General features: G+C 35.0%; 1 long non-coding RNA gene across 2 annotated transcripts; it reads left to right on the top strand.

Annotated features, from left to right (window-relative positions):
- Window positions 1-30,849: 30,849 nt before the first annotated feature.
- On the top strand, window positions 30,850-125,923 carry LOC148224430 (uncharacterized). 2 transcript variants are annotated; one of them, XR_015802596.1, is made up of 4 exons: window positions 30,850-30,994; window positions 81,613-81,675; window positions 95,498-96,076; window positions 108,960-125,923. It is a non-coding gene; the product is annotated as an uncharacterized LOC148224430 (long non-coding RNA). The 2 variants fall into 2 exon arrangements; XR_015802595.1 differs by lacking the exon at window positions 108,960-125,923 and having other exon boundaries at window positions 95,498-96,556.
- Window positions 125,924-144,179: the final 18,256 nt, after the last annotated feature.

Genomic DNA, 144,179 nt, shown 5'->3' with positions numbered 1-144,179 from the left:
AGCACAAGCAAGCTGCACTTCTAAAGTGAGTTATTTCAGAATAGTCAGCTTTCTTAAAATATGTTTAAAGCTCACCCAAGAGAAAACAGTGTTTTCTCTAGATCTTTGTGACTGTGGACTGTGGGAATTATTGAATTATCCTCTGGGGCCCAGTATAATCTCTAGTGCCTATAGCCTAAAACTTGCGATTAAAAGGTCGCACTTTACTGAAGAGGTTACAGTCTTTAAACAAGTCCATTGCTAAAGAGAGCACAGTGACTTCAGCTGTACTTTCCATAAGCCCTTACACAAATAGGTCATTAATTAGAAATTAAACATTTTGAAGCAGTTGGAAGCTGAATAGGAGACTACTTAATGTAATGAAATAACTGAATTTAGATTTTCACAAGACGAAAATTTTATTTTGCTTAATCCTTTTGGAAAGTTTGGCATTATAGAACTTACAATTTTCATCAAAAAACCTTCTCAGAGAAAATTCTTAATCAAGATTTTATGATTATATTTGATTCTATAGGGTCTGTATATTTTGTTTTGCTTTAGGCTTCACTAAAATGATTCAATTTTCATAAAACTCTTCTGAGGAAAGGAATTTAATTTAAAAAAAATCTAACAGACTCAAAACCCAGGACTATGAAAACAGTGATAAGCCTAGCAGTGAATATTACTCTGTGCTTCTCTAAACCCATGATGCAGATCCCTGACAGTACAGCTGTGTACTGCAGTTGGGGCAAAATCAAGGACTGAAACAGCTGTGATGGCAGAAATCTCTAATGCTCCTAAAGCACCTATGCTTACACCAGCAGCACAGCCTGTGAATGCTTTTTAGTACTTGTAAAGAAATTATTTGGCTGATACAGATGCATCCACACAGAAGCTCTTTGCTAGTGTACCACTGAGGCAAAACATTGTTACTGTGGACGTAATCTCAGATTGTATAGACCCCATTCAAATGAAAAAAAAAAAAAAAACCTTTGGGGAAAGGACTGTGCTACTAAATCACTGAGGTGCTTGCTAGCGGTGGTTATGGAGCTGTATCCGTATCCGTACAAAAGACTGGGATCCAGAGAGAGCAAAGGAAAAGGCACTTCCCCCGCACTGAGGCAAGCAGAGGCTGTGTCCTTAAGAGGCGGAGCTGAAGCGGTGAGTGAAACCTGATAAACTCTTCTTTGGTAGATGGTTTGTGACCTCATTTTGATTTTGGCAGCTGGTTTTAGCAAAGTGGAGCTAGCAGCTCGAAACATAAACCTGCAGGGAAATCCAAGTTCCTTTGGAAAGCTCTGTTTCAATGTTTGCTGGGTGGTTTCCCATTGTGTCATGGGTTATTCCAAGGCAGAAGGACTAAAAAATAAAATCCTCTGTCTTGAATTACCCTCACTCTGAATGGTCCTACTTTGCAGCAGGGCCGGTGAGGTAGAGGATGAATCACAGTGAGGCACAGGTTTATGAGATAATTTGACAAAAATTTCTAGCTCCAGTAACTAGTCCTGTGAATAATTCTGGGGACTTCAGATGCTTCAAGCTAGCGGCAAGAGAGGTTTGCTGTTGCACTTACTATCATGTACACTATGTATTTAGTCACATGTGTAAAGCTGCTTGATGCCAGTTAGAAATCTTTTGATAATTTTCCCTTTTGGGGCCGTGGGAACCATATTATCCCATCCTCTGTTAAGGGAAGCAGCTGTAACAGTGTATCCACCTCTCTTCCCTGCAGGAAGTGGAGCTTCATCTACTCTTGAGCTGACCTACAACAAATGTCTTAAAACTACCCCTATTTCTCCACCATATATTTTCTGGGTGTGTGCTGTGTCATCCAGACATGGAGCTACTCACATTTCAAACGGGTGCTGGAAGGCACACATCTTTCACAAGGCTAGCTGAGAAATAATAACAGCAGAATTGTTGCCATTGCAGGTAGTTGCTATATCTGTGAAACAGCTGGACCTACTGGCATCCTGTTTCCCATTTCTGGACAGGCAGACAGACAGGGTACTGGGAGGTAAGGGGAACTTTCAGATGTGGGGAAGCAAGATTACAAGCAGCAACTAAGCTGTAGGTCCCGTGTCTTTCATTCAGTAGCACAGAATGAACAAAGTGAAGTTCTGTTGTGGGGGGGAGGGGGGGAATGGTGACTTCTGTGAATGTTGCAGGCACCAAAAGTATTTATCAAAAACATGTTTTCTCATGCAGAAATTAAAAAAGTATACCTTGATTTTCTAACCTTCCTGATTTTGACTCATTTGGCAGTGGTCAGATGTTAACTTCCTTGTTTTCCTTTACCAGGACTGATTAGGGGGTGAACTACTCATTTGTTTTATCTCACTGCCACTGTTTGACTCAGGAGCAGTATAAACACCTAAGTAGGAATGTCATGACTGAAGGAGAATTAAGCATACTAATCTGCTCTCCATGCCAGCCATTAATATACTATATATCCTGTCTCCACTTCACTTTCATATTCATTACTTCTTTAATGAAAAAAAAAAGATATTTTAATGGTCAAAAAATTCTAAATGATTAATGGTACATCAGTTAATGACATTTTAAAAGTATTTCAGGCTGGAAATGTGACACTACAATCATTAAAAATCAGATTCAATTTCCAAAGGTCCTAATCTTAAACTTTATACTGCTGGCAGAAACATAAAATGATATCCCGTAAGTGCGGGTGCTTCTGTATGATGGAAAAGCTCAGGAGTTTTGTGAGCACTGCCAGAAAATAATGTGTTCTCGGAAATTCTGGAAGTTGAGCAGGAAGATAACTGATGAGGATATGACAAGGCAAATGAACAAATTGTTCAGTATAGAGGAATGCTTAATACAGAGAGATCTTTTTCTCTGAAACATTGTTTGGGGTCCAAGAGTAGCATAATGGCTCCAAATGGATAAAAACAACAGTAAATCCCATTCTTATGCATTATGCATAAGCTCTTGCTATTGGAGTTTACACCACCATCTGGTGTTTAATTATTCCCACTTTACACCACACGGTGGTGTGAATCTAATGAAATGAATATGTACATTATAATAATTTGGTGCATAGATTCTGGTTTGCTAATTATTAGGTGCCAGGCATCCTTTTCTAAAACTGAAAGTTTAAATTCATTCTAAAAAAATAGCTATTTCTGTAAGCTTTCACTGGAAAATGCAACGACAATTACTTGTTCCAATCTCTAAAGATCCATTATTTCTATATGGCTGGTTGAGTTTCTCTAACATCTGTACAACATAAATTAATTAAACAGTAGTGTCAGAATTCACATTATCATACACTGTTAGTATTGTTAGAAGGGACCTTGTCTGTTTATAGTTTTAAAAAGATATATATGTATATATACTTTGGTATTGAAAGCCTCTCTTCCTGTCTCCCTTGCTGACACGGTGGCTATCACTATTTACAAGAAGTTTTGCTATGAATGCAGGTTATTTTTTCCACATTATGACCTGCAGACCATTAGATTTCAATCTGTCATCAGTGTATCTGAAAACACTGTCTTGTGTTACGAGTTAGGATGGTAGTTTCTACCTGGCAATAAGCCCTGCTGTGAAGAGTGAGACTCCTCAGCAAGTGCAGTGTTCCCACTGCTGCCAGAAAGGATCTTGAAAAATGACTTGTTCACCATTAACAAATAATTATGTCCACATATTTTTCTGTCAACAACTGTTTTCATAAACTTTGATACAATGTAAGGAGAGTCAACAGGATTTTCTGCCATAATCACTAAGAAAATTTGGAAGGCTTCAGCAGTATTCAACTTTCAACTATGCCACTTCCTACCAGGTGATGGATATCTGGTACAAAAATGCTGTTAAGGAACATTCAGGTAACCAATGTGTTCAGCAGTGTTACAGCTTAAAAATTTAATTTAATCTTTTATGTTTTGATATACTTTTAAGACCAGTGATTTGAGAACTTGTGAGCAAATTCACAAGGTTGGTTATGAGATATGGCACTGAAAACATGCCTAAAATCTAAAAAAGTTAATTTTTGCAGAGATATTTGAGAAAATAAAACAAAGTAGAATGGTAAGAGACTCTGAGAGCCTGGAACAAAAGCATTTTGACGTGGTGGTTTGGTGGTTTTTTCCACCTTTGAAAATTTTCCTATTATTTTACCTATGCTTTTCCTTGATCTGTATTTCAGTAATCTTAAAAAAATAAAGATAAAAAGAAGAATTAGAAATCATACAGCTCAGATAATTTTCAATGAAGACTAAAACCTCAGTTTCATATTATCTTGACAATTCAAAAAATCCCATCTCTTTTCTTTAGTTCCTCCTGTTCATGAAAACGTTGATAACGTGTATTAACTCACAATAAATGCTTGTTAGAAAATGAAGAAAACATCACAGTGCAGAAAAGCATTTTTCACTCTTCTGCAAGAAACAAAAAAATCCATGTTAAACTTTTCATTCATAATTGCGTGTGTTTTAATCAATAATCTTTTGTAATTAATATGTAGATTTAAATGGCATGGAGAAAACGATAATTTATAGCAGACAATGCAGAAAGCGTATGTATATTAATCGCAAAAACATTCCATGGAAATTAATGTACTTATCCATAACATGAAAGTAATTCTTTCACTCTACCAACTTTCAAACTTTTCTAAATACAATTGAAGTAGAACTTCCAAATTCAGTCATACCACCAAATCTGAATGCTTACAAAATATATTACTTGCAGTATCAGCAGCTAAGCAAATACTCTGTCACTTTCATTTTGTTGTAAAAAAAGGAAAAATACAATTATATTTACAATTTTTCAAATATCCATATTTGAATACTATAAAAGCTAAACAAATTCAGATATAGGACATTTCTCTATAGCCCCAGTGAGTATAAAAAGTGATATTCATAAAAATATTTAATGTAATAAAATACATTTCTGATACAGGCTCTTATTTTTCTCTGTGTGTAAAACTGTGATAGAAAGAATTTGAATAGAATAATGATTGTCTTGGAAACAGATCTCACTTTTTTTTTTTAAAGAGAAAACAAAATAAGAAGCTATCAAAAAGTCTAACAACATCCAGCAGTTTCTTTTGACACAGAGTATATTGTTTCCCAACAGCTTCTGTCTCCAGTAACTATTCTGTAGTCAATGGTCGTGGAGAAAGTGGGAATGTTGTGACATCTGTATCAGCTCAGTAGGCTACCAGAGAACCTCAAAAAGTTCAGATCATATATCTAGTTCTTGAAGAAATTAGGGAAAGGAGTCCATGGGGTTAAACTTAACATTATCTCATCAGCATTATCTCATCAGCATTCAGTACCACTGCTATGCTATGAAGTAGAAAAAACAGAGAAACATGAGAAGAGGAACAGATAAAAGGCAAGCACTGAGAGGAAAAACATGTTGTTTCTTAATTGAGCTGGAGGAGGGGAAAATGTTGCTTGCAGCTCTCTTTTGATGAGAAACCTCCTTTTGTCCATGACTATGTAGGTTAAAAATATAGTGCTGTCTCTAGTATACAGTCCCATTGCAATTCTTATATGGTAAACCAATGGTGAAAATTCAGGAAGAAAACAAGAGGACGAAGTGCAGAAAAATATAATTCAGTAATGTGAATATTTCTAGGAAGCACAAGGTTAATTTATTTGATTGAGGACATCATGATAACCCCTTTAAAGCTGTGCATATCTACATCAGCTGAGATTTTCTCTCCCTTCTTCTTTCTCCCAATGTCTCAGTCCCTTTCTCCCCACCTTATTCCAAAGTGTCTCTGATGGTGTTTATAGTTCCATATTGTAGTTTATATTGGACACAAAATGGCAAGCAGCGAAGACCCCACAAACTTGTAAGGGTGTTAGATTTGGTATTAAGTCGTTGTCTCATACCTGACATTTTTTCTGAGCCATCTAAACTGTACATATTATTGATGTTACAATTTTCGGTTTTTTTCTTCCTTTTTACTCTTCAGACAACAGCATCCCTACTTATTATCTGGACTGTACCAGAATTAAATTCAAAGCGAATACTGAAATGGAATTTTCAATGTATTCTATTTGCTGACTCAGAATAAACATGGTGAGAACTGCAATGGCATTTTGGCACTTGGGCTCACAGAGGGCAAGGGAAGGTACAGAGACTGAAAAAATAAACAAAACCAACCCCTACAAACAAATCAGTAAACAAAATATCCTTGAACTTGGGATAAAGGCTGGCCTCAGGGCAGAGGCTTGGTACTGCTCTTATTGTAACTAATCCTAATGCAATGTTTTCTAATTATAGAATAAACATTCCCCCTCGGATGGAGCTGCCTGTCAGCCCACTCTGCAGGAGAAGTCGCCATATGGACTGCTCTGCAGACGGCTGGGCAGTGGCATGTGTACAGCTGTGCAGGACGAGCACCCAGGTGTTTCAGCCTGCCTGTGATAGGCAGCCAGCAGGCAGTTCTGCAAGGGTGGGGAGGAAACTCAGTCAGGGTGAAAGAAACCAGCAAGATGGGATTTGACAGGAAATAGCAATAATAGTAAATAACATTAATGGATAAAAATAAAGTACTGGGGTTTTTTTGCTTTATTTTCTGGGTCAGATCAGGGTTTTCAATAAGGAACAAAGTCTAATCTTGTTTAAGATTTAATGAGACTGCAAATAAGAAATATGAATATAACATAAGTGAAGGCACCCATGAGGTTGCTCAAAATCATGTTAAAAATAGCAAAAAGGATTGACTTGCTTTGCTGCCTCATGAACTAAATGAGCATACCTGAAACAGACAAATAGCACTAATTTCTATCCCCATATTTTCTCAACTCCCATTCCTGGATCCTCTGCTACCTGATTCTAGCAGCTCAGCTAATACAGATTTTCAGCCCTTTGCTAAATATACTACTTAAACCATAGGGAATGCAAAGTCACCTCACTGACTGCATTCAAGTCTCTTTTGACTTGTGCTGGTGAAGCTGCTATAGAAATCTGAGCTTCTTTCTGTCACAGCTGAATCTGGAAAAGATACATTTTATGCTGCCGTCAGCTGAATCCTTCACACAGCTGCATCCAGATTCAGATATAACCATATACACAAATAACAGTGCTGTGAAGCTGTGAGCACAAAGGAAATACAGATTGAAAAAGCTATTACAAAGTGCCAGAGAGTGTTTTGTGTTATACAAAAATACTTATTACTAAATATTCGCACTGGTCACAAAGCTTTAGAAATGCTTTAAAGGATGCTTTTAACCAGTGTATGAATATGATGAGGAGCACCTGTAAATATTTTTGAGTATCAGTCAGTATATGTAGGCTGTTATTTTGCTTTGGGCTGAAAAACTTGGAATACTTTGATAAAAATACATTTTAAAAACACAGCAAAAATTAGCAATATGTAAGATATACGCAGTTTTCTTAAATGTAAAATAATACATTAATGAAAACCAATGTTAACTTTTTTACTTTTAAATGTTGTCTTATACTATATACACTATTGACCTTATTATACACTGGAAAAAAAAAAGAGAAATTAAGAATGTCAGCCTAAGCATCTTCGAACTTTTAACAAGTGTGGACTACCCATTTCCTGCAATAATCATCCTAAGCTTGACAGACTTTTGAGTGATTTAGCACAATGACCAGTGTGTCAGGAGTCTATACCAGTGAGAGTCTGGACTGAGGAATGAAATAGAAGTGAATTAAACACACTTGAGTTTTGGTCATTAGTTTTTAAAAAGTCAGAAAATATTCATGCTCTTAATCTTGACAAGAATTGAGTATTATAGGAAAGTCAAATGTAGGACTTATAATCTAAGAGTGATCAAATAAAAATTAGACTTCTTGGAATTCTACTCCCCTTCCATGGAGCCTTAGAAATGAGAAAAATTGCCTTCTGGATACGCCTCTCACTCTTCAATGATTACAAAGGAAGACCTGACAGATTTCTTAGACTAGGCTAGCTCTTACCTAGCTTCACTAAGAGAGATGAATTCCATCTGTGGGGCGAGATTTTTGAAAGTGCTTACATGACTCCTGTATTTACTTTTCACAGGCTCTCTGGAAATCTGTGTTTCTCAATTACTTACATTTGGAGTTTATTTGAATTCCAATAAAATGAATAGACAAGCACCTTACCAAAATCAAAGTACGCTGATTATGTCCCTAAATTCTCAGTGCATTTTTAAGCATAACTTACAATTTCCTTGCCTGTTTCTTTGTTAGCTCATACTTGGGAAAGCAATGCAGAAGATATATGCATCTACATGGGGATACTGATTTCAAAAGTATAACAGAAGAAAAAAAACATAGTAAAACTTTCCATAAAACTGCACAGGGCAAGAGAAAGTAACCCAAATGATTTTGCCCCACCACACACACAAAAAAATTTCCTCTGTAACTGGGGATCAGTGGTCGTTTTATAGTCTGAGTCTTTAAGGTAGTTCTTGTATGTACACTGGCTAAAGAAAATTGCAAGCTGAACTCAGTCATACCTGTCATCTCTATTTGATTATTAAATATAATTTGCCTAAAAATAGGATGCAATATTGTGCCCTATTAATTATATTCCTGAGACAAGGGGTTCCTCTCCAGATGAAACACTGATGCACATTGCAAGAATTTCATGCCTGAGTAGTAAAGCTCCACAGCACTACTGGGTTTCACAACCCTCCACTTCATGACTTACTGCAGAAGCCAATGCTAAAGCCCTTGAGCACCTAAATTCCCATTAGTGAAGTTCTGCTAGCCACTTAATCCTGGCATGCACAATAGTTTAATTCTGTTAGCATTAAAGAGTGAGGTGCCAAGATCCTGCTCAAATCTCAGCTTGATTAATAAAACAGTATTTCCAGAACATTTTTACCTGGATAGATGCACAGTGTGGCCAAGCTGTAAGAACGGCAAAGCTGCTGTAAAGTTAAAGGGCCAATTCAGTGGCTGGTGAGATGTGAAGGAGCTAAATTTTGAATTTTCTTCTGACTGAACCCAAGCTGCCTGGGGGCAGCACTGATAAGGTATTCCAGGATGGGAGTTTCTCAGCCTCTTCTGTCTCATTTACCAGGAAATAATTGAATAACCGAGGAGCCAGAAGTAGAGCAGAACAATTTGCCAGCCTGCCAGTTAGAGCACTCCAGTGGAATATGGGATTACCCCCTTCTCGAGGGAATATAAATGATCCAGAAAGAGTGAAACAGCTTCATCAGGTAGAAATGTAAGCGTTCCCCTGATTTTAAACAGGTGATTTCCATTTACACTGTAGATGATTGTTTATACTGCTTTAGTAAAGGGGGAAGGAAAAGGGAAAGCAGGGAGTGGGGATTATATATTCCTGGCTATATTTTGAGTACTTTAGGTGAGATAAAGAAGGCAGAAGAGGGAAAACATCTATATTAAAGACACCAATCTTAATGCTCTTGCTTAGTCCAAGACCTGTGAATATTTCTGAAAGCTGAACAATTGATTCTTATGTCCTTGGAGGAGTATACCTTTTAGGAGTTTCTGATGAAATAGAGCTCTTCAAGAGTCTTGTGATATTCCAAGTCCATAACTGGAGAATTTTGTGTTCCATTTTCTTCCCTGTAGTCAGATATTCCTACAATTTCCTTTAAACGGTTCTGGTACTTGTTGGATACTTTCTTGCATGACCTCAACTCAATATATCTACAGAAAATGAGACAATAAAAGTGACTGGTCAATGCACTGAAGGACCTTCATAAAGCCAATAATGGAGCACCACTAGAGCTTGAGTAAGAAGGGAACTCAAAATCCTACCTAATAGTGTGAAAAAAGCAAGACATTACAGTTGTTCAGTCTGCCAGAGATCTAACGACTTGATTTAAGCTTTGTGTCCTCTTTTAGGTGCCCTGATTACTTTGGACATGTGAAACATATACATCTTCATCTACTGTATAGAATTTGGAGTTATTAAACTTATTAAGTAGTCATATGTCTGAAGACTGGCATGCAAATCTGCTAAAAGCCTATCCCAATTTCCTTCTCTAAACCTCATGAGACAGAATCCAAACTGGTATCAGGAACTATGTCCCTGAGGGACCATTCACCAAGATGTTTTATGCAACTCAGTGTAAGCATCTACATAACTGGATATGAAAAGCAGTTGTTTTGGGGTTTTTTTTAATCATTGTACCATACAAAATTACTTCTCTATTTTATCTGCTTTTACTTTTGTTGTTTCCAGACTGAGACTCTGACCTTGCAAACACCTTATTTTGAGTATGTGAGAAGGGCCTTGGAGTTCAAGGAGGGCAACAAAAGTGACCAGAGACATCTGACCCCAATTTAAACCTTAATCCCATGAACATTTTTGAATATGAAATCAATATGACTATTCACACAGCTAAACGTAGGAATGTGAACTCTTTACAAGGTTGGGACCTACTAGAATAGGCTCTTTTAATTTCATTTAGTGCAGGAATCCCATGTTTCTGGCAATTTTGTTATTCTTCTTGTAACCTTGCATATTATTTTTTTGATGTTTGGGAAAGATGATTATCTCAAGGGTTTTGGCAGGACCAAAGGTGTTTGGGTGAGCTTTCCAATATCTGTCAATAATATCCTGCTAGAAAACAGAATTTCCACAGTTTTGCAAACTGTAACTATCTGCTAATATTTTAATGCTTTCACTTGCATCATTGAACCTTCACAGAACTCGGGCTTCTAATGGAGGATAGTCCCCTGCTGGCTTGTGTTGTGATGTTATTATCTTCACACGTATCATTAATTTTCTTTTCATAGTATTAGGCCTCATTAATCCATTCCTAGTTGCATTGTATTTAAAAATAGAAGTTAACTGCATAGTAAATAAATTATATAGGTTATTTGGCTCTTAAACTAAAAGTGTATTATTATTTACATGTATGTGTACACAAGTAAAGACACAATTTTATATTTTTCTTAATAAAACAGAAAATTATGTCAAATAAAATCCTGTTGTTTCTATAGTGAATACATTCTATTTACAGGACTTCATTAACGTGCAAGAAAGAGGCAACCTGTCAACTTACTTTTAAAATCCATTCTTAGCGTGCACCTTTTTGCAGTGTTTTTGAAAATCTTAGTCTAGGAATACAAGCTGAGATAGACTACTTTAAACCCATCATAGTCCCTAAAAGAAATACAATAGTCTTGTACTTTTTGAAATAGTCTAATTCCTAAGGCATTTAAATACAGTATTTTCATTCTTAGATTAAAGCCCCCTGGGTGCCTAATTTTAATTGCCCAGATATACGAATTGCATTCACACCAGGCAGTACAAATAGACACCTGAACTCTGTCAAAGCCTTTAGAGAAGCTTGACAAATATGAACTATGAGATTATATTTAGCATCCTCTGGAATGTTGTCCGTTGATTGGGATTTTTTTTTCTATAGAGGGTTGACATAGACTAGTGGTGGAATCTTGTTCTAGGTCCTAAGCTACTCAGCAAGAGGGGATGAAACACTCACATGCTGAAAAAGTGCCCAAACTCTCAGGTCTGTGGAGTTTTGCAACACTCAGCTTGTTTACAATCAAGCAATTAAAAGTTACAGGGCAAGAGCAAAGGAAGACTGGTATTTATCTGGTAAGAAAGGAACTAGATAAGAATGAAATCACTGTCCCTACTCTGGGACTGGTGTCCTGGTTCATCTTTTAAGGCTGCCCTTATTGCTAACTTTCCGTATAAAGGGCCATCACTTTGGCAAAGGCAGCCATGAGCACGAGGGATCCCAAGTGATGAAGGAAATTCATCATTTGTTCCTTTGTTCCTTTCATCAATCCCCTTTGTTCCTGAATTCCCAGGAAAAGAGGTGAAGAGAGCTAAATCCTAATTTCAGGATGACATGACGGAGGCATCTTTTTGTCTGTGTATTGCCAATAAAGAATATTGGTATGTAGAATATTGCCAGGAAAAGCTCTCTCACCTGCAGCAGGATCTGAAGTGCAGCACACAGTATATCCCTCTTCAAGCCTCCAGAGACACCACCTCACACCGTGGATGCAGGGAATTCAGGTATCTCTGAAAGTTCCCCCTGCAAGAACAAATTCTTCACACTTTTAGAGAAGTCCTTCACCACTTCTATTAGGCAGCTGGATCCCTCTTCAGTTTGTACTGAAGCATCAATAGAGGGGAATAACATTTTAAGCTGCTTTGCTTTGCCTTTTTAATTTACCTTTTTTGGTTTGACTTGCTTAATTTTATTCTCTAGTTAATAGAGATCCTACTGGTTTTTACACAGTCAGCTTTTTCCTTTGAAAATTTTTCTAACTCAAGCTTATCTTTTTCAGTCCTCATGATCTCAATATCTATAGATATTTGAATATTTTGTCACACTGTCCTCATGAATTCACAAAGTCTAAAACCAGTTTTCTTCCACTCAACAGACTGCTAAATCAACTCTGTGAGTGACAAACATGCCATGAGTTTATCTATGTCCTGATTTTGGAGGACTATAATATATTAAGCTAATACAATGTTTTATTCTCTCCTTCATTGCATCATTTCTTCATGGATTATTTCTGCCATTCTCGAACTCAGAGTCACTTCAAGTAATAACTGCTAGAAAATTGCTTCCTTCTTTTTCCCACACTTCCTTTCAAAATGCACTCTGCTTTAAATATAAGAAAGACTGTAAATTCTATACCTTGCAGCCCTTCAGAGTTAGAAACAGAAATTTTATCCCATTAGAAAGAAGATGGTTCCTATCTTCCCAAAGTGTCATGCAGAGCTCATAGCTCTGGAGTCACTGGAAAATCCTGAAACAGTATGTCATGACAGAATCTTCACACCTCCAATCACATCAATTGGGAACCTACTCTTTACACCTACTTTTTATTAATTGGAAGGGGCATACAATAGCACAATGGCATGGAATGCAGACAAATAAAAGCTTTTCTATTTTTAAAAATTATACAAATAAAAATTTGAGATATCCTACCACAACAAAGATTTCCAACTCCAATTGACATGTGACAACTAATTCAACAAAAAGTTGTAAATACCACGTGCTGCTGATGTTGATTAGGGACTTTCTCTGGTAGAAAGACTAAGAGTTGAAATCTGTAATTTTGATTTACATTAACTGGTAATAAGTGTGTCTCACTGGTAAATCAGCAAACACTTAAGAGCATAGGACCAGGATGAAATTAATTTTTGAAATGTAGTTCAGTTTCTGATATTACAGGTATCTATAGCACATACTAATTTTAATAAATTAAACAAATTCGACTTTAAAAATAGGTCAGACTTTTTTGGGATTGTGCTCTTTCTGTAGATAAATCATTGTTCTTATGACAGAAATCTTATTCGTCTTTCTTGCTTATGTCTATGGTTAATTGTCTTTTGTTTTGTTTAAATCCTGTATCATCATTACTACTTAAAGAGTTTAACTTTTTTTGGTGTGTGTGTTTTCAGTCCTTCTCGACCTTCTTTTCTATGACTAAATTAATAAATACCCAATAACAACTTATTTCTTTTTGTAAGAAGGTATTCTCCTGGTTTTATGCACCTTTCTCCAACCTATTCCAGTTTTAATATATCTTTTTTTGATCGTATGTGGTCAGAATTACATACATTGTTTTTCATGACATTTCACTTTTTGCTTTGTGCAATGTCATTGATTCCTGCCTGTCTCCTCTGAAAACACTTCAAGTGATACTTTGTATGATCCCATTTTTTTTTTTCATGGTCATACTGTTGTGATGGTATGTAGTTGTCTGTGACATGTAGAGACAGATTTTTTCCTCAGTCATTTCCAAATAATGAATTTCTGATTTACTGAGAAAAAATGTTATTGTTAATTCCTAAATATACAACCATATATTTCTTACTATTGAATTTCTTTCTGTTCTTATTTTTCTAGTACTTAGGGTCATCCAATTCTTTCTGCATGATATCCCAATTTTCCTAACAAGTTACATATTTCATTTAACTCAGTATCATATTTCTTTCAAGGTTATTAAAGAAAATATTAACGAAACCACTCAAGAGACCAATCACTGAGGAACTTCAGTTGCAGCCTCCCTCTACCTGAGTTCATTCCTGTTCTTTACTCCTATTGTCACCCCTCCTTTACTCCCTTCTCCACTTTATAATTCCCAGATTAATCCTTTTCTTTTTCTCCTCTTCTTAACTAACAATTCCTGTGTGGTATCAGACTGATAAGATCTGTTCTCTTTTCCCATCTAGAAAATCAATCATTCTTCAATGCTTTCTATCAGGTTATACTGGCAATATCTTATTCTTTCTTTCAAAATGTCTTTCAGAAGAATCCTTGAATATTATTATTTATCAGACTAATGGGTTGTCATTCTGCCCTCCTTTTCACACCTTATCTTCTATTCTCCACTGATATGAAACAACGCAGAAAAAAAAATTACAAAATACAAAATCTGGCTGTGAAGTCTGCAATTCTATGTTTTATTTTGCTCTGAATTCTGGAATAAAAAGACTTTGTTCCTCTGCTTGGGATACTTTAAAATCTTCATATTTTGCATCTATCCCAGTTACAGTAATATACATTATAATGGATAATAACCACTATTCACTCACCACTTTGCAGGTGTTTTCATTTTCATCATCATCATCATCAGATTCATAAAAAAGGGAGAAAAATATTAATTTAAATAGATATCTTCCTACTCTTGCTGCATATTACCACCGATTCCTTTATTCTTTTTTTTTTTTAATGGGATTGAAGTCATTTCTGACAGCTTGATTTACAAAGAAGGTATAGGAAGCATAGAAGTGTAAACTTTCCCAGCTTATTTTCTTTTTTTTTTTTAAATTTTAGTTTGTATCTATATATTCTATTTTCTGTTTGTATTTGATCTGTTTTCATTCCCATATGTCACTTATTTAGCAGTTAGATTTGGAACACTGAAAGAATTGTATTCCGGCACTTTTGAGCTCCTTATGTGATTCAGGTGATTTTTCTCCTTCGGTTTAAGTAAAATCTGGATCCTCTTTCTATTCAAGTTCCTGAATGCTATGGACTAGTTGGTTTCACACTCTGATTCTGGTATTTTATTAGCAGTTGACCTTTCTAAAATGAGAACCTTAACAACAAACAGACTCTTCATTTGTCTTTATTTATAATGTGAATTGAATAAGATACAAGAAATAGATAATCACTGGGGTTTTTGTGAATAACCAAGCAATTTCTACTATAACTACTTTTGCAAAATCATTAAAACATTCAGAGCTTCATGTTGATTCGGTGACTGGCTGGTGAAGTAGGTACTGTTGTTTTTGGAGAGACAGAGAGGAGTCCACAAGTGGAACAATGATGTTTTTTAATAGGAAAAATATCTGGTATTTGGTCCAAGTGGAAGAATATATTGACACAATCCATATTAGCAAATTTTGTAAGACCTTAATTTAAATTCTTCCTTACTCATTCATTTTGTGAAGATATTAAGAGGAGAGTGTGTCCATATATAGTTTATAGTATTTTGAAGTACATAATGACATCTTCCTGAAAGTCTCTTCTCTAGATATAAAATGAACCCATCCCTAGTTAACCTCTGAGATTATCATAATTTTAGTGGTCTGGCTGCACGTGTTATGCAGTTGCTCTAGTCAATGGCAGGAACAAAAAACTGAGAATCAATAAATCTCTACCTGAATATTGATTACACGATTTCTTTCTTTGTTCTTCCTGAGATTAGCTGGTGGTCTACTGTCCACCAGCAAACAGTTCTTTAAGCAGAAGTTAATGTTACAGATGCTATAAAAAGAGCAGCAGCAGAGCAAACAGATTTAAATCAGCTCGATTCTCACAAAAACTCTTTCATCTTGAAACAATTTAAACTCTACCAAGTGTAAGTAAACAGAAACAATATATTTTCTTTCACCTTCAACTGTCAGTGGTCGCTTGAATATTTCCTGTCTTCAGACATAAGAAACGTTTTCATATTTTGCCCAGTACAAGACTCTTTTAAGCTGTTAACATGATTGTTTTTCTTAAATTTACATATTTCTTGCAATACGTACATGATATTAGTTGTGAAACTTTTCTAAGCCAGAGTTCCTCCTACAGATACAGAACAAGAAAAGCAGATATAGGAGAATCAAGGATCTTCTTTTTTCTATAACTTGTGTTGATCATATAGAAATATAAAAACAACATTAGCAGCTGAGTCTGGTTTTATTTCTATATTAATATCATCAGCCTAATTCTCTGCAATATAGCTAAAGTTTTATATATGTTCACATACAGAAACAAAACCATTTACATGTATGAACACCGGGAAACAGAAAAGATCCAAATAATTCGTTTTTAAAATATGAAAATTCTGTATGTTTCTTTTCTTTCAAGTCTAATATACCACTTTTAACAATTAAGAAAAGCCACAGGCAGTAAGGAACTATCTCACTTGTCTAAGGGAACTAAATTTGAGTTCCTTTAGATAATGTCAAAACTTGTGTCTGACAAAAATATTATTAAAAAGATTATTTTAAAATAGTGTTAGTAGTCATACTAGTTGCTCCTGCTGTTCAGAGCATAGGACTAGGCTGAACAGAGAGAAGATTAAAGTTTGTTCTTACAAGTAGAATGGCCCAAACATGCTCCTTAGTGATCACTCATCAGAGGTCCTACCCTCTCAATTGTGCTGTTAGAAAGGATGATGGGGGTGCTTCCTATTTAAACTCTTCAGAAAAACTCATATAATTTATATTTAAAACAGATTAGGAAGTGTTCATGGGAGCTAGTACATTTGCTGGACTTTAATACTGTATTCTCCAGCTGAGGAAAAGTAACATCTGGAATTACAGACCTCTTCAGTGTCTGTTCATAGCCTGAGAAAATAAGACGAAGACAACAAATACACCTGAATTTACAGGGATCCTCATATTTTGTTGCACTTAAAAGTTGTTTAGTTTGATTTACCTGACTGATTCATCTGGCTCCATCTGTTTAACAACAGCTATTGGTAGTAGGGAAGCCTTAAAAACAAATACAACCTTGATAGCATCAATTACAGTTATGCTGATCCAAGAAGAGACTTGGTTGTCCAGGCACATCCTTTAAGAGAAGAGTTAAACTTGTATACTCAAGGAAATATTTTCAGGACTAAGAAAAAACGTGTCTTATTTTTATAGGCTCTGTTCTATTAAATATCATCCCTGAGGAAAAGTACAAAGTACAGAAATGTTCTGTGGCTGCTGTAACAAATTATGGGGAGACAGATGTTCCTTTCTCCATCTTGTTTTGTGACAATTTAGTAGTTCATGCTGTTATTTTTGTTATTGCTCCTGAAGTATGCTCTTTTTAAAATGCTTTGGTTTCCCCCTGTCACAAAGAAAACTGATTGGCATGCATGAAGCGTATCCATCTTTGTTCCATCCTCTCAGTCCTTCACATTTGACATGTTAAGGAATTGGCAATTATCAACAGATGGTGAAAATTAGAATGTCATGATGTTACTTTAAATTTTCTCCAATGGCAGGTTATCTTTCTAATAAATCCAGGGGTTAAGATAACATAAAGATAATATTTCCCTTCCTTTAACCCATTCACCTTTAGTCTTGAAATAAGATCAAGAACCAAAGCCAGAAAATCCACATATTTTGCTAACTTGCTGATTTAATTGCTCAAGTAACTATTCCTTAATTTATCCCTTAATCCAAAAGTTTCTCCTTAGTTTGATCCCTTAATCTGGAAATTGACAGAGATAAAAACTAATGTCTATTATCATACAGCAAAATTATTAGAAATGAACAACTCTTCTAAAACAGAATGAGAAATAGTTAATGAACAAGGGACAGATAATGGTAACGTAAAACTGCATCAATGACTACTTACTGAAAAGCCAAGAATATTCAAGAAGCGAAAGGCTTTAAAAATTGAAGGTTCAAAGTATTTGCCAGTCAACAATCAAAGGTAACCAAACATTAGAATTCAAAACTGGACTAGTGTTTTTAAAGCATATTGTAGAAATTATTAATATTCTGGTAAAATTCTTAGTAAGCAATGATAATATTTCTGATTATTTAACTATTTTGAGATAAATCTCATTCATTTGTTAGTTTATATGTTTCTTTGTTAAGCATTCTGTTGAGAAATAAGGAACTCACAGTCAGTTTCAAATTACATAAAAATAAAAAGCAGAAAATATGTAAAGTATAAATTGCCCTAATCTTATAATTCACAGGGAAAAAAGTTACTTTCAAGACTAAAAAAGTTCTGGATTTTCTTTCTAAGCTAAACTAACAATCAGATTTATTAAACATTTTGCAGAAAAAATCGGTGCTCCCTGGCTGATCAGAAATCTTAATATATTTCAGTAACAGTAGTTTGGAACAGCATACTATTTCAGTTATCTCTTTTTATCATTTACTCTCTCTTTAGGCTTTTTTCCTTATAAATTTCTTTTTAACCTTGGACACTTAAATCCTTTAGGGTTAATTTACAAAGAATCCACAGATGGGGAAAAAGTCACTCCAAATTTATACAAATCCCACTTGAAACTTCAGAACTACCTGGTTAAATGACTTTTTTAATATTAAGACCATAAAAAGATTTTTAAAATCCAAATAAGCAAAAAGTAGGATAAATTTCAAAATCTTTGCCCTTTCACTCATTTATTAAATTGTATGAATTTTCTTGGCTTCATTTTTCTCATGAACTGGGGATCTGACAATGTCACATTATGCTAGTTATTAGGGATTTTGAGCCTCCATATTTTAAGGTAAAGTTCAAATAAGTAAAAATTGTTATTAAAACAGGTTTACACTGATTTATATCTTGTAAGCTTCTTTTTTTTTTGCAACGTTTCATTTGATAGTAATTTATTGAACAGTGTCCTTTTAAATATCGATGATTCTCTATCTGTTCTGGAAACAAACGCAATTACAGAGTTTCAATATTCACACACTTCTTCCGGGCTTATACTGGTACACTAACTTAATTACCTTAATGGAATTACTCTTGATTTACACTGCTTTACCTGAGCTACAAATCCAGCCTATGACCTGCAAGCCTGTACATGGAAGTTTGAGATTTTACCTACGGTATAGTAGGTGGTATATATGCATAAAATTATTTCCATTTCTAATTTGTAAAAAAGCAATATTTTCCTATTGTTGTCCACGAAGTTTGGTATAAATCTTTCTTGGGCTATATAGTTATACAATACATCCTTGAGCTGTACAAACCAGTCTAGACCAACTTGTACTTCCACCTGTTTTAAAAACACAATTCCCGTCAGCTTCAGTGGGAGGAATCTCTTTCCTGGAGAACATCATCCTCTTTAAGCTGTTAGAGGGGGACAAAGAAGATGCTTTGAAACAAAGTCCATTCTGGTGTCTTAATATCTGTTATTTCTTGGATTCCTTTTCTAAGAGAGTGAAAGAACCATGGGCAGCTGTATCGATGAGAAGATTCTTTTCCATCGAGCCTTGAGTACAATGTCTTTGAAAGATCCTTTTTAGAAATGCTGCCATTTGAAAAGGACAAACAGGGAAACAAGCCTCAAAGGGGATAACAATAGTATACGGAGAGGAAGTGGGTGGGTTTAATGCATCTGAGAAGCAAAGCTTCTTTTAAAAGCATTGAAGAGATTTAAGGTTCTATTTAGCGACAAAGGAAGTTATGGAATGAGGTATAATTTTCCCACAGGACTTCTGTCTTTTTGATGTTTTTGAAACACAATTTTATTTAACAAAGGGGTAGTTTGTAATTTGATGGGCTGGAAGTTTGTGTAGGAGAGTGTATCTATAAAGGGGATGAGTAGTATGCCACCATTATTCTAATGTATGTAAAATGAATTGAACATTCATTGGGAAAACTATTAGAAAGTTTAAAAAAAATGTATTATTTGAAAGCATGGTAGTTTTCCTTCCTCATTTAGTGTATATGAACTCTGTACATTAAAATAGAGCTAGTCTTGACTCAGTTTTAGGTCTACACCTGCTATTAGGATTGTTCTAGAACTTTATGAATCTGGAAGCAAACTACAGCAGTGAAAACTGTCTATACCAAATCTTGGCCTCTCTACTCAGAGTGAGAATTGACTGCAAAAATTAAATAGCCTCAACTTAAGGTCCCTGCAGAGGATGTCTCCGCTGTTAGATCACTTTAGAACCTTTCAAACTGTAATTTGCCTGGTAGAAACCTCATACAATTAATCATTATTTTTGTGGGAGGCAAAGAAAGGAGTGAAGGTTTAACTATTGCAACAACACAAAAACTGTTTCATCCTCTGGAGATGTGAATTTCACTTTGTGGTCCAGGTACACAGATCTGTTTATAACAATGTGAAGCCAATACTCACTCATCTTCTCCACATAGATTATATCAGGGTGTATATTTCCATGTGTATACCTTCAAAAGCATATGAATTTTTTGCAATATTTTGCTTCCAATTATCTAGACTACTCCTCCTGTTGCATTATATGTCAGTACAATGGAAAGGATAGGGCACATGGTCAGAAATCTTACTTTTAGGACCTTTCAAAAATCAGATTAAATCCCACATCCCTTTTTTCAATCACTTTAAAGCTTACAAGGACTTAGACACGGATAGACCTGTGCTCAGATTTCCATTATGATTATTCTTATACTTTTTGCTGTAACTTCAGTGGGGAAAGGTGTTCTAGCAAAATCTCAAAGCTAAAGGTTGTACCACTCATTCCTTACATTAAGCCTACACGTCAGGTTGCACACTTAAAACTACAGGTACAAGATTGCTGAAAAGGCATTCTTCAGATATAGGCATAATTCTACACAGAACTTATAATCACAATTTGGTTTCAGAAACATGCTCAAGTCCATGCTTGTAATCCAGCACAGAAGAAGAATCATTGCTCCAGGCCTAAAGCTTGCTTGGTAAATGGTTGTAGAGAATGGGAAGAGAAGTCAAAACATACAAAAAGAGGGATAAATTCACATGAAACAACATGTTACTTTGTTGATTTTTTGGAAATGTTTTTTTTTTTTTTTTTTAAAAGCATTTAATTGTAAAGGCATGTCAAGAGACAGGGAGAGGACAAAATAAGTACAAAAAAAGAATGAGAAAAAATTATTAAGGTATCTGGATAAGGAAGGCTGATGAAAAGACTGTGTGACAAGTAGTGGAAGTTGGAGACAGTACTGATCACAACATTCAGAAAAAAGTGCAGCGCATTCTGGGAGAAATATTGTCAGGTTCTGCTGATAGCACTGCTCAGGCTTCTCTGCCAATTTCACTCTTTGGGGGACTTGCTAAAAAAAAAAAAAAAAGAAAAAATAATAAAGGTGAAAATTCTAAATGTCATCCTGAGTTGTAAAATTTGTATTAAAGCCTTAAATTGTGTGACTTTATTCCTAAGCTTTCTTTTACTGACAAAATATCATCATCTGATTTAGTACTTCATAGCAAAGCCTTTAACCTACCAGTTACTTGTGATAATCAAATCAGTACAAAGGGAACAGAAACTCAAGTGTCAAGCAGTCACACAACTGTTCCTCCTTTACACCTGCTGAAGGAAGTCCACACCCTCTTGAATTTGTATAGTGAATAAAGGGATGTTGGGACTCAGGAGGGAATCTGCCCTACAGGTGCTAATGCCTTCTGTGTTGCTATTACCCCATCAGACTGCCCTCATTATCAGCTAGAGGCCAGTTCAGCCTCTCCAGAATTTTTATGAAGTCCTGCAGGCTGAAAGCATGCCAGGCTTTTTACCAGTGCTTCTGATTTTGCATCAGTACAATCACATTAGAAGAAAAACACATGGGAGAATCAAATCCCATAAATGAAATAGAAAATCCCTTTGGATGATTAGTTCAGACCAATGTTAAAAGAATATTTTGTGTGCATGTCAGGTTCTTTGCCAGCCTCAAAGTAGTCATTTGGATTCACTTCATTATAGGCACTGCAGTACCTTAGGAGAGAAAGAGAGAAATAGAGCGTGAGACAGAGTAATAATAACCCTTGAACAATGAAGTCTTTCTCCTAGCAGAACTTCAAATAACTCAGACAACTATCTTTTAATCAAATACACAAGCAGCAGTGTAACTGAATTCAGCATAGCTAGCATCCATGAGGAGAAAAAAAAAAGCACAGAGGAACTTAAAGGAGGAGATTCTAGATAAAATGAAGGGAGCATTATGTCATGGACTTAGACTTATATAAATGCATGAATACCAACCCTGACAGCAGAATAAAGACATGCCCTAAAGATGGTCTGATCTTTTCCTTTTTGAGTCAATAGGACTTTCCCCACTGACTACAGTGAGAGAGAAAGCAGGCTGTTACTCTCCAGCCTGTTTCTTTCTATCAGTCTGGTTCTTGTTCCCTACTTTTCCACTTTGATTTTCTGGCATGTGTTCTCCATCTTCAACCTGGAGAGTTCTGCTGATTCATCTTCTCTATTTTAAATTTTCCTCTCCTAGTTGTGCTTTTTCATTTGCTCTTTTTCTGACAAGGATATTTTAAATAACCAAAATAAACATTGCACATTAAGAGCAGGTAAATCTTAATGATGATCAAAGGACAAAGCTGGTTTATGAAAAGTACTAGGAAAAAATTAAAGCAGAATTTAAACTCCTAACATACTTGTGTGAATTCCCATTTGTCTGTCCTATGCTGAGTGGGTGAAATACTTATTAATTGGCTTTACCACTGGGCTTTATCCAGATATTAATTTCTATATATTTAGGTTTTAATCCCAATTCAGTAGAATTATTTACTAGTGCTGAGTTTCAAGAGTATAAATAGTAAAGATGACCCAAGTGTCTCATATGTCTCCATTAAAATGTTGCTTCAGTTGCAAAAAAAAAAATGTCCTGTGCAAGCATAGATTTCTTTCAGATATTTTGTTTGTAATTAATTTAACTTCAAAATTTAATCAGTATTTCTAGAAATCAGAGGAAGTTTTTTCAAATAGTTATTTTTTTTTTTAACTAAGAACAGGCTTCAGTAAATATTTTAATAACTTTTTATAGAATCATTGATTAGCATGTCATGAATGTTTTCAGGAAAATGAAAATGACCCCAATTTGAAATTTGTTAAATGAAAACAGTTTGAAACTTGCTGTAAATATTTAGTTTTCCCTTCCGATGTCTTTAATGAACAATTTAATTGACTTTGGTAAAGCTGTTCCCATTCTTGAACCCAGACATGTTCTTACATACCTTATGTAATGAGGGTGGTGTAGGCAGTTACTTCATATTTTTTGTTTGTTTGTGTTTGGTTTGGGTTTTTTTGTTCTTTTTTTTTAACTTATATCCTCGTCTGAGCAGTCAGATTCATCTACCATTAGCCATCTCAAAGTCACATGTCTAGCCCAAACTTGTAATTTAGTCTTCCTCTGTGGTCAAAGGAGAAAGAGATCTCCTTCCCAAGATAAGGTGTTTGTGACAGATGAGATTAATTGCTCTCAGAAGGTGCTGTGTTTGCTTGGATTGTAAAGGAAAAAGAAGCAGTTGTTATGGCTAGAATCTTAAAGGATGGACAGGAGTGTGTTGGAGTGGTGAGACCACTGTAAGATACTAATGACTGCTACATTTCTGCTATGGCTTTCAATTTTGTTGGCTACGCCTTCTGAAATCAAGGAAGCATCCCAAAGAAATCAAGAAATCAAGCAAGAAATCAAAACAGTAGGTATTGATCTGTATGTGACAGCTTAATACTTTTAATTCTTTTGCCATTGATCACCCTTCTTTTATCATTCCTTCTTCTTTCACCCTTCTTAGCAACAGCTATTCTGGCTCTATATTAGCCTAATTCAGCTGAGCTAATGAATGGACCAAATTTTGAACTCTATTTTATTCTGCAAATGCATCATGAAGCAGGAGAGGATACATGTTTCTGCTAAGCACTGACTAAGAACTGATTGCTCTTTTTAAAAATATGTATAAAAATATTTAAAATTCTTTTTTGTAAAAAAAATAAATTAGGAAATCATTATGAACTTTGGTACTCAAGAGGTCATATTTTCCCCATTCTATCCTACATGTGGTGAGCCAATTTGCTACTTGTTTTCAAATCGTACCAATAGGTGGCACTAGAAATTTCTTTTTATTTTTTTATTTTTTTTCCTAATGAAAAAAGAAAACGGTGGCAAGAGATTTGTCTTTTATCAGTACAGTAGAGCACCAAAAGAAAATAAGATCTTACAGGGCCTGGAGAGAAGCAAAATAGCATTCAGGCATGGCCTGCAGCTCTTTCTTACAACTATTTGATCTTAGAGATGTAAAGGTAGTATTGCCTAATGAACTTGTAATTCTCTTTTTATACTACATGTCCCTACTTACTGCAGAAATTTAGGTAGAATAAGGACTTGGGCTGTATTTCCTGATGGCACAAAACCAGCAAAATTTGAATGGCTGAAACAGAATTTCTCTGCCTATCGATTGATTAGATTTGGTAATTAAAACTGTCTACTGTAGTATCATGCAGCATATCTTGACAATATGCAAATTCATTTATTTTCTGGTAAATTTACTACAGAGTTCTGTGGTCTTTTTTCCAACTAAAGTTTTTAAAATTGACTACATAAACCTATAAATATTCATAAAAATATTAATGGGACATTAATGATATGATTTTTTTGTGGCATGCATGGAGAAGACATCCAAACACTTCTTTACGACACATGCAGTAAAAACAAGTGAAAATTTAAATGATTAGGTAAGGTTCTTTAGATTTCTAAACTCCCTAAAGAACACCTAAACATAGCCAAAACATTCCTGTAAATGGGAATCCAATTCCTGCATCCACAAGCATTTCATAACAATTGTCTAAAGGGTCCAATATGTGTGTAATTATTTTAATTCAGTATGTAATAAAGACAGAATTTTTTTGAAGAAGTTGAATTTTCAATCTTCCCTGAGCTTCGACTATGAGATGCACATCACACTTTGGCTGTCTTTTCTTAAAATCTATTGTAAGAATACATATTCTTTTATTATCCACATGGTGTCATGTTTACTTTTTCACTTAGTGATCTTCCTGTAGATATATAAGGACACTGAAGCGCACACATTAAAGTAAGTATATGGTCATTTTCCTAAATAAAGATTTCTTCCTACATCTATTTTCTCTGTCTTTAACTACTTGTTAGTTTTTCTTAGTCAGATAATGAGAATGCTGTATTTAAAATATACATAATCCAATATCTAAAAATATTTTCTGTAGTGTTCTTGTCATTGCCATAAGATTTTTCCAGTCTGGTTTATTATGCTATTTGCTGAGAAAATTATCTATAATGAGAGGGAATCAAAGGTTTTATAGACATTTGAATAGGTAAATGATATTCAGGGGTTTTGGGAAAACATCATTCCTTCCACAGTTCTTTCCAATCAGGACTCTCACTATGGCCAAGGAGCTCAGCTATCGGAGGTTCAGCTGGGTTACCAGGTGGTGTAAACTACATTAGCAGGTCCAGAACCACATGAAATAGGACTTAAAGGGACCTGAGAACCATCACCCTTTAGAAGCAGGTTGACTTCATATTTACAGCAAAGAAAGAGGAGAAAAGGAACTTTACATTTCATTTAGCTACAGTTTTATTAAATTGTGAAGGGATAGCTGTGCAGCTACTTTTTGATTAGTTCACTAGTACATTTCTTCCTGCAGACAATTTCCTATAGACCTTTCTAGCCCTTTAGCTATTTAAACAGGCCTTTCTGCCAAATTGAGATCTGATCCCCTTTCACTCCAGCTTTAAGGCAAAGTAAATCATTCATACCGAGTCATATCATGTACATATGCATGTATCAATAAAAATTGGGAAAAACATCATTTAGAAAAGAGCAAGCAGTCTCACATATGCATACCCTATTTTTATATATTTTTGTTCCCTTACTTTGCAACGATAACTATTTAAGTAGCTATAAACACGCAGATATAAGCATACATAATTCATATTTTTAACTTTATTTATACTTGTGAAATATATAGTTCTACCACAAGCCCAACATAAAGAAGAGTGATTAATGCTGAAGACAATTCATAATTCTTCACTCAAAACCAGTAACTGAATGGAAACTGGTATCCAAGTATCTGGAGAAATTCTCTGAGAATATAAAAGATCAAAATACAAATTATTGGGGGCTCAATAGCTTCATCTTGCACTTAAAGTCCTGAGAGTGGGTTGGAGAAGGCTGGAGAGAGATAACACCTTTCATGACCAAGCTCAAGATGAATTAGTGCAATATACCCAGTGTCATGTCTTATTGCTTAATTGGCTACCTCTAGGTATAATATAGCTGGATTTATCGCAGAAAAATCATTCTGATTTATTTGATGCATTGTATATCATAAGGAAGCATGCATGAGGTTATTAATGCCTTGCATAGCTGTGACATTTTCCAAGGGCACAGATAATACATTTCATCATATGCAGTACTTGCCAGATATGACTAGTATGCTGAAATGTTGTATTTTTATAAATTTTTTTTTTACTATATTTTTTCCTAAGATTGCCTGCTTGGCATGTAAGAGTAACAGCATGAATAGTGGTAATGGTCTAAAGGAATCTACTGTAAATGTTACAGAATTTTAGCTGGAACAGAGCAGCTGGAAATATTGGCTATAATATAAAGGCAGATTATGACAATTCCATTTATTGCTAATTTATTATGGCAATTGAGTTGTTAATTGTTCTCTTTGTCTCATAAATGTCAAGGTCTATCTATAAGAGTTCAAGTGGCTGAACCGTGGTCTCTAAATAAATGTAGCTCTGTCACATAAAAAAACTAAATGTGTCCAGTGAATATCATCTTTTTCCCCATCTTCTCCCAAATATTCTGGGGTTCCTAAAAAATTAAGGTGGATTAATTAGAGGGACAAATTTTAAAATATAGTAAAACAGTATTGACTCTGAAGAAGTCTGTCTTAAAATTCAGATGAGTGTAAGACATCTTGGTAGAGAAATTAAAAGTCATGTTTGACTTTTCCAATAAAGGGTTAGTAACTTTATTTAAACCCTCTAAATGTTTTATAGAATACATTCTGTGATTCTGTGCTTTTAAAACCTGTTTTTTACTCTTTTTCTATTCCAGTGCAGTCAATTGTATTGCATATAAGTGTGAAAGGCAGAACTGCCTTAAAATCATCCCAGGCAAGCAGAACACAGTTTAGACATGACAACAACTCTTTCGCTTTATTTTTTTTCTTCTTGTTTTAGGGCCTCAGTCTCATATGTCTTGAACATGGTACCTCTGCCTGCTGCCTTTCTCCCACCTGAAGGTGCACTTCAATTGTTCTGGCTGGTGGAAACACACATCCATGAAATTGTGGATGAAGTTGAAGTAACTCCTACAGATATGTTAAAGTCTGAGAAATGTTTCTACCCAAAGACACTTTTCATCTAGTATCCACCTAATATCTGACATGTCAGATTACCTCAGACAAAGGACATGCTAAGTCAATAATTTAATATGCTCATGTCATGATAACAGAATTATCCCCAACTCTTCCTAATATTGCAACAGAGTTGTTTCCCACATATGTATTTTGGTAATTTATGAGGTCTGCTTAGGAGAAGAGATGCCTGCAGCTAATTCAAATATGTTGAGAGAGTGGTATTCTGTAGAATGGTTTTACATTTACCAAGAGACTGTCACTTTACAGTCTGTTGAAATATCAGTAATAATCTTTGAATTAGAGTAAAGGATGGATTGAAACTACTGGTAAAAGCTTTTCAGGACTAAGCTTTCAGATTTCATCTGAAAAATCTGCTTTCATTTTGGTTTTGAACTTGTCTGGCAATACTTGAGACACTGAAATTTCTCCAAGTGACTTCAGGCAGACTCTTGGAGGACAATGAAAGAATTCTGGGGTTTAATTACTTTTTTTACTATGGAATTAAAAAAGTAAAAAAATAAAAAATATTCCAGTTTGCTTGACACTGAACTTTATTTTCTGTCATTTTCTTTAAAGCAATGCCATAAAATTTAGGGAGAAAAGAGGATAATGCCCAAAAATTCTAAGGGTAGTGTCTAGAATAACAGCTGATCTAAATCTATAGAACTAAATCTCAACAGCAAACATGCAGATAGATTAAGTTATCTGCTACATTGAAGGGAACTTGAGGTTACTTTTGCGTTTCAAGGGAGATTGTAATGAAAGCTATGAAGTAGTCTTCGTCAAAATGGCTCTTCCTTATCTACCACTTTAGGAATGCTGCCAGTGCTGGCAGCCCCTCTGGCTTATGCTGAGCTGGGCATAAACATTAATAGGGCTACGAGGCCTTTGAGAGTAAAGTCTGAGGTTTTAGTTTTCTTTTGTTCTTTCTCTCTTTCTCTGCCCAGCAATTGCCTGTGCATGCCAAGAAGGTGTTTATCAGGAAAAAATCAGGTAGACTGAATTCAAATGCTTATTGACCATCTGTTCTTCTTCCAAGAAGATTACACCTTCACATAATTGCTGAGGTATAAATCTGTGCTTTCTTGTTCTCACCAAAATCTCTGCAACTAGAACCATGTGAAAAAATATTCAGCTGCCAGAAAAATTGGAGAAAATTGTTCTGTCAGGGTTTTGAGAACAGGGAATTATTTTTGAAAATACTAAAAGCACATTATCTTTCATTTATTCCCTAAGGCAAGTGTATTAAATACATCTAATTTATCAGAATAAATAGACCCCAGTTAGCACCAAGTTATTTGTCACATACAATGTGCTACAACCACCAGAGAGCTGGGATGATTCAGATGCATGTGGAGAGTTCACACAATGGTTTCTGTATCTTAATAGCCCATGTTAGCTCTCAGATGAATTCATTTTGAGAACCATGGAAGGGAATAAGGCAATCCCAAACAAAAAGAGAAATTGATGTTATATGCTATTAATGCATGAAACAGGTAAGATAGATTACCAAATCTTTTTTTTTTCTTTTTCTTTTAACTTTGTCGTTTTATACTTCCCTTGTAATTTCTGCATGGAAATGACTTTTTTTTGTTTCCACCATAAATGTGAGTGGACTCCAAGATGCTTTATCAATGCCTACAGGTACCAGCATTATAATAACATTTATTCTAATACAGATTCCATTAGCCTGAAATCTTCAGTGAAAGAAGTTACAGGCAGTCCAGAAGCCTTGCCACCTTATACCTTTCCCACTGATTGTGGCAATAAATTCTGTTACTTCAAACCCCTGGAGTCTCCCAAAAAAATCATACTACTCAAATTTCGTACAGAGAAGGGAGGGGAAAATCATTGACGTGGATCAGCTGGATTTTTCTTAATTTTAAAATATTTTAGTGTCTTTTTATCTGTTATCATAATAGTCTGCTAGTCTTTGCTTCAGAAAGAAAACACTTATGTCAATGGGATTTAGTCCTTTAAGATATTCAGCCAGCTGGCTGCTTTTGAGACTTAGTACCTTGTCCAGACCAGCAGGCGACATTTTTAAGCCAAAATCAACAGAATGAAGATGCATGAAATAGCTATAAGCTTAAATTTTTGTGCTATTTTTCCTATATTTTATTCCAGACCTCAAGTAGAAATAAGAATAATGAAAAACTATATACATTGAGACTATAATTTCTGTGTATCAATAATCACAAAAATAAAAGTTAATACATTCATGAATTTCTAATTGCAGATAGAAAAAAATTGAGGTTTAAATAATGACACATAGATTTTGCATTGGTATAATACTTTATGCAAGGAATGCACTGTTAACAAAACTTTACATGGTGGGGCCCTAAAGAAAAGACTTAAGCATTATTGCAGACTGGAGAATGAAGAAATGGCCTGGATACGGTTTTTGGTTTTGATTCCATCATTACACAAATCCTGAAAACTGCATGAATATGAAAGGTCTATAGAACAGCAATGACCAGGTAATGGTGATTGAGCAAGTTGTATGTTCTCTGTAATTAGAGATTAAGAATTTAAGAGAATTCAGACCAGAAAACAGGAAAAAGAAGGGAGAGATAATAAAAATATCTATACCCAGTATCTATACTACGTGTTCTAGTATTATTTCCATGAAATAGGTGATGGATGTTAGTCTGACAGTTAAAAACAACACTTTTAAAACTGCCATTGTTATTCTTGTAAGAGTTAATTAACCCAAGGAACTCACACACAATATGAAACAGAATTTCCAACACAAGCATAAAATCGGATTATTCTTTTGTAAAACTAAAAATTGCCCAAAAATAAAAACAATCTATCTTTATGTACCAAGACATCAACTGGTGACCAGCTGGTGTCAGAACAAAAGTTCTCAATTGTCAAGGGCAAGGAATAAGTGCTTTAATTTATCTAAATGTTCTGTTACCTTGTGAAAACTGAGTATGACAGTAGAATAGTGTTTCTTTGTTCAGTATTTCCTAATGACAAGCAGATAATTTTTGTGTTACTCACACTCTATAACCTTCAATCTCTAACAGCTCACCTGAGATCTGAATGCCAAACTGCATTCTCTTCTGATAAGCAATTCAGCATCTTCACTGGATAATGAAGTTTCTAACCAAATGGAATATATCAAGAGGAATAGCTGCCTTATACTGCATGGCTAAGTACAGCTTATGAGCTTGCATGCAGAGGCATAAACCAGCAGATTAGGAGCAAGGCTGGAGAGCATTTGCTCCATCCTGAGAATAACTGAGACTCAAATGTAGTCATGATATTATCCAATGACAAGATAAAAAGCATTGCCAATTTCCTGTACAAATTACTCCTTGAGCTCCCCCTTTTTTTTACTTTCTGAAAGCTTAATTTAAGTGTTTAGTGGCCATAAGATTTGGATTTGGATGCCCTCAGGACAGGAAAGATTCACAGACCCTGGTCATTATCTATGCAAAGAGTAAGTTGCAATTGACAATTACAATTCAGAACATTTTCTCAAAGATAGATTGATTGCAGTAAAAAAAAAAAAAAAAAAGAAAAAATAAGAAAAGAAATGAGTTGTATTATTCTCTCTGATTTGAAGGAAAGACAAGATCACAATAGACTTTATTTCAGTCAGTGTGATAGGTGGGAAGAGAGTTACCTACCATTGTTCCTTATTTCTTGAGTTTAAGGAGAGAGAAAAATGGATTGTTGTAAAGATCTGAAAATGAATGTCCAATGTATCTCTCTTCAAGGCATATCAGGGGGCACTGAACCAGTGGCCTACTTTTAGAGGTAAGCTTGTAAGCATTTTTAATTTTCTATAATTATTAATATTATTATCATTAAAATAATCGTTATAATTATCATAATTATTAATAATGGGTTAATGCTTGTCACATTAAAATTAGACTTATCAGTATTTAGTGTTCAGAGGTAATGTAAAAGATAGAGATTTTATTATTTAGCTCATTCAAATAGTTGCAGGTCTTGTTCAAGTGAAAAGCATAATTACAGAACTGTGTTTCCTGATTTGAGGAATAAAAGTGAAATGAAGCATAGATCGTATGACTCACCTTGTAATGGACATTGAAAAACACACTGTTCTTGAGGATCCCTGGGAAAGCACTGCTGTTTCAACCTGCTGGACTATATACCTTTCCAACTGCAGTGAACTGATATGCACTTCAGTTAAGCAGGGAAGTCAGGTACTGCATTAATATTTTATCTATTCTTGTGTTCTGGGAAAAGAAAAAGGTTTCTTCTGCCCTAGAGAAAAGAGTAGAATTCAACCATGAATAAAAAGCAAAGAAAAAAATGGTTATTAGAATTAAGATTTCTTGATACTCAGTCAGACACCAAGCATAAGGCAGGTCACGACGAGACAGCTATACAGAAACCCTTGCATGGTTCAGATTTTGGGCTGCTGCTTCACACATTAGAGAAGCATGAAACTTTTGCAACATTTCTTCTGCCATATGATTTAACTACATTGCAGATTGCAGCTTAGGACAGCAACACCTACCATACTTCTAATGTTATACATGAATGTTTGTTCAGTTACATCAGCAAATAATAATCTAGAAAGAGGGGAAACACAAGAAAGCCCCTGACCACCTAAGATTTATGTACCATTTCAGTTGTTATGACTAACCTTAAACACAGGATATAATTGACCAATTGTCACATCGGCTTCTCTCAAGAATACTGAGCTGTTTAAAAAAAACATATGATTTCTGCTATAGAAAACTTGTTTCATTAGGAAAGTTAATGATCCTGTTCTTGCTTCTCTGATTCAGGTGTTTTTATTCTACACCACATCACTAATGGGAAAAACTGTCACAGTTAAAGAGGGATCTGCAGAACCTAAGCTGATCATTAAGTAGATTGGTAATGTTTTCTATTTCACTTTCTTTCCTCCAAAGTCTTAATGTTTTTAAGGCACAACACAACAGAGTTAATCAGACAATCAAAATTTTGCTCAAAATCTATTTAAAAATCTCAGATTTTTTTTTTTAAATCTATTTAATCTCATCTGCTTTGAGAAGAGGCTGTCAGCTTGCAGTGGCAAGGAATGACCAAGAAATCACATCCCTGGAGAGACACAACTAGAGGAGGACTTTTGTTGTCACACTCCTTCAATAGACATCAAAAGTGTGCTACTGAATTGTATTTGGTTGTCTGTATAATTTCAGGCTTTTCCCCCGACGAAAGAAACTGTCGAAGAGGAAATCAACAGTTCCATATTCAAAAACTTCATGGACACTGCACTTTTCCACAGGCATCATATTCGATCAATGATAGGAAATACATCCGAAAATTAGTTGAGTTCAGGTGCAACAGAGATAGTGTTTCACATGTGGTTTTGGCAACATTTAATTTATAACTACTGATGGATTCTTACTTCAAGCAGAAGTTGATGGCAGGGTCTAAAAAGTGAAACCACCATTCTTGCTCAACTGTGACACAGACAGCAATCCTCTTTTTCCCTCAGTGAGAGAAATTTTAATTGCAGTCCTCTTCAAATCAAGGTTTTTATATTTTCTAGCTTACCCATGTAGGGACAGCAGTTCATGGCATTGCTCATTCCTTGGCTGATGAAGACGATCTCCAGTTCCTCAGACTGTGTTATTATAATTAATACACATGTGAGGATCTTACATCATTACTGTTGATATATATGTAGAAAACACAGAACCACAACCCTGTGATTACCTTTTGCACTATAGTAATTTAGTTTGAGGGGGTTTTGCTTTTTTAAGGGAGAATTTAATTAAAACCCTTGCTAGTCTTCAGAGAATAAGTATCCTTATTTCCTGACTTTTAGTAATAAGAGCAAGCTTTCTCTGTTGGTACATACACTTCTAGCACTGGAAAATCCTGATTATTCATGCCGGTGGGCAAAACAAATAATAAGGCAATCACAGAAAAATGTCTTCAAACCTAGAAAGACTCAAACTCTAGACCACCAACAATATTAGATAGCTAAGTAAAAGTATGGCCTAATGATTTTTGCACCACTGCTATGAAAATATTTTAAAAACTGATAATCGTTTTATATACCCATAAAAATGGCTTCAATTTTCACTGAAATGCAGCCTCAGATAAACCTGGGTGTAAAAGCTACATCAAGAGATGTGTAATGCATAAATTGTACATTTAACTTCAATTTAAAGTACTGTTTAATTTGTTTTCCCTAATGATTTTAATCATGCAACTGATTAATGCCAGTGGCATTGTAGAAAATTGGAAGTAGAATTGCTTCAGATGTAAGGTGTGGCTACTGCATTACCCTACTTAGCTAAGCAGTAAGTTGGAAGCTTTGTTAGGTAGAAATCTTGATTTGCCACATTCTTATAGCTATTTTCTTGTTATTTAAAATGTGGCTGCATTTGATGACATTGAACTGTATTCATCACTCTAGGATTCAAAGAAAACTTCCTTTGTCACTTGTTTTTCAAACCTTTCATTTCCATCCATTTTGGAACTGGATTTAACCTAGAATTTAATTTTTTTAACTTTAACTCTTACGAAAGTTTAGCACTTAAGTCCTTGATATGTCACACTGCTAGTGGGTCTGTTCAACACATCAAGGATCTCTTAGGATCTCAAAATGACAACACAATACTTCTAATTACAGAACTACCAAAAGTCACCTGGTGAATTACTGAAGAGTTTTAAATTGATTTTCCCTTGAATAGCTATACCAAAGAAACTTTTCAAACAATGTTCAAGGCTCATCCTTTTCTTGTCCTGTTTTGTTTGTTTATTTTCAAGCAAGTTGTTTTAAAGCAACAGATGTTGAATAAAGGTACTTTATATAATAGGCCAGTCAATAAGTCAGTTATTTCAAGAATGATAATACATCTCCTTATTCCATATGAATAAATTCAAATTCATATCTTGTTCTTACCAGAAAGTGGCATAAAGACAGTGGAATGGAAGCTAGTGCAGGACATGCAGATAGTTCTTATACTAAGACCGATGTGAAAGAGAATTCAATATTATTTAGACCAAATTCCAGAGAATAGAAAAACCTACAGAAATGGCAATCAGACAATAAAGACAAATGTTCACCACTTGAAAAAATTCATGTTTCATCCCTCCATTCTCTCATCATAGAATTTACTTCTGTTCTGTTATAGTTTTAACAGAAGAATTGCAAATAATCCTTTTTAAGCATCCCTTTACTAGTGCTTAGAGAACTACCTGTCCTCTTGATCTGCAGGAAGATTTTCTCTGGACTGCATTTTCTCTAGGCTGGACATATTACTCTGTTTTTTGTGGTTTGGTTTGGTTTTTTGTTTTTTATTTGCTTTGTTTTGGGTATTTTTTGATTTTTTGGGGGAAGTGTTTAAAATTTTTATGATTAAATATTGTTAATCTCTATATTCTCTTTTGAGATTAATCACTTTATTGAGCATTCAAAGTATGAAGCCTCTTGGATAACAAGGACAGAAGACTGTCTAGGTATCTGGATTCAGAGAGATGGTTCATTGCTCAGCTCTGTCATAACTGAGATGCACAAATGAGAAACCCTGTCACTTATGAAGATTTACATTAGTAAAAACTAGACAGGTGCTCTTCTGGTGTGCTTAGGACTGTGACCTACAGTCCAGGAATCTACATTTTATTTATGTGTTATTTTAGAAACTGATTTTCCTTTTCATTGCAAAAGGAGTTTTATTCATCATTTTAAGCCTGCATCAGAGCCAATAGGAACTTGACAGGAGCTTGCTCTGCCATTGCCAAGCACAAGTCATCAGCTATGTGCTGTTCAAATGTCCTCTGAACTCAGTTTTTATTTTTGTTATACTTTCATTAATTATCATTATTACCCTGATTTGTCTGGTTCCCATGACAAATTCTTGACTCCTACAATTAAGTCTGTATGGCATTACAAACCCAAGTGTAGTTTGTGTCTGCCTTTTTAATGTGTGACATGTAATAGCACGTCTAGGGTAACACAAGACTTATTGACATTTTCACCACTGACTACTATCTAGATGGAATATAAAACAACTTGACTAAACTAGGAAACTTCTTTTATTATTGAGGCATGTGGACACACACATTTAGAGAGCTAGGAAATTACAGCTTGGCAATTCTTTTCAGGCCTGAATTTCTCCTGACTCTCAGGTCCATTCCCAGGCTGACAAGCTGACTGCAGCTTCAGTTAAGGGAGGCAGTCTCCCAGAGTGATAACTTGGTGAAAAACAGAAAGAAATTCATAATAAAGATTAACACCTGGTGTCTTTCCCGTGGGACATCCGGACATGCTGTCCCAGGGATGTTTGTCCCAATTATCCAATGAACTACTGTCCTGTCCTAGCTGCACGTAACACACTTTAAATACGGGCTGTCCGTACAATAAAGTTGGCCTTTTTTCCCCAAAAGAGGTCCGTGTGTGTTGCTGTCTTTTCTCCCTCTCTGCAGCACAGTAACCACAGAGACAGCTTCTTTATTCTCTGTATGGAGATTGCCATCTCAAGAACTCTAACACCCATTGGTACTTTCTGATTAATAGTTTTTAGGAGGTTATCTTAGAGAGCTGATAAGATAATGAAAAAAGCCCTCCTCCCTTAACAGCTCCAAACTCTAATACTTTAAACTGTGGTTTTGGTTTTGGCTTGAGATTTGTGTTTGGTTTGGGTTGGCTTTTTGTTTGATTAAAAACTCATTAGAGTTACAAGCTTCATTTCAGATTTCTCATTAGCAGCCACAAAGGGGCACAGCAGCCTGCACCCTTTGCAACACTAGAAGAAATGTCTTTAGTGTCTTCAAAGGAAGCACCTTTTCAGAAGCTCTAACCCTGCACAAGATTCTGAAACTGAGGAAGAGCAGTTAGAATACACAAAGAAGTATCTGGGGGAGAACATTAGGTATTATTTGGAAAGCATACTCATTCAACCCTTTACCTTAACACTAGAGTACTTCAGCAAAAATATTTCAGGCATGGTTTTGCTCACACCCAGACCAGCACTGGCTCTGAGGCTGGTCAGAGCAGCATTGATATGAAGCCCTGATTGTTCCTTGACCTCGTGTGGATCTGCTTCCTATTCGATCAACTGGATCATGCAGGGACTAAAAAATGTAAATCTTCAAAAGACATTATTACCCAGTTAAGGTTGCTCAGGCAGCCCATCAGCTTTTGTACTATATATTTTCTGTCGACGTTCAGTTTCTAAATTTTTTTTTTGCTTGGTTTCTCTCAGCAAAAATTCTCTAAACCAAGAAATATTTGCTCCAGGGAATGCCTCTTTGAAGGTATAAGCAGCTAAATGGTCTCTCTCACTCATATTCCCTGCTAGGCATTCCTCTGTTCATCTTTTATAACTAAAAGATATCATATATATATAATGAAAAGTTCAGTGTTAGAATATTTCCTAGGGATGCACAGGAGATGGGTTGAGATCCAGTCTCTTCTCTACCCTATGGACATAAGAAGTCACATTTCCTTTTTCTCTCTCTTTTTTTTTCCTTTCCCCAGAAAAAATGTTCCAAATAAAGTATATCTGCGCTGTGGTAGTGCATTTATTATATCTGTCTATGCTGTCTCACTTTTCTGAATATTCATTAGAAAAAGCAGCATATGGCAAGTTGGTAGAGCACTCATATGAGTGAAACCTGACTTTATATTATGGTTTCTTCCCCATATTCTGTTTTGATGATACATCTATTTTGACAACACTTTAGCCATCTTCTTTTCATTTAAGAATTTAAGTATTAATACTAACAAATTAAGCAAATGAGCTTTCTATTCATTCATAAAACCAGTATGCAATCACAACTGAATTTCTTAGGCAACTCGAAGCATTTTGTACTTTTTTTTCTGCTTTATTTGCTGATTATAAGCAGCTTCTTATTAAAATCTCCTAGTAATATAAGAAAATATTATGAATAATTATGCTTAATCTCTCTCTTGTAAAATATGAATTATACTACCAGATTGATAATGGCATTAACTGTTTAATTAAACAAAATGGTGTGGGTTGGCATGGCCTTAATTATGTGATTATTTTTGTATATAGTACATAAATACAAATAATAAAAATAAATTGAAACTAAATTGCTGTCAAAAAAAGCTCATCTGTTTGAGAGAATTTCTGTAAAGTACGACTCTCACACTAATTTTACAATGACACAAATCTTATGATGAGGAAAATAGTTTTTATTGAATTCCCTCTGTCGAACTGCAGATCTTCCAATACACTGGCCTAAGTCTGAATAAAAGAATAAAACAAGTAACAGTTGATATGCACAGTGCTGTACTATAATAATTCAATTACTTCCTATAGCGCAGAAATGACATGCAATTTCCACACCTGTGACTCCCAAGAGATGTTATTTGCACAGTTTGGATCTGAATGCCTAGTCAAATTTTGCTATGGTGCCTTGGGTCAGATTTATGCTAAATTTCTCTCCTTATAAACTCCCCGGTCACATATTATTTTCTGGTGTGCTGGTTACATACACTGCTCTCTTGCTTGCTAGGAAATCTGTCATGATGATCAACTTCTGCAACCTTGTGGTTAGTAGCCATGCCATAAAGACAGCCCCTGTAGTGAGAAGTGCCAGCTCCACAGTGGGGAGAATGAGAAAGGTGGGGACTGTGTTTTCCCCATGGCATTTCATCTGTCTTTCATAACGTAGCTGTGGTAGTAGTCTTAGGCAAAAGACCCTTCAGTTCCACAGCAAGAAAACCAATGGCCGTTGTCTGAGAAATGGGATTTTATATCTTTGTCATCAATGTTAATACACTTACAACACAGAAGAAATAAATTTGATAAAATGGAATCATGGTCTTAGTAATCAGAGTTATTTTTTTTAAGTGAAAAAAATGACAATTTGTCTGATGCTTCAGGCCATACAAGCACTGACAAATTGATTGTGGTATAAAGGATTTCTAAGGCCTTCCAGAAGTCTGACTGATTTTTTGTTGTTGTTTTTATTGGTTTTTGCATCAGTTGATTAAATTTTACATGTTTTACATTTGCATTTACAGCTATGTCAAACTTCCTGTCTAAACCCAAAATCTCATCAACTTCATCTACCCAAAGCACAGCCAGAATTGTTCTTTCTATTTCTGTATTTCCCTACACAGTATTGCCCCATATCTGTGCACAAAGATGTAGACTATATGCAGGGCCATCTCCAGATACTCATAATGTATTTAATGCTTCTAATGCTCACTCTGCTCCACTGACCCATTTAGGGAGTATATTCTGCCAAAAGTATTCTGCCAAAATCCAAAAGTGACAAGTCATGATATTTGAAATCAACCACCAAACAGTCTATAAGTGCACGAAACACATTCCTGCTGCAAAAACAGAGACTATTTCATTGAATAGATAACAGGGGGAATTAATTGTCAGTTAGCTGGAAAACTATACAACTCTTCTTGTATATGACTCCTAGGCTGGAGATATAAGTATTATCTCAAGATTTTTCCTGATTGGTTTTGGTGTTCTTTTCTCTCCTAACTATTCTTAAAAGTCTCCATTTGTTATCATTTGCTTTTTGGTAGTATACTTCTATATCAAGTCACTGCAAGTTTAAAGATATACCATGAGGTATTTAATTTATTCATTCTATTTTATCTAAATGCTTTAAAGCATTGTCTAGGTCTTCTTAGTGTTCTTATCTTAAAAAAAAAAAAACCTTAATATGATAAGTGAAACAGTAGGACTTAATACAATCCATCAACAGTGAGTCTCACAATTTGAAAATTCAAGTCTCCCTTCCCCCTTGTTAACCTAATTTTAAATGCATTTGGGAAAATGACATGTGCAATATGTCCTCAATGTCTATAGATTTGGCCTAGTTCAGTACAGGTGGGGATTGATTCTAAAAGCCCCCACAGAAAAAAAATACTGCCATCTGCTTACTCTCACTTTTATTAAAGCTCATTTCAACTGTGTCAGTGCTGCAAAGAGTGAGAGGATTTTTTACTAGGTGGGTTGAACCTTTTGGACATTTTCATCTTAATCATCAGACTATACCACTTCCTAACTGCTATTTCCCAACAAGTTATGTAAAGCAAACATCTAGCAAATAAAAAAATGATTGGTTATCTATGTGACTAATTTGACAAATTATCAGCAATGTAGCCCCTATTATAATAAGCACAACTGCACCACACTGTGCTATATGTAATTCTGACTGAAACGCTTCTTATTGTAAAGACAAGAGTTGAAGATGCTTGAGCTTTCAGGCAGTGTAAGCAATTATTCTACATGGGTTCCTACAGAAACTCAGGTCTGGTTTACAAAGAATATAGAATTTGGTTTGGAAGGGAACTTTAAAGATAATCTAGTCCCAACAACCTTGCCATGGGCAGGGATACCTTTATTAGACTGGGTGTATCACTAAGTAATGTTCACGGTTGCACTCAAGTAAAGAAATATATTGTATTGGCACACCACTACTACCAAGAGAGCAAAATGAAAAAAATATTTTATCATTTTATCACTATCCATGGTGATGTGGTTGGGTTAATGTGGTTAAGTGATAAGATTAAGGTGGGTAACCCAATTACATTTCAACCAGCGTGGCATGATGGTTGTGGCTGTATCATCTTGGGTTGGTATGGTTTAGAGCTCTTCACTTTGAGTTGGTGCTAGCTGAAGGTAATTCAGAAGCCTCTACATCAGGCATCCTTGGGCTTGGCCAGTGTGAATATGTGTTCATGCAGTTTATTAAACTAAAATAACAATTTCCTAAGGTAGGTGAAAAGGAAGAATGTGAGGAGTCATTTTCTGTCTGCAGAGAAAAGACCCTTAATGATCCATGAACTACTTTTAAGGACTCTATCAAAGCTGGTGATGAAAAGCAAGTTTGTATGGACTGCACGTATTTTGCCAAGGTGGCAACTTTTGGTGGCCGTGGTGGTCTGTGTAAAAGGCATCTTCAAGAAGGTTGGGCTACTCTGTGCTGGACACAGCTGGTTCTAGAATTAATCCACTGCTGGCCATAGCTGAGCTCATCAGCAAAATGTGACAAAACATAAATTAACAAAAGGAGAAAATGTCAGAAAGGCAGAGATGGAGGGTCAAAAAAGTCCCAACAGCAACAAAACAGAAAAAAACCCAACAACTAAACTCCTAAAATCCAAAGAAAAAAACAACCAAGAAACCAAAACAGGGTGGCAGACATCTGGGAACATCTAAGTCAGAGATGAAGGAAGGGAGAAGAGATGTTCTATGGTTCCATGGTGGAAAAGATATTTCCTGCAGAATGTGAAGGACACATGCTGGAGCAGGGAAAAGAATAAGAAGGAAGGAACAGCAAAGAGGAACTGCTGTGTACTGGCCATACAGCACTCCCTTGAGTTACTTAGAGGAGCAGGTGTAGGTGTCTGCAGTGAAGGAGAAAAATTAAGCATGGAGAACGGAGATGGCAGGTGTTTTGATGTTTGTCTTTCTGCTCCAAATGATAGAGATCTCTTTTAATTTGCCACAAATTATTTTTCTCACATGAAGTCTGCTACATCTAAAACAGTAGTTGATAAACAATGTCTCTGACTCTGAGCACGCCAGCTTTTTCATCTTGTATCCTCCTGTTCTGAAGCAGAGGAGGGATCAGTGAGTGGCCACATAGGCATTTAACTGTTAACAGATACTTATGTACCATGCACATCTACCTGCACACATATATATCTAACTCTAAAACTTCTAGAAAGGTATAAGTTCACTTTGGAAACTTTTTAGGTATCTTCAAGTTGAAAAAGGCCCTTCTATATCATTTAAGTAGTAACGAGAAATGCTTTAAGTCTATTTTATCAAACTTAGCCATCTTTTGTTCTTAGAAAATGTTAGAACTCCACAAGCCTTGTTTCTTGTGTCTATTGTAACGAATTTTCTGTCAGAGGCAATTAGTTAATATCCTGCTGGAAAGATAGTCTGCTCTGGAAATAATATTCCCTCATTTGCTGCAGGGAAGCTTTAATTCCTCTTACACTGCATGAGGTTCCTTAACTTCTACTGTGGCACTTCTGTTTGGCTTTTGGCAGGGGTAGTAGAAATTTTCAGGTGTTCCTCTCCCATTCGGCTTCTTGCCTGACATGCAGGGCTTTTTTTCTCATCTGCACTCATATTCAGCCAAGACCCTTTTCTGCCATTCCCTTCACAGTAAAGCAACATTAAAAAAAATACTTAATTTGCATTTAAAACTTAGTTTTAGTTCAGCATATAATAATACACCAAAATTCTAATTGTATCATTATTGAATGATCTCTTTGTGTCTTATAGTTTTATTCTGAACTCTGGATTACACTTGATTTATAGATGCTTCCTTCATCTTAATCAAAGTATTTTGATAATTAAGCTCTGTTATGCACACACATACATTATACTGTATACATTTTCATTTTAAAAGGTCTTGTTATCTATCAAATGAAAAAATCCCAAACCACATAATGTGTAAAAAAAACTTTCTCACCTCTATCTTTAAGTCTATCAAAAGTGATTCTTATCATCTCATTAACTGGTAATTTATTTTGGATTATTAGTTAGTATTTGATAAATTCACCACACGCATGCACACACACACACACACCTATATGTTTATGTATATGTATATGTATATGTATATGTATATGTATATGTATATGTATATGTATATAAATATAAATATACACTTCAGACAGTTGTTATAAACCATCCATAATATGTTCACAGATGTAATTCTTATAAGTTAAAATGAACAGGGATAGTAAGATACTAGGAAATCCAAAGACCCTCCAACAAACTGTTGTTGGGAACATAACTCATTGATTCATCAAAGAGATATTTTTCTCTTATGAACAAGAAGTAGCCACGTGTCTCAGGCTTATACCTGAGACCATTACTGCTGAAACCATAGCTTCTTTTAGCTCATGATGAAACACTAGTACACATTTATATGACCTAGAACACAACTATCCTTGAAAATAATTAGGCTATATCTTTTTAAAATGTTTAAAGCATGCATCCATATCCCAATGCAGTTCTTTTCAGATAAATAAAAGTTTGGGCCTCCAGAAACACTGATGCAATTAGATGTTTCTAAAAATATCCCAAGACGTGGAAATGACATCTTGTGTACATGTTGTCATCGTCTGTATATCCTGTTAATTGCCATTAAACTAACAAAATTGATATTCATGTAGTAATCAAAACTAATCTTGGGAATATATTCTTTAAAATTAATTTCACCTTGATTTTCATCAAAAAATTATATCTTTTCTAGCTTAAACAATTTCTGCTGCATGATGAGTTATACACAAAGAATGCCTGTGTCTTTTCACCATCTCAAAAGAGAAAGGGGAGATTTGGAGTTATGGAGTTTGTCAAGTCAAGATTACTTGTGATGGAACTTAGCTTTCCTGGAGACAGTTGAACAATGCATGTCTATAGGAAGGGGCAAATTAATTCCTTGTTTTGCTTTTCTTGAGCATGCAGCTTTTGCTTTACATGTTAACCTGTCTTTATCTCACCCCACGGGTTTTCTAGTTTATATTCTTCTGACTCTTCCCAATTCTGGTGGTGGAGGAGTGAGCGAGCAGCTGTGTGGTACTTGGTTGCTGCTTGGGGTTAAACCATAACAGCTATAAAGCAATTTAATCTCTAAATTAGATTCACCAGAGAGGTTATGGAATTTCTATCCTTAGACATTTTCCAAGAATGTGGTCCTAAGCAACCTGTTCATCGCTTTGGGTTGAGGACTGAACTAAATGACCATAAAAGGACCTTTTCAAATCAAGCCTATATTAGCCTATGAGCATTTCAGTGTCTGTCTATCTACCTACATTGTTAAAAAAAAATCCATAAACTGATGGAAAAATTTTGCAAAAAAATAGGCAAATATTTGCTGAAATAGGATATTGCATGCATGCTATAACCAAAAGTTAGTCTTTGTATTCTAGGGCCTAAGCTTTGTAGACTGCAGCTGTGTTGTGTAGACTGCAGTTTATAAAGGTAAAGCAGTGAACTCTGGGAATTAACACAGATCCAGCAACATATGCTAAGAATCTCGAGTTGATTGTTGTGGTTTGGAAGCTTCTGTGCCTAGTGACATTTTGCAAAGGATATCTATATCCTCTGAGGGTGCTAGAAATAGGGTGATTACTTATTGGTTTTGAAAATGTTAATTTTAGTTACAACATGAATTCAGATTTCCAGTTATATCTTGTTGATATGAATAGCATCCAGTGTCCAAGCTGGTAAGTAATTGAGGCTTTGGGAGTTGGACTGCTCTTGTGCTAATTAAAATCTAATCATCATCATGAGAACAAACACCTACTGAGACTTTTAAACTGTAACTCCTAAAGAACCCCTCTCAAAGTTGGTACATTCTTTGTTAAGTGTGAAGGCTACTTAATATGCTGAATATATTATATTTGTAATACCACAGTTCCTTACAGGTTTATCCACAGCAATGGTCTCGTTCTCAGTTCTATGCATAAAGCTGTGTTATTTTTCTCATGGACTGAGGATACTTTTTCCCCTTCCATCTCCTCAGACAATGCTACATGGACACAATTCAGGCAGTGTTAAAAATGTTTTAATCATCAGCCCTATCTTCAATAAAATCTTTTTTACATCTGAATATAATATCAACCTAAGCAAAATGAAGTGTTCTTGTCTTTCACAAGAACATCATCTTGGAACCAAGTATGGATGTATTCATATATATATGGATAATGTAGCACAGGATTGATCTATACATCCAAGTAATTTATGCATCCGAGATGTGACTTCTTGTTTACAAATAGGAAATATGCTTTAAGAAAAATGCTTTTAGATACCCAGAGACTGTAAACACACTTTCTGGAATTGAATCAGCTGGAATATACCATTAATTCTGTCCATTTGCTCTTGTGTGATTTTGGAACATTAAGCTCTTGCAGGCAATTTAAAAAAGAAATAAAATCAGATCATGAAAAGTACAAGGGAGTATATCAGTTCTGGTGCTGGTAAATAAAAATATTTTCCATGTTTTACTCCATCTGTAGATTTTAAAAATAAGCAAACTGTGATAAGGAATTTAATTTTTGATAAATTTCAGGAAAAAACACAGCAAGAAAATTTAAACACTGGACATTTCAAACGTAAAGGATAATAATGACAATTATAGTAAGTCTTTGAATAGTAAAACTCTCAAGGACTACTTCTCATTGCAATCCTTCTGAACAGTTGTCTTAAAAAGCACTCACTCCACTCATTTTCAGGCTGAATTTGCTATCTTTTTGCTGTACATTAGCTGCACATGTCAACAGTAGCTGTAAATACATAATGATGGACATGGGACAGGTGATAATTATAAGCAGGAAGTTTCCAGTGTCCTCCTTCCATAACTTTCTGGTACTAAAAGTGCTTAAACCCCATCAAATTTAAAACTGATAATAATTTCTACCCCTTTCTTTGCAAATTCAGAGAAATGTTAGTGAAGTGGGTATGACAAGAAATAGTTCCTTAGTGGAAATGATGTGTAAAAGAAAACTTCCTGCAGTGCTAAGATGCTACATTTTGATGCAGGGTTATTTAGTTCAGTCATTTAAAAATTAAAGTTTATAATTTTGGGTAGGTTTTTGAGTCATGCTATCAGATAAACCAAACTAGTTTTAAGTGGAATATAAAGGCAGGTCAATGCTATGAAACCAACTTCTATCAAACAAGTAAAGGAGAGGAAGAGAGTACCTTAGAGAAAACAATTATTTTTTGTTTGAATTCCAATATAGAGTTTAGGTACTGTTTAGAATACCTGACAATATGAAAGAAGGTAACACAGGAGTTGGGTTTGCCCTATTTTGTTGAAGAAGAGGGCATGAAAGCCTGTTTATCAAAAACAAAAGTAAAAGGTGTGGGTAAATTTGACCTCCATGGGAGAGATTTCTATCTTAACAGAAAGGAAATTTGACAGGCCAAATTTAGTCCAGCTAGTCAGTTCCCTGGAGTAGTTCTACCAATATGGAACATGTTTTCTCTCTTCTGTACAAGAACTTACATTTTACTCATGAAAAGCAGAATAGGAAGGAGACAATACCAAAGGGGTGAAATTCTAAGTCACTTGAGCCATTGAAATTTTTGGGCTGTGGAGGGAACCACTCAAGCACAAATTCAATGAGTTTCAGTCAGAACAGCATGTTTACGAGAAGGAAAAGTGAAATTATCATAGAGCTCATGAGAATATTAACTCATAATTGGGTGTTTTAAGAGGATTTTGGAGATATGCAAAACTTCTTAAATGTATTAGTAAATTTTTTCACATGTGCAACAAAAGAGAGCAAAAGCTGGACTATGAAGAAGCAAGTGTGAGAAAATGGGGAGGAGGGAGGACAAAATGTGCCAGTCATGTGTATGCTATGTTTCAGTGTAATTCTCTGGTCAAGACCTGCATCTAATTGTTTCACTCTGTCTTATCCTCTTGTTAAACTCTATTTCATGTGTGATGCAATCTGTGTGTGTTTGGTAATCTGGTAATGCAGTTTACACTGGACTAGCTGTTGAGTTGGAAAAGAAGGAAATCAAAACTATGAAAGGCTCAGGATCAGAGCTGGATACTGGATTAAAAAAAGGCTTAGGGTCTGGACATGGACTGTGAATGTTGCTTTAAGGCCTGGTCTGGGGTCTGAGAGACTCATGTCTGTAAATCTTTAGAATGAGTGTATACAAATCGACCAACCTGCAAATTTCAAGCCTGATCAATCAGACCCAAGGAAGAGCTTGTGCCCATTTGCCTTCTTCACGTTTGGGTGAGTTAGTCTGACGTGGCTCTCAGTAAATGCCTTGATCTCCTACTTGTGATGATCCTACTTGTGTTGGCCTGACATGTTTCTCTTGTGCACATGTGTGTTTGTGTGGTTTGAATAGGTGCTCAGCCACACAACTGAGCTGGAAATGGGGAATAGCAGCAGCAACACCCAGCCAAGCTGTGAGGAAAAGTCCCCTGGGTTCATCTTCCTTTCACAGTTGAGATTTTTATTGTTGCAGTTGTTCAGCTGTATTCAGAACTGACAGAATCTTTTTTCCTTGCCACCTGCACCTCTGTACCTGACATCACTCATACTGAAGCGGGTCTGTGAGCATTTCTGTTGGATTTTGCAGCAATGCCTTTCAAATTTCCTGGTGCTTTAAGCATTTCTTTTTTAATCTTGCTTCAAAGCACATGGCATACCTCTGAGGCCCTGGAATCATTCAAATCTGAAACACTCTGGGGTTTCTGAGTCACACTGTGTAATTTGAAGCATTTGAATCACCTGGGAAGATCTGGGATGTATTTATTAATTATCTTCTTATAGTGCCAAAAATATACATAGAGATGTACAGCCAAAATTAAAGGCACAATGCTTTCGCTCCACACTCTCCAGAAACTAGGTGACTGATCATATTAAGTGGCAATAAGTGTCAGTGAACATCCAAGGGCAACTGTGTTCTCAAACTCTCCGGACCAGGTTTTGACAACAGGTAGAACATTTTCCTGGAAGGAAATTTTGAACTCTCCGATTAAATTCATGCCTGAATTTTGAATGCTTAGGTGAATCAGACTTCTGAATCTTTTAAATCCAGGCACCCTTATTGCTTAACTGATATGAAGTCTTCAATCAGGGTTTATTCTCCATCACTCTGTGCCAACAGCATGTGTCTGATAAATACCCTTCCTCTCTCTCATTACTATTAGAACTTTATATTGGAAAATAATTTACTGAATAGTCCTCAGTAAAGCTTTAGTCCATGTTTGTGGGAGGTAGGTCTAGTTCTACAATCTCAGGTCTTTCATACTATTTGGTTCCATATGAAATGGACTTCCCACTCCACCTCCTTCCTCTTCCATTTGTTTTTATGTTTCTAATTCTTGCTTAGATATTTTCTATTGTCTTTTCTGGAAATAAAGGAGCAAGCTCTCCCTACCTACATGTTAATATAGAAAAAATAATTCATGAAATTACAACTCATTTCCAGACTTCCCTCAATTTTCATGTTCATGGAATGGTTTCTCTTTCTTATCCCCCTGGCTAAATATGAACTGATGTCCTATTTTTATATAATTTCTCTCATTTTAGGCTCTGCTTTTCAAATCTTCTATCCAATAGAAAATGGATAGAAATTCCAAACCTGATAAGAGACTTGTAATGTTTTCTGTCTTCTTTACTACTATCAGTTACTTCAAAATAGTTTAATGTATATAGTAGTAGACCTGAATGGAACAAAAATACATTCCCTACTTTTCCCAAAAACTACTTCTTGTGGTTAAATCCCTTTCACAGTAGGACACCATCCAAGATTAGGCAGACAAAAGAAGTGGGTGCATGAAATTGTAACAAAAATATAACTACAGGAAAGATTTTACCTTATTTTCCTTCCACTGTAAAATTCTCAGCTTATGCTAATTGTTATATTAGATATTAAAGTGTGTAAGGATAGATAAACTATCTTGACATAAGGTTGTACTAAAAATAAAAAGGTGAATAGTTTGATTAGTATTCTATATTCTATGATAATATGTATGCATTGTTTAACAGTTTAACACTGTTAAAATTATTTTATTCCTTTTTTAACTGTAAAATCTTACCAGCTAGAAAACAGTGGAATGATATGTGCTGTATTAAGTATCAGTTGGATTAAAAAACAAAGCTGTTTTTTTGTTTGTTTGTTTCTTTGTTTGTTTTCAGTCGGCAAATAGTATTTCCAGGAATTATTCCCCTGGAAATTAAGACATAGTGCCACATACAAGGTGTCATTTGGATTCTGATAGGTCGAATATTAGCTTTGACTTACGTGAAAAGAAATGCCTCTTGTTATGACTGGTCATATTTTAGTAGCATGCTAAAGCCTGGCTTTGAGTCAGGGTTGTAACCTGGCTTATCTTATTGTTCTGATAATTAATTGCAGGACCACGTAATCGATACACAATTCATTGCCAGTGCCAAACTGTGCCATAAAGCTCAGGAAGCTGGCACTAAAAATACTGCTTGAAGGGTTTGGTTCCTTCTGCTGTTCAAGTTGGTGACAAAAATCCTATTGATCTGAAAAAGAACAGAATTTGGTCCTAACAGTTGGATGTTGTGCTTGTGATTGAGGCTGCTTTACTTTAATGAAAATTGACATGTCTTAGTCTGACAAATTATTTTCATTATGGGCACTAGGATTGTTTCATGGCCTAAGGCGTTCATGACTCTAAACTGTTCTTGGCATTTTAAAAAAATAATTATTTTAAGCCTATCCTGTCTCTTATTAAATTTCTGGTACTTAGCTTCTCACGCTTCAGTACGAAGCCTGAAAACATGAACTGGTATAGCATAGGGCAATGGAGGTGCACAGAAGTTGAGTAATAGAGCACAGCAATTATTTGTTGGTTCCTAAGTGCAGTGTCTGCAGTTGAAATATCAAAGGGTAAATTCAGGACTCTGTTGAGGTTGGGATACTCCCACTAGTTTTGGTGCAAGTGTGCAACATAAAGCAGAACAAACTATGAGAAAAATAAATACTAGGGAGTGTTTTTTCTCCCTCTAGCTTTTAATTAAAACTGTTGTGATATTTTTTTAATCATGAGCTGCTTTTACTTCAGTATAAAAGATAAGATGCTGCCAGTCAGAGCATCCTCCACAACTTTGTCGTTGTTTTTTATAAGATATGACCTTCTACAGTGTTCATGATATTCAGAAACTCACTCATGCCATAGCATAGATAGTATTTGTGCAATCAATCCTCTCAGCTGCACTGTATAAAGCTGCCAATGCAGAAAATATGGCATCTCAGACTAAAGGAATATATGAAAATTCCTTGACCTCCACTCCAGTTGGCAAATGTAATAACATTTAAGGGTAGAGAAAATGGTAAAAGAAGGAGAATTAGAGCAGGATTTTCCTGTTAAAACATTATTAAAAGGGAGAAAAGAAATAGAGGGGAAAAGGACCAGACTACTTGCATTAACATATATTAACAAGAAAGAATCTTTTAGTCAATTAAAAAATAAATGCTGAGTCTTCTAATGAACATATAAGATAACTTAAAGGAATAGTGAAGGGAAGGAAAGGCTGATATTTTCTCCTATCTTGAATAATTTTTATTTCTAATGTATATAACGATATTTTGATATCATACAGATGGACTGTCTGTCCATCTGTCCAGGGACGAGTTAATTATCAGTTTCTGTGGTAGTTGTATTAGTGACAATTATGTAATTTTTCGCCAAAATTGGATTCTACCCTAACAGTGAAGCTAGCTAGGTGGTATCACCTGAATAATCTTATTCATACTGTAGCAGCAGACAAATCAATTATGGATTCTCCCCCCTTCCTCATCTCTGTTAGTCATATTTGAAGTTTTGACACTGTGCATTCCGTTTATTTGCTGCTGGCCTAATAATCCCCTGCATGCTGGGAAAACCTTTGTTCTCTGACAGAAGTAATAAAGCCGTCTGCTCGATTCCCTCTTGTGAGACATGGAGTGCTCCTATTTTATTTAATCTGGTGGTATGTAGCCTTTTCAAAGTAAGCACTTCACAGAGGCTGAATGGGAAATGACATCCTAGTGACTGGCTTGTGTGACAAAAAAAAATAAAATTTGCCCTTCAAGGTAAAAAACCAATGACTCTTAATTTCGGATTTCTCCTCTCCTCGAGAAAGCTGCATGAAAAACTTGGGTCAAATGGGTTTTAGCTCACATTTCTGCTGGAGCATGTTTCTTCCTGTGGAAGTGCTTCAGCTGCTCCCGCTCTTCATTCACTCATTCCCACTGAATGGCAGCATACAGAAAATGAAGAGATCTAAATGCCAGCAGGAGGCTGGCCGCTTTCTTCCAGGCATGTCCTGAGCCCAGTCACCCAGAACAACTTGTGATCCCTGGACAAAGACACTCACAGCAGGTGGCCATATCAAGAAATTTTCCTCCTGGAATTAGATATTATTCCAGGAATCACTACTGAGTCAAACATAATGCCCCATCCTGCTGGGTCAAGTAGGATTCCATTTCAATTTCTTTACACAACGATGCGTTTCATCTTGTCTGCATACAATGACAGTGCTCAGGCATGAAATAAATTGAAGTGCTTGAAAGGCAGAATTATCCCTTGAACCTGCAGCATTCCCGACCCCCAAAACATACATTGTCAAGTGAGTTCCAGATAAGCAGGATCTTCACCGAGTGTTTGTGCTGCTTGGCTTCCTTTAATCATACTCCCTTTTGTAAAAGGGATTTTCGAGGGGAAAGATAAATCATTGCTGAGGAAAAAGGTCATTTTCAAAAGGCTTTAAGAGCTTCATTTCATGTGGCTTTTCAAGGTGAAACAGGTAATTCAGTGCAGTGAAAACCTTTTGTATTCGACTTAATTCACAGTTCACACTACCAAGAAAACAGTAACAAAATAAGCTTGAATAAAATTTTTCATTAAAACTGTTCTTATAGGTGTGTGAGCCACATTTTGCTGTTTGCTAATACATTGGCCTGAATATTGAAAAATAAATTTATGACTAATACTGAGCTGTCTATTCTGGCTTTAAATCATCTGTGCCTCCAATATTGGACCATTTTCTTGCTATAGTACTAAAGGCATCAATCATTTCTTCTGGGAATCACTTTTGTAACACATCTACTGAATATACTGACACTGAGACATCCAGGCACATCCAGGCACATTGGCATCCTGTTTACAACCAGAGGGAGACTCACATTTTTAGGATAAGGTAGCAAATATTTTGCAGTGTTTCACAGCTAATGAGCCTGCCCTAGCTATAAGGAGTTTTTCTTTATTTCTTTCAGACTATAAGTGTAGGCCTTTCAGATCCCTGGTCACAGGTCAGATATCTATCTTTTTTTAAGATATCTGTGCTTTGCTTTTAAACCTCAAGATATGAGCTCAGTGCAAGGATTGCCAGATTAGTATACTTAATTTGGGTTAGTAGACTCTGTCATGATCCTTCCAACTATAATGAATACACTTCTCTCTTTTTTTCTCTCATTTTTCTTACTGAGCTGAGTGTCCTCTAAAGTGTGGCTACACGTTTTACTAGGAACTACTGTGCAAAATGTTCATTAATGTTAATTGAATAACATATAACAACAAATAATGACCCTGACTGAGAAAGTCTTCTTTCATAATGAGGACAAATATTTTTTAAACATGAATATGTATCAATAATATAATACACAGAAATGGATCTTCTTTTCTTGTTTTTCTCACACATAAAAATAATATTGATTAAAATATCTTCAGCTCTAAAAGAGACTGTGTATCTCCCCCAAACTATCCTAGAGACTGAAGTCCAATATTTTAGTAGAAATAAGTAGAAATGCTGCTAAAAATGAAATGTATTTAGTGATAATTCTTCATTCTTTTATTTCCTCTTTCAGTTAAATACCAGCCCTAAGGAGATGCAAACAATATCACAGATAGAATATACCTGATGAGAGATCCCATGAAGAAATCATGTTCCCAAACCCAGCTTCTTGTCCCTATCACATCTATTTGTTAAACAAAAGATAATACTCCTGCCTGCAAGCCTTTCTTCTTTGTTGTATAGTTGTTTGTTAAGAAGTATCTCAAAGAGATTGTGCATAGCACATGGGATGAGTCGTGCTTATGAACTGTGGCAAAGTACATAATGTGTAAAGTACATGTATGTGTGAATCTAGTTCAAATTTTTAATATATTGCATCTCTCCAAACCACAAGCCAGTGCCGAATCAGTGCTCTTTAGCAGCTGGAGAAGATATATACTATTTATACAATAATAATTGAAAGAATGACTTAGTTTAGAAGAGAGAATCTCTGCCTTCAAAAATAATTAGTAAATTCATCTTGTGCAAACAATTTAATAGTAACAATAACAACAACAACAACAAAACATTTCTATTCAGCACAATTATATTTATGTTATCCTGGTGGCTGCAAAAGCCGTATCAACCTTGGAAAGAATTCTTCCTCTTTGTGGATGAACCTGGCCTAGAATATAAGAGGTAATCAGGGTAAAAAATAATAAATATAGGAGAGGAAAGATGTGGGTTAAAAAATTATTATTAAGAGCAAAGTAACTTATGAAGCAATTGTTGTCCTTCTGGCTACTCTAGTGTAAGACTACTAAAATTTTTTCTCAATTTTTGCATGGACACAGAATACCTTTTCAATACTCTTGTCCATTTGTTATGGAAGTGAATAAAAATAAGTTTAGCAAGGAAATAAAATATTGTGGTGATGTTGTCTTAGATATAGGTCTTGCCAACACAAACATTTCTCTATAATCAAAGTCCCAGAAAGCTAATGACCCTATTGTTTCAGAAGACAGGAAAGAAATTGAGAGGACAATTTGTTTTCATTCTTAAAGAATTGCAAGCAATCATGAAAATGATGACACAGTTAATTTTGTTGCTTATAAAAACATATACATTGTTTTTGTCTAATTGTCTTAAGATTTCAAACAATTCCACAAAATAAAAATAAAAAAAAAGATAAATCTAATCAAAAGACTTCCATGATGAAGAAGTGAATTCCTATAAATGTTTAGTCCAAAAACTAATATTCCTTCTTCTTTTCTTCTGATTGCTAATTCAATGCTTATTCTGAATTGCAGCCAGAATACACAAAAAATTATTTTATGATTGTCGTCTAGCTTATAAGTTTTGTACTTCATGAGAGAATGCTACCAGTCAGCATTGTTTGCTAATATGTATTTCAGTTTTTTAAATTGACAAGAAAATGCTGTTTTCATATATATATATTTATATATATGTATATATGTTTGTTTATTTATTTATTTATTTATTTATAATGAGCAATCAATACAAATATAACTAAAATCTCTTAAATCCCAATGAATCGACACACATTATGTTATGGAAGAAATATTCTTTCTTATTCTGACTCGATTGATTTCATTTTCAAGGATTAGTTAATTGAAAGAAAAAAAAATACCTATCAGTCATGTTATAAATCAATTTTCTTGGCTTGCTGCATTTACATCAATAACTATGTATTTCAAGGCAGGAGTTTACAAGACCATTTATCGTATTTACATTAGTGATAAGCACAAATACACACACGCATATAGTCATTTCCTTTAGATGTGTTCTTATCTGAAGACTAACTGGTAATTTTGTTGCTGACTCTGGCATTGAAGTGGTTCTAGGAATACCAGATGAACAGTTATTATAGCTCATGATAAGCCTAGTCTTTCTTTAAAGCAAAAAAAAACCTATCAAAATAGTGTCATAGTACTGAGTCCAGTTTATGAACTCTTTTGTGTGAACACATAAAATACATAAACATATCTTTGTATTACACAGTCCTTATTTTCACACTCTGATCTTTCATAAGTGAACTGGCAAGTTGCACAAATGTACATTTTCTTGAATGTATATTTGGGAGGATTCCCCCAAATCTTTTCTTGACTTTAGCTTTTCCTGTTGGGAAGTCCATTCATCTCCCAGGGGAAACTCTGCCTGGAGAATGAAGCATCCATCCTCATCAGGAATTTATAAACCTGAAACTTTGGGTGCTTTTTTTTCCCACTTGTGCAAGCACCAAGCCTGACATCTAGACAGGGAGCACAAATTGAAATTGGAGTTATTCTGCTCCCACACAGCAGCCCTTGGTGGAGGGATGTCAACCAGCTAAAATGAGCAAGGACAACCACCACATCTACCTGGAATTCTCTAATTAGCACTTCACATGACTTACAGTTTTTTCAGTGCCAACTCAGCATTAGCATGTACATCCATGAACTCCCTCAGCTGAAACTGTCTGCTAAACAAGCTAAATTTCTTCTGCAACATGGAGCTAATTGACAAACTTTTATATTATAGGGTTTTCTCAGTATTATGGGTTTATTAAAAAAATCGGGTTCCGGTCCACAATGCTGCAATCCCTGCAACAAACAAGAATGACTTTAAATGTTTTATATATAGGCTTTGACTTGCAGAGTTTTTCAGTTTGTTCAGGTGAAGAGGGTAAAACTCATCAAATCACTACAGAGTTTGTTTTTCCTTTACTCTCAGTTCTCCTGTAGAGCCTTATGCTTTAGAGTCATAAGAATATTTTTCAAGTCCTTATTTATTCAGTGTCTATAAAATGAAAATTTAAGATATCTCTGCAGGTGAATTACTGTAGATAGTGACATTATTGTATTATCTTGAGCAAATCTTTTCATTCTCCCTCCTTTTTCTATGCTTATATTCGTGACTGTGGGAAAGGGAAGCAGGGTTCTGTGTGAAATTGTGTGTTCTCACTCCCTGCTGACAGTGAAGATTCCCTTTCTGTTCTTTTAGAAGGAAAATGTGTTTTGTTTAGCCATTAATTCAAGGCCATATTTTGCTATTTCTATTTTTATAGTTTACTTTTATACAACTCATTTGATTCTGACAGGCACTGTAGACATACAAAAGAAAAAGACAGACCATGTCTTAAAGAATTCATGTCCTTAATATAATAAAAGCCTTAGCAGATAAAAGGAAGAAAAAAAGAGGCAAGATTAATGATTAATGATTGATACAATAAACAGTCATTTCTACATGTCAGTTCCAGGACAATGCTTTTAATGCTTACACAAGGACCAGCAATGACTTCCAGTATTTAGATATGGAAAAGTCTCTCTCTTACCTGGGGAAGAAGGGAAGAGAGCAAATGAATAAAAGATGTAAAAGTACATTCCAGGAACTGATGGTCAAAGAAGATCTTTTACGGGAATACCAAGAAAAACTACCAATAAATACCACCCCGCCATCAAAATAAAAAATTGAATTGAGTAGTATATCACATAAGAGAAAATAATTAATTTATGACAAAAACCATTAAACACCATTCAAAATCCAGTCACAAACAAAGAACGTATTTCATTCAAAGTTGTTTTATATAAGGTTAATAATTTGTATTTAAGGAAAAAGAGTATTCTGATATTTCTTCCATTTATAGGAAGGGGTTTTTGTAAAATGCTATGATTTCTTCACTTAGAAGTCTCATCCCTAAACATGGGGGGTTATTGTGTTTCAAAAGTGTTCTTCCGCTAAGGAAAGCAGGAGCTACGTTACAACTAAAAGGGCCAGTGGTGTAGCATATACTAAATTTAGGGATACAATCTTTCTTAATTTTAGAAATTAATGTAACAAGTTATTCCAAAAACATTGAAATATACATTTAAAGCTGATTCATTAATTTTCTTGTTGTTACTGATATACCAGTAGTACTTATAATCTACCAGACATCTACCACCAACTACTTATAAGTTCTGAGTGCAGTATTCAGAACCGAACTCTTTCCAGTTCTGTAAGAACATGTTATTAGATACTGAATTAATTGTAACAAGCATTTTTAATTATAATAACCTTTTCAAATTGATCTGTAGGGGTTGTTTCACAAAAGCAAAATGATGGTATCAGTAAAAAGCCATCAGATGTTCCTTCTGATTAGAGGCTTTTAAGGTAAATCATAATTTTCAAAATATTCTCATTATTGCAGAGCATCAACAACAATATAACTTTATTTTCCATGGTTCTATTGCAAAAACCCTGTGTATTCCTAGTAATGCCTGAAGGAGTCATGCTGGGTCTTTAAGGGAGACTTATATTGAAACTGTTTTGCAATTTTTTTTCAGATGGTCATCATGTGAAATAGGAAATACTTGTGAAACATGAATCAAAGCAAGTCCTGATGGTTGCTTTTCTAGACAGATGAAAAATCAGGAGACTGGAGCAATCACTGAGGAATCGGCTTGTTCCTGTTTCAATTCTAACAGTAGAATTCATGGTAATAAACTGTACCATCATTTGGCATATAAGACATGTTTTTCAAAATACAGAGCTATGTTGCTGGATTTAAAACAGAAGTTTTAAATGAAGTAAACAAGGAAAGAAAGCCAGTGGCCGCATAGTACCATTCTTATTCTCTGCAAAATAAATGCCAAGCAAACCAAAGAGTGGTTTTCTGCTTGTTTAATCCAACACTTGTAAACAGAGAAAGACTCATCAGTTGTAGATGAGAAATGGTGGTGAGATTAAACTTTGCATGGTCACCAAAATTTTAATCAACAAAAGCAAACGTGATTATTGCTACTTGTCCAGAAGATGCAAAATATTTGTTGTCAGGCAGCAGATGGTTTTTTCAGCAAATTAGCTGGTTTGAGATATATTTTTCTGGGTCTCTTACATGGAGAAATGAAGAAAGATCTGTTTTCTCTAACTTTCAGAATATGTTTCTTACAAGTAAATAGAACACATCCCTGTAAAATTGATTAGCTACTGAGATGTCTTACAGGCATGGAGATGTTCATAGTGAGCAAGAGGCAATATTATCATTTAATATCAGCCATCACTGTGTAGCAGCAAAAATTTCACGTAAAAAGAACCTTATTATGAAAAAACAAAATCAAAGATCAGTTTCAGATACCTGAAATTTACTTAGAAGTTAATTATTTTGTAGTGAGGAAAACATACTCTGATGTTTCAGCTGAGTAATAAAACATGTGTAGAAAGACAAAAATAGCAAAGCAGTGCAAAGACTTCAAGATAGATTGGAATATGGGAACAATCCTGTCTCCATGTCTTCCATTTGAAAAAGTCACTTGGGAAAAATCCTTTGTACAGAGATATGCAGTTCTACATTTGGGAGGTTGATGTATGCACTCATATTGTCAATAATGACAAAAATCCCTTTCCCTTGTGGTCAGAAATCTCCAAAGAGGCTTCACAGAAGAGATATACTTTGCTTTCTTACAAAATTATATGGTCTGGACTACTGGCATCCAATGTATGTCTTTGAAATTATGCCTGTGAGAGAGGAAAAAATAGAAATGTGTATTAAAATAAATAAGTAAGATCACTGAAGGTTATTGACAATTTAACTAAACATCTTTCAGATATAGTTTAGTAATATTTGTCCTGTGTTCTGAACTAATGGTCTAGTCCTAGAGCATTTCTGTTTGTTTATGCATACAGAATATAAAACTCTAAAATTAGGAACAAGCAGCAGTTGCTGTAAACCAGAAGTACTTGTTGGGGTGCAATAACTATCTAATGTCAGAAGTGTTATGTATTATGCTTTCTTGAACTTTCCTTTCAAGGGTAAAGGTCAGACCTTTTGACCTAATATAGTGTCAAGACACAAATAACAACATACGTAAAAAAATAGTTATGGAATTAGAGAATACTAGAGAATTAATGGCAAAACCGAAACCCTTAATAGTGTACCCTTGAATCTATTTTTTTTCCCACAGAAATGTAACACATTCTAATTTATTTTTTAGTATTTCAGAAATTATAACATTAAACATAGCGTTTTGATTTTGTGACAAGTCACATCTTATCCATATAATGAAATTTCAAATATAATGGATCAGTTTAAGAAATGTGATTTATTTTGTATACTTGAATTTTGTTGCCTGATCATTTAATTAAATATTATCCAGCTCTTGTAGGAAAAAAAAAAAAAAAAACAACAAAAAAAACAAACAGATTTCCCACTCATCTTCTCCTAAAAATTCATGATTTTATAGGACTGTATGTTTATTTTTATAGGACTATGTTTATTTGTGTTTTCCAAGGCAGTCTTTATGTAGAACAGTTCCATAGCTGTAAGCATCTTTTCTATCTTTCTGTGTATCTTTCCTAGATCTTTCAGAGGTGAATGAAGCAATTCAAAGCACAAAGCTTCTTAGAAAGGAGTATGATAACCTGAATGATTTTTTCTATTAGATCTATTCCCAATTCCCTTTTTTAACCAGTTGCACATGTGAAAGAGGGCAAGGTGAATTGATAATAGAAATTAGGACATGGATGATATTTTTCTTTTCATTAACACATGTTCACAGCAATAACAAGAGTCAAAGTCACTCTTTGAGAGCACTACCACACCTCAGATCAGGCTGGAATCACATGGCTGATGCCCACACTCAGTGAAGAGTTCGAGCCAAAACACAGATTTGGAATACAGATGAATCACTACTAACTTTAAAAAATGTGTATCACGGCTTTCATCTGAATTACTGTCAAATATCTCAGTTCTTTTGTTGAGTCTCAGATGCAGTAAAGTCTTAAATATATCTCTAAAATTAGAAATGGAGGGACACATTGGATTCAATGGCCAAAGTTCTGAAAAGGCTTATGGGGAGGGATCCTTCACTAGACTAATTTGTAATAGGACCAGAAATGGATTTTGCACTTTAAAGTCTCTCTTTCTTTCCCTGACTGTATCATTTGGTTTATCAAATACATTACTTCTTTGCATAGCTTGCTTAACTTATAACTTAAAGATGCCAGTAATTATGGTGGGATCAGTAAAGATATTTATATTTCAAATGCATATAATCATGCATTGTCAGTGAATTGCCATCTAAATTATACCTGACTCTAAAACAGAAAGTCAACAGCAGCCCTGTAAAGTGGACATCACCTCTTTTCTATATAATTATTTAAAAATGCAATACCTGCATGTCAAGGCATAATTTCCACATTGTGGTTGCAGGCAAAGCAGGTTTCTAAAGCCAAAAGGCTGCAGACATGCTTTATGTAGCCCCAAATTGTCAGGCAAATGCAGTCTCCTTTTTCATGGTCCAACTTCTCCTAAAGCCAGAAGACACCTTGTGAATCAGAATTGTGGGTTTTTTTGCAGTGATGGAGCTTGCCTCAGACACGCTTCCTTGAAGCAGGCTTGAGTTGAACTGATGTTGCTGGCTTCTCACACTTACGAGTGCCAAGGGGAAAAATAATTTAAAAGTTGTACATTTAAAAGTAGCATGCACCATTAAGCTGAGTCTACTGTTGTGGAGATGTGTGAATTGACTGATATATTGACACGGTGCTTAGTGCAGCAGAGCAGACCTGCACGTGGCTTGGGAGTCGAATAGGGAGGGGGAGGAGAGCTATTTGTTTTGTTATGTCAAACCATTCTGCTGTCTCTGAAAGGAAACTCATTTTAGGATAATGGAAGAACAGGCATAGAAACTCAAACAATTGTTGCTGGATCTTAAAAGACACCCACATGTAATTTATTTCCTTCCTTTTTTAACAGACTGTTATGCATTAAAGTGTCCATAGTGTTATTAAACTGGTGCATTCAGAATATTATAAAAGAAACTGAAGCATCTTCAAGCTGACAGGCACCTGTACTGAGAACAGCCAGTGTTTCTTTTGTTGATCCCAAAGATGCTGTCTTATGGCTCCAATTTATTCTTCATTTTAAGTAAAGCATCTCTTCATTGTCTATGTTTACAAGAATCTCATTGTGTATATATTCTCATTAGGTTTATTTTGACATTAAGACTGCAGAATAAAAGATATTTCACATTTTCATTGGTAAGTTCGAGTTTTTCAACATCAGTTTTATTTGACATCATGTTATCTGCAGTCCTTGATCAACCCTTCATGTGGAATCCTTTCCTAGTTTTTTAGTGCTGTTGATCATATGTGGGGACTGCAAAAATGAGTCTCTTTTTCCTTAGCTATTGTGACTGCTTTTGAGGCAGCTAAAGCCTAAACTAGGTTAAAATTGTTACATGATATTGGCCTGTTGAGTGAACCAACTGATTCCATATTGTAGTATTTGCACTGAATGTAAATATATTGGAACCATCTTTCTACCCCTGAATTATACAGAGAAATACTGTCTGAAAACCCAATAGGCAGAAAAACAACTGAGAAATATAACAGGGAAAGCAGTTTGCACTGTAAATATTATATTATCCTGCCAAAAAAATAATTAAACTGAAATTATCAACTCCTTAACATAATAAAAAGAACATTGAGTATTCTGTGGAGCAAAGAGGTATTTTTGGCATCTGGCTACAGCTTCTCTACAGACCTACTGTATAAAATTAGTACCAGTTCAGAGTGCTTGCCAAAACCTTTTGTTAGAATAATGCTGGAAATTCATTGTTGTTGCTATTGTTGTTAATAATATTATCAGCATTATTTAAAAAAAAAAAAAAAGTTTATTTGTAATGTATCAGAGATAAAATCAGGAAAAATAAGTTGTATGATAGAGGTGGCTCCCTAAGGCTTGATTGTTACTATTCACTTATGCTTTTAGACTGAGAAATTTTCACTGTCAGCATTTGTAGGGAAATTGGAATTGTCTTCTAAAAATGGAGAAGTTTCTAAAGAAATAATGTGAGCAACTGATGTTGAGCACAGATTGTTCCATTCTTCTTTCTGTCCTCTCTCTTTGATTTCTTATTTTTTCCTTTTACAATAGGTGACCAAATAATATGGTGTCCATGAGGAGAATGTCAACAATTACTGGAAATAAGAGAGTACTTTCTCTTCATTGAGTGTTGCAATTAATCTTAACAGAAGAATGCAGTGAATCATACATTAAATGGCTCAGTATGTTAGACAAAAACTGGGCAGTAACTAAAAAGAATAACAACATAGGAAATGAGACTGGGGCAAATAAATAGCAGAAGAATTTAAACAGGAGCTGCCACTTTGATTTGGCATTAAAAATATAATATAACACGAAATGGATGGCAACTTCATGCCAGAAATGAACTGGATACTGTCTTCATTTTGGTCCAGCTGATCCAAATGTAAACCAATCTTTTTGAAAAGCTAAATACATAAAAGAGTATTTAACTCACAACTGAAATCTATACCAAGGTTTAGATGTCTTCCCTTTAATGGAAAAATGATTGCAAAAAGATATTGTGAAGCACTATTTGACACTGAGGTCATGCTACTCACATACATTACACACAAGAAAGGACTCTTTATGCTTCCTTACTAGAAAAGAGTTGTAGTTACTGCTTGAACTGATTAAAGTATTCTTTTAAAAATTCACTTTTGCCTATCAAAATGGTTTCAATAAGGCCAGAGTGACATAGTACTACACAACTGTAATTCAAATTTGTTATCACTGAGGCAATAAAAAGAAAGTACTTTTTTTTTATTTTCTGTGCAGATTTACTCTTTAAGAGTGAAGCTTCAGTGGATGATTATGACATCAAAGTGTGACAGATAGTGATTATGTACTGCAGGGGGAAAAGATGGATAAATACAGACACTTCTCTTAGCTTAAGGAGACATTATTCCTGGTTAGTAGGAAAAATAAGTATTCCACCTCTATTTTCTTTAAGCAAAATCAGGTACAGATTTAACCAACTTGCCCTGTCTAAAAGTTTTACCTTTAAAAATCTTAATTGTAAGTTTGTTTCCTTTCTTTAATCAAAATTTCGATAAGTATTTTTTTTCTTTGCTTGGAGGCTTACAACAGGCAGCTTGTTGCTCTCCATTCCAAAGAGCTCATCCATAATTTTGCCTAGGCATGACCTTCCCTGCCACTGCAGAAAAGGCGTAAGACTATGAAATCAATTTTAAAAGGAACATACTGGATACAGTATCCAAGGAATATAAGTAATTTAACAATGATTTAGAACTTTAGGCTTCCTCTGAAATTGGGAATTACTTTTTCTATATAATCCTAAAAAAGAAAAGAGAATACACAAAACTTGATGCAAGAAACGCAACATTTGATACAGTTTTACCACTGAAGTTCCAGGAAAGATTTTTTGGTTAGATTAAGATTTTGTTGCAGATATAACACCTCCTCAACTCTGATGTTTAACTTATATTAACAAAAAGTTTGAGTTTGATCTTGAGATGCACAAAATAAGCAGAAGAACAAATGGATGTCAGTCCTTAAACGGAGACACAGACAATACCACAAATTAAATTCAAAACACTTTTTGTCTTTAGTTCAGAAAAATTTATTCTATTAAAGGTAGGAAAGGAGAAAGATGGGGTCAGTGAGGGCGTTGTGGATTTAGTAACTGAGGGGGGTGGGAAAGACATCAGAATAATCCTTTTGATCTAGAGCCAGTATATATCAATTAAGTTGCAGACTTCAAGCACATGCTCTTTAACGAAGAATATTTAAGGAATAAAAAGCAGAACAGTACATTCAGTCGATTATTTGCTTTTTAATGTTGCTATTTCTTTAAAATCCTGGACTTAAAAAAATATTATCCCTGCTTTCTTATTACACATAGTGCTAAAAAAAATAGCTGATGAGGGTCTTTTTTTTTGATCCTGCTACTGAATGCATTTTTAAGAAGAGAAAAGGGTTCATAAAAAAACTTTTTTATGAGGAAAATGTGAGTAGATGACATGAGGACAGAAAAACAGGAATATAACTTAAGAGTTAAAGCTGAAATTGCTGAAACTCTTTCTTGTGTGCTGAGATTTGAGTTGTGTTAGAAAGCAAAAAGAGAGGGGAAGTTTCCAGTAATACGTCGATGTCGAGAGGCTGGGAGAAAATCCTGCCTCCACAGAAATCAATGGCATACAGCTATTGATTGCCATGAAACCTAGTTTTCATCTAAGTTTTTGCCAGCTAGCAATGATGTGTCCAGTTCAAACACTAGACATTTAATCATTCTTCAAGATATAGTCTAATTTTAGTTTAAAACTCCTTGTTGATGAAAGCCTTTTCTTCTGCTTCTAGAAAACAACTATATTAAGTTTTTAATTTATCAGCCTGCAAAAGGTGTCTGTTCATGCAGTTCTTGTAAGTTTGCAATTTTTCTTCTCCTGTTCCTTCTCTTCAGCCTTATTTCCCCTCCTGGCTGAAATCTTGAGGTCTGGTCCTGCAGTGACATAAATAAGAAAAAAACCCCACAACAATCCAAATAAAATAAACGTATCCTGAAACTAGACTGTCATTCCATGCAGCCGGAAATCCGTTGAGCACTGAGCACCGTTTTTCTCCTAGCAGTTTTATGAACATGTGTTTTATACACTTTGCAATGGCTCAGAGTGAACATCCAACAATCCTTGAGAAACGTGTTTCAATACTGCCTGCAAAATACACCAAAACAGGGGCTTTTTGTTAAACAAAGAGCACAGAAACTGCTAATACATAATCTGCTTTTATACCTCACCTAGAACAGAGACCCTCTAAAGGACCAACTCAGAAGCATACTCTAAGGCCCTGCCTGCATTGCCTGTGATCTTCACTGGGTTGATTGCATGAATTTCCTACACAAATCACACTGTCATGTGGGTATCTGAATTAAGAATTTGAATCCCTATATATAGATGCCAGGAAGGCATTTATAGAAAAGTGTCATAATATACATCTGATATTTTCCAAAGTGCACATTTGCCATCATTATATATTTAGGAAAATTTTTTTTAGCTAATGGTTTTAGATATGTAAACATATCAGTATCTTTTTCTAAAAAATCAGGACAGGAATAAAAAATCAAAAAGCATTCAGGTGATAAAAGAGGAGATGCTGTGAGTTACTGCAATGAGCTCTGAATGATATGCATGCATTAGGAACACACCTCAGAAAGATTAGGGCATATAGTTCTGATTCATTTTAGTGTAGGTCTTTATATTTAAAAAAATAGGGTTTTCAGGGTAAAGTAAGCACTGTTTCTTGTGTAATGTATTAAACTCATAATATTTTTCTTTCTTGCTTTGCTACCCCTTTTTTTCTTTTTTTATAGTCTAGCTTCTAAAAATGTTAAGAAATTTGGCAGACCGCATGGAGTTCTGATTTTAAGAACACAAAACAGGAAGCTATCTTGAATGCTCCCTCTTGATCCATCTTTGTGCTGGCAGCACAATGCCTGTAAAATCCACCTGCTGGAAGTCGGGTGGTTTATGCAAAGGGATGTCATGGTAATTTGGAAACTGCTGAATACAGAGCGAAGCCTTTTCCTGCCCCCAAACCTGCCACACCAGTTTTTCTAGCTCATTACATGCCAAAACTTTTGATTGATGTGCTCACTTCAGTCATGGGTGATTTTAACTCCTATATTAAGTAGCTGCTGCTTCCACTCCATTATATTACCTCGTATGGGGCAAATCAGAGCTCAAGCTTGGCCTGTATTGGCTTGACCTAAAAGGCAGAGTAAGCCTTTGTTCAGTTTTGTGTAGGCAGCAAGCCAATATTTCAAAACAACTTAGACAATCACTCTGCCCTTTCTTAATTGTCAAGTCCTCTTGAAGATGGAGCTTTTAAGGACTACTACATAGCATTTTTTTGGGAGCCCTGAAGAGATAAGACAGTTGGTAGAGGTTTTCTAGACACAAACACTTTTTTTTCATTAAATTTAAGCAGAATATTAAGATCAGCACAGAATAGCTTGTGACTGCCTTGCACTATTGCCAGTGGGATGGAACACCTATTTTTCAGAGCCTTACTGCACAATTCTCTGGATAGGTTTGGAACTGAAAAGAGGCTGAACAGGAATATGGGGTGTTTTCTCAGAATAGAGCCTCTGCCTACAGTCCTATAGAAGTCAGGCTACATATAAAGAGGGAAATGACGACCTAAAATAAGATTAATCTATCCCATAGATCTTTAAAATGAACTTTATTGAAATTGACTGCTTAGGTTGTCTATATTCCAGAGACAAAAATTTCAGTTCTTCATGTTCATCTCATAATTAATGTGTAAAATGGGAGACATTTAAATGGCTGTGAAGGGCTGTGAACTAATATAGGTAATGTTTCTTGAATCTGATCTCCTTGCTCAAGTTTAGGACAATATATCATCTAGATATAAATACCTAAAGATTTGAGAATGATACAGAATATAAGGTTTTAGACCGCAAGCAGATTCTCCTTTGTTTAATTCTGTTTCAGGTACCACTACAGGGAGGAAAGCTGTTAGTTTGAGATGTGGCTTGGTTTTAACAATAGGATAACTGAGAGGAAATAGTCTCCCTAAATAGCTCTTGGACTTCAATTTCTGTGTTAGGTATGCAATTTAAAGATCCACATAAAGCTATTTGGTGGAACATTTAACATTCAAGCTCCTACCACTGCTTCACTGATTAAGTTCAAATGCACATTTCAAATATAACTGTGTAGGTATTGTTGCTTGCTGACAAAGCACATTTATTCAGCTGGGCTGGTTATAAGTCATAAAGACAAAAATTATAAATGTGCATAGTCATGCCAGGATCATTTTACACTTATTTGTCCAGAAAAAATCTAGACACTTAACACCATCAAAATTATCTTTTGGATGGATTATCTAGGCATTGTACAAACACTTAAGATTAAAACCATAGTATAGTCCAACAGAAGGAGTAAGATTCATTTAACTAAACAGACAAAAAGTTCACAAATATTGATCTATGAATTCTTGAGCTAATTGTGAAGATATATTTGAGCTAATTTTTTAATCCTCAGAAATAAACAGGTTCATTTTGAGCTAGTGAATCACATTCTAAAATAGTCAACTAATACACACCAAGATAAGTATTTTCTATGATGACTGATTGCCTCTGTTTGGAAGAAAGGAAGACCATTGTGTACAGTTTGGAGTATTTTTCCATTCTGCTGATGCCCAGAGTCAGATGTGATGAATCCTTTCCAAAGATCTTTTAAACCTCATGCTGGAACTGGCAACATAAGGTTTTAGGTTTTTACTTCAGTGTCAAGAAAATTGGAATCTGCCTGCTGAAGTTACTTCCCAGGGCTCCTTCTACTCCTTTCTTAAAGTTTATTGTCTTTGCAGTGGGGTGGTTGACCTAAACTGTTATATTAAACTGGCTTTGATTTCTGTTCACAGAATTGCATATAATAATTTAAATTGGTCACAGAGGTCCTCCTTGAGGAAAAGGGACAATTAAGAAGTAATTAAAGGACTTCTTTTTGTCTTGGTATTGTTTGAAGAACTGTGGAATTCACCATCCTAGGACCTGCAGAGGTCACAGACTGTAGCATATTAAAACATGGAGCACACTATGACACAAATACCTACTACCCACTAAACATGAGGGCTTCAAGACCATATGTGGTCCTATATTTTAGTACAGACCAAGAGGAATACCTTCAGGCATAGATTTAAATAAATTCTCAAGGAACACATTCTCGTCTTTTCTTATTTTTCAGGGCTCCATGACATAGCCTCAAGTTTTATCAAGATAACAACAATTTTTAAGAGCCTAAATCATATTGCACCTACTTTTGCAGCGATAACATGAAAATAATAAGTAAGAGAAACATCTTCAGTGTGCTGTATTCCCCTTCTGACACTTTTTAAAATTTTCAGCCTTTGTGTTGAGGTGGGCTATTTTCATCTGGCATGATTTTTTCACCCATGTCAAATAGGTGATCATTTAATGATTTACTACAATAATTTGATACCCAAAAGCAAAAAGAAAAAAATGGAAATGATGTCTTTATTCTAGAATTCTGGATGGTAAGAATGGACACATAATTTCATTAAAATTAATGTTTTTTTATATTTATGTATATAAGCTATAAAATTTTAATATGATATGCAAAATAAAATACAAGAAAATTCACTCCATAAAATGCACACACAGGGAAATTTTAAAAGGCCTTACACTGCCTTTTAACTCTGGAAAAGTCACAGTGTAGAAATAGCCATTGCTTTCATATAAGAATTTAAGTTTGAAGATAATGTTAATTTTCCTGTGACTTAGAGATCTTGAATCAGTTCTTGAAATGCCACTACCAGTAACACAGTAGTGGGTAACACGGTAGCAAGAGATATTATTTTAAACTCTTTTATTTAAAGAGGTTTTTTTTTGTTTTGTTTTGGGGGTTTTATTGTTTGTTTGTTGGGTTTTTTCCCCTAAGAGCTATAAACTCTCAAATCATCAATGTATCCCTTGAGGATTCTTTTTTCTCCTTTCACATCTGAACTTTTACATGTTCAATTTTGTTGCCTGATTAAATAATTCTGAAAATCCTGTTTCAAGTTCTTTTCTTCATAGAGTTTCAAAGTTGGATGTAAATACATCATACCTGTAAAAAGATTGAAAAGCTAATACAGTTATGCATACACTCTGGAGTTCATCTGAACTTCAGGCATGGTCTATGATTTTTGGCAAGTATGTGTATGGCCTTCTCTGCTCTTTAGCTCCGAAGTGCCATCATATTTTTTTTTTTTTAATAGTGTATATTGGGATTAACAAACTCCTTTTATTTCATTTTATTGCACAGGGTTTTTATATGTGAAAAGCTGTGGTGATACTCTAATTCTGGGTTTAAATCAGGTTTGGTTCAGTTTAATACATGGGCACATCTATACTAGAAACACTCTACCATTATAGAAATACCAATACAGTAAATCAGCAAAGTGCTCCTAATGGAGTCATTATCAAACTGAACCTTTGTATCAAAGTAATAAATTCACTGTCTTGAAGCAAATCAACCCAAAGAACATTTTCTTTTGTTGGTAAAACACAATCTATACCGGGGTTTATATTAGCTCAGATGTGTGAGTTTAAGTTCACTTTCCACAGCTTGGCTCTTCGAACTGTAACAAAGTCTCAAGGTAGACATAGTGGAAGTTAACTGGGAACCAGCTTGGAGGAAATGGTTTAAACTTCAATAAACCAGTGTGACATTGTAGTGGATTAAAAAGTGGTTTAAATTTTATATAAATGTGAAAAAAATGTCTTGTTTGTATATGCAACCTTTGCACAATCTGCTGTCTCCTTACTAATTCTCCAGTTTTATCTTGAAATTTATTTTACCCAAGCTCAGATATCAGCTTTCCTTCAAGTACAGCCTTCACATATAAGCAAATGTGTGTCAAGCAATTTAGGAATATGCCTGAAAGAAATATGATTTTCCCTCCTGAATCAATCAATCCTCTCTTCTTCCTATACTACCTATACAATTCTTATAAATGATACCTTCACAATTCTGCTGGGAGGTTAAGTAAGTGAAATGTTAATGCAGTTCTCGTATGAGAGAAAATACATGTAGATTCCCAGTGCTCTGTAATCATAATGCCTCAAGATCATATTCACATCCTTGAAATGCTGGCTCTGTATTACAGAGTATATTTCTTTTAAAAGATTAAAAACAAACAAAAAAGGAAAGAAGCAGGTAGAATCAATGCAGTTGTGAGGGAACCAATGCAATTAATTCATTACAATTGGAACCTTGCAAAGGATTTACAAACAAAGGGGTGGGATTGCAATTAACACGTTCTCTTGTCCCTGAGCAAGCCTCCCCTTTGATCTTTGCAGATGACAGAAGATGTGTCTTAGGAATTAGAATGCAATGCAGGCATCAGCCGTGATTGATGGAGGGGTATCAGGGCTGAGCGAGAGGAAACTCTTCAGGCAAGCAGGCATGTGCCACTGTATTTATTGCACTGCCCCTCCTCCCAGCTCTTTCCTGAAAGGAACCTTTTCACCTAGGTTTAGCTTGTCATTAGCAAGGGCACTACAGAGAGGTGTTTTTGTTTTTTAGTTATAGTCTCTGGAAGCTGTGTTCTGTGCTCCTTTCTTTTGACCTACTTAAGATTGCAGCTTTGCCTTTAATAAGAGCACCGTGCCCTTTTCACAGGTTGATAGTTATGAGTAGAGATACACCCTGGGAAAAAAAAAATATAATGTAGATATAAAATATCGAGGATTTAGGTTCCTACCTCTAACCTGAAACAAGGCAGAGAAGAAATATTTTCTTTAGTTATATAAATAAAATACTTCAAATGCCTGAAATTTTTAGCTAGGATTTGCACAGGCTCATTTAGCCCATTTTTTATTAATATTTGTACTAGTGCATAGAATACTTAACACAAAAAAATTATTGTTAAAATCTCAGTCAAAACAAATGTCTTCTGCAACCAGTTTTCTCAGTCCTCGAGCACATAAAATAAAACAATTCTCTAGAAGCATTGCAGGTGCTTGCATCAACTGCACCTCAGGGCCATTACTTAGTCTTTTATATTTCCCCAAAATAATTTGCTAATAATTTAAATTATGTTTAAAAGGCGATAAAGATAATGTGTTCATGGCACTGGCTGTCGCTTTGTGACTGACCACTTGAAGTCATTTGCCTTCCAAAATTACAGTCAGGCTAATGACCTTGTACCACAAAGGCCTCGTGGGCTGAAGGAAAAGAGGCCTTTTTGGTGTAAGTTCACACGTGATTCTACTGCTCTGCAGCCTATGCATGAGGCTGTCTGATGCAGAAAAACCCAGTCCAGTAGAAGGGAATATGGAATAGGAGAATTCTGGAAGGAAGATGAAATGTTTGTTTTGCATACCAAATTCTTATTTTAGAGTTTTATGTCATAAGAAATTCACTTATGATATTTGTGTAGGCTGGTTTAGTCATTCCTACAATAGCTGAGTCAACAGAAAACATAAGCAAATGACTAATATTCATTATATCTGTAACTTGATTCTTATTCAAATAATCTTATGCTTTATTACATATTATACTTTATAGAATATTATAATAACGTGGTCTTTCCTTAAATAATTTAAGTAATTTGTCATTTGGGATGTAAGATAAGAATGAAATTAATTTTCTTATTTTGAGAGGGGAAGGAAAAAACCTTCCCATTTTGCACAGTTGTCTAAGCAGTTTATGTAAGACCTGTAAAACTTCTAAAAACCTAAAATAGCTTTTCTTAAGCAAGTGTAGCTGAACAGGAAATGTTACAATAAGCAAGAATCTATCAAACCAGTTAGAGCTTTTAAGAGTGGCACGTGTCTGTACTGCAAAGCGAGAATTCCCATGTAACAAAAGCGACTTTGTGGCATTAGTTCTTTCTGGGATTTTGCTTTCACTAACTAGTTTTTTATTAAAATCTACCAAACTTCAAGGAGGTATCTCTCGGGTGACATATTACAAGAGCATACAGCAGCCTTTTGCAGACTATATATAATTAGGGTTATCTGATTGCTAAGAGAATTAGAGGAAAAGCATCATGGAAAAAAAAAAAAAAAGGAAAAATTGCCCCTGTATTTTAAAAGCTGTATTCAAAGCTGCAAGTGCAAGTATACATAAAAGTTTTAATAAGTAATCACTAAGGATAGAAGATATATACCATACTGGTTAATTAAGCCATCATGGAAATAATGCTGCAGTAAGCAGTCATTAGTTGCTCTCAACAGATTCACCTCTCCTTTTCTCTCAATTGATTCTACTAGACTTTTTATAACAGCTGAGAAAAGCAGGAAAAATAATATGTCAAACCTAGATCAGGAATGACAGTTGAGACTGAGTGTAACATATCTCAGGACTTATTTAATTTGTTTTTTTTAAAAAAAGCATAATTGGTGATAAGTCAAGAACATAAAAAATATGATGTTTATGTGGCCTTTCAGAGTTTGTTGAGGATTTCTCTCTTTCTGTCTATTTAAAGTGGTTTAAAGGCAGAAATATTTCTCTTGGAACACAATTATGGCTGATCCAAACATTTTCTGTTGTGGAATAAATACCCATATTCCTCCCTCTGCAAGTGTGTTATGTGATCATGATTTGTAACTGAATGAGATTATTCATGGAAATTAGAACAGTACATCTGACTTCATTTGATGCCACAGAAGAATTAAATGTCAAAACAAGGTCTTTTTAAGGAAAATGAATATACAGGGGGTGGGCAGTAGAGTGTAATAAGCTTGACAAGGAGCAAGTTCAAGCTTGACTAATATCAAGGAATAAATTTGCTCTTCTGTGAGTGTTTTGAACATCCGTGCTCCTAAAGTAGGTCCCGTTCAAGATTTAATTTTTCAGGTTGAATGGGGAAGCTGTAAAGCTGCAGAACTTTAGAAAAGAAGAAACGCATACCTTGGTCTTCCAAACCCAGTCTGCACAGTAGTGTTATCTCTCATCATCTGAGATTTGAGCAGTCTGATTAAGATTTCAGGCCTGAGAGGGATGCATCATACAAGGAGAATTTCAGAATTTAAACAAATTTTCTTAAATATAATTTGTTCTTAGAGAAAAAGTGTGTATTTTACTGAACATAAAGGAAATTTTAAAAAAACCCACAACCAACCAACCCACCAAACAAACAAAAAAACCCAAACAAAAGCAAAGAGAGTTTCTTTACTCATGTCTTCAAACCACTTTTATCCAGCATGTGGTTTTCCAGACTGCATGTCATTTTTCATTATTGATTTCTTGAGCATCTCACTTCCAATGGCAAGAACTGATGATCTCTCTTTCTGTCTCCCTCCCCTTCTCTTCTCCTCACACCTCACCCTACCTCCTTCTTTAATTTTATGTTTTGTTTGTGCCTGGATGGAGGGGCTGGTATTTCTACTTTCCCAGCTGTCCAGACCTGGAGAGCTATGGCTGTGCAGTACAGTTTATTTCTCATTCCTGATCTAAAATATCCTCCGAAGAAGAATCTGGAGATACAGGAGGACAGTGTAGAGCTGGGTCTTCTGACATGCACTCATGTGGTAGTAGTGACAAGACTCGATGCAAGAGAGTATGCCTATTCTGCCTGTGCTGCCTGAACACAGTTGTATTTTCTAGACTAGCAGACTTCTGGATTAATGAAGAAGAAATCTTTGCTTACTGATGTTACAATTCTTTCTTCTCAAATCCATTTTTCTGGGAACAACTCCCACATAGTTCTTCTTGATTTCAGTGCATTAATACACAGTTTTTTATTATTACTTTTGTAGATACAATGCCACTTATAAAACATTAATAAAAGACCTATGTTCAGAAATTAACCAGGCCTAAGGACTGGAGTGTTTATGTAAATGATTATAAAAGTCTGAGTGTTTTTTTCCTTGGGTGAGTCATTGTCCATTCCATGCCCAGAATGCACAATAGACAGCATGACTGGGTCAACTCCTTGGACGAGCAAGCAGTTTGGAGGTCACTGCCCTAATTCAAGTGATAAAAAAGTTTAGCTTGATAGTTAAGCATCATACCAGGACAGGCCCTATCAGAGACAGAAATAAATATCGTCTGCACCTTTTTGCTTCATACTTCAGAGGCAGTCATAGTGTTAACAGTTGAGCCTTAGTACGTGCAAGCCACCCATAGTGAAAACAAAGGCTTTGGAGGTTTTGGAGAGAACCATTGTATTAGTATCAAGTAGAGACTTTGTTAGCTTTTGCCTGGGGTGGAGGCCATCATTGTTTCAAGTACTGATTAGATTTCCTACTGATTTCTTCATGAAAAGGCAGCCAAAAACCTCATCAGTTATACATTCTTGAGTGCCATCTACTGGCACCTTCTCTAATACAACCATGTGCTTGCATGCATACACACTTGCATGCATGTTTACATATTTATATGTGCACATGGGCAGACACACATATCTGTATATGCATGTATACATGTAAATGGATCTATAAGTCAGGATTGCAATAACCAATTTGGAATGTGCATTCACCCATATAAGGACTCTCACCTCATTGTTACTGTTCTTAGGAACTGAAGCTAAGTTAAATTAGCAGAATTAATGAAGCTGGTATTCCTATGAGACCGTATCCTGTATTCCTAATCAATTCCACGCCCCCTCCCAAAAGCACAGAACTCACAGATATGAGCTCCCAGTCTTCCCAATGTTGTCGTAAGCTCTCTGAATTGACCAAGATATAATTGTTCTTTCCTCTGAGGGAACAATAAATTCTGTTCTTTACTCTGTCTCCAGAGTTCACAGAAGTTTTAGAACATGCACATCTTTGAGCTACCTTTCCTTCTTCCTTCTTCCCAGACCTCACTGGAACTGATCACCAAGGACATAAAAGCTACCAGGTAGACCAGTACAAATGCAAAGGCTGTAATCCCATTTCTCGTTTCATTTTAATTGCATTCATTTTCATGTAGCTCATTTTAATTAATTGGTTGCCCTAATAATCATTAAACATGGATTGACAGTTAAATAGATATATTATTTTTCTTGAAAGAGATTTAAAGACTTTTTGGTTTTATTTGGAGCTTGGAACTGAATCTTCATGCACTGAGAAATATACTGATGCCATTGTCATTCTTATAAAAATGAACAAGTGAAAACGAGCACAGACTTTTGCTTTCAGGAGTTCAGACGTCCCTTGTTACTTTGGCATTCTCAGAGATTAAGCACACAATGCTAAGTTCTGGTGAACAACCAAGCTCTTCACAAAACAATGCTAGAGAAATGGAAATTTTCTCAAATCTATATTAACAATTAATCCTTATCCTTTATTTTTCTCCCATGGAAAAATCTTATTCCTGTTTCTACCAGACAATGACAAATAAATATGAGAAAAAGACATCCACTCTACAGATCAGGCAGGATTTAGAAGCTACACACCTATGCTACACACCTATGCTCTGTCCAGATGACGCAGTGTAGCTATTTACATTTACTACACATAAATTACAAACTATCAAGCCAATAACTGAGCAACAATCATTTGTGCCTTTTACTTGTGGTCCCTGTCTTACCCCCTGTGTTTCCTGCTTCTATCAATAGAGGCCTGAAAAAAGCCCTATTCATCATATCATCTTTCAGAAGTAAATTTTAGTGATGAGCCCAGAACTCAGGCAGTTACTAAATAGCTGTTGAAATAACATTCAAAAAACCCCAAACCCTTGCCGTCTATAACCATTTGCTAAACTAGAAAGCAACAGCCTTGGTATAGAATCAAAATCTATTGCAATATACCAAGATCCAGACTCAAAATATTTTCATCCCTTTCTTTTAATTAAAAAAAAAAAAAAGAAAAAAAAGCTTGCTGCATGAAACATAAACTTTGATCTGGAATTTTCAGAAAAAAGAATAAAGAATCAACCACTTGCAACTAAACTATTATCCTTTTGAAAAATAAGTTTAACCTCACAAACATGAGCGGTGTTAGCAAAGTTCTATGTGAAAAATAAACAAGAAAGGCTAGAATTCTCATCTCTATGTAAGCAAACATTACACAAGGAAATATAATAAACAATGGAAATAAAAATCGAAATATATCAGCTTATGCACATTTTCCTCCTTTCCCTTTCTCTTATAGTTTTATTTCTATTTTAAAACACTATCTATTTCACATTTTATGAAATCACTTCTTGTATACATTTGAATTCATTGAGTACTTTAACTTTTGGCTACTTCTAATATTGTGCTTAGGAGTTTTGTTTTCCTACAAGACATCTGTCTCATCTTCTGAAATATGTTACATTCTACATTCTCATTTAATTTTAAATTAGATCAAAACAGAGTAGAAATACAAACTAAAACTGCTGTTTTCCTGCTAGCACCTTTCTTTCCTTTTTTTATTTTTCCCTATAGTTCAGGTGTTCTTCTTGCACTATTTAAATAGTCACGACTTTAAACAGTTAGAAAACAATTACAAGTGGTTCTCTGTAAAGCTGAATTTGTGTAAGATATATCCTCTCCCCTAACCCTCCAAAACAGCTAGTATTAATGATACTAGATGTCAGTGGAAACACAACTACTGATTTTGATGAGCTTTGGATTAAGATGAAAAGAAACTGGAAGTTTTAATAGGTCATTTCTCATGGGGTATGGAATAAGATATTCACCCACTGCCGAATCATAAATAAAGAACAATATAGTGATTTATTGTTTAACTCTATCCTGCCTTGAAAAGAAAAGAGTTTTTTGTTGGTAGTAGGTTTTGGAGCACAATACGTAAAAATCCACAATGGTACAAAGCCAATTCCATGCATTATGTTTTTGAAAAACTGGAAACTGCGAAGAATTTCTTACTTGGTAAATAAATGCTCATTAGTTTAATCTCACAGTGTATTTTAACAATTTATATTTACTCTATAGTTGACTAGAGACAAGCATTTCTGCTTGTTGTAACAGGAGATTACCAACCCATGTAGTGAAATGAATATTTTTCTATTACAGTTGATTAGTTTTTTTGAAATTTACAGTTTTTCATATCAAAATTTTGTAGGTTTGTTGTCTCTGAAAATGATGTTTATTAGTACTGTCATTATTCTTATTACTGGCTATTATTTTCTGTGTGAGGACCATTTATGCAAGAAGTTTGACAAGTTTTGAAAGATAACCAAGATAGAAGAAAGGAAGATAATGTTTCATTTAATGCAAATATTCCCATTTTTAAGATTATTTAACAGCTGTAATGCTTCAAATAAGGACAATAAAATTTAAATTTTCCACTGCATTGTATTTAGTACAATTTCATTTGAATGTTCCCAGAAAAAAAAGTGGGGTAAAATATGAGAACAAATAACAAAATATTAGACTGTGCTAACTATTATCTGAGCCTGTAATTAAAGGACTTATGAATAACACTCCTGAAACAATGAATATATGCAGAGACAAAGTTGAAATTGTATGTGCTACAGAGCAGACTGAGGACTTAGCATAGCTATTTAAGAAACAGCATTGTACAAAGAAGAATGAATAATTTGACCTGCAATAGAACTAAACCAAGCAAAAAATGCAAAGGAGTGTGCTACAATTTCAGCAAAAAAGAAGTCCAAGCTATTAGTAGAATGCATTTTCCACCTAATAATAAGGTACCATAAAAAATATGTGATGTAATACTTAATACTGCAACCTGATTCGTATTTTTACATCAGTTCTAGCATGTAATCAATAGATGTTTTTTTAAATATTCCCAAATAATTTTTTTTAACCTTCCTTTATTTCTTCTTCCTTTTTCTCCTTCTTCCTTTTTCCACCTCAATTCAATTTGCACGTTGTCTTTGAAGTTTACTCTCTGCCTTTAATTACCTTTGATGGACTGGTAAGAGACTTTCCATGGAACAGTTCATAGATTTAGGCTAATATATCATAAATGAGAAATCTTCTGCTTGAAGCACCATTTTAAAGCACCACTTAAAACTGGAAGGACACATCACATTGACATACACTCAATAATAACATTTCACAGCTTTTAACTAAGCTGGTAGGCATGCTTTTTTTTACCCTCTTTAATTTTTTTTCTCCTCTCAGAGACAGCTGCCTATTCCTGTTCATGCACGGTTTCTGCCAGTACTCTGATGTCTTTATTTAGGGAATTATAAAGAATTGCTTGGAGTCTTCTGCAGTTTGAAAAAACTTGCCATTGAAGGGGAGGAGGATAAAACTTATTCAAAAGACAGATGACAGCTTTTCATCTGGGGATCATACAGAAGGATGCTTCCTTCTATAAAAATAGATCCTGAAATGTTGTTTTCTCCTCACATTTTCAATGACCAATCATTCTTTAAAAGAAAGAATACCCTTAAAACTGCAAAGTCAGCTGAATCCTACAATTCTCATTCAGCCAAACTGGTATTTTTTACAATTATTACTATTTTACACAGTAAGGCATGTGGAATTGTCTCCTAAAAGAAACAGATTGTTCTCACAGCCACTCCTCCCATCCTTCAAGAAACAATACCAGTCTGAGCCAAATCAGCTTGCACTAATTTTGTTTCATAAAGAGACCATTTGAATTGTATTTGTTGACAGTATCTTTTTTTTTTATCTGTATCAGAAAACCAACAGAATAGAGGAACATTGTGATCATTATTAAATAAACTGTCATCCTATTTAACTGAATAGAGTGATTTAAATGTCACTATAATGAGCTGTTTGGAGTTTATTTTTTAGATTATAATCTGTTAATTAACAATTAATGTGTGCTTTTAAGACATAGGCCACTGCAGGAGGTACTGGTGAGGCATTTTGCCTCAGCAGGAGTGCTAGGCAGTAGTTAACACAAAATAAGCAACCGGGACAGATCCTCAGCTGGTTAGGATTTAACTTTGTATTTTCTAGAGTACAAAAGAAACTAGACTTTCATATGGAAATAGGTCACGGAAGTGTCTTTCAGCAAGTGGGGAAAGGGTAGTGTTGTAACTTGTGAGGGTACTAGGCAATTGTATTCCCTGGGGAAGGAAAAGAAGTGGTAATGCTGGAGTTTCATTAGCAATATAGACAAGTGGGGATGAACCACTTGGCTGACCTGCTGCTACCAATTATACCAAGTACTGAAGGATCACTGATCATGTCGTTTGTCAGAACAAGTGTTTCAAACATAAATAAAGAACAAAGCAAGCAACACTTGTACTTACAGGTTGGCAGTAGGGGAGTTATAAAGATTATCACTCTGATTTACTTTCAGGTCTTATGAAGGGTTGATGGCCTGGCTGAAGTAATTCTGTCACTGAAACATTCAGCTTCAATTGAGCTACCTTGTTATGCAGAGATGTGAAACAAATATTCTGATATTTACTGAGTAAGCATAAAATTATTATTTTAGTCTAGTTATTACTGACCATGCACTGCTGTGGATGCCATTAGTCTTTATAACACCAAAAGCTTTTCAATCCTCTACAGATAGAAACAGGAAATTTCAATATTTCAATTTAAAATAGATGCACATACCCCACTTCACTCCCCATACTCATAAAAGTTGGTTCCGTAGTTTTAGTAATTTTATTCAAATTCTAAAAGCCAGAATGATTGAGAAAGGTTTTCTGATTTTCTTGTTTTTTTATTTTTTTTTTTAATTAATGATTAAAACCAATGACCATAGGTTCATCAGTTAATGTCAGATCTTTGGGATTACACAGCTGGCTTTTTTTTTATCTCACCCAGCTTGCACTTCAAATGTATTAGTATTGCTTGCTTGTCCTGAAGAGTTAGAGGATAGCAAATATGTCCATTTTGTAAATTGAGAGCTAGCGGACATTGGAGCTATAATCAATTACAAATATGTGTAACTGTATGTAGAGGAATTGTTTTACACTATAGATAAATGTCTTTTTATACTGGTGTGTTCATCAGTCAATTTTTCTTGCTCTTTTCTTTTCTTTTCTTTTCTTTTCTTTTCTTTTCTTTTCTTCTTACACTGGTCCTTAGAGAAATATCAAGCTCAACTCAGTAAAAATTAGTATACTTGTTCCACAAAATCTCAGTATGGATTTTCAGCTGTACCTAGCACTTGTAAAAAGATTTCTTTTATGCGATGCTTAAGTTTCCAGTCACCTGGATGCTTTCCACACCGTGCCTACCTCTACACTGAGTTATGTGCCATCATGGACCCAGAATGGATAATCTGTGTTTTTATCCTGCATCTTTTATGCTGCTTGACTTATATACAAACTTTTTCTTCAGTGAATTTGAGTTTCCTAATATCCAGTCCCTGTCTAAAGTCCTTATCATATTCTATGTTTCTTTTTTCTGTTTCCTCGTCTAAAATATATTTTTGAAATACAGTTGTAAGCAAATCAGTATAAACAAAAACAAGGTGTGATGAAAAAGTTCATTACAGAGCAATGGGGAACTTGTTAAAAGGAAAGAAACTTATCTGGGCTTAAAGGGAAAAAAATGCAGAAAGAGAAGTAGACAAAGCAAGAGGAAAATAGATGTTTGAGGTTATTTGGAATCATCATGGCTTTTATCTAAACGGAGCCATTATCTGTGCTAGCTGACACAGGACAGCTTGTGTTCACGTCACCAGAATCTCTACCTAACTAATGAGAACTTCTGGCCCACAGTAGCCACTGACCTGTCTCCAGGAAGCCTGGAGGAGAGAGTGCGGGTTGGCTTCAGCCAAAAGTGCTCAGGAATTGGGGCTAATAATGTGAGACCACAAGTGAACAAGTGTTTTTGAGAGGATAATTATGTGTGATTTGAGTTCCTTTTGTGGAGCTGCAGGTACAGCTCTGCACCCTCTCTCACCTGTGCTGCTGAGGTTGGAATTAGATCACCTCAGGTGCTTTCTGGTTGAGCTCATATGTCCCTGCAAAACACTGCATAGGTACCATCCTTAGCATCTTCACTAGTAAATACAACATAAACACAGTGCCAAACTAGACCGATGGGACATCTTTTGCATTCGCTATTCCCTCATATAAATTTAACTTTTTTCTTGAGAGAGAAAAAAACCCACATATTGTATCAGAAATAGCAATTACAATTATTGATTTTACAAAAAAAAGTTGTTATATATTTTATTATTATTATATGAAATTACTGGGTTTTTTCTTTTCCTTACTAAAAAGTCTACACTGAACACATGATTATTTCCAGCAGTTTGCTTATAACAATGCAGTTTTCAGACAAATAAAATAACAATTTATCCTCCATTCACTACAAAGGGTAAATTCAGAGATAACAGTGGCCTGGGGATTTAGAAATTGTGCTAAATTCATATGGTAATGAACATCTGTGATGTTCTGATGACTCACTTGCTCTGAAGGATACAACCCTCAGGTTTCACTATTGTCTTTGAAAACTTGCAGGAAGTCCCACACGGAGCACTGATGACAGACAACATGGGATGGTTTTCAGCAGACTCCCAGTAAGACAGAGCACAGTGCTAGGCTATGTCCCAGCGTGATGCAATGGCTAATGTCTAAACATGGAAAATGTCTCCATATTTCAATGTTTTAATGATGTCATAAAACATTAATGAAAATATAACTTAATGAATCACCCTGAGTGCTCTTGTAAGTTTTTGCTTGTTTTCTCCACTTGCTGAAGTGGCACAAATCAAGACACCTGCTAGGAAACTCTCCTCTGAATGGCTTAATTCCTTTCTTTTGCCTTTCCTCCCACTCCTCCCTTGACAAAGACTTTTTTCAAGCATGTTCTGAGAATTTCAGAGTATGTTTTCCTAATTAACTGTGTTAAAACACTCAGCCAATTACACTGGACAATTTTCTTTTTAGAAATAGGAATACCTCCTCCTCAGGTTATTTTGTCACTGGGCTTGCACCAATGTAGTTTAATTAGATCAAAGAGAGAAAAACACCAAAAAGCCGTTTTGAAAGGGAAGTCACAAAAATTTGCTGTTTAGGGAACTGTGGAAAATCCAGGAAAGGGTAAGATAATGCAGAAAATCCAAATGCAAGCTACTGCTCAGAGTAGAAGAGGAAAAATATTGAAACACAAAAAAGTATGTTGCAGGTGAAATCAAAAAAATTGTTGTTGTCTGAAGCATTATCTCTGCCAAAAATATCTACATCCTTGGCAGGAAGGGAAAACTACCTAGAGCCCATGCAAAGGCAGCACATGCTGCATTCAGACCATGGAAACCTGTACTCACAGGGGTGGGAATGGAAGCTGCCCACATGAGTAACAGGTAGCTGGACAGCAGCATCAATGGGCCAGTGCTTTGTTTAACCATCTTGACATTCTCTAGGGGAGCTAGAACACCATTAATCTTACTAAGCAATCTGCAACAAGATTTTTTGCATTAAAGCTCTTTTTATATATTTTTTTTTTTATTTTAGAATAAGGTTAACTGTATCTCTTAAGACTTATTAGTAGGAAATTTTAAAAAAAATTAATTCCTGAGAGGAATATGAGTTCATCACATGCTGCTTTGGAATTAATCTTTTTTCCTCTTCAACTATTCTACCTAGATGATAATTTTCAAGCATCTTTGCAGTAACTCACAGATAAATGAACTTATTATTGAGTTAAAATATGTGGAAGTACTCTACTGAAAAGATGAGATGCTTGATTTTTGTAAACCTAAGGATAATTTCCCTTATGACCTTCCTAAAGTGACATTTGGGTCAGAATGGAAAGAAAGATTTAGAGACACTGCATTTTTGCACACATTTTTCATTACCACTGATTTTATCATTTAAGCATTTAAGTTTTTATTTTGTGCCTGGTTTTCCTGCTCTTACCAGAGTTTGTTGTTTCTAAAAACATAATCAAAAATAAATGAATGTATGGATTTATAACAAGAGTACTTGGAATTTTCATAGCGAACAATTTTATTGCAGGGATCCTTACATTAAGGCTTCAGGGTTTATGTTTTCTGTGATATCAAAGATCAAAAATAAACCTAACTACAAATGCAGATTTTTCTACACACTGTTGCTCTGTGCTCTTAGATCTTCTTTGTGTTGTCTTTCAACTGACCACAATAGGAAATAGTCTATCAACTTGTGTTTGGTCTATCCCAACAATTACTTTTTCCCTAAGAATGTTGTCAAATCTATTTTAAATTCCAAGTGGTTTCGCTAAGCTATAGGTCTCCTTTTCTGCCACTTAGCTCTCTTAAATCCTGGGTAGTTCAAATTCTTCCAAATTTTGTTGAAGGGATTATTCTTTTAATTGTGATTATACAATGGATATTTAATGATCTGTGTTCACTGTATACAATCATAGAAAAGTTTTAATCCTAAATAAGATGTTGAATAATTAAAACTACTGAAGATTTGATTAAGAGCGTTCAGGGATTAGAAGTGAGAATTAAAGGTGGCTATTGGGTCCAGGGGCAAATTCAAGGACTTTATACATCTTTACAAGTAAAAAATCCCAGTACAACCCACACATACCAAACAAAACCAAATGAAACGTGTTTTTCAAAGTGATTAAGAAATTTATTGGACTAAGGATTTCCTCTGGGAAGCCATCTAAAAATAAGTCACATAAAAACAATAGAATGTACTTTCTCAGCTCCATAGAGATGCCATTGTGTATCATGGGAGACATAAACTATGATTAGCTTCAGAGGGTTTTAAATGACTGAACTGTTAAAGAAAAGTCTGAATGTGGACAGGGAGAAGTGGAGTAAGAGAAAACTTTGAGGAGAAAGAGAAAATCAGAAAGCAAAGGCTGAATTTTATTTCCCACCACAAATGTGACCTGTTTTTAGTGTGAGCAATCTTTTGCAAAGATTGTAAAATATTTTGAGCAATCAAGAGTCCTGAATATTTTTTTCTATTTTTCACAAAAAAAATTGTATTACAAAATGTGCTTTAAGAGTACCTCCTTCATATAAATCAAACATATTGATTAATATCACAAATATATTTGCAGTGAGTGAAAGTGGAACATTTTGTCCTGATAATTACAGACTGAAAATTAATCCTCTTAAACATGGTAAGTACTTCTTATTTTGGCTAAGCAATAATATATGCAGATTTATATTTTAAAAATTGTACATAAGTGCATATCCATTTGCATGTATGCACGTATATATTTTACTTTTTGCTACAGCTTTTTGCAATTCTTTACCACAATATTAAGCCTTAGGATGATTGCATTATCCTACATTTATCCTTCATTTTCAGTAAATTACTAGATGCCACTGAAAGTGCAGAAGAAATCACAAATGTGTGAATCTTGAGAAATGTCTTCCAAAAATATCAGCACCATCTATGTTTTTAAAATAAAGTTTTATAAAAAGATCCTCTTCTGATACCAGCTAATGTAACTTCAGAGATGCTAAGATTATTTCTCCCAGACGAAGCTAGTTAAAATACCTCAGCTCTCTCCTTCTAATTACGCATGTGGTTGCACCCATAAAAATGCTCATTTCCTAATAAAATCACAGGATATTCTGAACTGGAAGCAATCCACAAGGATCATCGAGTCCAACTCTCAAGTGAATAAATATGGGGATCAAAGCTACAACACCGGGGTTATTAGCACCACACTCCAACCAGCTAAAGTAATCTCAGAGTCAGAAACAGAGCAAGAAGGGGCTCCAATAAAAAAAAAAGTAATGCTCTGACATGTCTGAGACAGTTGGGCTTCTGGCTGGGAAATGTGGCAGACCAAGTCTCTCTGTGGTTTCATGTGCATAAATTTACCTGGGACTCACAGTAAATAGGACTTGACTACTTTGAAATTGTACCCTGCTCTTTCATGTTTTCTACATTTTCATATAAACTATTCTGTATTTCCTCATCAGCGTATGTTAAAAGCCTCCTGGATATGCGGTTGTAACTTTATAACAGTAAATGTTAAAAATAACTCAGAAAATCAATTAATTTGCCTCAAGCAAAGTATCAATTTTGCATACGAATAAAAAAACATTCTTTCTGAGAACTGCCATTTCCCTAATACCGCTATCTTTATATCTTTCTTTTTTTCCTTTTTAAAATTTTTTTATCCCAGACTTGGATTAAAAAAAACAAACAGAGGATGTTATCGTTTTTATTAGAAAACAATCAATTTTGATTTGATCAAAAAGTGTTGCTCATACAAATATGTTAATATGCTAATATGAATGTGATTTGGGCATATTGAACTTCTCAAGCTACATACTGAAATATGACTTATTTTCAAAGAATCAATTCTAAATGAAAACTTGAAATAGTCAATATAAAATGCAGAAATGGAATATATTTCAATTTGTAATAAGTTTCAAGCTTTTTTAAACTGTCACCAGAAGATATTTCTTCCATTTTGATGATAGGAGGATTGTTCATTCCTTTAAAAAGCCATCACAAATGCAACATGGTTATAAGAAGAATATTGCAAAAAAAGCTTTTTTAATTACAGTACAACTTTGATTAAACTGTCCAACTGGTTGTGCTTTGATTTGACAGTATGAAGTATGGATCAAGCTTTTAAAGTCATGAGTGCACATCTCTGATATGGTACTTTCTGTACACATGTGGCTAGCACTGATTGATAATTGCCTTTACATATCATTTTGAGAAGGAAGTAGCTTGTCAGGAAACAAGAAATTATGATTTTTGTTTCAGTGATCTCCCAAAATGACATTGTAGATTCTTCACAAAGGGAAAATTTGTAGTACATATAATCATTGCCCAAATGCCTACACCCAAAGCACAAAGATAATACCTCTTTGCTTTTTGCAGCCAACTGTGAAAGAAAAACAGTAAAGCAGTGTGAAGCAGAATGGTGACAGACCAGAGGGTACCAGAGATTACTAAGAATGACTAATTATGCCTCATACATTCAAAGTGAGAATGACAGCATCATTGTGAGTGACAGCAGATACTAAAATTCCCTGGAGAAAGACACAGTCTTAAGTGATGTCCCACAGACAGATTCAGAGATAATATGGGCCCCATGGTTTGAAATTAAAATTCAGGAGAATTTTATAATTCTAACTGAGAAGCTGAAGTTACCTGAAAATGAAAAAAGGATATATTGGACACTGTGGAAGCATCTTTAGGCAACATTTTAGGCCTGCAAAATCTATAACTTTTATAAATTACTCTTTATCTGTCATTATTACATCTAATGTTACTGTTATTTCATCTAGTGTTTTTTTAATACTAACCTTGTAACCATTTTCCCCTCTGAACTTCATCAGCTCATACAATTATATCTTATACTCTTCTGCATACTGAGAGTTAGATGTTTATCACAAAAGATTTCAAACCAATCATGATAGTTTTATAAAGCAATTACCACAGAGTTAGTATTTCTGTAAATGTATTACTGTCTTTTTCCTGATAACTTAATTCTGGCTGCATACAAGTGTTCTTCATGTCCTGTGGAATTTGTGCAGTGACATTATGCATATGCATATATTACACATATACAGTGACAGGTACATGCAGATGGGAAATTACAAGTGTTCTATAATTTGCTCCTGTGTATTACTTCCTAATGTGTACAGTTTTAAATTTGCAAAATCTCTGAATGTATGAGATGTTTTCTGTGTTTTTCATTCTGCATGTGAAAAACGCAGAGTGTTTTCTCTGAACACTGCATGCTTTCTGTGAATTTAACTCTATGGGGTTTTTTATGGCAGAAACTATAAAATTGTGTTTTCAGTATATCTAATGAAAGTTGTATACCTGATCTCAAGATATATTTAAAAAAAAAAAAAAAAGATACTTTGTCAACAGGTGAAATTAATAGATATAAAAGACCCTATGTGTTAAACTGCAGGTATGTCTGGTCCTTCAGCTAGTTTAAACTAAAAGATTCCAAAACTCACTGGCTTTTAATTCACAAATCCATTTTGTATCAAAATTTATCTGAACTATTTGAGGCTCTGAAGCTTCCTAAAATGTTGTAATAAGGATTTGTATGAAACATCACATCTGTACTCCTTCTCACCAGATCATAATAACAAGAACACAAATAGGTTTAAGTATTTTGCAGAAACATAGAACTAGGGGCTTTTTCTGCTTTTTTTAACAGATATTTTTCCACCATAAAAATAATATATACAATATAAATTTTATTTCAATAATTTTTTAATGAAAAATTGACTTTTCAGGTTTGATTTCCAATGAAATCCAGATGTGCAGGTCTATAGCTTCCTCCAAAGCCAAGCAGATGTACATTAGATCTAGTGCAGTCAAAATGTTTAAGGTAATGAGAAAAAAAGCATGTAAACTTATGTAAGTTTTGTAACAATTTGTTTAAATATTTTATTTTTTTGTATTAATATAATAGATACAACTCACATATTATTTCTGAATTCTAAACCAACTTATTAAAATACGTAAAACAGTTACTGGAGTCTTCCATCAATACAATTTACTTACTCGCTAGCACATATTTAATTTTATATTATTTATTGCTTTGCACATGGGTGGAGAAGTTTAAATTAAGGACTATTTTTTATTTTTCAAAATTAACATGACAATTGCAAAAGGATAAACTGCTCCATATGCAGGAATATATCATACCATAGGGGCACCTTTCTTCAAGTTCAAAGGGAGATTAATGCACTTGTTATGACGTAAATTACACTTCTAGCGCTGACACAAAAGAATTGCTATGAAGAATATACTGTAAATACATACAACTTTGGCACCAGATAATAGTTATGTGTCATTAATTTAAAATGTATATGTTTTTTCCCTATGTCTCTCTTTTGTTCCCTCACAAATGATCGGTTATTTCTCATTTACATGGTGAAATGCAACTCGGAAGTTCACATCTGTGAATTTAGAATACTGGGAAAAAAGTCTTGGGTAAAAAATTTAAAAGTTATTTTTTAATCTATTTTTTACCTTGCAATGTGTTAATTTTTAGATATGTGAATTTTAATTGTCTGTGTGAGAATTTTTAATGTGTTTTCATTTTCCATAGAGATAAAACATATTGTATACTTAACAATTTTTAAAACAGTTTGTAACCAAAAGCACAGGGTTCCTTATATTTTATTTCTATTGATGAATTGACAGTATATCCTCAGTTGATATTTTTTCTTCCACTGTAAGTAGAATCAACACTTCAAGCCTGGTAACCTATGACCCAAGGTATATGAGATCATAGAAATTGAAGCTTGATGACAGACTGAATGGAATAAGCAATCTGAAAGTTATGCTGGAATGCAACTCATATCTAGACTATTTAGACTGAAATTTTTCATATCTGGTGTTCAGTATAAAGGAAAAGCCTGAGACATGAATAGAAAAGACACCTGAGTCTATGGGAAAGCCTAAAGTAGCAATGAGTAGAAAACCTCAAGGATGGTTAAGAAGCACTACTGAGGTTTGGAGAAAGAGCTGGACCTATGAAGATAGGATAAGGAAGATAGTCTCTTAGACAATCAGATTACTGAAAGACATAATGAATTGGTCTTCAGCATGAAAAATCCTAGGCATTACAGTCTCAGAAGAGCAGTAGAAGGGAGGAAAAAGGAGCTCTAGGCGGTGTACTCCACAGAGGTGGAGTACAGGACATGAAAGGTAGAGAAATTATTCTTAACATTACTGGATAATGTTTTGGGACTGGAGGTTTGTGCCTAGATCATTGGTTAAACTCTGGCAGGATGTTAATCAGCAGAAAAATAAATCTTCCTGGTGTGTGTGGATGGGTCTTTCAGCAAGGGCAGAACAAAGAGTTTGTTCTGGAATCCACCACAGCATCCATCATATGTGACTGTTGTTGTGGTGCTGCACATGTACAGATTGCACAAGAAGGAGTTTTAGGAACGAGTACCTTCACAACCAGCCATGCCTACCCTCTCAGAGCTGTATTTACAAAACTACTGACCTGAAAAGCAGGTCCCTGACAACCAACACGTTCAGAGGAAATTCAGCTTCGCCAAATTGACTCAGCTTATAAGTGTTACGTTAAATGTAACACAATACTGAAAAAGAGCCAAAATGGCTCAGGAAATGTCTGCTTTAGATAGTGGCAGTGTAAACAGTTATACTGAAAGTAACAGAGAGCTATTGCACTGTGTAAAGTTTTATTAGATTTAATCTCCCATTAAAGCTAGTTCCCTTGCAGTTCAGGAGTAAAGAATTATTTTATAAGCACTGTGGATCAATATAAAATAGAAGCTTCTTTTCCAGACAATCTGGTTCTCATGAAAAGCTTATATCATAAGGGGAACAAGAAGAAACCCAGGATACTAATTTTAATATTTAAAAGTGATCAATAGCTTTGCAACTTCAGATGACAACAGGCTGGCTCAAAAATCCACAGTATTTTAAATATTGCCATGCTGAGCACTGTATCAAGGAGTGATGTCAGAGAGTTGACCCTGTCCTGCCTTGAGGTTGCAATGCTCCCAGTGCTCTGAGCAGCCATGCTGCAACAGTCCCAAAGTCAGGAGAAGGGTAGCCTGATCCTAGTTTTAGGGCTTAGTTTTAGGGCTCAAGAAAGACAGGTCTCCCCTCCTGGGATCCTGCCTGTTTTCTTTCATCTTTTATTTTATGCAGTCATATTTCTGAAATCAAGGACCACATCTACACATGGAAGACTGAGCTGAACCCTTGGGTGGGCAAGGAGATTTCTTGGAAAACTGGGTAGCTTCAACTGGGTGCTGAAAACCAGATAGAGTGTGCTGCTTTAAGGACAAAAGTTCTTTCAGTGGTCTGTCTTCATTCAAGTGAACAGAATCTCATTCAGTACCTCATCAGGAAGAAATCCCATTTACTATGATAACTTCACTCATCCTTAATTCTAGTTTTTAATGAAAGACGTGTCTTTTTCCATCTAAAAATATTTCCTTTAACTTATTTTCCAGGCAACTTACCAAATTACCAAACTGTAACAAAAACCTTTAAAAATTCTATTCAGGATTTCAGTTATAGGCATCTAGATATTGTAACTGTGAGTTACATATGAGATGACTTCTGAGATAAACATTCCTCTCATTTTGAAATAAACTCATAAATGTATTTCAGTCTTTTTCCAGAGAATTCCTGGGCTGAGATAATGGCAGTTTAATAGAGAAGGTAAAAACTGAGCACACAAGCAAAGCAAAGCAAGGATTGAATTCATTGATTCCCATGGGTAGGCAGATGTTCAGCCATTTCCAGGAGTGCAGGACCCCTTCACACCTAATGGTGATTTGGGAAGACAAGCACCATCACTCCAAATATCCCCTCCTTCCTCATTCTTCACCCCACTTTATGTGAGCATGATGTCGTATTATCTGGAATATTCCTTTGGCTAGTTGGGGTCAAAAACATCTCTGTATTAACCCTGTACAGTACAAATTTAAAACACAACACTTAGACACTGTGAAGAAAGTAAACCCCACTCAAAATCAGCATAATAATCACAATATTATTTCAAGCTTGGCATTTTTACTGACTTCCAGCTCAAAACTATAGGATTTCTCCTCACAATCCTTTGAAGTACTGTTTTCCTCTCTTCCCAAACACTTGTACAGTAACAATTATTAATTCTATTTTGATAAAGATCCCTTTTGTTTTACTGTTATAAGGATAGGATTATAACCACTTATAAAGGGTTATAAATATTTTTTTTCTATATGATAAACCATATAAGTTAACTGAAAGACTAGGAGCAAAATTCTCTTTTAATTATCTTTTCAATATATCCTCTCAGAGAACAGATTTTATACCCTTTATGGTTCTGTAAAACATATCCTATGCCTGTGTTCATACCTATGAACTGACTAAGCTAATACAATAAAGGCACCCAAAGACAATACTTGTAGTTTTAAGGTCATAATATCCTTAAAGTTACAGCAGAAAAGAACTTGAATTTAGCAGTACTATCACTTTAATTTTTTGGGATTGTATAATTTTTTTTTTTAATTAATAAGATAAATTTGTGATCTCAAAAGGGTATACTTTTCAAATTGTATAGATTCTTCAGAAAATATAGTCTCATGGAGCTCTTTAAAATCCATGGATGTGGTTGAGATATAACCAAGCCTTGGTTGAACCTTATAGAGGTTCAGCAGGTGGCACTAAGTTGCAGAAAACAACCATCTAGGAAAATGACACCAAAGTGGTATTTCCCACAGATGTAGGTTACTGGTATGGTGAAAGACACTTTATGTTGGGATAAATATTATACAATACAGACAAAAATTTTTTTCTGCCTGACAGCACTGAAAGCTGTAATGGCCTTCAGTATTTCATCCTGGGACTAAGTGAATTAGAGGGTAAGGCTGCAATGGGACTATGTTTTTTGTTGTCTGTAGGCAACTAAGGTAGCATGGCCACAGTTGTGACAGTTCAAACTGAAGATTTTGAAATTGTTAATCATTCATACTAAAAGGACTTTTTTAGCTTCAATGCTCTGGGACATTTCTTTTCAAGATGTGCCAGAGTACAGCTAATGACCTTGAAACTGATTCCCAGCTAGCAGAATCAGTGAAAGCAATAATTGATCATGATTTATACCAGCTGAGTTTCTGTATCCTTATCTTTCTAATTTTGGGGGGTTTTAATCCCAAGATAAGATTTTTAATATTACTCAAACCTATAATGAAATTCAAATTTCAATTTTCTTTACATTTTCTGTTCCAGTTCCAGAATTTAATCAGATAGTTAGGCAGTTGTCATTCCCATTACTGCTATGATAATTCTTGTTATTTAGTCTTAAAGAAAACATGCTATGTTCATTTGAGCCTAAACTTTACCTGCCATACTCACTTGTTAGTTGGTTTACTGTCATGCATGCCTCCTCTGATCAATAGCATGTATGTGTTTATTGTTGAATTGGATCTTCTACCAAACTTGACATGCCATTATAATGCATATTCCATAAACTACTAAATAAGAAGAGCTAGAAATGTTTGTGGTAATAACAGGGAAGTGTTTCCTCATTCTGTTATCTGGACAGCAAGAAATAATTGCACTGGAGTCAGAATTTCAAACTTTCATTCCAAAATATTTTGACACTGACACATTGAAGGTTTGGGCAATTTGATAAGGAGGTATGCTGCAGTCTTGAATTTTGACAGCATTGTGTGTGTTAATGTAACTGATCAATGTGCTTGACATGAGACATTTTTTTTCCCTAGAATACTCACAGATATTTGTCAGAATACATTTCCTCAAAAGAAGTCAAACTGCTAACTTCATTTTGCCTTCTAATGTGAGCCATCCACACTGCAAGGAAAAAAGCTAAAGTTCTGTGTGGAAACAGCATCAGGAGATATACAATACTATTTAAGACTTTGGTCATTACTGAACAATACTGTGAGTAGTAGCAATTCACAGATTATATTGTCTCAGTGCCAAAGTACTACTGTTTCCTGAAGCCCTGCAAATGAAAAATAAAAATCGAACCTTCCTCCTGCTACGACATTTTATGTCTGATTCTCAAATCAAAGTGAAGCAAAAACTTAAAGAAAATGTACAGTGTATCTAGGGAGTGCAGAGGTTTTATTCTCTTGAAATAGCTTAAGAACTTCAGTTAACATGCTAGCCATGTCACATGGCAAATTTTATCTTCATGAAAGCAATGCAACTTGTGTGTTCCTGGTAGAAATTCTGCATTTCCATTAGTTTCATCATCATGTACTCATGGTACATATCTGTAGACAGAAATACTGCTCTTGATGCTTCACATCACTCAGTACTTTAGTGACAGTAAATACCAAGCCATTATGGTCATAGTGCTTTGTCTGATCAGGGGTAGATAGAGAACACAAACCAGGTAACTATTTTGTGAGTTTCAGTTGAGAGATGCTTGTCTAGCTCAACTGTCTTGCTGGAAGGAGAATTATCTCTGGGCCTATTTGACAGACTTAAGCAATTACACGGAGGTAGAAGACACTTGGGGAGGAAAGCTCCTGTGGTTCAGAAGTGAATAAAGGAATTTACTAGCACTGTTCCAGGAGTACTGCATTCACTAAAGGGTGGGCAATGCCATCATCTTCCTGTGATAAATGTTTCATAGCATGATTTGGGTGCAGAATGGTTAATCTGAAATTGTGCTCTCACAGAATCCAATATGGTTCATGTAGACAAAGACTGAGTCTCTTTTAACTGTTATTGGTTTTTGTTTGTTTGTTTGGGGTTTTTTGGGTTTTTTTGGTTTTTTTTCCCTATCTCCAAGCATACCCACCTCTTATTTCCTGTGAGTTATAAACAATTTAGGTTAGGTGTCTGTACACCATCACAAAGGAAATATTATTATCTCTCATCTGGCCACTACCATTAAAAAATCAACTCTTTTTAACTTATCTGATAATTTTTGCTGAATATTTTATCTCAGAATCACTTTCATTATTATGGAACACACTGGAACATCACCTAAAGCAAAAAGACAGGGTGAAGCATCTTTAAGTGGAACTCTTTCTATATATTTAAAGATTTGCATCCTCTAGTTTAAACTGGCATAAATGCCATCTTAGCTTCTAGTGTTTTCTGGAAGGAAAAAAAACAAACCCAAACTAAATAAAAATTAAAATACAACCAATCAAAAAGCAAAGAGAATGGTGAAAAGGTGGAAGTTTTGCTTCAACTTGTTAGCATCTGAAGCAAAGGATTGAATTTCCATTTGTGTAACCTGGGCATCATTACTACATTGCTATAACAAATCATATATCTATAGCAAATTTCAGCCATGTTCAATAAATTAATAGGCAGAGAGAGCTGCAGGGGACCAGCCTGTGCATCTACTGGGGGGCATAAAGAAATATTCAAGCAATGGTCTCAGTATTTCTTTGATGGATACTTACAAAAGAAAAAAATTGAGAAGTCCTTTATCCTTGATTGGCAAAGGATGGCTCAGCAATATGCACAAGAGAATTCCTGACCCACAGAGAAGCCTTTTGGGTAATCCATAGTAGCTGCCCAAATCTCATGTATGTTTGGTTAAAAAAAACTCTTCACTGAGATGAGCTGTAGATTGGTGTCCCTCTTCGCATCAGCATGGGTAGGCAAAATGGGATGTGATGTCTTGCTAAAGCACTGGCCAGTGTCCTCAGTGTTCCTTAGCACAACTCTTGGCATGGGTTTGACATCCACTGGCTCACCTTCAGCAGAAAAACCTCAGACATATAAGGTGTATATAAATATATATATATATATATATATATATACACACATATGCATTTTCTTCAGGGAAAGGAGTTTCTTCAAATGTGTGTGAGCTAAGCTTTGTTACTCATCTTCACAGTGAATGAATGGGCACTGATGCACTTTGCTCCCAGTGGAAGAAAGGTCTCCCTTGAAGCAAGAGGGGTCCTAACTTACCTCACTGGGACTGCAATTATAGATGAATGGACAGGAACTGCCCAAGCATTCTTTGTGAATTAAATTAGGTATTATTATGGCATGCATGCTTAGAACCACTAACATGCTACTCTAGTACGTGTCACTGAAAAGGTAAATTGAGAAATTAAAATAGCGCAGGACCACATTCTCTCTTCAGTTTCTGCCTGTAGACATTGGATTGCATAAATAGAAATTTCACTAACATACAGAAGGCAGGATCCACATAAGTTTGAAACACATTTCTACATTAAGCATGCATAATTTCTGGAAAAGCTTGTTCTTTTATATTAGTTTCCCTTTCTCCTACATTCACTACACTGTAAAATTTATAATCACATCACTGAATCCTAATAATATATTTTTCACTCTTTCCATACTAATCATTGGTTCTTTGTTTCTCACTGATTTAAAGCACATATATATATTAAAGTCGAATATTATTTTATTTGTCTATGAGCTTACATTAATTACAGGTTTTCAGAGAGCTAGACCCTCATTCTTAAACTGAAAATTTGTTTTTGCTCTAGTGCCACGAGACAAGAGGTAGCAGCTAATGTTTATATTATTGATTAATCAGATACTGAAGGGATTAGCTTCTAAGATTGTTTAGTACAGGAAAATCCATACTTATTACATCAAAACAGATTTTAAGACCTTGTTTATTGGCTATATTCATGGTCAGGCCTCAGGGATTTATTCAATCTGAAATGCCTATATTATATGTGAGCATAAACCAATCTGTTAAGAAGAATATCTAATGTTGGTCACACAAAGGCAAGTAATTGTAGTAAATTACAGGTCAGTAATTGAAAACGACCGCTTACATAAACACTTGCAAATTTAGAAAACTGCCAAAACATTAAATATATTAAGTTAATAAAGATGAAGTTTGGACTAGTACCCACTTTTGGCTACCATTTTCTTTGTTTAATGAATTTTCTATTATGCATTCATTTTGTCATTTTCATGGATAAAAAACTTCACTGGCTTGGCCATAACTTCTACATGTGTATTCAAACAGAACAATTCTTATGCTCATCTTCCCGCTCTCCAATGTATAATGTACTGACTAGTAAAAGCAAATACTGGTAGCTGTTCACATATATGGAGAGATTCACATATGTGGAGATCCACATATGTGGGTATTCATATGATTGAGCATTTTTAACACTGCACAAGTTAATGACTTTTTAGAGTAGAACACATTAAAAAAAATAAGACCTGAATTAGTAAACTGCACTAATAAACTGCATAAAGAAAACATTGATTTCGTGAATTTAAATCCTTGCTATATTTTGAAACCATCTACAAAGAACACATGTTTTCAGGTTTGTTCTAAGTTTTTTGTCATTTGATATGCCATTTTGACTTTAAAAATAGAATGATGTACGCAACATATTTTTTCAGCTTCCCGAAAAAAAAAAAAGAAGTCATGATAATTCCAAAGCTCAAAATTCATGCATAAAAATATTGTTTTGGATTCTAAAAAAATCTTGAAATTTTTACCCAGAAATATTTTACTGTTTTTCTAACTTGACTCTCAATATCTATTGCAAGCACTTGCATGGATGTACATAATTCTACTTATCAACAGTGCACTCTTCATTCTGCATTTCTTCTTTCATCAACTGAGTCAAGGAAAAAAACATGTGATACTCTTTCCTGGGTTTGTTTCTATTTGAAGACATAGTAGCATTCCATCTTACCTAATAATATTTCCTCTTCTAGTAAATTATTTCTGTCCACTTTTTAAATTGTTTTTCTTCCTATCATCAGTGATTGACTAATGATCAGTCAGTCATTGCTGTATGATTTCAGTTCATTGCTGTATGTAGCAGCAGTTCTACGGCCCTTATGGCTTTCCATTCTTCATTTTACTTGTGGATAAGAGAATTTTTCTCTTCCAGAATGACAATATTTTGCACATCAAAGCATTTCCACCAGGCCTCCATCTGTGATGCTCCTCTTTCTTCAATCTTATTCTGCTTAAATTCTTGCCAAAATACATGTGCCTGGACTGAAGCTTTGGCATATATACTGTATGTGGTGGTGCTTGCAACAATAGTTTCACCCTATCCAGTGCTTGCTCTTCTTGCTCACTCCCTTCTATTTCCCACCCACAAGGACTTCATAAAACGGGTTCAAATAAGTAGGTGATTGTATGCAAGACACGTTTCCTTTCTACAACTGTTCTTGCAATTCTGTTTTCATTTCTATTAATTATTGTCAAGAAGAATCTTGGAACAAACAAAATCATGGCTCATGGCTTGTCATTATGCGCACAAAGTCATTGCTTCAAATGCACTTTAAAAATAATGTGCTTTCATCTGATTCCTTACCTCTAATATGTAAGCCCCTGCTCTGCTGCTGGAGGAGTTGTTGACAGAAAAAGGTATGGTCTGTAAATCAATATAGTACTGAGTTTTTTTAGAAATGCATCTCCTTTTATAGCAACCTTATTTAAAAATATTTTTTTTCTTTAGCTTAAAATTCACCCTGACTGATATAAAGTTGAATGACAAAAACTTTCCTTACTCATCTTAAAAACTTCTTTATAGACAACTAACATCAGTAAAAAAATGTTGATTTCAATTAACACACAAGGATATTTAAAAACATTTTCCTCTATAGAAAAGTTGTGAACTAGAAATAAGAATTTAATTTGGTCAGATATAGAACTATTGCATGTTAATCAACTGTTTATGGGGCAGGTAAACAGACTATAGAGCTGTGTCTTTAGGAGAAGGATTTATGACACAAGTATTTTCCTTATAAAATTAGCTCTGGAGGCTACAAAGTGCATACAGATCATCACAGATCAAAAATATGCTACTAATATTGAAATCTGAGAAGATAAATAAACTTGAAAATTTAAACATTGCACTGTAGGCAGTTCATATAATTCAGATAAACTATGAGATGATAAAGGTAGAAACTTTACTGTTACTCATGGTGTATATATTCTAAAGATGTCTATTCTGTATTCTGTCTTTTTTGCCATGACCTCTCTTCCAGCATCAGATGCTGTTGCACTGTCTAGATGATATTCAAAGCATTTTCTAATTCCAGTACCATTCTGCTTAATTCTTATAGAAATGTTGCTAAAAGCAATTTAGTTTTTCTTGATTTTCCAAGCGCCTCACTACTGGCAATTCAAGTGGTAGTTGGTGTGATTTTGTGAATCCTTTTTTCAGTTCCACATAACTGTATTTTCAGTAATACAAAATCATTTAACATATAAAAATAGAGTGAAAAACTTGCAAAAATATTGTAAAAAATAAAAGAGAGTGCATAAAATACCCATTGTTAGGAATATTAGCTAATGTTTGGCAGGTTTTTTCTTCCTAGTTTCCTGGTCTAGCAATAAATTAATTTGTAAGATCATTTACAAAGTTTAAAGTAAGAAAAAAATCCTTTTCACATCCTAAAATCTTCTCAGTCATTTTCTCTCTTTTAGGGTAAATTTGAACTCCCGATATAACAATTGCTTTAAGTGATAAGTTTTGATGTTTTACACTTTTTGATGTCTTGCATTGCAGGAAGGTCATGCATTGCACTGTCCTCTACAAAGGCAGCTTTCCCTGCTGTGCAGCTGTGTTAACACTGGTCTTGCAGCATGACCAAAGCCCTTGCCTCATATTTTTTCCATCTGACTGGTGCACGAAGATGCCCCTTGGAGCTGGACCAAGTCTGCTACAAGGCACAATGACCACTCTGAACAAGTTCACTCTGCAGTTGGAGAGAAGGCAAACATGAAATGGGAGTCAGCAGAGCTTTTGCACCAGTCTTATCCTTTATTTGCTCACCAGAGAGACTTCATGTGCTGCAGTAACTTACCTCCTTCTGCCTTTTCCGCCCTTTCTTCAACCCCCACCCACAACAGCAAAGAAAACAATCAGGAATGTTCTCTCTGTGAGTCACCCTTAGAGAATCTGGACTTTTCTTCTACTCCTGTCAAGCTGAGCTCAGAGTAGCTCTCAGAGAGTGTTACCAAATTTGAATAGCTCTATGAAAAATAATCAAACCAGGAAGAATTCCAACAACCTTCCTCTACAACACACAAGCAAGCAAACAAACCTTGTATTTGTTTCTCCTCTGGAAGCCTGCAGATTTAGAAGGTAACAAAATGGGCACAGTTTGTCTCCTAACAGATTATGAATGCCATTGCTTGAAAAGATGGAAAATGTTTATACAAACTGTCAGAGATAGCTAAGCTAATGTATGATATGTGGCATGCATGTTTTTGAATCCAAAAAGTTTGTCATACACCTACTGTTTGGCTGTAGAATGTATGAGAAGACAGATCTTGTTGACACATCGCAGCTGCATTTCAACTCATTGTGAGATGCTTCGACTTCAACAAAATTCACACCGCGTGCCAAAGAAGAAGAAAAAGGAATCTTACAGTTTCCATCTCTCTTTTAATGTCTTTCACCGAAGGTGAACTACTCTGATTTTGCACGTGTTACATATGAGATAAGCAAAGCAGAAAAGAATCTTGGGGTCTTGTTGGTTTTTTTTTGTTTGTTTGGGGTTTTTTGGTTTTTGTTTGTTTGTTTGTTTGTTTTCTTTTTCTCTTTTCTCATTGTTTGCTCGCTGTTTTGGTTCTGCTTTTGGGGTTTTTTGGTTTTTTGTTGTTTTTTTTGTTGTTTTTTTTGTTTGTTTGTTTGTTTGGTTTTTTGTTTTTTTTTGGTTTTTTTGTGTTTTTTTGTTTTGTTTTGTTTTGTTTAGGTTTTTTTGTTTTGTTTTTTTGGGGGGTTGTGTGTTTTTGGTTTTTTTTTTTTAGTTTTTTTTTGGTTTTTTTTTTACTTCAGATTCCATAAAGAGGTACACATGACCTACTAGTCATTGCCATTTCACAGAATAAGGTATGGAATAGAACCACAGATAAAGGTTGCCTAGAGAGGCACTGGTAAGGGAAGAGGGAAGAATTGGCAGTAGAAGGGATGATGAGGGATATACACAATGGAATGAGTAACCTTGAATCCCTGCATAGTTTTGATTTGTGTCAGGAAATGAATAAATTGTAATAAAATCCATCCCTGGCTGCAAACATGCCTTAGGAATCAAAATACTCCATGTAGATTTGCATGGCTTTTAACAAGATTGGAATACACTATGCATTTACAATGCTCTTCTAAAGTCTCCCTCAATAGTCAGACTTCCAAACCAGTGAATCTTCCTCCTTCTTTATTAGATAAAATATTCTCCTGTGGACATAAGATAAGTGGTGAAGGGAGAACTATAAATGCATAAGTTGAAAATAGTCTTGTTCAGCTCAAATTGCAAGTGAAGTCCTGACCATTTATCAGCCATAAGTGAGATGGTGTTCTGCAATGTTATTGGCTTTCATTATTTTTCAGTTCTCTACATCAGCATTCCCATGAAGACAGTCCATAACTGGCACCAGATATTATCTAGTAAATTACTTTTGTCCTGCAAACTCTATATGCTTTTCTTATATGATGCTGTTTCGGTCAGACTTGTTCATTTCTACATTTTTTTTCTACTTTCTCATTTTTCTTCCATTAAATTCATTATTAAGTAAGCAATCAGTAAATACAAGTTAAAGTATAATTTTCATCAATTTTAAATTAGTTATATAAAATTATTTGGAGAGCAAACATATTTTTTATATTATTTTAAAATGTTGGTAACTTGTGTATGCATATTTTTCTTAATGCAATATGTTTTCTTCTGTTTTGTAATCTAGGTCCATGGTATATTTCTGATTTCCTTATAAAGCTGAGTGATTTCTTAATAAGGTTTAAAGAAATATAATCATTATTATATTCTATGTCAAACAGCTGTCTGATGGATATTATAGAGTGTATTCTAAGAATGAACTTTTATTATGACCTTCCAGGTTAAATTTTCCAACAACTTGAAGTGATGTTTTCACTGTGGCAGGGAATTTCTATATTCCAAGTACACAGGTTCCTCCTGTTTAAATTGATTCTACTATGGTTTATGAGTCAATCCTGACTAAATGTCTGGCATCATAAGATTTGCTTATATGAATTGTTGAATTTTTTTTTATTAGGAATCATTCAGAATAACTATTTAAATACATAGACAGGGATGCTTAAGGATCTTTCAGAATGAAGAACCAATCAGAACATAAAAACATTGAGGAAAATTCTGATGACATTTACCAGTCTTGAAGTAATTATATTCCTGTTTTATCATTATGTCTCCTCACCTGTTCTCAGTGTATTCTGGATTTTTCTCCTCCAAAAATTTTAAGATCCACCTACAGAGATAGTTCTGTAATATCCAGCTGTCCTTGACTGGACATATGCCTGGCAAATAATCTACCTCATTTCTGAATTTCTAGAAACATGAAGAGGTCATCAGATGACCTTTCCAGTAGGAACTATAAAAGAAGGTATTTCCTGTCATTGACAGCTCCCTAAAAAACTCACCATACTTTGGAGCTTTGCATCTTTGAGTTCATTGCAGCCAGATGGACCTTAATATAATAGGTGAGAAATGCCTAGGGTGGGAAGACAGTAAGTGTCTTAGTCCTTGAATATTTCTGATGAGTAGGATAGAAGATAAACAGACCCCGGAGTCCTGCTCTTGTTTGAGCAGAGATTGAGGGGGAGAATCTAAATGTGGAAGCAAGGTTACTGTGGTGGGCTGACCTGTCTGGATACCAGGTGTCCATCAAAGCCACTCTATCAGTTCCCACCTGTGCTGGACAGGAGAGAGAAAATACAACTGCTGGTTAGGAGGCTTCAGTCTTGCTGAGTAGCCAGACTGGTTACAAGCTGTGTGGATTTGTGTCTGTTGGTCACTCTCACCTTGCTCAGTCACCTCCTTCCACTCCCTATTGAAGACCTTTATTTGATCCAGTATAGCTAAGGAGAATCAAACATTTTTTGCTTTCATCTGCATCATCACACATTTTGTCTTAGATGGTGTATAAATCCCTTATTGGATCTAGCCCTCATTTTTTAATGGGATTCTTGTTCATAAGGAATATATCAATAATGCTGACTATCCTGTATGTAATCATCTTTGAGATTAACATTTTGGAGTATTATTGTGACTTTTAATTCAAGTATTCATAAACATTCAAAAATGGAACTAATGAATGAGTATCTAGCAATTTATGTCTTTTGAAATTGCACTGAGTATGAGTCTCTGAAGCCAAAAGACCATAATTTTGTATAGTTCCCAAGTATACCAGATACTGTACAATTTTCTGATGTCTGAAAGTATCTTTTCAGTAATTGCTTTCTGGAGAGCTCTATATTTGCTTTCTAACTGATAACTTCTAAATTAATTTGCGTTTAACCTTAAATAGTCCTTTCTCTAGGCTTATAGTGTCAAAATATTTTAATGCATTACTTGAGGTTTGTGCAAGAAAACGATCATAAAAATGTCATATTAGACAAAAAAACAAATATTAAAAAGTTATAAAAAGAGCACACATAAGGAATTAAGAATGTTAATTAAGAAATTAACATTTCTTATTACCTACACTGAAGCAGTCCCTGACCTGAGACTTCATTCACTGGACCTCATAAAATCATCATGTGAAAGAATCTAAAATTTTGAAAAAGCATTTGTCTTTAGAAAAAAATATAAACATGTGAAACAAACAAGCAAGGCAGATTGGTACATCATGGTTCTAAATGAGCAGTACCTGACTTAGCAATAGCCACCAATTTTAACTGTGCCAAAGGAAGAGTAGGATCTATGAGTTCTCACAGATTAGATGAGACATGAAGGATGTCAGAAGGGATCAGAATATCAATTCTGTTCTTTATAAAATGAAACACTGTTTGGGGGCTACCAGGCCATGGCATTTACCAACAATTCTTCATTCTTCCTATTGCAGTGTTGCAAATGGATCTAAAGAGAAGTTTTTAAAGTCCAAACTTTAGAGTGACTGGAAAGATCAGGAGGCATTGAAACCTCAACTCCTGCTGCTATTCTCAGGATGTAGAGAGAAAAAAAGGTGTTGGCATCATCAGGTTGATACCCTTGGTGTTACACATATTTGTGTATATTGGGGTGTGGAAAAGTGAGGAAGAAAAAGATATCTGGGAAGTGGGAAAAGGAGATCTGATACAGTTGGTGCAACCATGAAGAGACAGTTTGTGGTGAGCAGACTAAAAAAGATAAGGATTTTGACAGTGTTCCCTATTCTGTCTGTTTCTTTAAGAGCAAGGAAGGAAAATGTGCTGATTTATCTCTTGCTGGTCCAGTTGCTCTCTGGGGCAGGAACATTACAAGTCACTGTTTCAAATACAGGCTGTCACTTTGGATGATAGAACAAAGGGAAGTGACTGAAAGTAAATAAATCTTGAATTCACACAGGTATAAAAGGACCTTTTTTCTATAAGCAGGCCATTCTAAACATCACTCTGAATGGTTTGTGAGGCAAAAATAATGGGCTTGTTTGAGAAGCAATTGAGGTACTTTCTGACAAAAATAGTATATTAGGAGATTAGTCTCCAAGGGGTGGATAACCTTTTCAGATTCTAAGTATTTCTTCTGTTCTCATGTGTGAGCTTACAATCTGTTAGTCTCAAAATATATCTACAAACCCACAGGCCCACCTTCCTGACAGCTGCTCAAACAACAGAGCGGGGGAGCAGAGAAAAACTCTGCCCCGTCACCCACCCAGCAGTTCTGAAAAGCTTGGTGAGTTACTCATACAATCCAGAAATGCCAGTCAGAGCGGAGGGGGACAGAGGCAGGGGGGGAGAGAAGGCTCTTAAAGTGCAACATTTGCAGCACACGCACTAAAACTAAAGGGGCCAATTAGTATAATAGGTTTGAAATCATTTCAGCACACTCCTAAAGACAAAAGAAAAATTGTCCTTCAGAAATGGAGCTTTATTGTTCAGACGGGTATAGAGCCGAACAATGAATTCTATCAGTTTTGGAGGCAACATTCCTTCTTCTTCATACTGGACCATACATTATTAATGAGCACTATTTTCGAGTGTGAAAGAACTGTTTGAAAAGCATTAACATAGTCTATTGGATGTGATTGACACTGTCATCCCTTTCATTTTGCTGTTGGCAAGAGGCATCCCTGTAGATTTATGTGCATCTGGACATTACTAATATTCTCCTTGTTATGCACTCTGGGCAGCTGTGATATGGAAATTTTTAGCACGGTTTTTAGAGAGGGAGTTCACTGTTGCTATCTGCACAAAAAGGAATAATTATCCTTCTCTGAGATTTTATCAGCCAAAAATATTTAATGTCTGGTTCCTTAATAACCCTAATCTGTTTTCAATATGCACCCCTTTTAAAGGAATTTCATCAAGATTATGTGGATTCTCCCTATATTTCCAGTGACTCTCTTCTAGACAGACAGTTTAGTTTCTGGGACTCATGTCCACTCATCCTGATTTTATTTTAACCTCCATTTCTTCAAACAGGTTACATTTCTAATTAGGTTGGTAAATCAAGGACTACATCTAGTGTCTGTCTGCTGTTTAGAACCACAAAACATTTGATTTGCCGTGCAATGACTTTTAATTGCAACAATTAAGACCAGTAAAATTAAGAACCACTGAAACAGTAAATTTAAATTATATATAAAACGAAATTAATAGAGATTATGGAGGGTTTTTTTTTTTCAAGGTAATGGTATTTTCATTTGTTGTACATAGATTTAGAATTATTTTAGTTTCTCAGGCCATATAAGAATGAATGCCATCACTTTATATACATTAATATTGTAATGTGCAGGAAAGAAGAGAGGAAAAAACCTACATAAAAGGGTGAAGACTGATACTAAACATGAATGCCTATGTAGACATGGCACAAAAAGAGTTATAAATATGGGGGTTCTGTTTCTAATCTAGATATTTTTAGTGGTAGCTTTGATGCATTTATACACAAGTATATAAAAGGTATGGATGCACAAAATCAAATACCTTATTCAGGGGAATTAATTAGGGGATTAATTAGTCTACAATTTTGGAACATCTTTTTAAGACAACCCTTTTGCTAAGCAGTCATCTCATGAAGGCTCTTGATCAGACCATATCTTAATGCCAAAGATCTGTCTGAATCTTTGGGTATAAGACAAGGTAACACCATTGGGCTAGAGTATTATTACTCAAGGCTATAATATTTTAAAATATGTTTTCTTATCATTGCACATTGCATCATATGCAATGATGTAGTAGGGAAGACATGAGTTTTAAACTCAATGCAGAATTATCTTCTCTTCCAACCTGCTCCAAAAAGCCTATCTTCATATTCAAAAAATCTCTCACCTCATCACTGTTTCCTTTAACTAGAGGTTTGTGCAACCACCAGTTTGTATCCAGCTATCAGAGGTTCATGATCAGTTGCTTTCTGCTCCCATTCAGCAGGTCTGCACTTTGAGTGACATATCCACCAGCTTCCTCAAAGGTCAGGCCCAGCTTCTCCATGGAAGGTCCGTTGTTGGCCACCCCAGGCTGTGGGAGTTCAGCATTAAGCTCCCTCCTGCTTGGCAGCACAAGAAACTGCCACTGCTCCACTAGACAGCCTAATTACACCAATCAATCACATAAAATAATCTCCATGGCTAGAAGTGGAAAGGTTATAACTCAAAACTTGCCAACTGACGAGGTAGTGAAAGAAACATGGAGTCAACATGTACATTTAAAAGACATGGAATACAAGAAAATATTCTTAAACTGTTCATCTGAATTAATTTTTTAATGTTTGGACAAATTATATATTTAGATATGGACAAAACTTTATGAATTGATAACTGGTTACCAGACTTCATACTTTGCTTGTTTTGATGTGCTTTGAATTTTAGATTTCAATTTCAGATTCATAGCAATATACATTTAGTTGTTTTAAGGACTGCTTTCCTCCAACTGAGATATCTTTGTGCCATCCTGCAGAGCATAAGATACTATCCAGAATAGTTAGCATAAGCTCCTTAATCAGAATTTTGAGATTCTTACATAGCTTCTTAATTTAGCTTACCCGAATGTTTTTGTGGTATCTTAATATTTTTCTCAAGAATCACAGGTGTAAGCCACATGAAATTGTTTTGTGGTTATTCTCAGAGGGACAGACATATAAGGGAAGATTCCTTTAACTTTTGTTGAGAAATTTCTTGCTAATTCTCCTACTTGATGTGCACAATTTACTTCAACGCCTTAGCAGGAGAGTGTGTTTATGTGTGCTGGCATCAAGAATCATCTGCATGGCCCACTGTCTTGCATTGAGTGCTTCCTAGAAACCATTCCTTCCACAGGTCCAGGACCCAGATCCATTCCTTGATATTTCTGAAGATATTATAATTAAATACAGGGACATAATGCATGACTGCCAAAGGTCTTTGATGGATGGCTTATCTAAGAGTGTCAAAATACCATTTTCTCAAATGATTGTACAAGCAAAAAAAATTAATATTACACAAGTTCTACAAAACTAACTATAACCTTAATACATTCAGTACAAGTAGAAAGCATATAAAGACTAATATCTTCTGTTCATTTTCTGGGAATGAGCACCTTTGTTTACCAGTGGTTTGAAGTTTGCAGTGTAAAAGAACGTATTTTTATCCAAATAGTTGCTACTTTTCAAAATCTATCCTGCTTTCAGTCTGAGGGGGAGGTGTTTTAAAGAAAACAAGAACAACAATTTCATGGTGTTTTGTGCCTATGTAAAAAGTTAAAATATAAAAAAATGCTTTAATTGGAGATTTTCAGATTAGACTAAAATTCTTAAGGACTCTGGAGAATCTAGGAAATGAAACATTTCAATAGTTGTACATATTCACCAAAGAGAGCAAGCAGTGGCATTTCTCACTGTTAAGAAACCACTCCTTCATATCTCGTGGTATGGTTTTCTTGCACACATTCTGTCACATTGGTAATCCATGAAAGTGGAGGAGCACACAATTTACTTTCGTGGTATCTCCCACACTGCAGCTTTGTCTTTTCCTCATGGAAAGGGTAAATCACAAGGTAATTCGCAATGGGCTGCTAGAGGTGCAGTTTATTACTTTTTCTTTTCTGTGTTTGTTTATATATAAGGGTCTTAGATTTATATTTTTTAGCTTAATCTCTTTTAGGAAATAACTGGAAATTCATGGTAGAGAATTTAAATACTTGTCCTCTAGTGAGTTAAAAAATGAAGAGGAAAAATGTGTGTGTTGGGAGCACAGGCTATTCTTTTGTATTTTCCTTGTGCAATGTGCCTAAGTAATATGCATTCATGTCCAAATGGAAGAAATTAATATGAGAGCATATATTTGGTTACATTTTGGTTGAACCAGACTGGGTTATGTGCATATTTACACACAGAGACAAAGACAGATACTTGAAGATGTTGTGGATTGTAACAATTAGTTGTGTTCTGCTAAAATTTGGGTTACACAAGAACTTGCTGTCAAAACATGTCACTCCAGAGAATGAAGTGCAACATCAGATGAAGAGCTGAATTAAAGAGTGTATGAACAATTGTTCGAAAACAGAAGAATGTATCGCTGTCAAAAAATATCTCATGGACAGGTTCTGTAAAATTTAACACTATAAGAATTACAGAAATTATTCAAAACAAACAAACTTCCATAAAGAAAACTATCTTGGCTACCATGCTCCAAGTCTTCTGGTTTTTTGATTTTTTTCCCCCCATAAGAGTGTTACATAAAGAGGATCTTTAAATGCCATCATAACTAGTTCTGCATTTTGTATTGCATTTTCACCTTTTAAGATCACTGCTAGCAAAGCTCACTCAGATCAAGACAAAGACTCCTGAGTCCCCCAAGACAGAATCAAAAGCTTTTTCTCAAGGGAAATGCATTTCTCCCTTTTTTGACTTGTCTTTTGCACTACCACAGTATGGTAACTTCCACCATGTCCATCCATAATAGATTCTCCAGATTCTTCCTTCATTAGAAATGAGGGGGGGGGGGGGGGGGGAAAGCTAAAGATAGTCACCCAAAATTCAGGTATTGGTCACAAAGTTCATGAAGAAACTAATGAATGGAAATAATGGGATTGAAATTTTAGACTGGGTTTTGTATAGTTTAATTGTTAAGGAATAAAGGTGAAGAAAGCTGTATTCACATATAAATATTTAAAACCAATTAAAACCTTCTCTGAGGAATTGGAATTATTTTGTTTGATATCTTTCTAATTATTAGCCAGATGATGCTGTGACAATGTTTTTGACAGTGAAGATGATTAGATATTAGCCAGAGATGTCCTTTGCCATTTGACCAGCAATGTTCCTGTGTTAATCACATTAATTCTCAAGGCAAGACATAAAAACATAAGGTTAACAAATTCACTCTTGATAAGTGTTGTGCATAAAAGCACAGTGACGTTTTCATATACAGGTAAGTCAACCTTTAAAAAAAAAATTTTGAAATAGTATTCAATTTGAAATTGTTTATTTACAGTGCTTTGGTAATTCTTTACTAATTCTTTAATATTTAATTTACTTTATACATTTCCTTTATTATTGTTGTTGTTGTTCTGTGGGGAATCTTTCTTACTGAACAGTGTGAAGCAAATGTTAAGACTTTCTTCATAACATTTCAGTCTGCTTCTCCTGAGAACTTCCCATGAAGCAGAAAATACTGCACACCACCAAAATATTCCTATGATTTTTATCTTTTTTTGCTGTTTAGTTATGTTTGCGGAGTTATTTTTTATGTTGGTAATCGATATGCCATGGCTGATGATTTTGATTGAAGTAAAAAGAGAAAAGAATATTTCCCACAGGAATCTCCAGGGAGAGTAATGTTCAAATGTATATAAAGAATATAGAGTGATTGCAGTTCTATGCCTGAGGAAATTCAGGAATAGAGGATACTGTAGTATGTATTCCAATCACTGAAAAACAATTTTAAGTTAAAAAAAAAAAAAAAGAAAAAGTTCAAATACTAGGCTTAAATAACACAGGTTTCTTTGGAGTTGTTGGGGTCTCTACCTACTGCTTTCAGAGTTCTGTACTTCTGTTTTGTAATTTATTTTCTCATTGGTCAGCAACACAAAAGAAAAACAGAACTCAAACCACAATTCTGCTATGTGTAATTTAAGCAGACTTGCAGATTGTTTTTAAAAAATAAACAAATTACTATGTGAATTCCCAGATATTTCCTCATGCCTTCACTTGCTCTCCTTCTGTATATGTGATCAAAAGTTCTGTCTACAACATGACAACCCTGGTTATTAGTAATTGGTCACATGAGTCACATTGAACACAGAACATTGCACCATTTAACATGTCCACATCCCCAGATAAAATAATGTCCACAAGATATTTAGAAAGCATAAGTCTCTCAATAGAACAGTATGAACTTCTCAGGACAGATAAGGTCAATTTCATCAGCAGTATCTTTCTGCTATGGAAAGGGATTAGTTAAATTAATCTTTGAGGACATAGGCTTGTCACATACTCCTTCTTAGAAAGCAGGTCACTAATTCTTTCCCTCAGCTCAAATCCATTCTTCCTATTTATGAAAAGTACATCCTTACTCCAAACCTAGTGTCCTAAATGTGAACAGATCATCTCAAATTGTATTGTATCCCATTTCTTCCTTTGTCAGTCCTCAGTGATTCTGAAGAAGTTCCCCCTCTTCCCTAAATTCCTTCCCAAGTTTTCCAGAAGACAAGGGAGACAAATTAATCCATCCTGGCTTTGGAAGGTTCCCAGCACAAGCTATGAGCTAATTAGCATTTATACAACACAAGTATGCAGCATTAATATGGTGGAAATATTGTAGTGCATTCTTTCAAACGACCATGGCAGTATGAGATACACAGGTCCCTGAAAGAGGGAACTCTATCAGCATGCCTGAAGTTGTTTCTACATTTGGGACATTCATCAGGGGACAGTTAAAAATCACTATGCAAACCCAATTAAGGATTGCATTCCAGTAAAGGAGCTAGAAAACTCTTCATCACAGAGAGTACACAATACATCTCTTTCTCTTTTATTTCCCCCCGGTTTTATAATAAATAGACCATGAGCATGCATTATACTTATACTTAAAAATATCCAGAGTTCAAAAAAACTCCCACTTTGTAGAATGCCTTTGAAATATCTATTGAAGGAAATATGAAATTGTTGCTCATATCTGTAAAAGAAATCTCTGAGTACTTTCCTTCATTATTTGCCTGCTCTACTTTGAAACAAACAATTTAACAATTTCTTTAATTCTGCAAGAAGAAAAACAAAACATGATTTAGAACAACTGTATTTCTAAGGGGAAAAAAATAGAAGTATAGCAGAAACTAGTTCGATATGATTTTAAAGTGGTTTTTTTTCAAGATATCCACAAACCTGCCTTTTCAATAACAAACTTAGTGTTATTCCTTGATTCCTTGATCTACTAAAATTGGTCGGAGTTTTACTACTTCTTTCAATGGGAACATGGTGAGGACTAATTTATTGTCTTCAGTATTTAGTGCTTAATGAAGACAGAATGGAAAATGGGTGAATGGTTATCAAGAATTGATGAAACTAAACTTTGTCCAGGATCTTACGAAGCACGTTTATTATTCTTATTATCTTGGGTTTATCCAAGCATTTTTTTTTTCTTTTCATTAATCTATTTTTATCCTATTTCTTTTCTTTTATTCCATATATTTTTGCCATTATTGTAATTTACTTATGACAGAATTCTTTCCAGCTCTCTGGGCTAGCAAAACTTAAAAGTTAAACTTAAAAGTTTCTGTGTTTATGGCTCTAAACTTTTAATCAGATAGTAATTTTGATTATAAATAAGCTTCACAGGTATAGATTCTTCTCACCTAAGGAGAAACAAGTCTCCTCAAATATTAATTAACATTCATCAGAGTCAAGAAGTTGCTGATGTTGTTACAATATTTTCAATTAGTTGTCACTAAGGCCAGCTAGAATAGAATTCATCATGAAATTAAGACAGTGGGACTGAATGTCTGGACACAGACATCCCCAAATGTGTATATTATCAAGTCTTTTGTTATGTCCAGTGGAGATTCAGTCAATGCAATTAATTCAGATGAGAGAGCAGCAAATCTCATCTCAGCATAAGCAGCTAAGGTGGGATTTGTACATAGTGCTGTCTTTTGCCATTTCAAATGAGCACACAGGGTCTGTGCCTAAAGCTGACATGTCACCGTGTTACAGATGATCTCTGCCTCTCTACAGCAGCAGCTGGGTGCAGATGAAGGACACGACACTTTACAGTATCTGACAAAAATTTGTATTTAACTGAATAACTCCCCAAGCCTTATTACTTTTATGGCTTAATTCTTCACTGACTATGATATAACTCCTAGCATAGGAGACAGATAACTTCTGACACCCTTGTGGAGAAGAGTAATTTTTTATATTGTCTTGACTGTTCAGTCACTTGGTAGTAAGTAAATAAGTAATTTGGGATGCGAGCTAAAGATGTTCATTTTGTTAAATGCTTCAATTTAGAAAAATAAATCACACAATGCTCAGGAAGCTCTGTAACCCTGCTGCTGCTTCAATTATTTGGACCCAAACTTCTCAGTGATTTTAACATCTTAACTTTTACAAAAATTTGGTAGATAGGCAAGCAAATACCTTTGACCTTATGAATCCATGTCCATAATGATCACATTAATTGCTTTATGCCACAAATTTTCTCAGCATGTACAGTGAGAGGAGAGGTACAAAGTCTTCCCAAGGAGTGCTCTGAGAAAATCAGGTTACACTGAACAGAAGACAGCACACAAGGAAGTCAGAAGAAATCATCATGAGAAGACGACTGCAGCAGATTTTAATTCATGTGTCTCAAATTTGAAGACGGATATAACTACTAAGATATGAGTGGTATATTAATGGCAGATTTTTTTATTATTTTTAAGTAGATAGATATAAATTTAGCTGATTTTAGTTATTTCATATAAATCTTACCCAAATTGTTTTGAGACACTTCATTTTTAACTTTTTTCTTTTCAATTATGCTTATGTGTATTTTATGTTCTCTTTTTCAATTTCCTCCAAGATTTTTGTTTTATGTTATTTACAATACTTCTGGTATCATTCCAGAGTAATTTTCTGGTTTCATTGTAATTTCTCAAGACGCACATTGATGAATAAACTGAAGGAAGATTTTTTTCGTAAGTATTCTCCTCCTCTGTGTTTTTAAATATTTTGAACCTTCTACTATCTTATAGTAGTCTTTCAGCAAGAGCCTCTCAGTCTCTAGGAGAGCCTTAAAAATCAGTCTTATGTGGTTTAGGCAAAAAGAATGCTTGACCTATTCCATAATGGGAGCATGTTGTTTGCAGATAAGGAAGCACAAGTTATAAATTTCCTGTCAGCAGCTCATGATGCATTTAAGAGTTATATATTCACACATTCTAGCAAAAAAAATACTTCCTTTGTACAGTGCAGAAGGAAAATAAACATTCAAACAAGCATTTTTCATGCTATTAATGGCACATTTGGAGAGGCTGCCGACAATGTCCTACTGTAAAAACGTAATATGTGTATTAATTGGTTCACACAGCTTTAAAATAAGTCATTAATTAAAAAAAAAGATTATAGATAAATGTCAGATTTATTTTAAAAGTAAGAATGGCCATGAGAGGGGATGTTCCTTGGGAAAAAATTTGTAGAAGATATGTGTCATTTTTAATGGTAATATTTCAGCTGACATGTATACTAAAATATCAAATCATGCTTTCACAACTCTTTTGAAAGCCTGCATTTCTCACTCCTTCTATCTGTTTATCTAAATAGGTTACTTGAAAGGCAAGTTCCACTTTCCCAAGAATGGTAGAAGACAAAGTTTCATTTATTGCTTCCTTGATTCCTGTAAAAATATTTCAGCAGCATCTAGAAAAACAACAGCCAGATTTCTTTATGTAGTATAGAACAGCTTTATTTATTAGCCAGAGATTTAGGCATATTCTGAGAAGTGTTACTAGTTGCAGTTCTATTCATGTCTGGCTCCTCAAGACAGGTGTGGTCCCTCAAGAGGAGCAGAATGCCATTGCTTCCTGTGAAAAACAGGCACTAGGAATTTCAGACTGGATTTGCAGAAAAGTGTGCAATGACCTAGGCTGTAGCACTGTCAGTCAGAAAGGTTTCTATTTAACCACAGCACTCTGCAATTGTTCAAAGGCCAAAGTGGTGTTTAGAAGGTGAATTTAGAAGTGAGTTAACACACTTGATCCTTTTGCCTGGAGAAAATGGAAGTGGAGAATGTGAAATGCAATTCAAGCAAACACTGTAGGTTATAACAGAAACTATTGATATATTTTATTGTCAGCTACCACAACACTCAAATCTGTACATTTGCTGTCTGCTTTAAAAAAAAAAAAGGTAAATTGAAAAGACTAATTTTTTTTAAATGATCTTTACTAGTCTGGATAAAAGAGAAGTTTTATTAAGGAAGTTTATGATGAGTTTTAGAAGTTTTATGAGGGAGTCAAAAAGGTTTTTGTTTTGTTTTTTTTTTATATAGGGGTATGTTCTAAATAGGAAATAAGCTTAAAATATGTCAAGAGTAGGAATAGATTCATTTCTTTCACTATTTTATTCCTGGAGTGGACAGATAAAAATAACGAAGTGATGATTTTATACAAGAGGTTGGCCTTTCAGAATATGATGCAGATACATAAATGACATCACTTTGAGTTCAGTTACCATTTTGTTGAACAGTAAATATTGATTCTTCAGGTCACTGACACAAAAAGTTTAGATTAATTAAAAACAGATTGCTTCAATCTCTTTACAGTTGAGTCAAAGGATTAGGGAAAGTTGTCATTCTTTTTTCCCCTTCTTTTGTTGGAATATTTATTTATATACTTAATTTAAAAAAAAATTTCTCTTACCCTTTTTGAGAAGGAAAATGGATTTTTTCTTTTTTTTTTTTTTTTTTTTTTTTTAAGGGGACTCTGCCACAGGTACTGAATCTGTACCTATATCCAAAATACATTAGCTCTTCTGCTGTAAAATGCTATGGTGGTAATCTAAAATATCCTATGAAATTTTGCATCTTCACATATGACTTAGATTTTGAGCCAATAAAGTTACCTGTAAGATTATGAACCATAAAACCCTGAGATTATATCACTATTCTTACAGGAAAATTTTCAACTTTAAAGTCGACACTTTAATGTTGTCACATAAAACAAAACAAAACTAACATTGAAAATCAAATAATAAATTAAAAAGAGAATAATATATAACAAACAGCCTGTAACTGAAGACCATGAAGAATTTTTTCTGCCTGGGTAGTTCTAAGCAAGGTTGTACTCACAGTTGTAATGGACAGAGGATTATTAACAGGACATGTGCATAATATGAGTTTAGAAGATAAGGAATGAAGTATATCAGGAAACTTGCACCATCTCCAGACTTGTTATATAGTGCTTAATCCAAAATCCACTAAGCTAGCCAAGGTAGATCCTTATAATTTTGACACTGTGGAAACTGGAAGATCCTGAAGCCTAAATGCTACCTGGTATTTTATGCTGAAAAAACATGGCTCAATTGCATTGAAAGCTCTGTTTGAAGTGAAAATTACTCAGCATTAGATTTTATGTTCTGCCAAAACAGGCCATAGGTATCTGTGGCCTCCTATGAGCATTCAGGAGACTAGAATGCCCCCAGCAAATACTGTAGTGAAGGTTAAACACTCTCTACAGACAGTACTACACAGAATCCTGAATGTCTCCCTGACATTCAGGGGTTTAGCTTCAGACGTGAATGTCACGAAAGAAATTACATGCAACACTCTGGGTGAGACATGCCTCCTGCATCAGCTCATCTTCCAAGTCTTCTGGGAGTTAGGCAGAGTTTGACATAAATTTCTACAGAATCATTTATGACTTCCACAGAACACTTTTATAAAAGAAATATTATCACAAAACATTGTCTTAATAAAGAATTAAGTTGATTTTAAATATCCACTTTCCTTAGTTAAAAAGAAATACATAAAATCTTTATAGTAGTGCATAAATCATAATGGCTTCTGAATTGTTAAATATCACTCACCACACTGCATAGCTAAAAGCAAGGATGCAAAATCAAAATAGATGTAGTCACATGGGGAGTGCATGTTATTACTTGTCTAGAATCCATGTCTATTCCTCTGCTAATGAAGAGAATGCATCACAAACCATTTTTTGGTTCTGCTGCCATCTGCCTTGGCACATCTTATTTCTGTACAGACAAACACTCTTTTATCCCAAACTGTAGTAACTGCATCCAGATTGCTTGGGAGGAGGTGTTCCTGGCCTATGATAGCATCAAACTGTGCCTGGGCATAGTCTCTGAGAGTACTGGTTGATTAGTCCAAAATTATTTCAGCGGCCATGCTAAGAATTTAACAGTATGAATGACCACATGTCCATGTGCAAGTCTATGCATTGGCCCTGTTTAGTTCACCAGAACATATGTATTCCATATTATTTGGTATCTGTCAGTAGTGTTATATGTGTTTGTGTAAGAATAATGGTAACAGAAAACAGTACTGAAATCAGGAATAGTGAATGAAATGCACTTATGGTGAAACAGGAGCTGTGCAAAATTTGCAGCATTAGTGGAGGGCAAATTTTCTCCTTCATTAACCTTCATGTTAAATAGCCAGAGGATCCTCCTCATGTGTGTGAAATTCCTTTTAATATGTTATTTATTCAATACTGTCCAGCATCCCATCTTTTAACCTTAGCAGCCTGACACCACATTTATCCTGCATGTGGATGAACAAAACCAAAAATGTTTTGATACATCGAAGCAATCTATAATTTGTTTGTTCCACTTTTGGCAAGAGAAGTAAAAAGGTACACAAAGCAAGTATATATGAAATATGATTCTTTCTGAAACCACTTCGATATGATCAGCCTCCAACATGCTCTGAGGTCATTGAGCATTATATACGATGTTACACAATGGATGGCACTTCAGGTTATTAGAGCACAGTTGACAGCCAAACTTAACTGTGACATACAATACAAGAACTCCAGTTCCACAGAACAGAAAAATGCTCTCATCCTATTCTGTATGAAGCCCAGGGATGTATGAATGTATGCTGGACACAGGGTGTATTTAAAGAGGGGCAAAATATTTTTTGATATAATATTCAGAGGGAAATATATGTGCAAAGTGCATTTAGGTCTATTATTATTCCAAAATTTTTTGTTGCTTTACAGTATTTACATGGTAAGGTTTACTGTATGATATATATGTAACACTTACTGAATAAAGGAAACAAGCTCAAAAGTTGAAATCTTTAATATTCAGAGAAAATGCATAACTGTCCAAAGCATAAAATACTTCAGACTTATTAATGTTAGCACTAACAAAATTAAATTACAAAAACAAGTATAGCTAGGGCAATACTGTATAGAACTATTATACACTTCCCCCTGTAATTTATTTCAACTCTTTAATTCTGCAAAAGAAAGAATAAAGCTTTTTCTAAAACGTTCAAAAACTCATGCTAAGGAAATTGGCAAGATACTTACACGTGACTCTGTGAAAATGATCACTAATTCCTAATCAACTTTGCAAATATAACATTTTTGGTTGGGTTTTTTGTACTATATAATATACAAGAAGAAAAAGATGAAACAAACAAAAAAAATCCCACAAACCAAATTTACAAAAACATTGTAAATAATATATTTTGTAAGGTGTTGAACAATAAATCTTCTCATGTTCTCTGTTCAGACTAGACTATGTTGTTTTTGCTATAGGTAAACTCAGTTAATGCAACTTGTGTATATCTGCTCTCTGAGAAAGCAACAAATTTACAGTTTCTCTTTCAGTCTTAATAATATGAGAACGTTGTGTGATAGATTGCCCATGACACAAACATCCTTCCCAAATATTCCAGTTTGCTCTGCAAAACAGTCTTAAAATTTCAGTCAGTATATTAAGAATTGTCTGGATCTCCTCAGATGTTGATATTCTGGAAAACTGAGAGTGCTCTCAGAATGGAATTAGCACACCCCTTCTCATTGTTTCTGCAATGTTTTACCCACCGAGCAACACCTGCTTTGCTGGTAGCCCCACCACAGTTGAGAAAATCTACATCTTTACCTCTACTGCCATGTCATCTTAAACAAAAGCAGAAAAACGCCAGTGTGATGGCAGTAGCTGCCTGAATGTTTTACTGACAGCATTTCATCTAAAAACAACGATGGCTTATGACACAATGCTTCGTGTTACTCTATGAATATTTCAGAGTGGACCAAACTACCTTCATTAATAACACATTGGAGAATATAATTTTGTAATATTTAAGTCATAAATTAATTCAACATACAGGTTTGTCACATAATATTTTCTTTAATTCTTAAAACTAAAAGTTTTACCATCTTTCCAAAAGGCTGACTTGGTTTTAAACAAGATATAAATAAATGCCATCCACTTCCTTAAACAAAACCTTTCAATTATTTTTTTGAAACTCTTACTAATATATCTAGTCACTATCATAATCTATTTCTGCATATTTCTTGATTCCTATCTCACCCTGGTATCTGGAACTAAGCAAACAGGTGAAATCCATTGTTTGCATCCTTGTTTTTCTATATTTCTTTGGGAGATAAAACAAACTTAAGGACTGTAAAAACTATTTATTTCCACTAAGACATCTCTTAAACTGCAATCGAACTTGCCATCTTATTTAGAATATCTATTACAATTATTTTGCTTTATGGAAGTAATTGAATGCTGACTCTGTTATGTAATACGGATTTAGAGCAGCTTTTAATAAAAAAAATTGAATTCCAGTGGTTTGAAATTGCTCATCTCTGTCATTCATACACATATCAAAGGTGTCACTAGTGTGTCTAAATACATGATTAGATTCCACATTTTCCCCTGTGCACCCCAAGAAAAAGTGGCTGAAGATCTCAGAAACACAGCAGTGGTAATGAAACCCCTGAAGTTCATAAGAGCTGCATACCTCGTTGCATGTAGCAGCTGAAGTTTTGTATTTATCAGTCTACTTCCTGCTGCATATGTTTCTTCCACTCCCTCTTTGACTGCTCTTCTTGGGGAAAAACAAACAAACAAACAAACAAACAACAAAACTAATTTCCAAGGCAGAAACTAACAGCACTGTGGTCTTCTAGCTGCCAGAACGTAACAAAATGGCTATCTGAGCATCTCCTCAGATGGCCATTCTAGCAGGTGTTGATGTTGATCCTGCTTCATTCAACAACTTCTTGTTTCCCTGGAAGAAGCTTACATCTGCTTGGGCAAAATCTGTCATCACTGCCATTTCATTTGCAAATGCCATCTGTCTTGCAACTCCCTCAGGAAACAATCTTTCTTATCTGGCTCACAAGACGCATCCACATCATTTGCACATTTCGAGCAATACTTTCTTGAAGTGCTATATGTCATTGCAAAAGTGTCACCTTAATCCCAAAATTAACAGATACCATTGTAACCAACTTCACCATCCCCTGTTTGCAACTCTGCACATCCTCTTTATCACCGACGTGAAATATCTTCCTAGAGTAGACTTAAAAAAATCAGAAAGCTTTCGTGTAAAATTTCTCCATTCCTCTGCCCCTGGAAAGACCCTTTCTGAACCCTGAGCCAGATTCAAGCTGAGGGTGGTAGATTTCCCTGTCTCTTTTTAGCAACATAGATAAAGCCTCAAGAAATAACTTAGTCAATATGCCCAAACAATAGAATTACCTTATAGTTGGCATGCACAAGCGCAGCTGGAGCCTTATTATTTCCTTATGCCCATCTTTGGTGAAAAAAAAGAGAAGAGCTTGGTCAAAAGCTGATAAAATCTCATGTTCATTTAACTTACAGGAAAAGCTCCTCTGTCATCTTCAAGAAAGTGTCACTAACTGTGACAATGAAGCCCACAGATGATATCAGAACTTGGCTGTCTTCTAGGCCTATATCTCAAAGACAGCATAAACAGATATCATGTAAGCAAATTGTAAATATGCTTTTGGCAGCACTGTGCTGATCGTTGCTTGCTGCTTTGTAGACATTTCCATAATTCTCAAACAGAAACAGAAAAAAGTACATTCAGAGCCACTTAAAAACTGTGTCAGACAAGATTAAGATGGATTTAGGTTAGCCTGGGATTCTGTAGCTAATATTCTCCACAGAGTCAGAAACGAGATGACAACCAGTGTACAACTAAACAAAAAACAACTGAAATAATGTCTTTATTTCCACTGTGTCAGACTAATCTGTGATAGTACTTGCAAATGTAAAACATTCTTTTTTAGTCTCTGTTGAAAACTAGTGCTGAACATCTTCTATACAGGAAGTGCTTTTCCTTTTCAAATACTGCCTAATATTAGTGTCCACAAGAGCACAATAGGCCTAAATGCCAATCTTATGGCTGAAGATAAAAACTAGAACAATTTGCTAATCTTCTGCTGCGCATAGATAACATTGATTAGTCCACATTGTGCTTTCAAATAGTCGGGATTTTCTGTCTGGGTGGTGGGAAATGACTGTAGGTACAAAGACAAACTTTTTCAAAGGGGCAAATTTTGAGAGGTTTGTATAAAACCTTTAATGAAAATGAAGTTATTTGGTTTAGTGGTAAGAAAAAGTTGCAGATTACTTTGCAATGGGCAGAAAGTAGATAATTATAAATGTATGTTTCTGTAGTTTCTGTTCTTGTACCTTTCTAAATAAAATACCAAATTTCAACTCTAAAATTATACACCTAGAATGAATTAGCAGAACATATTAAAAATATACTTACATATTCTATACTATAAATATATTAGACAAAATAATAGGACATTGGCCTGAATCCAAGTTATGCCAGTGATCCCTGGGGCTTGCTTGCAATGAATAAAGTTACACAAGTATATGTTTTGTAGATTCAGTCTTGAGTCCTGAAATAATCTACACTTAGTTTAGCTCTATGACAACTTACTTATCACCATCATCTATATATATGTGTAGAATTTAAAAAGAAAGGGTGCAGTATTTGCCATATTTAGTTCAAAATTTCAACTTTTAAAAGTATAGATATAAAATGGTCCCTATTCTCTACATGAGAGGACAAAGCAGTGCAATTATAGATAAGCAAGAATCTGACTTCTCTCTGCACATCACAGAAATAGACACAGAATACACCATTGATGCATACTCAGATATCAAAAGATATTGAGAATTTCAGAAGAGGGAAATTCAAAAGACAGATAATTACTCTAGAAGTCTTTGCAGCATCCCACACATTTGTATTGCCGTGAGGAAGTTGCAATTTATTAACAGCTTAAGTCAAAATCAAAGGTGTTTTTACATAATTTTTCTTAAGTTATTCATGACCTTCATTTATTTACTTAGAAGTATGTAAAATTTAAAACCATAATTGTGACATTAAGTTTTACAAAATTTAGCCCAGGATACCAAATTTATCCAAGTAACTCAACGCTGTCTGATTAGCTCAGAAGACTCTAACTGTGCAGACTTTCAGACAGAGGTAAGATTAAAATGAAAATTGGAAAACAGAGTAAATAAACCATCAATAAAACAAGTAATAATTTCAGAGGAGAAATGGACTGATATTTATTGCTACATTTTTCTTCATTGCTTTTAATTAAAGATGAGATTGCTATTTGACAACACACAGTTTAGTCAAACAGAGATCATAATTCTTCATTTTGATAGCATTTAAAATAAATTTTTTGTCTCAATTAAAAATATTCTATTTTTGTAAGCACAGTCATGATACTTATTCAGCAGTACTTCAAATCTTGTATAATCTCGCTAATAGAGGAAACTCTTGATTCTAGTTCGATTAGTAATATATGTGTCTTTTCATAAAAAATTTTAAAAGTATTTTTCCATATTTCCTATGATTTTCAGTCTTGGTCAATTTTCACTTGAAAAGATAAAGTCTCATGAGTATCAAAACCAACACTAATTAGATATTAAAACACATATTCAACCAAAAAGATTTACCAAGGAAGGCTAATAAAAAGAACATGTTTTTTTTTTCCAAATACATTGATTGTTCTAATTGCAAATTGTAGAAAGTTAATAGAATCCCACTGTTTGTATTCTGAGGGTTTTTTTTTTTTTGTTTCTTACTTTAATTTTGGTTTTGTTTGTTTTTGTTTGTTTCTTCTGTTAGTTTTCTCTTTTAGGAGCATTGACTGTATACTAAAAAAGTCTATTGAGGAATAAGTTAGGATTAAGATTTTCAGTATAATTAGAAATTGAATAAACTAGAGCCAAATATAGTTTACAAATTTTTAATCAGTAGAGAACATCAAACTTTAACTATTTTGCATCTTCACCACATGGCTGTGTTTGTTTTCTATACATCCTCCTATTATCACAGCTGTTAAGATGGGAATCAAAGACCAGTCTCTAGATTAGGTGATCCACCAGGCATAAAGCATCATCATTCCTGAAATCAGTGAGCAATAAGAAAACAACATTGTATTCAAACATTTTGACATTCTGAGGAAGAGAGGAGCGGTCTGTCTACAGATAGTTCATCTCAGGGTATAGACTTCAGCATAAATTAGCCAGGGATTTGAAATCATCCCTGTAAATCTGGAATAAAATGCATGAAATGCAGCACTGCCACAATGCTGTAAGCATTTGAATGAAAAGAGAAAAGTTTGTTGGTTGTTTTTATGTGTTTGTTGCTTTTTAAATATTTGTTAAGTTCTAAATGTGAAATCCTAGCAGAAAATAAACATAGATGGTCTTCTGTATGTTTATCTTTCAAGGTTCTTAGGATGACTATATCTTGATCAGCAACACATTTCTAAACAATTATTTATTTGTCACAGTTACGTAAATGTCTAGGCAATATTTTTTGTAAATTAATTTTTACTCTTTTCTATCTGTACGTGAAAGACAAAGTAGGCACCATTGTTAAAAGGAACTCTAGTTGTGATCTTTAAATGAAGCAAATTCCTTTACATACTCAAATGAATATTTCCTTGGAATACACACCAGAAATAATAAATAAGTTATTCAGGAAAAAATATACTGAACACCAAAGAACGTCTGGTTGTCCACAGACTGCTTAGTAATTTTCTTCATTTTGTCTCTTCTGAAAGCTTTCTCTGTTCCTTGTATGGGATAGAGTTACACTCCCAAGCTAAAGAAACTTCTACATATTTATACAGCATTTTTCATCTTTTTGTGTCATGGAAACGAATAACCAAATCATTTCTGCATTCTGTGGGAATACTTTAGAGATGCAGAACTGCAGGGAATCCCCTTCTGTCCTGAAGTTCCTCCCTGCAGAAAATAGGACTGGACTGTTGTGCTCCCAGAGGTCAAAGGCAGAGGACGGAGGATGCTGCTGGCGGTGAGGCAGGCATGGAAAAGGGCATGGCCCGAAGCAGGGTGCAGCATCCCCAGGAACCAGCTCTCAATTGTGGAGCTGTAACTGAGAAAGCTTCTCTGTGTGTATTGTACAGAGTCATCAGCACTACCCAGCACACAGCCTGCAGCGCCCTTTGAAGTTTAGTAAGCGTGCTGAGTTGGCGTGTCCTTGAAATCCAGTAGAAAATTTAGGTCCAGCTTGCCACTGAGCTGGAGAAGCCTCACATCCAGCTCTTCCAGCCCACCTCTAGCAGTGCTGCAGCATCATCGTGGCTGTTTGCAGGTGTGTCTGTGTGCTCACAGGTGTGTGCATGCAGACGTGTCTTTATGTTTGCCTCTGTCAGTGGTGTGCCTGTCTATAGGCACTCATATGTAAAGTAATGTATTTTTGTTATAAGTGAACCCTTTTCTATCCAACATTCCTATGAGAGATGATAACGAAGTAAGGGTGATATTTTGCTTCTCTTTTGATATAATTACCCAACCAAAACTTGTGATCAAGGAGATTTTACAGTACTGGTGTTCCTCCCTCTACCGTGTTGTTAGAAAGAAATTTAGATCATATTCCAAGACGAAGAAAAGGGTTTCAATTTCACTGCTCCAGGATTTTGACTCTAGTTTTAAAATGCACAGTTAAACTGAACAGGATTTATTATTTTATTATGATTAATTTACTGTAATTTTTTTCACTGTATGCTGAATATAAACATTGGGTGCATTTTATGTGAATGCACTTTTACTGATAGCCTCAAATATCCATATCTTGCTTATCATGCATACCTAAATAATCTTGGAATTGAGAATTCCTTGTTTTCATGTTAGTTCACAAGATTTTCTTATCTCTTTCTTTATTTATGTTGCCCTAGATATATAATTTTACCACAGGGAAAAATACTGTTTATATAAAATTCATCATGCAATATTTTTAGTAGCACCTCATTTTAATCTTACTTTAATATATTTGGTGTAATTTCAAGCAACAAAGATAATGAGAACAGCCTATCTTCAAAGACAGATTTATCTAAAGAAATATGTTTGCTATGTTCAAGATGAGAATATGTTTAAAATGTAATTTTGGATAAAAGTTTATATTCATTCTATTGTTTTTAATGTTTATAGTGATTATAGTTGCATTTCTATTTAGTACAGACCACCTTCACTTACACTATTGTCTGAGTCAACAGCAAACTGATTGAAGCAATGACTCAAATTAAACACAGGTAGGCTGTACTGCAATCTGAAAATTGAAATAATTTTGTAATAGAAAATTGCCTAAACTGTTGAATTTTATTCCTTTATTTATTCAATACTTTAAGGAAAGATATTTTCAAATATAATGTCCTACTTTTTACATGTGGTTTTCAAGTGAATTGATGATTTTTAAATATTTAATGTACACTTCTATATTTATTGCATGTATTGTACTTGTAAGAAAAATAACACATTTTTTTTCTTGATATGTAATTTTCCTCTAGAGGCTTTCCTGTATTCTTGCACTTTTCCTATCGTGTAGGAGGTCTTAAATGATAATACAAGTAACTAACACAGTTTGTTGTCATTTCTTTCTTCCTTTTTTCTAAAGTACACCATCTTCCTTGAGCAGAAGGAGCGGAATGAATTTTGAATTCTCTCTGTGTTCCTGAGAATGCTTTTGCATAGTACTTAAAATTTTGCCCTGAATGCATGATGTGGAAGGCAACAGCAATCTTCTTTCAAGCAAAATGTTGTGATTTGTCCCTTACCAATCCATGAGGATCTTGAGCAATTTAATCTAAATAGACTCTGCTATTTTCACACATGGGTGGGTAACAATTGCCTCTGAGGTGCAAATGTGATGAACCATTGACCGTGTCATTCAAAGAGAAAAGAAGCCACAAAAGCCATAATATATGCAGTGAACATAAGGCTAAATTTTTATCTTCAGATAATAAGTTTTTGAACTTTTTTTAATGTAAACTTTACATAGTCTCCAATCTTTTCTGTAAACTGGATAGGCAAAAAGACAGAGGTAATTATTGAAAACCAATTGCAGTGAGATGCAGAACAAAAGCTATTCCTTTTTATGATGATAATTGAGCAGAGCTCTAGGCTTAGTAGGATAAAATGATTTCAAGCCTCTTTACATTGTTTTGATTAGGAGATTGAAAATGTGATGTCTTAATAAAGAGAAATGTACAGTTCTAAAAACATATCTCCTTTTCTGCATTATTTTAAATGTAGGTATTTTTTTCTTTGTGTTTTTCACATAAACTGCAGTGCTAAGTGCCAAATCCCAAAATTGCAGGTCCCATTTCCAAGGGACCTTAATAATTGCACCAGTTTGGCTTTGTTAACACTCAGCCCAGTGGGCCAGATCATGTACCCTCTGCCAAGTTGATCTTCCTTCAGTAGCACACAAAACAATAGCTGCATCTCTTGCCCTTTTTTATTCTTCTCACACTTCTGCTAAGGCTCATGAGGTAACTTTGGGCCTCAGAAACATCAAACACAAATTAGTATTTAGGATAACAAAGTGGTGTTTTCTGTGACTAAGTACTGTGTGCAATCTTAGGCAAACATCTGAGACCAAAAAAAAGTGGAACCTCTGAATCATGTGCTGGGTGAAGGTGGTTCTGTTTCTGTAATGGAACATTTCAGATCACTGATAAAAAAAATTATTTCCAGTGCATGACAGCCTAAGTCTCCATCCACATGGTCTCCTACCTCTCTTTTTCCATCTTAGCTGTGATTGTTTTCTCAGAAAGAAATCAGCAAATCTCATAGAGGTAACTTATGTTTAATCATCATGATTTAGTATGTATAATTGCTCCAAGATGAAAAATTTCTGCATCATAATTATTTTGAAAGATTTTCTGGCAGCTATGGATTTCCAACTGGTGAGGTACAGAGGAGAAGAGAGATCAGGTTGGAAATACTTCTGAATTCAGAAAACTATATATCTTTTGTTTCCTCTCTTTTTTTTTTTTTTTTGTCTTACCTTTCTGTTTGGAATTAGTTGCCTACCACAATAATTTGGAAATCTGGCTACAGAGATTTTTCTTCCTATAGACTGTCCTTAGGGTATTTTTGAGCCAGATGCCATTTCAGTCCTGCATAAAAGCTGCTTGTATATGAGATGTGGAACACCAGTGTCATACAGGACAGTTCTGCACAGATGCCAGCTGTTGATAACAACAAACTGCAAAGCTTTCAGTAGTCACAGTTAAAATAAGTTTGTTTTTGTTTTTTTTTTTCTGAAAGACACACAGCCTTCTGGTTATTCAAACACTAGAAACTCTTTTTTTCTCTTTTATTTTCTTTTCTAATGATTTCATCATTAGAAATAACATCACTCCTTGAATTGCAACAGTTTTGTTTGTTTTTTTTTTTTTTTTGTCATAATGCAAAAGAGGCAATTCCCTCTTCTCATCAAATGTAAAGCATAACATGCAGGAGAGACGTGTTTCAAGTGAAAAAAGGAAGGAGAGATGGTTAAACAACATCCTTCATTCCTCTATGTGACTAGAGGCAAGAAACCTCAGACCTAATGCTATTCAGGAGTATTCAGGGAAAAGACATATAAATGAAAAATGGTGATTTGTTCAAAATAAAACTTGCATGGAAATATATAATTTTAGCCACTGCATTTTTTGGGGGGAGGGGGGGGGAAGCTTTCTTTAGATTTCATTAAAGGGTTTTTAAAAAAAAAAATTAAGAAAGAGAGAACTCTCCAATTACTATTTGCCTTATGGTCAGGACACTCACTTGAGATAAAAAATCCTGAATTCAAGTCTGTAATGATCCATAATATGCAGACTTCTAAACCTAATTATTAAAATTTGAATGCCAGAATTACTATTAGTTATTTTACCAATGAATTCATTTTTGAAAGGTCTCATTATAGTGCCACTTAAAAATGTCATCAAATTATAAATATATTCCAATAAATGTGAAAAAATATATTTTCTTCCTTTCCTATTTTGTTTTTAATGACAAACTATGTTTATTGGGTTTTGCCCCAATTCTGAGTCATTAAATTTTTCCCAGGATGTCTGTCATCTCATATTGCAATATTTGATCTTCCATTAAACAAACACAAAATATAACCTTTATAGTTGCAAAGATAACCTTCAAACAATGAAGTGAATGTATTTGGTTTTTATCAGCAATGTCTCATTTGGTCTGAAGCATGAAATGAATGCAAATTTATTTTCATTTATCACACTGTTGAATATTAATACTAATGCAATCCAATTTTTAGTGTCTAGAACTATTTCTATGCTGATCAAAGCCTTCAGGAGAAAAGATGGGAGATCCTGGTGTACTCTCTGTCAGTGCCTTTTGCCTCTTCAGTCTTGGGGAGGTAAAGATTGAGAGGAAAAAAGAGTTTTAGAGCCAATAACCCTGCACATCTATCTTAATAATAACTGAAGATCTGGTCCACTCACACCCATCGAATGTTTTGAAGGTTCACAAACGTCAAAATTTCACAGTCATTAAAATTGTATATCCAAGCATAGAATTAACACAGTTCTGTTTTTTACCTTTACTGATATGATGGAAATCTAGTGCAAATTCTTTCAGACACATCATAATCTCAAAAAGAGGCATCTTAAATTAATTATACAAATATCTGAAAACTATTTCTGTCTGTCTTCCATGAAATTCTTTAGCAAACCCGGTTAGAGTCCTAGTTCTGTTTTCACTACCAAGAGAATGCAATGGCAATCATGATACCTAGAAAAAATAATTCATTGAGCCTAGAAGAAGTCGGATTTGTCATCCATCTTTCCCAGATGGACTTAACTGCCAAAACCAATCAAAAGTACAAAAAAAAAAAAAAAAAAGTGACATGAGATTGGTGTTCCTAGTGATGTTAACATAAAATAAAATAATTAGAAATAATACAGATATAGCTCCATGCTTTTTGGTTTGGGATTTGGGAGTTTTTTGTTGTTTTTTGGTTTTTGGGTTTTTGCATACTACACTAGACTTTAGTTAGAAAAATACTTCACTCATTTTACATCTGAGAATTCCAACACTTTGAATGACAGCATTTATATTAGATTATTTTGATAAATTTATGCCTGATACGATTTACTGGTAGTTTGTGATTAAAATAGAAATCATTTTCTAGAGTAAAAAAAAATTCCAACCAACCAAACTCAACCAGTTTTTCTTAAGAATTTAAAAAATTTGATCCTTTCTAACATAATAATAAATTGCACATCTCTTAAAGGCATGAGTGGCTTAAGAGGGTGGGGGTGGTTGTTTTCTGTGGTTTTTTGTGCATGATGAAACCCAAGAGAAAGGAAACATTACCTCAAATAAGATTTTTACTTAATCTGAAGTTATACTAAAATAGATTGCAGTTAGAATTTTCCTCTTTTGCACTGTAGCATAAAGAATTCTGGAATGATCACACTATATTTCTACTGTGTGTGAAAGCTGCCCATTACCATTAGGATGAAGGAAGTACATGGATTTATTTTCATTTAATCTTTTAATTTTCCATTCCATTCTACTCCACATATGCACCTGCTCCACACACACAGAATAATCAGTGTGGAACTGATGATTTAAAGTTTGAAGTCCACTTTATTTACTTTTTTTTTTTCTGTACAATGGGCACAACTGAAATTAAGCCCTAACAACATGAGATTGGGGTTGGAAGAGGACAGATGAGAGTGTGATGAGCAAAACTGCATTAGCTCAACAAAAACTTTGCAATATTTCTTAAAATAAGCTGCAAATTTTCCTGCAGATTGGGCTATATTCCCTTTCACAGAGTAACTCATGTTTTTATTATGATGTTGATAAACTTCCATTCCCCTCATTCTAAAACAAAATCCCACCTTTGTCTGTGATATGAAATTATCTTCTCCTGTGTTGTGGCATAAAATGATGTGATTTACTTGAGACTACACAAGAAACCTGGAGCAGGGAAATTCACAGATCATCCATTCTGATTAAAGCAGTAATCATGGAATTATCCAGTCTTTTTCCTAAGTAGGTGCTGGGCAAATATTTTTGAAGGTTACACAGATAAATAAATAAATAAATAAATAAATACATAAATATATAAAAATATAAATTATTTGTATTCACTGAATTTGGGGTAACTCCATTTTTTTGGGGTGAAAACTTCAGCTGTTTAAAATCAGAGTTGCTCTACAGATCGGAGTAAAACATAAAACAATTCTGATTAATCTTCCTTGGTAAGGATCTCATTTTTTCATCATTCAAATATTAGCCCTTTTAGCAATGAATCTTTCATATCTGTGTTTTAATGATATTTTCAACTGAAAAAGTTATTATGAATCTATTCCTTCAATTCTATGCAACCATGCTAATTTATTTGAAGGTAATGCTTCCTATGACAGGAAATCAGATTTCAGACATTTGTCACCAGAACTATGCCAGCTGGCCTTTTCAGCCCAGTATTCAAAGCTAAAAAGCTATAGTTCTGTGCTGAACTGAAAAAAAAAATATTTATGTTTGGGACGCTGACCCATTAAAAAAAATGGAGATTGCATTTTCTATAATTTATATTTTTAATTAATAAAAAATTTAAAAAAATGAAATCAAAATAAAATAAACTATCCCCCCACTAGATATATGCAAGTAAAACTCCAAAGAAATGCTTTATTGAGAAATTATTGTCAATGTATTCAGTATTTGTGGAGCTTTCCAACCAACTGCTTTTCTTAGTCAAAAATGTCCAAGTCAGAAAAAAAGTGTATGGAGAATTTCTTTCTTGCTTAATAAATCTGTGAACAAAGTCTTATGAGTGACAATCATATTTTCTATTATGTTTGATGAAACATTTGCATCTAAGTTCTTATAAATATTTGTATTTACATGTATTTTTATTTAAAAAAAAAACCAAAAAAATTAACAAAAAAAGATAGCTATTATCCTCTAAGTATTCTCTCCAAAATACTTAGCAAGTAATTCTAAGAATGTAGCTTAAAATTATTAAAAATGTACTCTAAGGGCACAGAACAACAAAAACAAAACACCAAAATCCATCACCACCACAATCCAACCCAGACAAAAATAAAAAAAACAAACAAAAAACAAAAATAAAAACAAACAAACAAACAAAAACCACCCACCAACAAAAACAAACAAACAAACAAACCAATACTCAAACCAAGCAATAAAACCGAAAAATCTCAAACATTGTGCACAAGAAAAAATATATCAGGAGCAGGGTGACAAAGGCCTGTTGGTGAGGTTTGGGAACACAGCACTTGTGCGTTTCTTGGTCCTTTCCAGGAATGTAGGAATGCTCATAGCCTTAATATTCATTTAATCATTCCAGTGGTGAAACATTCCTTGTGTGAGTTTAAAGTCCAACATTTCTTTGTTTGGCACATTGACTGACTGCTCCTGCTTCCAGACTGTGGGGGAGCAACCAGGATGGGCAAGGCTTTGGGTGATAGGGTTTTAGGAGAAAGGTGTGAAAAATGGGGTGCACCTTCAAGGAGTGTGAAAAGTCTAGCAGGGAAGTAACTGGGTACATGAGCTCTATTTTATAATCACCTGAACCCTAACTGAGGTCAATTTTACCTGTTTAATGTGCAAAAGGATATACTTGCCTTTATGTAGCCTAGCACACTTTCTTGTTAAGTGTCCCTGTAGATAGCCTTTGTTATGCTCCAGTGAGGAGCCTTTACTTTTATATTATTTTTATCATTGTGGGTGCAACAGTGATTTGAATTAACTCAAATGAGAGTTCAGTGGGTAACTACAGTAAGGCAGGAATTCTGCCCATAATTCTGTGTTAAGGTGACCCTAAGCTAAAAAAACTTCCACACCACATCTGCCATTCTGCCTTTCCCTTGGACAAAAGCAGAAAATGTTAATGCAAAATCATTCAAATTGACAATTCCAATAATTTGCCATCAACACATGATCTTGCAAATTCTCTCTCCCCAGTGCCAGAAGTTGAACTGTACACACAGAAATCACAGTCTGCAGCTTAAGTAGGTGGATTTTCACTGAACATTTCCTTAGGTTCTTTTATTGCTTCCCCTGACTATATGAGAATTACTGACAAGCTGATTTCTTGCAAAACAATCTGTAAGCAAGCTACTTGTAACGATGATAGATCTAAGAACATTTCTTGTATTGTTGTTTTGCTTTCATCCAGAATATAATTTAAAAAGATAATGTTAGCAATAATCTTGGTTTAGTAAATGTTTGCTATGAATAAAACTGCTTTGTTTTCATTTTTCCTTCTTTTTCTCTTGGTAGTAGCAATTAGTTCTGTCTTTTCATGGCTAGTCAGAGCATTAGCATGGAAGTTATTTTTTTTTTCATTGCTTGGGTTGAGCCTGTATAAAATGATGTGGTTCCAGGTTTTATCTAGTATCCCTTGAGCACTACCTACACTACCTAAATAATAATAATAATGATAATGATAATGATAATGATAATAATAATAATAATAATAATAATAATAATAATAAACTGATATAAAAAATACATCACAGAAAAGACAACTGGTAAACAAGAAGTTGTATTTGTCAGAAATTTGCAATTAGAAAATGGAACATGCACCACACCCCCCACCCCCTCCCCCTCCCATTTTTAGATTATAATTTAAGGCATTCATGGATTATTTTATCTGACCAAACTAAATTTGTCTCCAATCAGGGCTGGAGCACCCTTCCTATGAAAGTAGTCTGAGAAAGTTGGGGTCCTATGATGACAGTCTGAGAGAGCTGGTGTTGTTCAGCCTGGAGAGGAGAAGGCTTCATAGAGACCTTAGAGCACCTTCCAGTACTTATAGGCATCCTACAAGGGAGCTGGAGAAGGATTTTTTACAAGTCATGTAGTTATAGGACGAGGGGAATTGTTTCAAACTGAAATAGGGTAAGTTTAGATAACAAAAAAATTCTTTACTGTGAAAATGGTGAGGCCTGGGTATGGGTTGCCCAGAGAAGTCATGGATGCCTCAATCCAGTAAAAATTTAAGGACAGGTTGGATAAGGCTTTGAGCAAAGTGATCTAGTGGAAGGTGTTCCTGGCCATGGCAAGGGATTGGAACTCAGTGGTCTTGAAGGTCCCTTCCAACCTAAAGCCATTCTACAGTTCTATGTGAAAAAAGAATGTAAGAACAGAGAAAACATGGAATGTACTTTCAGAATGGAAGACAAAACACTAAGTGAATTCTTACTCCTGCATCAGAGATATGCTGATGCACACAGCAGGACCTGAATGCCCAGATGTCAGGGTCTAGTGCTGTGACTGTCTTTATAGCCTATGTGTATGTGTGCATTTTCCCCTGCATAAAGACCTAAAGGTGGTGAAAATAATAATGCTCATGTCTGTCCCTACAGAGCATGGGGCTCTGTCTAGATGCCAGAGAGCAAAAACACACCTTACTTTGCAATTCCGATGCAGTACAGGCAGGAATTTTCATATCTCTACAATGGACAAATACTTATCTTGAGATGTCTGCAACAATGAAACCTTTTGTTTGAACTCTTTTACATTTTGTTGTTTTGTATTTTCTCCTAACAAATAGCTATTGAGGCAGGAGGAGCAAAAAAGCCCAGCAGATTTACTAACTTGGTTCTGCTTTTCTAAAGATACTCTTTCCGATGAGATATATTTGTACTTGGACAGCAAATATAGAGGACTAAACAACTTACTAATGCTCCTTGAGGAGACTTTGAAGGAATGTTGTTTTGATGGATTCACCCCGTAATTCTTGCAACACCATAAGGGTAACAACATTTATATGCTAAACATGTAACAACTATTATATGCTAAAGTCAAAAATATTTCATCTTTTCAAAATTTTGAGAGGTGTTGAATAAAATGAAGGTGGAGTGGGTTTTAGTCAGTAAAGTAAGTTTGATCCTTTTACACACCCACCTAGCTACATCAGAAAGCAGACTCTTAGTATCCAGAGCAGAACTGAATGTGAAAAAATCCAGTAAAGTGACACATTTTTGGACCAGATTTGAGATGTCTTAGTGGTATCCAGATCAACTTTCCAATGTAGGAAGTTAAACAGCAAGTCAAACTTGCAGGCTTAGTGTTGATAGTGGACAGTGAATGAACTCTGGCAATGCAGGCCAGTCTAAATTAACACAGTCATATATTTGCAGCAGTGTTATCAACATTTATACAGCATTGTTTCCATTATGGGTTTGCTGCACAAAATATTGCATAATAGGACTGTGTAAATCCTCTTATTTTGCTGTGAAATATTTTTGCTGATGTTAGGAAGCTGACTTCTCTCCATACCTTGAAAAAACAAGTGAAATAAACAAGTTCCTCCAGAGATGGATTTTTCTCCATCTCTTCATTGTTCTCTGAAGGAATTGATTCCGTTTTAGGCAAAGGAAAGGAAATCAGTCTCATAACTTAGGCACCCAGATGCTGAAACAGCCCAAATACCATCTTTCATCTCAACCTTTTACCAAAAAGTCATAATTTCTCATTAATATTATGCTATTTTCTGTTAATACTGTTTGACCAACCTACCTAGGAAAAATTTTTCTTAGGACAGATTTTTGTCCTAGGACAATTTGTTCAACAAAATTTTCAAGTACTGTATATAGACAGGAAGTAGCTACGTTTTATACAGGACTCAGCATAACTGTTTTTACTTCCCCATGGAAACTTGGTAGGTATTACCACTATAGAAAGTGATGATAATTAATCGTGACTATCAAATATGTGCATCAATTAAACCAAATGAAGAGCAAAAACACCCCAAAACACTCCTTTCAAATCAACATTGTCTTTTTTTATTTTTCAATAAAACTCCTGCAGCTGACTGCATTGTGCCACTCAAGTTATAATGAAAGAAGAGACACCAGAAGAAATCAAATTATTTCGTTTTATTTTGGCACCTCTGATCAAATGATCAGTAAAGAATGGACTTCTCAAACTTAATTTAGATACATTTCTTGTAATCCCCCTTTTTCAAATAGCTTCTCTGCCTAGGAAGAGGCAGCGTAACACTGCCACCCACTGCTCCACTTCACACAGGTAAAGCCACCAGGGTAAGTAGCTAAACCTTCACAACAATCAAGTCTTTCCAAGCACAGCCATGACATCTTTATTAACTTCTGAAAGCTCCTCAGGGTAAGCTGGGCAGGCTTTGTTTTACTCTGTTTTGAAGCAGATGGAATATGATCTTCACCTGCTGCACTAAACTGGCTTTGAGCATTACAGTATCTTGGTGTGTGGGGTTTTGCTTACCCACTTCCAGGTGTCACCATCATCTCTACAGCTAAGCACAACAGTGTTCTGCTGCAGAGAAACTTCTGCTCGGTTATCTTCAAAGAACAGGCAATCTCTCTGACGGGCACCAGCCTTATCCAGCATATTTAGACAAGGAGAGCTTCTGCTGTAAAGCTGTAAAGCATGGCACAGCAACTGTAATACTTACTTCTCCAAACTTTTCATTCTATCTTTCTGAATCACTGCATTTGCATATTTTGCATTCACTAGAAGGGAATAAATACTTTTGCATTTCTTTTGTAAAAATTACATTGTTTTCACTTTGCTGAAGCAGAAATCATTAAAGTTCTACATAGAAGCTCATGGATGTTATTTGTTTCTAGTTATTTATTAGTTGGAAGAAAGACTAGAGCCACTTTAAACTCCAAACAACATGTTTTTATTTATTTTAAATTTCCATGTTTGTGTGTTATTTTAAATCAGCTCTGTTTATATTGCCTTCAGACTTGGAACCTACAGTATCAAAAACCAGCTAGAAAACCTGCTGATTATATTTTTCATCCTGTTTCCAAAACCCTTCAATCATCACTGGCATTCAAAGTACATGAGGCACAGGACAGAGGACATGAGGTGCTGTAGTGTCAAGATATTAGAAATTACTGCAAGATCTTCTCATTTGAGCCCACACCACCATGCCAGCTTCAAGACCTTTTGATATTTATAAATAATAAGGAGGAAAATTACTAGTTTTGTTCTCAAATACTCAGCAAATTACTAAACACTGCTTTCACTCATGTAAAATTAATTCACAGGCTTGGTACCTGGCTTTACTTTGCTATAAGAAATTGCATTGTATCTCACATGCATTGAATATAGGACTTAAGGAAAAAAATCAATAAAAGAAATTAAATATAGCCAGCCTCCCTCAAACAATAAAAATCAATGCTGTGTTATCAGGTATCTAAAAAGCAGGTTTATTTTCAACATTAATCTGGATAGTAGTTTCATGGTAATTGATTTTTTTATACTTAAGCTGTCAAAAAGTATAATAAGCAATGATTACTTGTTATTTTCCAAATTCCTAAAAGAATTGATTCTGTGGCGATTGTGGAGGTTTTTTTTTCTTTCCCTGTCTTTTTCTGGAACTTAGTTTTGTCACCAAAACAATTACTAATGTTTCTTTTAGTGATGAAAAAATTGAAAAATAAATGACAAATGCAACTGATTTACAGCTGTAGTAAATTTCTGCTTGTCAGAAAACATAAGGTAACCATATTTGCATTGTTTTGATTGGTAAACACTCTTGCAACTGTTGTCTATGGCTGAACTAAATGTTGTATTAATCATTAAATATTATGTTTTCATTACATTGAAAATTATTTTTCTTTAAAAAAAAAAAAAAGAAAAAAAGAAAAAAAAATTAAAAAGCTTACCTATTTTGACCAAACATTGTTTTGCTTGCCCAGAAACAGAGCAGGTCTATTAGCTGTGTTGTAGCACAATAGGGGGATGGGAGAGAGGTATTTTCATTAAATTTTTCTATAGGAATTCTAAAATTCTGGGAACCTTTTAAAAAAACCTCTGAAATAAAAGTTTGCTTTTTTTCTCCCTTTTTTAATATATTTAAGAGTGAGGAATGGAAGACAGGAGTACCCTGTAAATAACTTCATTGCATACAGTCTTGAAATATAAGAGGTAAACATAAATGTGGATGCAAATTAACAGCAGGTTATTTCAGATTGAAGTATTAACTTCAGATTTCAGAATGTCAGTATAGGAGGGAAAAAAGGAAAAAAAAAGGATTTCTTCAAAAAACCTAAGACTTTCTGGTAAATTTTCCTGGTTATTTTATACAAGTCTTATCCCATTATACGATGTGCTTTGTGGAAGACTATCTAGAGAGTAATGAACAAATAAAACAATCTTTATACTGTTCTGATTTATTCTGACAACCCACATATAATGTTCCTTCTAGTTCCCCAAGACAAATCAGAGCAGTAACAGTCGTACTTAACCCAGGCAATTTGTAATGACGAGAGAGGTTTATTAACTCAAACTTGCTTTCCATAAATAGCAGCGGCAGCTGGAGCAGCAGCCAAGTTTGAGGTGGCAAAATTAACATAACAGAGAGGCACCCACCTGCCCCTTTCACAGACAGCACCAGCACCAGGTTTGGTAGCCCCGTGCACAGCATCTGCTCACATTTTTCATGAGAGTGACATTGATGAAGACAACCTAGAAGGTGCCATGGCATTAATACTGATGTGGAGTTCTGCCCCAGAGAAAAAATGGGCAGATACATAAATTCCTCTGTAAGCATTGTATTTTGCTTGTTATGATCTTTGGGATTAAGTACTACAGGCTATTTTTTATTATTGAAGGCGTAAAGCAGTAAGATGCAGAAGACAGATAAGAGGATTTTGACTCCATCTCTCTACTCAAATGTGAAAGCACACTCCTATATGTTTAAATCATCTATTGCCCATTCTTGCTTTAAATGTCTCAAAAATATTTCATATTTCAATGCCAAACACTATTAAAATTTTTTATTCACCACCACTTTTTCTTCAGGTATGAAACTTAAACCTTTATTTTTCTTAAATTTTAGAAGTAATTATTCATAGTTTTCCTTTTGTACTGATTACAGACTTACACTAATTGCAGCTTTTTCCCTGTTTCAGCTAGCACAGAAGAATTTCTATGATGATCTCTCTCATTTAACTTAGTGAGTCAATTGTATTTTTTTATACATTTTTCATACCATCTATTTTAAACAGTGTTACATTATCAACTTCTGCTTCAATGTTGCTAAAGTATAGTATTTCTTTTACTATCACTGTGTTTTAAGCCCTTCTTTTCCCTGATTATTTTTGACTTCTGGGTTTTTTTGTTTGTTTGTTTGTTGTTTTGTTTGGATTTGATTTGGGGTTTTGTTGTTGTTGTTGGGTTTTGTTTGTTTGTTTACTTTTGTTTTTTTGGGGAAGGGTATTTTTTTTTTGAATGGTCAAAATATTTCATCAGTACCTTTCTGACAAAAAAAAAAATGCCAAAAGACTCTATCTGCAAGTCAGAGATATGGTGGAAGTTATAAATCTTTGTAAATAATAACGCCAAATAAGGGTTGCATGTTGCCACAGACATATTAAAACATAATGCTAGAAATTCTAGTATTTAAATATTCTCTTTATTAAAAGATAATGGAAAAGTCATTAAGTATAAACATTTTCATTTTTTGTTTTTTGTTTTTCTAGTTATTCTGTCCTCTCTGATGAGCAGGGAATTATATTTTGATAACACAAGTTAGAAGTCATGGTATTTCTCTTTGAACCGATCACACTTTTTTAGTTGAGATGAGAATGTTTTGCTTTTGACATTATGTCCTCTTGCTGTGCATTCTTCATGTTAGACATTGCTGCCATTATTGCACTATAAGTCAGATATTTGCCCTGTAGAAAGAGCAGTAAGAAATTTTTTTGATGGTGACTCACTGTATGATAAAATAAAATGCACTAGCAGTGCAGGAGGTTATTGATTTCAATGGTTTTAAAATAAAAAGGAATAAAGAAATCAGAAAATGGGGAATCACTCCTTAGATGAAAGGTATAGATTGTCACAGGTAGATATGCAGACTTTGCCAGAAACCACAGAAAACCTAAAAGGTCTTGCAGAATATTGTCCATTTATTAGTTAATGTTCATCAGCATCCTAAAACTCAGTCTCTCAAAAGACAGGCAGACCTGTGGCCTGTGTGAGTTTAAAAAATAGTAAAAAAACAACCAAACAAACAAAAAACCGAAAACAAAACATAAAACCACAAACAAACAAAACAAATTAAAAAAAAAAAAAAAAAAAAAAGAAAAACAAAAAGCCCAACCCTTCAGTGGATTCTTCTATATTTTTCATATTTTCACACAGTTGTTTGTCACCCCAGTATCGTAGGACCCCAACTGTCAGCAGAGCTCCTTTGTGCAGGCCCTTTATACCTGCACACAATAAGAGCCAGACTTAGCCCTGAATAAAACTCAAAATGAAGATGTGTTGCAATGCCAGCTTCTAACAGTACTGAGGCAACCATGGATAATACGAGCTGAAATGTTCAGTTCATGCAAAGGGTTAGAACACGGAAGTAAAAGTGCTTCGCTGCCTAAGAGCAGTGAAAAAACCTCCATAAAAATCCAGCATCACCTCATTTGGTTTGACCTCACAGTGCTTAAAAAAGTACAAGGTCTCAGTATGAACAGGTAGTACTTTCACAATACAGAGGAATCACTTATCAGATATACTGAACATTTTCTTTTAATACTTGCAAGTCTGAAAGGTTAAGTGAAAAGGTTAAGTGCCTAGTTTTGCACTCTTTTTGTTCCTAGTATGCTCTGAGTTTTTCCTTAATGATAGGATTAAATATTGTTTCCAGCTACAAACAGTTGCTTTTCGTCCCCAGTAGGTTAGTCTCTATATTTTGTGCTTATCACAAACAAAGAGGAAATAACTTTCTCAGTCTTTGAGAGTCTCTTAAAATGCACACACTTTGGGGAAATCATATTTTCTTGAAGGAAATGAGGCATGACCAATCACACAAAACGTGAGAAAATCCCTTGATAGGTGACCTTTGCCACGTGTAAAAGAAGCTGTTCAGTGGCTGAGGTTTCATGGATTTCATGCATGAAAATCAGATTTTCTGGCCACCAGTGCTGTTCAGTAAATAAATAATCCATCATTGTGTCAAACAGTAGAAACACGAAGATACTGGCACTGCTAACTGAATAGGGGTTTTTAGTTAGCAATTTATGCAAACCCTACATTTTGTCTTCTGGAGCTGTACATGTCTTTCTTGCAGTATTTAGTTTTCATTACTTGAACTTAGGTTATTCATGTTTAGGATAAGTGTGAAGGAACTCTGTGGTGGGGACTATATCCCAGTTTGACTGTACATAACCAGATGCACATACATAAAAAAGAATAACAAATAATGCTATCATACAATACACTCTGGGAATGGTTTTTGGAGCCTTTCACAGGGGAAGAAATCCTTCTGCATTGTACTGTTCTATAAAAATAATAGATACTTTTCTGAGGTATGCTAGAGCACAGAGAACAGCATCCTCAATACAAAGTCATTTAGCTAAGTTTCACTTCAGTGTGTGAAGTTAATTTGCATGAAATAGTAAAACATCATTTTCTCATCCTTATTTCATAATTCCTGACCAAAATTTTATTTATTAATCACCATTTTTTTCTCCCTTATATGTAGAAGATAGTCTTCTATATTGGATCTAGCAAAAGTTGCATTTTTTTCTTATTTATTTTCCCTTTCTTTTTCTCTCCTTATTTTTCTTTTTAATTTGAATATTCTTTTTTCACAACAAAACTATAAGAAAACAGGTATTTAGCATGAAATGACTGCACAAACAAACTTTAGGAGTCAATAATTCATTGTTTAGTTTTTTCTTTTCCTTAGACAGGAAATTATCTATATTAGCTTTCATTTTGTTTATCTAAAAAATATTTAATCTCTTGATAGATTTGCTCTAATATCTAGGATTCTAATTCCTGAGTTTATTTTTCACAGTTTTAATTGCCACTCTTATAAAACCAAGAAAATTTAATTATTATAAGGCAAAATTCTTAGCTCCTTAGAACTCACTACTGCAATAAACTGCTCACTTTTCCCATTCACCTGCACAAAGAGCTGCCATGATTTCTTCAATCCACCACACAACTGATCCTTGTTGTTGATATGAAATAAATAAATAAATAAATAAATACATAAATAAAATTTTTAGTTTTTCTCATGGCATGATATTTTTCCTTTGCTACTTGTGTTCTTTAGGTCTTGGGAACAAGACTTATTTATCCAGTTTGCAGCTCCTTTCTATCTATCAAATACTATTGCAGATGGGTTACTGTGTTCATTTGTGTAATATGTTGAGGTTACTGTACTCATTTTAATATGCTGCAGCATGGACTCAGTATGACTTATCAAGAATAAGAGATGTGATTTACAGTCCCATTAAAATACATTGCTAATATAATTCCATGTAATTATATGTTAAAAATAAGCTAAAATAGTACTTTTGTGTATTTTTGTTGTACTTTTCTTAGAGCAAATTTTTTTCTCAGAGTTAAAAAATTTCCTTCATCTTCTTTAAAATTCACACTACTTTAGCACTTCAATACGTAAAGATTTATTAGGCTTCTCCTTAGTACGCATCAGACTTACTAGAAATTCACTGCTGTCTTCCATCTCTTGATCAAGTTAAATTATTTTGACAGAAGAAATATTGGTTAATTTGTTTTCATAATCTTGTATATCAGAATTTTAAAATGTCCTAACCATTCAAATATTTATTGCTACAGTTTTTTATTAGTTACTTATACTGAAAGGTTGAATAAGGACAAATATTAACATCAATTTGTGCATTTGTGCATATACGCACAAAACCACTGAATGTTTTATTGAGATTTGTCCATCCCAATGTGAAGATCAAGACAAAAGATTTTCTGATACTGTTGGTATATAAGTTTGCAGAGAGGACAGTAACTTAGACCTCTCCATGCCTACTTTTTCCCAGTTCTGTCCTCTGGTAGTTCTGGTAGACTTCTACAAGTGCAGAAGTGAGTGACAGATTTCACAGAGATGATTCCGCATTCCCTAGGCATTTCTTCAGTTTTAAAGGAAATAACTCATGTGCTTTTTTCTTCCCTTTGTAATAAAATTCTGAAAAGTATTTCATTATTATTTGATGGGTAATTGAGGAAGCTGCTTGATTTTTATTGTGACTGAACATAGCAGTGGGCGTAGGTTGTATGAATGTAAACAGCCTGACATTTGTAATGAGAATAAAGAATGCAAGCAAGTAAAATGAAACAAACAATGAGAACTTGCTCAACAGCAGGATCTAGACCTCAAAAGTTGGCACTGTCATAGTGTCATGCTAAGGGAATATAATAAAACAACACTTTCAAATTATTTTTCTAATATTTTCATCTATTAGTTAGATTTCTAAGACTTTCTCCAATGACATTGGATTGACTTATTTATCAGGCAGCAGAATGAAACCTCAACCTGTCATTTATTACAGAAGATGAAAAATATATAATCTTTTCTTGCACAGCAGCCATAGTTCCCCTAACTTCTGGCTGTACAGGAATATAGTTATATATTTATTTAATTATTTGTGACATAAAGATATTCTTGAGTGATTCTCTAAGTGTAAACTGGGTGTGGGATTAATTTGACTTAAGTTTAAATGTCTAAAAGTCTGGTTAACGATAGGTCAGTCATGCTAGACCATCCTTATAAAACCAGTGGAAAAAAAACAGACCTAAAGGAAAAATGGCACCTGTCTTATTTTAGACAGCTATTTTAACATGAGGATAACGCTCAAATTGCAAAATGCTCCTGGTTATGCCATTTCTGTTGATTGGAAAGAAAACCCAAGTTGACTGCTTTAGACTCAGATGTTTAATTTTAGATATTTAGATTGTCTCAAATTAATCCTATCAAAACTTTAAAGGTCTGAGCAACTTTACATCCACTCAAATTGTATGTGCAACTGAGCTGACGTGGCAATTTGAACCTTAGTTTCATCTTCCTGGTTAAAGATGCCTGCCTTCAGAGTGCAGTCATCCTACATTGCTTTAATAACATGAGGAAATACATACCTCCACAAAGGAGTAAATAATATAGTTTTCATGTGGACCAACACTTTCCTTGAAGATATCTTTCTCATTGGCAGCCATGAAAAAGAGAGCTAGAACAGTTAAACTTAATTTAGTTTGCAATGCACACTGAAGTTGAGGGAAAAGAATCCAGGCTACATACACTGGATCTGGGCTTTAGCCAAACATGAGGGTGAAGAGAAATCAGCTCTTTACATCCAGTCCAGAGTCCCTTCTTTACCTGGCAGTGTCAGCAAAGTTCCTATCACCATTTCACTGGCAGCAGTGAGGCATTTACCTTGCCCGGCACTTACTGCTCCTCTCCTCCAATACACTGGCCCTGCACTTGCTCTGTAAATTCACTGGAACTCCGTGTGAGTTCATGGTGCCTGTGTCTGCCACTCTTTGGCACACCCTCCAAAGGCCTGGAAGCTTTTGGAGATGCAAAATCATTGTTGCACATCCTCTGTCTCCTGTCAAGTCTTCACTCAGCAGCGGTGAGGAAGGTGGTGGTAGATGGACAAGAGGAGATGGGTGTTGAGAGGCTGCTGCTGACAGAAGCACAGCTTGCTCTCAGCATTGCTGCTCTTCCTTCCCCTTTCCTTCATCTGCTCCAGATCAGGGTGGCTAACTAGTATCTCCCGATTTCTGTCAGAGAGATTCAATCTCATGCTTCCCACCTACTTCCTCTGCAGGTCTAAAGACAGCCAACTGTTGTTGCTGTCAATTATTTTGTTGTTTTGTTTTTTGGTTTCTTTTAAAGGTTCTTAATCTGATTTTTAAAAGTTAATATATATTTTTATTAAGCCACCCCTTCGTGAACAAAATAAGACATCATTTGGTTTAATTTCTAACAACTTTTCATTTTAATTTCTAACAGAATATATTCATTTTTCATTGTTAAAAATTAAAAAAACCCTTTTTTCTCTATCTTATGACTGTGCTGAAAATTATTAATATGGAAAACATGACATAGGATGACTAAAAGGAAAGGAATTTAATTGCTTACTTTTATTACATATATTTCAAACAATTAGCTTGAATTTTCCTGTCAAATTTTCTCCTTTCTCCATCTTGCACAAAAAAACCTCTACACTGTTCTTATAGAAGTACTTAAAAATGAAAAAGAAAATTTGTGAATATTAGTTGCTGAGTGGATAAAACATTAAAAGAAAAGAAACTTTGTCCTCTTATAAACATTGAGTAACCATCCTTCACAAGGACCAGTTTATAAGATATCTTTCTCCATTTTTGATAGTTTCAACTTTGAGTTCAGCAATGACTATAGTACTAATTTTGGGATTCATATTCAAGCTTTTGAAAACTCTAGTTTTAATTAGAAAAGCATACACTTTCTTATAGCAATGATAGGATATAGCTCATTCAAATTATGCATTTATTTTGGCTATTCTGGTCAAATTATATTTACAGATAAACTAGTGACATTTTACTTCTGTGTGGGTTGACTTTATAGAAACACAAGAGCAAGGCTGCTGTTATAAAACTTTGTAAGACGTCTTGCCTTAATCAAGCATAACCAGATACAGATGTGGGGAGCAGAAGTAAAGCACTGATGAGCTTTTAATATAATTTTCAAAGAAGATTATGAATTTCAAGATTCAAATTTCAATTATGTTTGATGCAGAAATCCAAATTGGTTATCTGCGTAATAGATAAAGCAGTCAGTAAAACTAAACTATCTGAAATAAAATCATAAATATGCTGAGTTGGGAGGGATCCACCAGGATAATTGCTTCCAGCTCCTGGCCCTGCAGAGCACCATCCCCAAGAGTCATACCAGGTACCTGTGATTGTTGTCTAAACAATTCCCGAACTTGGGCAGGCTTGGTACTGTGACCATTTACCTTGAGAGCCTGTTCCAGTGTTCAGCCACCCTCTAGGTAAAACACCTTTTCCTGATATCCAATCTAAACCTCCTCTGACACAGCTTCATGCTGTTTCCTCAGGTCTTGTCATTGATCTTGGGCGTGAAGAGATCAGTGCCTGTCTCTCCTCTTCCCCTTGTGAGGACATTGAAAGCCACAGTGAGGTCTCCCCTCTCGCTCCTCTTCTCCAGGCTGAACAGACCAAGGATCTTCACCATTTTTGTTGACCTCCTTTGGATGGTCTCTGACAGCTTGATGTCTTTTTTATGTTGTGGTGTCCAAAACTGCCCCCAGCACTGGAGGTGAGGCTGCCCCAGCTCAGAGCAGAGCAGGACAATCCCCTCCCTTGTCCGGCTGGCAATGCTGTGCCTGATGTAGCCTAGAATGCAGCTGGCCCTCCTGGCTGCTTTGTAATGACACCAACAAGATCTTTGAGGATTTTTTAACTACTCCCACCAGGCCCCATAGATTTATAAGGATCCTGCTGGAGCCACAGGTCCCACAGAAGTTCAAGATTGATTGGAAGCTGATCATTCTCACAGTCATGGTTCTCCATCTCAGGGCACTGAAACCCCCTTGGTGTGTCATCTGTGTTGAAGACAGAGGCAAAGAATATGTTCAATGCCCTGTCCATGTCACCATGTCAGGTGATCATTCTCGTCCTGTAGTAGGTGGATGCCACTTTTACACTGTCTTTTCCTATCAAAATATTTGAAAAATTATTTTATTGTCCCCCATGTTTCTGGCTAACTTAATCTGCAATTGATCTTTGGTTGTATGAATTTTCCCCCTATAGAACCATTATGCTAATGTTCCAATGATGTTGCAAAGGACACCAAATATTCTCTAATTTAAAAATATTTTGTGTGGATCCACCTTTGGAACAATGAAGGTTCATTTGAAGGACATTGTCACATTAATCTAAGAAAGAGAGAAGAAGAATTTCTAGAGATATTTTTATATATTTCATCTGAGTCCAGCAGTATAGCTGGAATGTTGCCAAGATACCACGTTTTGCAAGCATTTGTACCACAACTGAAATATAATCCAAGTAAATAAACATTTGCCTCCCAGGAATGTAAGGAGATGAACAATTAGTCACATAACTGCAGTTAGACCCACCGGTGCAGTTCAGAGTCCACACAGCCATGCTCCACTAACAAAACCTTCATCTAAAGGAGAACTTCAGGAATTTCACTGCATGGGACTTATGAGAAACGCTTGGATGAAGACTGTTTGGGGAGGAGATCCTCGTTGTAAATGACGATGTGAAAGGGCATGAGATATCCTAAAGAGTGTTATAGGTGGGTAATTTGACAGTTGGCTCTCGCAATTAAGACATGAATACTATGTTAAAGAAAGTTTTATTGATGTATAGCTATGTTATATTAATTTGTTCTTTAGATGTCCTCTGTTTTCCCCACAGTACCCCTTCCCCCCTGTGTGGTTGACCTGCGCCCCTTGCATAGGGCATTTTGGGAGGAGGGAATGTTTGTTAATAGGAGGCGCAGCATGACAACACCTGACCTCCAATCAAGTTACAAAAAAGAAGCCTCTACCAATAGAGAGCAAAGAAGGAGTTGATTGACAAGAATTAAGAGGGGCCAAGGGTATAAAAAGCAGAGGATCTATTTTGTAGACGAGCACGTGGCGGATGGTCATGCGTTCCCAGCGTGCTGCCCTTTTCTCTTACACAGTCCTTTTGTTGCACTTTGCTAAGGTTTAATAAACCTCTGAAATTCTAAAAGTGTGCATCCTTTCTCACAAGAGTTTTAGAGCCCCTAGATTAATAATTAAGCTCAATCATGAAGGGGATGCAGCCTCAGTATGTCTAATGTATCCTGATAGCAGGTCTGCCCTTCTTCAATCCTCCTTTTTAGATCTAGGAAGACAAGTCAATTTTGCATTTTCCCATTCATTTGCACTGTCTGATATCAGCATTTGTTTATTTTAGCTTCTCTAATTCCTCTATCCCGCTGAGAAAGCAGATTCTATGTCCCTCCTCCTCTCAAAAGCCAAGGAATTACTTTGAAATCTTAATCAACAGCTGAAACCTTATGGTTCTGGAAAAAGTAAAGATCTTTCAGTAAATACAGATATATTGTGTTGAAGACTCCTTGTCACTGATATCAGAAATAACAAAATAAATCTTGCTTACTCCTGTCAGCCTTCAGCAGTAGAGCACTGCTCTGTGCTATTCTAATGGGTAGATATGGAAGTGGAAAATCTGGAGCAGTCCTGTTCTTCTGAGACAAACAGGCATACCTCTTCTCTGAATAAAAATCTATCTGAATGGGTAGGCCCAAAGAGTGGTGGTGAATGGAGCTAAATCAGTGCCACTGAACATTTTCATATACAGGTGTTATATGACCCACCCCTGAAGGTGAGAGTAACTGAGGTTCTTGTTAATAGATCCCCTGGTGTGGACTACAGTGAAAAGACACTGAATAACCAGTGTTTACACACACACACACACACACACACACACACACACACACATTTGTACATATACATATGGATGGTTTATTTTAGAACAGTCTAGTTTCAGTGAAAAAGAGGCATGTAGTAATTTTTTAAATTATCTATAGAAATATAACAATATAAAGATATTACTAAACAAATATATGCAGAAAAGAAAGAAAGGGTAGGAGCAGATAGTGGAGATGAAAGATAACACCTCCCAGAGACCCAGAAACAAGACTTGATTGTTGCAATTTACATGCCCATTGGTGTTGAAGACTTGATCTGTTGGGGGTTGGGAATGGGTTAATATATATTCAGGTTCAGGTGGGAATGTCCAGGTACCTCCCCCGGGGGAACTGTCTGTTGCAACACAGTGGATCATGTGCAGTTATCTGGTGGAAGGCCCAGAAATGTGTCTGAGGGCACTTCAGGTGTTTTTGATGGTTTATGACAACTTCTGAGATGTGACAGCTGCTTCTGATGTAGCTGAGCCAGTTAATATCTTCAGGCCTACGTATGAATGTCCTGATACCTTCCCTGGAGGGGAGTTTTACTCTTAATCCAATTGTGTAATGACAAAAAACATTAGCCCACATTAGTCCTCTTCAGGACCTGTTTCTTATCAGTCTTCTTCCCCATCTGGCTTAAAATACAGCTTGCTGCTAAACACAGGTCAGTTTGTCTGTGGTCAATCTCCCATGATAGATTCCCACTCCCTCTGCACCTGGGTTGTTCTTATGCAGATCAGAGGTTTTGCCACCACACACCAAAAACTCTCCTCCCTCTCTTCTGTTGGGAGGTGCAAACCTAGCCTAGCAAAACATCCTGCTACTTTTGCAAATGGCCAATTGTTTGAGTCATTAACCCTTAACACTTCTGTCTTTGAACTATAATTTTATTTTGTTAACAGTCACAGCCAAAGACTCTTCACTTTCACTGTTTAAATTCTGGAAGTTGCTGGTTTTTTTCAGGAATGGAGAATTTTAATGTACTTTGATTGACTTATAAAAGATGAGTAGTTTCAATTTAAGTGTTCAGCCAGTTCAGGATTCACCATGAACACTAAACATTAAAACTAAAATGATAGTAGGGCGCAGAAGAAAGTACTTGAAATTAGTAAATATAAAACATAGCCAAGAACATTTTTATGCATAATTTCACAAATATAACATATGTTATCAAAGTGATTTCTGAGATCATAGTAGATTTCTAACCCCCAAGGTTTAATTTCTGGTGTCTTCTAATATATAGGTCTCAGTACTGACTCATAAGAACACACTAATAAGTTTTCAAGCCAACATTTGTTTTACTACAGAAAATCTCTGAATGCCCACAGACCACACAATACCTTTATATTCTTGAAATGAGGTAGTTCTGGAGGAAAATTTCTCTATTGCGAGGTGAAAATTTTCTTTGGTAGAGTGCTCACCAGCTATTTTTAAAGTACTGAGGAAGTTGTAGCCTTACATCAGGATGTGATGACGGGTGATATTCTGTTTTTGCTGTGCTGTATGCTGCTCTCATGTTCTGGAGAGTGCACATAAGTGCATAAAGTTATGCACGTAATAGGTGCAGAACTGATATTTGTATAAGTAGAGTTTTCAGCTGTTCTCATTGCAAAAGGTGTTTTAAATCTATCTGACAGAAGTACCAACACATTCTTCCATAACAGCCATCAAGTCACAAGACAGTCTTTAAAAAGTGGTGACTCAAATCCAACAACTTCCGTAACAGATAAGAAAGAAGTCACTTCTTAATGTAGGAG

This window comes from Sturnus vulgaris, chromosome 3 (assembly GCF_052056855.1).
Source record: "Sturnus vulgaris isolate bStuVul1 chromosome 3, bStuVul1.hap1, whole genome shotgun sequence".
In the NCBI taxonomy this organism is placed as follows: domain Eukaryota; kingdom Metazoa; phylum Chordata; class Aves; order Passeriformes; family Sturnidae; genus Sturnus; species Sturnus vulgaris.
Note: the sequence above shows the minus strand (reverse complement) of the source record. Positions and strands in the feature narration are given on the sequence as shown.